The sequence below is a fragment of the Ochlerotatus camptorhynchus genome, unplaced genomic scaffold, assembly GCF_037179485.1.
Source record: "Ochlerotatus camptorhynchus isolate MF236.1 unplaced genomic scaffold, CSIRO-AGI_Acam_v1.1 ptg000007l, whole genome shotgun sequence".
NCBI classification, from domain to species: Eukaryota; Metazoa; Arthropoda; class Insecta; order Diptera; family Culicidae; genus Ochlerotatus; species Ochlerotatus camptorhynchus.
In genome coordinates this window covers 4,096,616-4,240,794 of record NW_027040499.1, presented here as the reverse complement: position 1 = coordinate 4,240,794, position 144,179 = coordinate 4,096,616, and the positions used below count along the sequence as shown (strand labels likewise).

At 40.9% G+C, this 144,179-nt stretch overlaps 4 protein-coding genes across 5 annotated transcripts; 3 read left to right on the top strand and 1 right to left on the bottom strand.

Annotated features, from left to right (window-relative positions):
* The first annotated feature begins 27,284 nt into the window (after nucleotides 1–27,284).
* LOC135697810 (alpha-tocopherol transfer protein-like) lies at nucleotides 27,285–88,676 on the top strand. Of its 2 annotated transcripts, none has more exons than XM_065217632.1 (3): nucleotides 27,285–27,743; nucleotides 40,143–40,601; nucleotides 88,600–88,676. In XM_065217632.1, the coding sequence occupies exons 1-3, from the start codon at nucleotides 27,317–27,319 to the stop codon at nucleotides 88,644–88,646; spliced, it is 933 nt and encodes a 310-aa protein (XP_065073704.1). In that variant the 5' UTR covers nucleotides 27,285–27,316; the 3' UTR covers nucleotides 88,647–88,676. The 2 variants fall into 2 exon arrangements, with proteins under 2 accessions (XP_065073704.1, XP_065073698.1); XM_065217626.1 differs by lacking the exons at nucleotides 27,285–27,743; nucleotides 40,143–40,601 and adding exons at nucleotides 51,621–52,118; nucleotides 70,757–71,218 and having other exon boundaries at nucleotides 88,600–88,670.
* Nucleotides 88,677–98,918: 10,242 nt separating this feature from the next.
* On the top strand, nucleotides 98,919–100,148 carry LOC135697417 (alpha-tocopherol transfer protein-like). The gene is made up of 4 exons (XM_065217077.1): nucleotides 98,919–98,977; nucleotides 99,078–99,497; nucleotides 99,565–100,020; nucleotides 100,087–100,148. Exons 2-4 carry the CDS (start codon nucleotides 99,083–99,085, stop codon nucleotides 100,128–100,130), a joined length of 915 nt encoding a protein of 304 aa, XP_065073149.1. The 5' UTR covers nucleotides 98,919–98,977; nucleotides 99,078–99,082; the 3' UTR covers nucleotides 100,131–100,148.
* Nucleotides 100,149–115,334: 15,186 nt separating this feature from the next.
* Nucleotides 115,335–142,573, bottom strand: Hmt-1 (ABC transporter ATP-binding protein/permease Hmt-1). Its single transcript, XM_065217348.1, has 5 exons — nucleotides 142,340–142,573; nucleotides 140,052–141,289; nucleotides 116,638–116,813; nucleotides 116,367–116,572; nucleotides 115,335–116,301 (listed from the first exon to the last, which is right to left on the bottom strand). The coding sequence occupies exons 2-5, from the start codon at nucleotides 141,268–141,270 to the stop codon at nucleotides 115,413–115,415; spliced, it is 2,490 nt and encodes an 829-aa protein (XP_065073420.1). The 5' UTR covers nucleotides 141,271–141,289; nucleotides 142,340–142,573; the 3' UTR covers nucleotides 115,335–115,412.
* Nucleotides 134,983–135,957, top strand: LOC135696947 (ABC transporter B family member 7-like). Its single transcript, XM_065216504.1, has 2 exons — nucleotides 134,983–135,033; nucleotides 135,427–135,957. The coding sequence occupies exons 1-2, from the start codon at nucleotides 134,983–134,985 to the stop codon at nucleotides 135,955–135,957; spliced, it is 582 nt and encodes a 193-aa protein (XP_065072576.1).
* Nucleotides 142,574–144,179: the final 1,606 nt, after the last annotated feature.

Genomic DNA, 144,179 nt, shown 5'->3' with positions numbered 1-144,179 from the left:
ACCTCGAGAAGACCGCGAGTAATCGGTTCCAATCCTTTAATTTTAGATTTAAGACATTTATAATGTAAAAAGAAAATGATAACTTGGCTCTGTAAAGTTTATTCGATTGAGCCTGTACAAATAAAGTAATTAACAAAAAAAAAAAAACTGACGTGCTCAAGGGTGTACCGTTTAAAATCCGCGCACACTCAAATTGCTCTAACTTTTGATCCGTTTTGTAAAATTAATTGAAATTTTGCGTAGACATAGTTTAATGTATATTGTTTACACTCTGTGAGTTGATTTCATCAATTGTGTGACGAAAGAACAGTGCGTGCGCGAAAAATAAGGATCTGTCACATTGTGCCATCGGAAAAAAGTTGGGAATCGCGAATTCCACGGTGTATCAAAAAAAGGGTTCCAAGAACGTCTAAAAGGTGCCGCCACACGGCGCATGATATTTATGTTATAGTTCTCTATGACATAACCGATTTAGATTTCTATATCATAGTTCTATGAGATTTGGGAAACAATTTTCAAACACTATGAGCTATGACCTAATAGTAGCTATGTAGTAGAAAACTCTGACGTAGTGCTATAAAATAGAATTTTCGAGTGTACACACGATTTTTTTTTTGTGTATTTTTGTTTGCTTAATGAACCTGTGCACATCATAAAAAAATAATTGCAGATAAGCAAAAATTGGTACTTCCGATAGCTTTAGACAAAAAAGGAAATAATTGCTGCAGTTGTAGCGTACCTCATCTTGAAGAGGTGAATTAAGCGGAGAAGTCGTACAATCTGGACAAAGTCATGGATTGTTCTGTGTGAAGGCTTTGGAATCGAGACTAATCTTCTGAAGGAGTTGGGCGACGAAGATCCAGCATACTACCGTAATTTTGTCAAAATGACAAAGCAGGATTTTGATTATGTCCTGGAGAAAGTATCACCTGTTATTACCAAGCAGGATACCAATATGCGCAAGATGCGGAACATCCGTTAAAGTGGTCAATTCATGAAACTTATCCTAGAACTCTACGTTTTTTTTTCAAAACCATTCATTGACATCTTACTAATATAAATTCGAAGTTGTGATCGGAAAATTGACGACTTGGGTCCACGCAATGGCATTCCAGAGGATCAAAACCATCCCTTAAGGGGGATTTCCGGTTCAATTGACCTAAACTTTGGATTTTTTTTTTCCAGGGAACTAGTAAGAGTTAGAGACCTGAGAATTTTTTCAAGTCCAAAAATCCAAAATGGCGTCCAATATGGCGGCTGCCCTGCGGGTACTTCCCAAAACTGCGAGCAGCCTAGAGGTCGCAAATCGTCACCTAGAAAGAAAATCGGCTCAGTTTCTTGAAGAGTATAGTTCAGAGAATGGAATGAACTAGAATCTTTGAAAAATCTCAAAATTTGACAAAATGGCGGGCATTTGAAAAAAAGTCATTTAAATCCGACAAGACGTTCAGATGTTCAGAAGATGTTCATAGTACATCCAACGAGAAATTCCGAAAACTTCCGATAAGACGTTCAGAGTACATGCAAAAAAGAGTTCGGAGAATTTCACAATACTTCTGAGGAGAAGTTCAGAAAACTGTCAATCATATAGTAGAAAGAGATGTTCCACCAAGAGCCCATGATGCCAAGCATATCGCACAAATTGGCAAAATCTGAAAGACCCCTTTCACAACTCAATCAATTAGCGGCTTTTCATGCACTCAAACCAAAAATCATCCGCAGCTAATACCGCATTTAATGATATAGGTTGATCTTGTAGACGATGTAATGATATTTTATCTTTTTATTTCCTGTTCTGTCCACGCTTTCGACTATACCAGCAAGTTTATTATTTATATCATTGCAGAGCTATTATCTCCAATTCCCTTTCAGCAGAAAAAAGCACACGAAATCGAGTATGAGAGGAAATGAGCGCTTCTTATTCGCTTTTAACATATTCATATTCTGAATCATGGAGAGAGCAGTGGCAAAGCATGGAGCATGGAGAGAGCAGTTTTGTGGTTCGAGTCCAGCCGGCAACCTGTTTTCTATTTGTTTCTACATGGTTCATTCCACTCACTAATACCAACAATCAATACGAAACTAGTACTACGCAATGATTGTTTTGATTCGCTATGAAAGTTTGAGGGGTTATTGGTTTTTTCTATGTTTCGAGGGGTGAATCGATTAGCTTGGGACCGAAGAGAGTACCAGAGCTGAGCCAAAAAGTTGAGCACGTTATTTCGGGACATTCTAGTCTTAGAGTTCCCTAATAAAAAATTACCATAAACGAACGATAACCCAAATGATTTAACTATTCCACAAATGGTTTGGATGATACCCCGAACACGTCGTTAATCAAATTAACCATAACATTTTTATTAGGGTTACCTCTATGCTAATACACTCCACATTTTTCTTTCTTCATTTTCTTGCATTTGACCGCAGCTCGGTATTGACCAATGCACGGAATGAACTGCATGAACAAATTTGACGTTTGAGCGGTGCCGTGTTTACTAAAAATGAACACATGAATAATACTCGCGTAACATTTAAAAATGACCTATCAACTTATGTACACAAAACATGTTAGGCATTTTTCCCGTGAACCGAAACACGCCCATGCAAACCAACAAGACCATCGGGTAGGGTGAATTCTCCCCTTTCCGATAGTGGTTTGGTTTGCGTGGGTGTTCTTCGGTTCGTGAGAAAACGGCCTAACAAGTTGTACAACAAAACTGTCTAACTTATCACATCATACTTTCTTATTGCGAATTCTTTTATTATTGGAGTTGAAACCAGTTCCAACCACAGAACTTTTTGTCAGTGCGAACCTGAACCCGAGCTAGGTTTTAAAAACAAACGAGCAAACTGACGTTTCTCAGAAAAAAAGCAGACCCAATCTTGATACCCGATCCAGGTTGGAACTGAATAATAAACGTATTCGCTATTAGATACATGAACCTGATGCACTTGAATTTGTTCAAAACTCCTGATCCTCATATACCGTAAACATATTTGAAGGCACGAATGTGCTAGCAAAACAAAGAGATAGATAAGGCAAGTTCTAAATAGTATCAATTCTGGTTTCGCTCGTTCCTTTTATGGTATAACGAAACTTGTTTATGAATCAAAGTGCTACCCTTACCAGATCGAAACATAGTGATATCAACTGATATTATGTACCGCATTCCATCCGATAGCACAGATGTCACACGGTAAGTTACAGCAGGCCCAGTTAGAATCCAGAATTTTCAACTTTTGCTTTCATATTTGGAAACTTGTATATTGTGTATGTGTATTGTGTTGGTGTATGCATTTTGGATCGGAAACTATCAAAACACGATTTTTCGATCGAACTGCACTTCATTCAATGTGTGCATTAGGGTGGGTCAACTTTATAACCCTCTGCTCCACACTGTTCTTTCGAGTTGAATAGAGGTCCTCAACAACTGTGCCAAAAGTTAACATTAAAATGTGGATTCGCGGAAGAACTTTAAAGTTTGAATGGGAAAATGTATGGGAAACGGATTAAAGTTGTTCATTTGCTTGTCAAAAATTCAAAAATTGCTTAATTTTGACGAAACCTGAAACTTAGATTGAAAAAACGATGCAAAACAGCTTTGTACAAGATTGCAAATTGATTCGACTTCAATGCAAAAAGTTATTAAACTTTTACTTTAGGCCACTCCGCGCATACCTGAAAGTAGAGCATCCATTTCCCGGCGATTGGACAATTATTTGATATCCCGGAAAATCTGGGAATCCCTGAAAGTGAAGAAAGATAATTTTTTTATCGTTTATCGGAAATGTAAGTTTGATTTTTTTTCACTGCTACATAGGGGAAATGTCGGCTTCGACAATAACAATAGCCTACACACTTAGAAAAGTTCATGCCTTAGTCTTTTAACACTTGGTTTGGAATGGCTCCAGGTTAAGAGAGGAGTGGACTATAGTCGCTTTATTCATAATCTGGCGGATAGAATCTCGGGAACCAATTGAGCTGTCAAATAGCGGAACCAATCGAGCCATTCACGACCAACAACAGAAAAGAGCACATCAGCTATTGCGAACAAAACTTCGGAAACCCTTTTCTCGTGACTCAAGGCTCACCTACGCAAACTAACAACATATTTGTGTTGGAGAAAGTTTACGAGGAAAGAACAATCAACGTTTTGTTTATAAAAGTTGTTAGTACCTTTTCAATTGTTGGTCTACAATATATGGCTGGTTGTCTTTATTAAGGAGATTTTCAGCCAGACGCTGGCTCATCTCCGACTATCTACAATATATTGAACTGGTTCCGCTTTTTTATAGATCGAAATTCTATCCGCCAGACTATAAATATAGCGACTATAGAGTAGACTGACTGGATATGAGCCACACGAACTGTTAAGGTGATCCGATACGTCACGCTTTTTTTGCTTTTTTTCTATCCTTTCTATGTGTCAGTGAATTGACTATCATTGATGCTGTAGTGGTGTGAGTGTACATCATGCACTACCGCAACTACCATTAACATAGCTGCTAGATTTCTTCATTATAAGGTCGAATGTGTAACAGTAAATAGAAAAAAAAATAGAAAGGTAAAGAATAAGTTATGTCCATCTTACTGTAAATTTCAACCTTCATCATTTTTAAAAAGACAAAGATATATCTTTATCATCCAATGTTGAGACTATCACTAGATTTCTATTCAATTTACCAATATTATCGACCTACCACCTCCCAGGACACCCCTTCCTATACAGAAAATAATTATGCGCCTAGCCACCATGACCAACATGTCAAGTCATCATAGTAGTTAATTGATTCAACATCACACTTTGTACACTTTGGTTACATACAACCTGTCCAAAAGTGATTCCAGAGCTCAAACCTCCAGGTACACGGTAAGAAAAAAGATCCGAAAATGACTCATTTTCACAAATCTCGTCACTATATTGCAGGAAGCCAAAAGTAGGTTATGTGGGTCGAAGCGTTTTCATTTACTTGTGTTCAATTAGTATGGAATTGACAACTCGCTTCTACCCAATGCGTGAATGAATTGGCAATATTTTGGTGGAAAAGTATTAAAATATGTATCCAGACCTTGTTCATCCAATTCAGGACCATTTTATAAGGTAGGTAATTAGTAATTTACTGTTTTGTAGGAAAATGTCTTGCGTACGCAAACCAAAACACGTTTATTTAATGATTGTAGGGACAGCCATTGTTGCATGACGTGCCGTATCACCTTAAAGCCAATGCCAATCGAGTAGTGCCTAAAGGCCGGCACACAATAGATACGTTTTTAGGTTTTTTGACAGCTAGCCCATGCATCATCTGTCAAAAAACCCGAAAACGTATCTATTGTGCGCCGGTCTTAACTTGTTTTCATTTGCAGCAGTGCTGCTAGAACCCGTCTAGGTATATGTCCTAGCAATGGTTGATCTAGACTGCTGAGCTCCATCGTCGATGTCATCAAAATCCAATATCAACGGAAATTCGAGAACATAATTGGAAGTGTGTCGGCCACACACTACGAAGGAGCGGAAACGAATTCTGCAAGCAAGCACTGGATTGGAACCCGGCAGGACATCGTAGCAAAGGCAGACCCAGGGGCTCATGGTGGCGGAGCATCAACAAGCAAATAAAGGAAGGCGACAGGAATCTGACCTGGGGTGTGCAGGATACATGACTTAGTGAGTTAACTGAATAGGTTCGTTCCAATTCCCATACAAACTAAAGAGATCTCCCCCAAATCCAGATCATATCCAAATTCGTTCCACTTTGGCACAATTTTTGGGGACCATAATACAGTTGGAAAAAAAGCAGTGCGGAGCAGTTGTGATCCACCATAAAAACTTGACTAAAGGGCGAACACGAAATTATTGCGACACATTCAACAGGGCATAACTTTTTTACCATTGGGTAAAAATCAACCAAATTTTGCACACTTTCTCATTGATGTGTATTGTGTACATGCTGTCAAACTCGAAGTCGTGTTTTTCGATTCAACGAAAATGGAGGTGAACCAACGCGAGTTGAGAGAACAAATTCTTTCCAAACACCTGGAATTTCCTGACCTGTCGCACCGGCAGTTGGGAAAAATGTTGAACATTCACCATTCAACCGTCTCCAGAGTGTTGAAGCGGTTCCAGGAGCGGTTGACGTTGGACCACGGCAAAGGAGCTGGAAGAAAACCGGGACCGGAGAACAAAAAGACGGAGGGAAAGGTGAAGCGGATGATTAAAGCAAATCCCAACGTCTCCAACGTCTCAAGCTACGTCCAGAATGCAAAGAAGAGAGCTGGACTACATACATACAACAGAAATTCCCAAACCGCGATGAGCGGCAACAATCGACGGCTAAAACTCGGGCACGGAAGCTCTACGAGAAGATGCTGACAAAATATGGCTACTGTGTGATGCAAGTTCGATGTGGACGACAAATTTAAGAAGAAGAAAATGTCGAAGTTCGCCTCCAAATATCTCATTTGGCAGGCCATCTGCTCTTGCGGACTGAGGAGTGAGCCTTTCGTGACAAAGGGCACAGTAAATGGCGAGATCTACAAATCTGAGTGCCTCGAGAAGCGCCTTTTGCCGTTCTTGCAGCAGCACGACGAAGCTCCGCTATTTTGGCCAGATTTGGCATCATGCCACTATTCTAAAAGTGTCCTGGAGTGGTATGAGGCCAATTCTGTCCATTTTGTTCCAAAGGACATGAATCCGCCAAACTGTCCGGAGCTGCGCCCAGTGGAGCAGTACTGGGCAATAATGAAGCGGGAACTTCGGAAGAGCAAGAAGACAGTCAAAGACGAGAAGGACATGTTAAGAAAATGGAAAAAAAAAACTGAGAAACTGGTACCGGATGACACTGTAAAGACTTTGATGGAGGGCATCAAGCGAAAATGCGTTCAATTTTACACTCAAGGCTCCATCGATTAACTTTTCTTTTGATTTTTGAAGTAAATATATGTATAAAACTACTCTAAAATTTTGGTTTGATTCTAAACATTATAAGAAAATTGGCATGACATTTTCGGTGTCGCAATAATTTCGTGTTCGCCCTTTAGTGCATTTTGAAAACATTCTGTTGACGTTAACCTTACAGCTCAACCACAAATAATTTCCTCCTACAAATTTGCAATTGCATTGTTCATACATTCTCGGACTCTCTGTATGTCATTATCTGGTTTGCAACATGCAACCGAAAAGCGCAGAACCAGCAGCAGCAGGGGTGCGCAACATCTTATCATCGAGCTCTTACCTCCGTCGGTGGTGTCTTTCGGATACAACGCACCATTAACCTATAAGCGCTTTTATTTTCGTACGTTTGGCAATTAAAATGAATTATAATTTGTTTTTGTCGCTTCACAGCAACACAGAACCGTTCCTCTGGAAAAGGGCTGCTTGGGCTCGGCTAGCTTGATTTTCTCACAATTGAAGTGGAAACCCGCGAAAGGCACACGATGCAGTTGCGCGGGCTGTCTGTCTAGAGTGCAACTACTGCAACTGCATCTAGAAGTAGTAAAATGTGCTTAATTGTTTTCGTCGCAAATGAGCCGAGATTTGGTTGGGCTTATTCGGGGAGGTCGTAACAAATATGCGAAAGGTGTTTATGGCCTTTGTGCGGAATGCATTGGCTGGGTGGAATGGCTAAAGGTTCTGCGCGTGCTGCGGAGTCAATTAGGTGAACATATTAGCGTTTGTTTTAGTGGTACAGTTAAACCACGGTCAGACCAGTAGTGAAGATAGACGTACCGATATTGTTACGTTTTATAAGAAGTAATGGATCAATTAGAGTAGCAATGTTGTGAAAGTTAATTGAATTTTGCGGCTGCAGTAGACGGGGGATGCAAATTTCGAAAACATAGCGGTGCTTATATAAGTTGTGCAGAGGAAGGAAACAGCTCAGTCTGAAATTATTATTTGCTCAGTGCAGAATTGAACATAAAAGAAAGAATCTGAAATCAATGATGATCGATGATCAATTTTCACGACAGTCGGTGTTCTACCCAAGTTACCACCAAGCCCGCTAATTGCCATTTGCTTCCAAACTTTATATCAGCCGTATATCAGCTTTTAATCTCATAGTATCTGATAAATTTTCCTATAAGTAGAGATGGCAAGTCCAGACTAAAACAAAAATTTCATTTAGGTCATCGACCAGTACAGTTTCAGAATGCAACCAAATGTAGCCAATTTTAGAAGGATGAAAAAATAATTAGAATTAATCTTTTATCACCTGCTTATAAAAGCTTCTACAAGCTTAAAAGCTATAGCTACTACTTAAGTTAGAACTACTTAGCTACAATACGAGATCTCAGCGTTAAGTGTTAACACATTGAACCTGTCAATTATGTTCTCTGAGAGCCCTTATTACTGATTAATCTTATTTCATTGAGTGAGCTGTACATTAACGGAATGACACAGCACTTTCAACGTGTGGATCGTTGTTGAATGTTGTGAAATTTTTCTATGAACCTAAATGTTTGGCAATCTCATAATTGGACTATATTTACAATAACGAGTAGTAGTTGCAGAAGGTACTTCCTTGATTGATCACCAGCATTGTATTCTGATTAGGTATTAAATTAATGTAGCATGAAGTTCAAATGCTACAAATGTTTACTGTTACTATTCGAAACGACACGCACTATCCCAATTCACTTGTATGCAACTGGTGAACTAAGCAAATTATCCCTGCATGAAATTTCACTCATTATTTTGTTCATCCGCTCACTAGGGGCGTAAGTTTTCTCATTTGAGGTGGCATGAAATTTGATCCGTGGGATTGAGTATAAACTCCCAGTAGGATTACTTGTCGTCGGAAATTTAATAATTAGAAAAACACTTTAAGTTAAAGATTGGAATGAGCTAGACAGATGTGGGATACTTGGTAGGAGAAGAGATTGTCATTTATAGATGAAATTAAAATCCAAATAAACCAATCGATAGGAAATAACTCTCGTAAGATGTTACAATAAACGCTTTTTCATAAAAAAAAAACTGTTTTAAAAATGTACACATAAAAAGTGGTAATTTTATCACTGTTTTCATGAAATAAACGTTCTCCCCAAATCCAGTCGTGATAATCGTGTACCATTTGGTTGCACATCGTGCTGCTTGAATCTGAAAAGTTATAAAACAGCGCTGCTAATATGCCTCAACTCATTCTTTGCTCGACTGTCGAGCTGTTCAGTCCGTATTTTCGCTCGAGTTCTCGATTCGAATTTGTTTCGTTTTGTGCTGTCGCGTTGCGCCGTGGAAGTGTCGCCACCTTCTCGCGTTCTGGCAAGTTTAATTCAACTTGCAAACACGAAACAAATGGTGCGTAAACGTGCCAATGAGCCAGCAGCGGGCCCTTCAAAGAAGGTGCTAATCAGGCCCAGCGCGTCGCAGGATGACGCCGGAAAACGAGTACTGCAAGCCAACCAGTATGCAGTACTCCCGGAAGAAAATGGCGATGGTGACGCTGTTCCCATTGCAAGACGAGAGCGGATTTCCCCGCTTTTCACGCCGGTGAAGGATGTTGTCAAGCTGGGTGCCGAACTGGTAAAACACAAGCTGCTGCCTCGCTTCAAGCTTTGCAGCATCGGTACAAAAATCATGTGCTCCAGCTTGGAGGAGTACAAACAAATAGGAAGTTTCCTGAAGAACAACAACGTGGACTTCTTCACGCATGATCTGCCATCGAGCAAGCCACTGAAGGTGGTTTTCGTGGATTACCGTCGTTCGAGGCTGCTGCGGTCAAGTCCGAGCTGGAGCGGCTTGGGCTCCAACCTGAGGCCGTGTTCCAGATGAACCGGCGTCCCAACCAAAACACCAGCTTCCGTGATCAGTTGTTCCTGGTGCATTTCACGAAGGGATCCACCAGTCTTGCGGCTCTGAGATCCAAAATCCGGGACCTGTTTCAGGTCATCATCAGTTGGGAGCATTGCCATGCCACATGAAGACAAACTGCGGCAAGTGTGCTGGAACTCACTCAACTGCGTCCTGTGAGCAAGTCGATGACATCGAGCCAACGTGTGTCAACTGCGGTGGAAACCACCAAGCCTCCAATCGCGGATGTCCCAAGCGAGTGGAGTTCATTAATATCCGTCGGAAGGCCACAATCAACAACCAGCGCGGTCGCCTTCGTAATCATCGTTCGCCTCCTGTACTAACGGAAGTCCAGTACCCAGCTCTCCAGCCCCGTCGACATGTTCCGAACCTAGCCTCGCTTCCGCTCAACAACCAACAAGCCAATCCCGCGAGTATCCAAATGGTTCCCAACAGTCGGACAGTTCAGCATCGTCTCGCTGTTGCTGCGGCCCAGCCAATTCCAGGTTCATCCACCGCCCCTGGTTTATCATACGCTGGTGCTGTCTCAGGTGAATCTGTCGACGATTCACCGTTCACCTCGGAGGAACTTGTGACGCTCGTGGCCGAGGTCATCATCATCATGCGTACCTGCAAGACTCGATCTGAACAGCTTCATGCTGCCTTGTCACTCGTCACCAAGTATGGACCGTGAAGCTATAAAAATTGCAAATTGGAACGCTTGCTCACTGACGAACAAGCATAGAGAGCTACTCGATTTCCTCAACGCCAAGGAGGTCGACATTGCTATTATCACCGAGACGCATCTGAAGCCCGAACTGAACGTATTCCTTCCCGACTTCCGGCTCGTCAGACTTGATCGCACCTGCTCTGGAGGTGGAGGAGTGGCCATCGCTGCAAGACGGAACATCAGTTGCCGGCTGCTACCAAACTTCCAGCTGAAAACAATTGAAGCCATCGGAGTGGAGGTGAGCACATCACTTAGCCCAATCACCATCATCGCGGCCTACTGCCCCAAGCAAACCAACATCAGGGACGGGTCGTCAGTGGCCCTCCGCAAAGACATCATCAAACTCACCCGGAGGAGCGGGAACTTTATCATCGCTGGCGATCTGAACGCAAAACATCAAGCTTGGGGCAACGGTCGGAGCAATAGAAACGGCATCATCCTCAATGAAGACCTGCAAGTGGGCCACTATACCATCTTGGCCCCGGACTCTCCCACCCGGTTGAGTCGGTCTGGGGTCCATGCGACCATCGACATCTTCGTAAGCAACATGGGACACAACGTCTCGCAACCTGTGGCATTCCAGGAGCGGAGCTCGGACCACTACCCGGTGGTGGCCGAAGTTGGATCCTCGGTAAACCGATTCGAAGCTTCCCGGCGCAACTACCATCGAGTCAACTGGGCGCAATATCAACACTGCGTCGACACAACTATCGACTACGATGTCCAACCGGGGACGTCGGAAGATGTTGACCGGTGTCTAAAAACCATCGAGGAGGCGATTTCCCGCGTGCAACAACGCGTGCCAGTATCCATACAGGTGAGTAACACTCTGAACCTTGACAGCCCTACCAAAGATCTCATCAGACTCCGTAACACCATTCGTAGGCAGTACCAGCGTACTGGCCTGCCTAACTTGAAGACCAATTGTAATCGATTAACAAAGATCATTCAGGCCAGGATGGTGGATCTCAGAAATAACGATTTTGCTAGTAAGATCCGCTCTCTCCCAGATTGTGCTAAGCCCTTCTGGAAACATACAAAAATTCTTAAAAACAAGCCTAGGCCCATTCCCCCACTGACCCCACTGGATCGTCCCGGCGACCCAGTGGTTCATCTGATAAATCCTGAAGAGAAGGCTGCCGCGATAGGTCAACACTTCGTCAGCTCCCATAATCTCGGACAAAACATCGTCAGCCCTCATGAATCTGAGGTTGCTGAAAATGCAACCAATCTTCTTCAGATTCCTAACATTTTTCCAGAGGATTCCGAGATTACAGCTGACGAACTGTTGGCCTATATCAAATCATCTAAAAACATGAAGGCCCCAGGTGTCGACAACATCCTGAATCTGGAACTCAAACACTGTGCCTCCGACTTGGCTACTTCCCCTCGTGTTGGAAGTCAGCTAAAGTCATACCCATCCGGAGACCTGGGAAGGATCCGTCCTCTCCTTCAAGTTATCGACCAATCAGCCTTCTCTCAGGGTTATCAAAACTGTTCGAAAGAGCACTGTACCACCGGCTCCTAACATCTGCCGATGAAAACAACTTGTTACTCGAGGAACAGTTTGGTTTTCGGAAAGGTCGTTCGACCGTCCACCACCTGACTCGAGTAACAAACATTCTCAGACGGAACAAGTCTGTTTCGAAAACATCTGCCATGGCGTTGTTGGATGTTGAAAAAGCATTCGACAATGTCTGGCATGATGGCCTGGTGTTCAAATTGCAGCAGTACGGTCTTCCAATCTTCCTAGTGAAGATCATAAACAACAATCTATCAGACAGGACGTTCCGAGTCTCTCTGAATAGCATCACATCGGATGCTTTCAACATCGGTGCCGGGGTTCCACAAGGAAGCATCCTTGGCCCCATTCTATTTAACCTGTTCACCTCCGATATGCCGGCTTTCTCTGATGGTGGATCGTTGTCTCTGTTCGCAGATGACACATCCATCGTCTACAAGGGTAGGGTCATCGGAGCTCTGACTGCCAAACTTCAGAGAAGCCTGGACGATCTGTCTGAATATTTCAACAGCTGGAAGATCCGTATCAACGCGGCAAAGACCCAGGTCATTATCTTCCCACACTCAAAATCTCTCAGAGTTGTTCCGTCTGAGAATAATAGGATCTGCTTAAACAGCTCAGTGGTGGAATGGTCGAAAGAGGTCGTGTACCTCGGGCTAACACTAGACAGCAAGCTTCTTTTCCGGGAGCACGTTGACAAAACCAAAACCAAGTGCAACATCTTGATAAGATCGTTGTATCCACTCATCAATAGGAGGTCTACCCCGTCCCTGAAAAATAAGCTTGCTGTCTACAAACAAATCATCCTTCCCGTAATAGAATACGGGATGCCAATCTGGGAGAGTTGCGCCAAATGCCATCACCTTAAACTCCAAAGGATCCAAAACAAGATCCTTAGGATGATCCTTAACAGTCCCCCGCGGACTAGAAATTCTGAGGTCCACCGCCTGGCTGGTCTTCAGACACTGGAGTTACGAAGAGCTGACTCCATCGCAAGGTTCAGAGATTGCTGTAGGCGATCCGATCAACAGATCGTCAGGGATCTGGCACGTTAGGTTAAGTTAGGTTAAGTAGTTAGAATAACAAATTAAAACATTCAAACAACATACTTCACAAGAAGAAAATTGAAAAACATTACACAGTAAAACACAACATGTACAATACAAAATCAAAAAGTTCACCAAAGATGAAGAGCCCTTCTGGCTAACCTCTTGCCCTGTATTAGCAATTGTAAACCACATAACAAATCAAAATAAAGAAGATTTTTACTTACTACTGCCTCAACTCATTTTCGCTTCGGACGGCGGGTAAGCAGGTAGCAGCAGCAGCAGTAGCAGCAGCAGCAGCAGCAGCAGCAGCAGTAGCAGTAGCAGCAGTAGCAGCAGTAGCAGCAGTAGGAAGGTTCCTGTCAAGCGCGCAGCGTTCGAGTTTTGCACCTCGAACTTTGCGCGTCGTTCCCGTTGAGATTACTGGCTGCTGGTAGCGGCGTCACCTCGATGGCACAAGCGCTCCTAGCCTGAGTGATTACTTTTTCGAAAGGACACATTAGGTTTTGTAAACAACGCATTTTACCGTCGGTTTGGCATAACTGATAGCTCGCCTCACATACTAACACCACTATACCAGGTAGGGGGAAATTTTCTATACCTGATGGTAGTGTTAGCATGCGTGGGTGAGCTACAAGTTACGCCAAATCGACGATCAAATGCGTTGTTTACAAAAGCTGATACGCCCCGTCGAAAAAGTAATCGAGAATTACTTCTTGGGCTATGTACCAATTGCCGAGTTAAATTTAACTCGTGGTTAAACCTGACATTTCGAAAGTTATTTTCAGTGGGACTATCAGCCATCATGACGGTCATTGTTGGACGCTTCAATGAATCACATGAAGAAAGCCCTACTCATAGCTGATTGTAATTTAGGAACCAAATTTAATAGAATATGTATTCGCATTTTTATGAGGTCCTGAATTCAACCAAGTTTAACTAAGTAGAAAATCCAAAATATGACAATAGGACCGAAATCATAGGTTACTTCTACTGTATTTTAAATCAATATCTAGAAAAAATGCACGAGAATTTCACTACACAGCTTAACGTAGTCTACGTCAACCATGCAGTCGTGTCTTGTACACAACCCCACCAGATTTATTTGAATAGTTTCGCGGTGTGTTTGTAGAGGTGTAGTTACTATTGAATTAGTTTAGTAGGCTAGTGCGGTACTGTGCGCGATTTAAGTTTCAACAAAAAGTTTCGTCCCATCTCCCGCTCGGCATACCGCGCCCCCTCGTTATTACCACTACCCTGACCCCACGCGTCGGCATTAAAGGACCTAACTTCAGTCGGTAAAGCAGAAGCGTGAGTAGAACCGTACAATGTCCGCATGCATGCATTAAATCTGGATGAAGCGCCAGTTATAAATTGCCATTTAGAAAATCCGCACAGTTAGGTAGGGAATTAGAGAGATTAAGACAGAATTAGAGAGATTAGGTAGGGAATTAGAGAAATTAGAGAAGAACGAGGGTTCCCGAATAAAAATGTTTAGGTTTATAAATTTCTCGTTCCATTAGTTTTCTTTTCTAAATAGGGTAGAGAACTACTTCGGCCTAATCGCCCATTTTGGGCCTATCGAGCAGAAAACTTCAAATAAATCCATGATTTCAGAGTAAACAATTCAATTATGCGTTTGGTACGATACTTTAGTTAAAAAGCTTCCGAACGAAGTCAATGAGAACGCGTGATATGAAGGTTTGCACCCATTATTCCCAAAAACAAAAGAAGCGCTCCGACCGAATCAATTTGTATCTTCATCCGATAGGCCGAAGTGAATTCATTGGCGTTTCATTGCGTTAGGCCAAGTTTAGAATCTGTAGGCCGAGTTTGGCGTCAAGAAGCAGTGTTAGACTTTTGACAATGTCTCAACGATTGGATTCTCATCATCAAATCTTACGGTACGTACGGAAAGGTAAATAAATTTGGAAGCCATCAGTAATACATAATAACATTCCGTTTTGTGCTAAATTGCGCTAGATTAAGAAATACTATGTGCGAGTTGTGCTTAATAGGCCGGAAATCAGGTAGTTAACCCTAAATGCTTTTTTTGAATTCTGCTGAATAATTGTGTTGATTGTTAGGTTAGAATTTCCCGTTCAATGGTCTGAAGAAGTTTCTCACGTTTCGTTCGTTGTTTGGTTTTACTCCAAGTAGGACTGCTTGGGAATCTCAGTCCACCATTTCTGCCCTGAAGCGTGTAGATTTTGTGATTGGGAAGAGCTTGACCTGTGATGAGAACAGGTCGCCCAGTGCATTCGCTCCGTTAGAAAGACGGTTTCTGATTAGTTTTCATTCGGTTGGATTTAGTGTTTTCATTTGAATCCCAAGCACGTAATGTCTACTAGCGCGTTACAATCCTTTGCGGTAGGCTGAACTCGCCCTGGGATTTTGAGTTTGCCATGCATCCGAAACGACAAGTGGTCCTCTATGAAGGTGGCGCTTAAAGCCATTTGTTTACAAACCAATCTACGGAACACCCTAGTAGACCGATTTCGGCTAGCCGACTTTATGCAGGCTACAACACCTCATAGGAGCCGAAGGAATGAACTACACAATCGGTTTCGCTTCATACGGTATAAATCGCAATTTTTAAAGCTATATGTAGAGAAATTATACACTGCATTGACACTAGTTTCTCAATCAACTCAACAATTAAATGACGTTTTAAAGATGAACATCTCTTGTCCTTATTTGGCAAACGGCCTACAACATGTTGATCCAATATCAATAGCTAAAAGTTAATACGTTACAACGCTACTAGTGATAAATCAAATGATGGCTGATGATGGAATCTGAATTACATGTTTGAGATCTTAAGTTGTGTTTAGATAGTTGATTCTTTTTCAATACTTTCTTGTTGAAAATCAACAGTCGGAAGCATTGCTATCGATGTGTAGAAATATTTCTGATCGATTGGTAATAAAATTATTGAAATTGGTCCAGGGGCAGCTGAGTTATGAACGTTCAAAATCTTTCATAATTTGGTTACATGTTCCATAGTTGATTTTCACAAAGTGTTTCCCCATATAGAAATCACAGACGTAGTCCTACGTCAAAAAAAGTTAAGGGTAAGTTAAGGTCCAAAGCACGAATGTGGTTGACGTAGAACTTCGAGATTATTTTTGCTGCTCCATTCAATAATATATATATATATATATATATTATTGATTAATAACAAAATAAATGGGTTTGAAATTGAATTCCAAAATGAACAATTCATTATTTTTTTTTTAAGTTAGGCGATAGTTGAATAAATCCTAAAATAAAGATTCAGATTTTTTTTTAAATTAGACAATCAGTTCCTTTTTTATTCATAACTAGTGGACGCCATGGCGCCCGCTGTAGCTTGTTTTGTTAGCATTTGTTGTTGGCATTTGAGATTTTTTTTTAAATTTCCACAGATTCTATCTTGCAAATATTCCTATATTATTCGTATCTGACAATAGACTTCGCAAAAAATCTGGATAAATTTGCTCATCTCCATTCACATCAGTTGCTTTAGGTAGCTTGAGCTTCCCTTTCCCCTGGCCGCTCTGCTATGAAATTTCGAGATCCGCAGAACTGACACAGGACACTGAGTGGGCCACAGTAGTGCGTAGCAACTTCAGCTTCATCTGCAAAATTGGCCGCGCTAAGCACCTCTAAGCTACGACGAACCCTGGCTAACCGATGTGCGGCAGCATTTTCTACACGACGTTCTTGTGTCTGCTGCGGCGTTTCATGTTCAATTCGCTGATGATAGGCCTCAGCATTAGCATCACGAATGCTGGCAAGAGTTTCTTCACTTTGACGCGATCTCCACTGCTGAACTCTGGTTCTATTCAAACGCCGCTTTTTTTCCACAGGAGATTCACTGGTGTCCATCGTTTGATATACTGGAGAACACAATAAAACACAACACAACACCAAATAATGTTTTCGATAAAATAATTGTTCAGTAACACTGCCAAAGGACAAACGATAACAAACTGCATATCATGCACTTAATAGTCTTGAGTATATTTGTACCTATTATCCAAGCTCATACCTACTCAAAATGTTGCCATAAATTGGTAACAAAAAATTAATTTTTATACCTATTCCTACAGTTTGTAGCTAAAATTAAAACGAAAAATATACACTTGGTTCAAAACTGACAGGGTAAAAAAAAAGTAGAAGGGTCTGTGCCTAGGGGCACGAACGGAAGCTTGACGTAGGACCGCTAGTGGAGGGAATAAATGTGAAGAGCATTTTGTTCTTTTAATTGATCAATTATCTATTATCTCAACTCTTTCCGTTTTTAAATTGTAGGCGTACCAAATTTGTAGTAATTTTTTTCAAAGAGAAAGTTGATTAAGAGAATCAATCGAAATCACTTGCACCCCTGCTTCCAAGTTTGGTTACAAGATTACAACTCTGGAGAGCATTTTGTGTGGTCGTTGGGGGCTTGTGATTCTGAATATGGACTAACAAGCACAGATAAATTCTATTCCAACTTTTACTGATGTAAGCTTGATGGCCCTGAAAAGGGCCGTTTTATTGAAGAGGACATCCATGGCCACTTACGCTTGGCGTGTTTAGTGTAGATGACAGCATCACGGACCTCATTTTCCAGGAACACCTTCATCACACCTCGTAGATCAGACCGGAGATACGTTTGAAACCACCACGGCGAGCCAGACGACCGATGGCGGTTATCTCGAAGAACTTTGCGATGACGCTTGGCGCCTCCTTTACCAGACCTTTTCCTCCTTTGCCACAACCAGTCAATTGTTGCTTGTTAGGTGTGAAGGAGTGGACTAGTCACCACCTTCCTACTGCTGCTATTGCTGTTCACCACGCCCGTCCGAAGCGAAAATGAGCTAATACCATTTGCCATTTAAATGATCTTTATTTCTTGTGATTGTGTGGTTTACATGTATGAATTTTTTTAAGTGACACAGATGCGTCTTTTCAACTTTAGTACATTTGAGATTTTATCTACTATTTACAGTTCCTAGTCCTATCAGGCCTATTTTAAAGTATGACCACCTTGGTGGGATTGGTTTGATTTGAATTGGAAAAAGGAGACTACTTATAACTACTATTTACAACTACAACTAATCTTCAACTACAGGGTGTCTACTCAATCCAAGGAATCAAATTCCCTGACTTTTCCAGGTTTTTCCAGGTCGGATGAAAAAAATTCCAGGTGCATACAAATTATACACATGATTATTTTATTTTATCTATTTATCCATCTGGAATCCCTTTTATGTACTTATTGATTTATGTTATTTTCGATTCTTCAAACTTGGGCGTTGGTACTTTTAACTCGGCACAGCAAAAAAGTTATTGTATATTACAACAGAACAGATGCCATAGGTTGTTTAATATTAATTTGTACAATTTATGTTTCGTAAACGCACCAATAGTGGAGGTACGTTAGTACAATGTACTTCTACAGCGGCTTAGGGAGACTCTATAAGCCACCATAGGAACACATTGCACTAAAGTACCTCCACTATTGGTGCATTTATCCTACACATAATTTGCGAAAAGAAATTATATCCATGGTTGTAATATTGTACTTGGTTTTTGTAATCACATTAGTTATTCATACAGTAGCATGCATTACGTCAATCAATATTACATGCTTTTTTGGTATTTGTGTAGTATTTTTTTAATTCAAGAATACAAGTAAGAAACCTGTCTATACTATTCGATAAAACGATATATCAAAATTTGAAAACAATATGCTTTCAAAAGCAAAATATAATTTTAATAATATGTTTGAGTCCAACTCTGTTTGGAAGATCAAGACAGAATAAATCATGGTTTCACATGTCTACAATCTCTTAAGGTCCATTTAGACTATTTGATTTTAACCGCCGCCATAATGAAAAATCTACTCAAATTTACTTTCGACACACTTTGTCGAACCCCCCTGTTTGCTGGTGTTCACACTGCTTGCACATGGCGAAAGAACTGTCAATTAAGATTTCAAAACAAAACTGTATCAGGAATCAAAAGTAAATACTTCCATCATGAATTACCGGAAAATTGCTCTAGTTTCGGCAGACGTATTTGCTTTTATTATTTTAAATAAAATGAGAAGGAGAAGGTGAACTTTGTGGAGTAGGAAATGGTTGCTCAGGAGGAACACCGGCAGGGATCTGGCTCATCTTGTCCTTCAAGAGCTGCGATATGAAGATGAAAATGGATTTCAAAACTTCGCCAGGATGTCGATACCAACTTTAGACAAGCTAGTGGGAAAAGTTCTCCTAGATCTACATGATTCCTTGAGTTCTGAAAATTTCTGTTAACAACGCAATTCTGCAAGGTCTTCAAACCTTTTGACGTCCCTGAAATTTTGTTTCTGTTCTCCGGTAAAATTTCTTTAAAGATCAACAATCTTTCCTGATGATCTGCAAATTTCTCGGTAGTTCTACAGATTTCTTTGAAGTTCTGTGTGTTCTTCAGAAGTTCTGCAAATTTTCCTAAGAATCTACAAAGTTTCTGAATCCCTGAAGATTTAAGATCCATGAAGATCGACAATTATCTCTGATGTTCACAAAATTTCTAATAATCTACAAACTTCTCGAAAGTTCTGGAATTTTTCCGGCAGATTTTCATGATTCAATGAATATCTGCAAATATCTCTGAACATCTATACAATTTTTTATCTAGAAATTTTTGAGCTTTCCGGAAGTTTTAGGAAGCATTCTGAAGTTTTTTTTTCTAATTTTTCTCAAGCTGTGCAAATATCTCTTAAGATCAGCGAACATACCTGAAGTTCTGTGAATGTCTCTCAAAATCCAAGAACCGCAGTAAAATTCTGAAAATGTATTTAAACATCTGCTATTTTTTTAGTAGATTTACGATCTACCCTCTGAACTTTTCTGAAGTTCCTAAAATTTATTTCAAATTCTGTAATGTTTTCTAAAGTACTGTATTTCTGCTCTAAAGATCTACGAACTGCCCTGAACTTCAATAAATTTCACAGTAGATCTCCGAACTTTTCTAAAGTTCTTTAAATTTCTTTGTGGATTCTTGATCTAAAGATCGGTGAACTTTCCCAAAGATCTGTTAGTTTTGCTGAAGTTTTGCAAATTTTTCTAAAAACGTACGAACTTTCTGACGTTCTACAGACTTCTTTTGAGGTCTACGGACTTCTCTGAAGTTATTTAGATCTATCTATTTCCGACTTCCATGGAGTTCTGCAAAATATTGTACTTTTGTACTTCGCTGCGATTTGTTTTTGGAATTGAGGTGCTTTTCTGACATTTAACGAATTTTTCTGAAGATCTCACAATTTGTGTGAAACTTTCTGTCAAATTCCTGCAAATATATTTAAAGTTCTGTAAAGTTGTCTTAAGCTCCGTAGCTCTATTCCGAAAATCTACAAAAAAAAAACTTGAGGCTCAATAAATTTCTCAGTAGATCTGCAAACTTCTCTGATGTTTTGTTAATTCCTCTCGGGTTACCCTGAAGATTTGAAAATTTCCTTGAAGATTACCTAAAGCTGTCAAAATTTATCTGACAATATTTGAGCTTCCTTGAAGTTTTAAATGTCTCTCTCAGAATCTACAAATTTTCCTGAAATCGTGTAAATATATATTTTTTTTTTAATTGCCGAACTTCCCTGAAGTTCTGCAATTTTTACTGAAGATCCAATAATATTTCTGAGATTCTTGTGATTTTTTCAGAAGTCCTGTAATTTTTTTTCAAAGTTCTGTAGCTTTGTTCTGAAGATCTACGAACTTTTCTGATGTTGAATAATGTTTCGAGGATCTCCAAACTTATGTGAAATACTTTATATTTCACTGTAGATTCTTGGACTTGTCTAAAGTTATGCGAATTTCCCTGAAGATTTGCAAAATTTCACTTATAGTTTTACAAATTGATTTGAAATTATTTTTGCTTGCTTGAAGTTTTGAAAATTTCTTTGAACATTTATCTGAAGATCTACGACCTCTCTTGTTTTTTTTTCATGAATTTCTGTTAATAACTTTTAATTTGTTTGTAGTTCTGTTCTCAAGATCTACGAACTACCCTGAAGCTCAACAAATTTCTCAGTAGATCTCCGACGCTCTCAGAAGCTCAAAAAAAAAATTCAATGTAGGCTCGCAGACCTGCTGTCTCGCATGCTTATTCTTATACAATACATGCTTCGTATGCTTCCTTTTGACGGTTGCCAGTCTCTTTTTTTCGGCTGTTTCCTTTTTACGACGATTTTGATCCTCCACATACAAATCAGCGAAGAGCGAACGTGAAAAGACTCTCTGAATGAACTTGTCTCGTTCGCACACGTTGTCTTAACTGTCAGATGCTTGTCAAGTTCAGTGCCCTAAAGAAACGTTTCGACAAACTGAACGAAAAACTTCTTTTGAATTACGAATGAAGTGATAATTGGAAAATTCCCTGAGTGGAATCAAAATTCCCTGAATATTCCAGGTTTTTCCAGAAAAAGTAAAATTCCCTGTAAATTCCCGGTTTTCCAGGTTTTTTTCAGGTAGTAGACACCCTGAACTACTATGTACACCTAACCTACTATATACAAATTGCTTATCAAAGCATGTTCTGATAAATTACATTTTTGTGCAAATTTAGTCTTAATTTCGTTAATTTTGGAATCTATTTTGGCAATGCCTGCCTCTTCATGTAAATTTGTTATTCTAGTGTCGAAAGGACGATCAAGAACCATCCTCAGCACTCTATTCTGAGCTACCAGAATTTTGTTCCTGTGAGTCTGTGCACATAATTCCCACACCGGAGCTGCGTAGAGGATCGCAGGTGCTATGATTTGTTTGTAGACGGCCAGTTTGTTCACCCTTGAGAGGCGGGATCTGCGGCAAATCAGCGGAAACAGACACCTAACCAAGGCAGAACACTTGACTACTGTTTTCTCTACATGCGAACGGAAGAGGAGCTTTTCATCGAACAACATCCCGAGATAGGTTACTTCGGCGGACCACTCAACCCTTGTGCCATCCATGATTACAGTACAAGAGGGAGCCGGTTTTAGTTTGGGTGATTGTCGATGGAGGAACATAATTGTTTGTGTTTTGGAAGCATTGATTTTGATTTTCCACGTGGTGGCATAATCAGCAAAGGCGTTAAGGCATCGTTGAAGTTTGTTCGTTATTTCGCGAGGCATCCTTCCTTTGACGGCTATTGCGGTATCATCTGCGAACAGGAAAAACACGCAACCGTCTCCAAGGGGAGGAATGTCGGAAGTGTAAATGCTGTAAAGCAAGGGGCCCAGCAGACTGCCTTGCGGGACTCCTGCTGGGATGGAAAACGTGTCGGAAAGACAACCATTCAACGATACCTTAAACGACCTTTGCTGGAGGTAGTTACGGGTGATTTTAACCAGATGTAATGGAAAGTTGAAGTTACAAAGCTTGTATACAAGCCCATTGTGCCAGACATTATCAAACGCTTTCTCAACGTCTAACAAGGCCATGGCTGTGGACTTGGATACAGCTTTGTTACTTCGGATGTTATTCATCACCCGCACTAGCTGGTGATTGGTGGAGTGCCCCTTTCTGAACCCAAACTGTTCCGGAAGGAGAATGTTATTTTCCTCGACAAACTTGAGCAAACGATTGAGAATAAGTTTCTCGAACAATTTGCTCAGCGCTGAAAGAAGGCTGATTGGTCTGTAGCTTGAAGCTAGCGTTGGGTCCTTCCCCGGTTTGCGGATAGGTATGATTTTCGCTGTCTTCCAGATACTTGGAAAGTAGTGCAGTTCCAAGCATCTGTTGCAGAGAGTGAACCTTCATGCTGAGATTTTTCAACACTAGGTTGAATATTCCGTCAAACCCGGGGGCCTTCATGTTTTTGGTGCATTTCAGCGCTGAGCAAATCTGTTCCACTGTGATTCTATCCTCCGGAGGGATGGCACAAGGGGAGGAATCAAGGTTGAGTACTCATTGCTCAACCTGAACTTCGAGCGGACTTTGGATATTCGAGCCAAGCAAGTGCGATTTGGCAATATGCTCACCAATCGCATTTGCTTTCTCCTGAGGGGTGATTATGAGCCGATCGTCATCATTTTCATCTTTGAGTGGTGGAATGGGTTTAGGGTGCGTCTTTAAGACCTTGGCAACTTTCCAAAATGGTCTGGAGCGGTCGTCCAGATTCTGGACAAGCCGCCCGAAACTTTCGTTCCGGAGTGAGACCATTCTGGAAGCAATCTCCTTGTTCAGATTGGCCATTTCACGTTTCCTCGCTAGATCTCCAGTCCTCTGAAACTGGCGTCTACGAACATTTCTCAGGCGAATTAAGAGTTGGGTGTGGGAATCAATAGCAATAAACTTACCCCTCACAGGAACTCGTCGGACGCACGTCTCGTCAGCCACGGTTATGGCTTGGTGGAGTCCTTCCAACGCTCGGTCGATGTCCTCCACGGAGTCAAGCGGCGGGTTGTCGATGATGTGCCTGTCTACCACGCGTCCAAACTGGGCCCAGTTTACGCGATGGTAGTCCTTGCGCAGGCTTAGAGCAGGAGCTACGTTGTATCCCAGTTCAGCCACCACCGGTTGATGGTCGGAGCTGAGTTCGTTTAAGGCTACCGGCTTGGACAAGCCAATATTTGAAAGAAACAGGTCTAGCGTCGATGGGTTGCCTGCCGGTGAGATGAATGTTGGCTCGTCCGAGAACCAAACGGAGTACAGCCCATGCTGCGAATGGTCGAACAGCAGACGACCGTTCTGGTTCTGCTGGTAGTTCCGCCAGGCCTCATGGCGAGCATTCAGATCTCCTCCAACAACGAAGCGGGAACCGGTACGGGTGATGGTGGGCAGGTCTTTCTTGAATTTAGCCGCTAGTCCACTGCTGGCGGCACACTGTCGAGGGCAGTAGACGGCGATGAACTGGACATATCCAGTCGACGACTCCACCTCCACACCAAGGGCCTCGATGACAGTGGTGCGGATATGGAACAGAGTGTGGTATTTTATTCCTTTCTTGACGACGACCGCAACACCACCCCCCCTGGAGCTGGTGCGATCAAGCCGGATAATGTTGTGGTCAGGCAACCAGAAGCTGTCGCCGGACTTTAGATGGGTCTCGGTTAGAAGGCCCACGTCGATGCTGTGCTTGTGGAGGAAGTCGGCAAGCTCAATCTCTTTTGCTCTTACAGAGCAAGCATTCCAGGTGACGATAGTTAGCGGTTTAGACGCCATACTGGATGATGAACTTACCGAGCACTTGGATCTGGTCGGGCTTATTGCGGCACTTACGAAGAGCACCGGACATGTTGACGAAGATTTCCATCAGTTCATCCGCTGAGAACAGATCGGGGTTGTTGTTTTGCGCTGTTGGTTGTCTCCAAAATCCGGGGGGGGGGGGATGGAGAGCTTTGGCCAGCAGAATCACCGGAAGTGGCTTGAGCGGAATGCACTTGCGAATTCACTTGCCTTTGCTGAGGAGCACGAAGGGGCGGAAAATCCTCCGTCCGAAATGCCGGGACTTTGTCCTTCTTGCGTCCTGGTTGGTTGTTAGTTGCCGCCTGTTTTCGGATGCGTTTGAAGTCCTCGCGTTTGGAGCACTGTCTGTCGGAACCTTGATGAGCACCACCACAGTTGGCGCATTTTAACGCCACGGCTCCATCCGCAGGGCAGTTGGAAGTGGCGTGTTCTTGAGCGCAGTTGCTACAGCGTGGCTTGATGTTGCAGTTGCGAGTGCCGTGTCCAAAGTTCAGACATCGTTGGCACTGGGTCACATCGCGATGGCCTCCACGGTATGGCTCCCATCGTACGATTATGGAGTAGATTGAGCGGATAGCCTGCAGCGCATTCAGCGTCACCGTTCCCTTCTGGAAGTGCACCAGGAAAAGACAATCCGGGTACGTCTTCACGTTTTCGTCTCGCCTCGTCATCCGAAAGACAGCGATTGGGGCCAGCTTGTACCGGTCCTTGAGTTCTTCTTCGATCGCCTTGGGATCAACATCCGGTAGACCCCTGATGACTACTTTGAAGGGCTTTTCACCGGGGATGTCGTGCGTGAAGTATTCCGTATTGGAATCCTTCAGGAATTTGACTGCGATTTCGTATTCCGCTTTCGTCCGGAGCATCACCTTAGTGCCGATCCTGCTGATCTTGTACTCAGCTGCGATGCCCAGCGATGCGAAATCGCCAATGAGCGCCTTGAGTGGCACTACCTTTACCACCAGTGGAGGAAGCTTGACTTTCGCCGCACTCGGGCCGGCAGAATTCTCGGTTTCGACGGCGTCGCCGAAATCACCGATGTCGCTGGCGTTCGTCGCGGTAACATCGTCGCGTCCACTCGTACCATCGGATTGTCCTTGGTTCTTCTTCCTCTTTTTCGTCCGCTTCACCGGGACTGGGTTGGTATTTCCAACATCGGTGGGCAGAGTAGCGTACCTATTTGAGGTAGGTACCGAGCTACCCTCACCACTGTTCTTCTTCTTCGCTTGGTCACGAAGTCGGCTCCGAGAGCGCTGTCTTCCCATCACGCGATGCGACCGACACTATTGACGACGCGACGTGCAGTATATCTGCGAACGTTTGTAACAAACTATAGATTTATCGAACAACTCGACAAAGCGAGCAACGACCGAACTGAACTGCTTGACGTTCAAGCAGAGAATCTCCACTCATGATGAGCAGAGGCACGACAGCAGCGCTGTTTTATAACTTTTCAGGTTCAAGCAGAACGATGTGCAACCAAGTGGTACTCGATTTTGATAACTGGGTTTGGGGAAAACGTTTACCATTACCACGTTCCATTTGTACATTTTTCAAAAGTCTTTTTTATGGAAAATTGTAAAAGTTATCATAGAGTTATTTCCTATCGTTTGGTGCGTTTGGATTTTAATTTCATCTATAAATGACAATGTTACAAGCGTTCAAAATTTAACACGATTTCATCACACATTTTTTTATTTGCACCCCAGTTCACAAAGACGTAGTTCTATCTGTCTCCACCATGGCAGGACGGCCAAATACTATAGCTTCATTATCACTTCAAATGCCGAAAAGCTCAGCAGCGACAGTACTAATCACAGCAGTACATTTTCGCTTGCATAAAATTTGAACCAAATCATCAACGGCCGCCCTTCACTGAACACGGCAGTAAAAGCAGAATCAGGTCAAATCCAACATAATTCCACCAAAAGCAAAACAATTATCCAATTCGAAGTATGCATCGAATCCGCAATTAAAGATCAGTTAACCGGTTAGACCAATTACAATACTGAGATGAGATACATCATCCCAGTATCATCTTTATCAACTGAAGTGCTATAAAAAATGAACTACTGTTCAAGAATTAAACAATGACCCAGCATTCTGTTTAGCTACCCGAGCAAAGTCTGAGTTCAAATTGAGAGCTAAATTTGATGTTGTGATGTCACTGATAATTGCTACTCAGGTTGCTGTCGTTGTGGTCGTGTTAACGGTTAAAATATCAAAATTGAGAGCAAAAAAATCTGCTTGTGACCTCGGGTACCTGAGCAAAGGCCAGCATAAAAATTATAGCAAATTGAAATCAAATTTGATTTCAATATCAAACTGAAATCATAATTTGATTTCAGTTTACGCGATTGACAAATTCTGAACATTTGCTTTTCAAAAATATGTTGTTGCAGTTTTGTTTTCGTTGCCTTAGCAGAACATCAAATTGACTACTCGACAACAAAAATGTACATCCAATTAAGTTTACAGTTGGCTCTCACTGATAGCAGAACTAGTTATTAATTTGATGTCACAGGAAGATTTTTGTGCTCTCAATTTTGATATTTTAACGATCAAAACGACAGCATCCGAGGAATCATTATCAGCGACATCACAACAACAAATTTAGTTTAAAATTTGATCGCAGACTTTGCTCGGGCAATGTTTCAACATCTCGCAGTCAGATGCAAATCACTCCGGTATTTTGAAAACAAAAAGGAATCGGCAGCACAAGAGCGGCTTATTCTTATTGCGGCCGCCATGCTCTGGTGGAACGCAACCTTCAAAAACGGGTTTACTAAATTCGTAAAGAGCTGTACGCTTGTGTTAACTCTCCGAAAATTGTGTGCCCCCAGCCGGATTCAAAAAGATCCTCTCCATTCAGTATCATTATCAGAGTCAGACACTTAGGTTTCTTTGTTACTACTTGCACGCATCAGTCGATTGGCGCTTACGAGTTAGGACGGACTTTCGGTGCGTTAAGACCAATCTCGGTGTTTGATTCTATCGCGGAGCCCGAAGAAGCTGGTAAATCGAGATCGTGCGTCTGAGAGCATCAGAAAACAATGTCGTTGAAGGTTAACGAAGAAAACATCCCCTACATTGATCTGGGCGGTGGTTACAAGGTTTGTCTTCAGGACGCCGCCTGTGCACACGGGGAAGACTTCGAGAAGAAAGCGCGACTGAAGATTAATGAAACGCCGGAAAATTTGAAACGTGGATTGGAGGAAATGCGACGGTTGATTGCTGCCGATCCGGAGCTGTGCGTTCCGAGTGATGGAGACTGGTACCTGAAGCTTTATCTACGCGCCGCCCATTACGATGCCCAGGAAGCTTGCAGCATACTGCAGGCTAATTCGAAACTGAAGCTCAAGAATCCGGAATATTTTACAAGTTCTGCCACGTTGAAGCACGTGTTCGAGGAGGGAATGGTGTGGATTCTACCGGAACGGAACCACGACGGTTCGGTTATTATTGTGATCGAGTCAGGAAGTAAGTGGTAAACGATTGATTATAGCTTTATAATAAACAATAGTTGTGTCTTCTAAGCACTGAAATAATCAAAGGAACTCTGAATAAAACCTTGTTACTAGGTTAAAATTTTCAATAAAATCCTACGAAATATTACGGCTTGTTGGTCATGCTTTACAGCTCCACGATTCCAGCTGTGCTGCCGTGGTCAATTTAAAGCTGGTTACTCAATGATTCTTGTACGCGCCCTGTGTACACATTCCGAAATTACAACTATGGGCGATCTTTAAATCGCCCATAGTTGTAATTTCGGAATGTATACACACAATTTAGTATTCCCTAACTTAAACTAGGGTACGAGTAATCTTGCCTGCTATCATCTCTCCATGAAATACTACATGTTTCATATATTTGCATTTCAGTTTAACAATGGATCAACAACATTTTTTGTCCAACGTTTCGGTCTATTGACTTGGCCATCTTCAGGGGATATAAAGTTGTTCCGTATTTCGTTCAGTTAAAAAATCTTTACGATCTCAATCTAAAGCTAGTACTGATGAAGATTCTAACCCATGGATCGGTTAACGATGATGAAACTGTAATCAACAATTTTTCTTGAAAGCATACAAGCCGAAACAAAATGACAAATTCTTCAATATTAAATATTTCGCCGCAAATATAGACTTTTTTGAAGTTTTTGGTGGTTACTTGAAGAAAGGCCATTGCAAAAAAAAAATCAAAGTGTGTGTTCTCATGTTGGATCAGAACCCAAAGGGATGGGGAAGTAAATAAAAAAGGAGGAAGGGAGAGTAAATAAGAAAATAACTATTGTGATCCGCATGATGCATTGTAACACGGAAAGTAAATCCGATAGCAGTGGGCTTACATTCCAATTTGTCTTGATTAAGCTTAATAACCTCTGATTGTCCTAAACATGTCGCTTTATGAAAGGCCAAAAACGGACTGTTTGGATCGATAGGTAAAGTCACCGATACGTATCTATGGGACAGTAAATAATCTCCTTCCAGCAACATGATCGCACAATTGGTCACAAAGACGAGCCCCCAAACAGGAAGATGCCCCAATGAGTGGGGAGAAGAGCCCGCCCTTTATCCATGAAATGTCATCAACAGGGAGTTGCCAGTCCCACTCTTCCCATCCAAATCGCTTCAATCGCGTGCACTGATGGTCCCTTCCAATCCCTGCACTGTTTGTTATTTGGTGCAGAATGAAAAGTGTATGTTGTATGAACAATCAACAATACAATAAAGGGGTTATGTCTCATTTAAAAATTGAAAATATGACGTTGGATCGTCATATCATGCTACTAAAAATTACAAATGGATCTTTTCCCGTATATGATCTGTGATTACTTAAGGGAGATGCAGAAGACACTACGACCCGATCTCCTATTAATGTGACAACAATTTGTTGAAGAAAGGAGTTGAGAAAAATGGATACACACATGGTGTAGGCCGTTTTTTGTTTGCTGAAGTAAAACAACGTATGATGGTCGTGACCTTTGAGAAATCTTTTAATCCTAAGTTTTCTGCATGTCGCTGTATGAAGACCCAAAAACGGGTTGATTGGATGCATACCATTTTTGAGAAAATGGAAGAGTTGCCCGTCTCCTTGATTTGTTGTCTTCGCTATAATGCTAATCGTAGTTATATTATACTCTCTTTTATCTATATCGGAAATATAGATAAAAGAGAGTAGTGCCTTCTTGAAAACAACGAAAAACAGAAAATGCTCCCCTGGACCGAGGGATGCTTCGATCGTTCACATCTCCTTCAAAGTTGGTCCAAATCAGAAGAGGTTAATTACACCTTTGTTTTTTTTTCTCGATCACTTGGCACGGAATAACCCTTATTTCCTTGGTAAGAATTTTGAACTTTTTTGGACGGTAGCCGTCCGATTTAATTCATGAAGCCACCAATATTTATGCCTAAGTTCTTATAGATGGCAGTTTTGAGCATAGACCTTTTTGACGTTTAATCATCTTTCTCTATCTAGCACACATCAGTGAATGGACGGTTTGTTTTCCCACTAATCTGTTTCCTTCTTACTCGCACTCGTTCGATTTAAATGGAGCAGTAGTGTGCGCCGATTAAACGTCAAAAAACTCTATAGAATAGTTGCTCCCAGGGTCATGTTTTTGCTGCTTTCATCTGCTCTTGTCTTTCTGCTTACAACACGATTTTGCGTTCCTTTCCTTCATGTATACTAGACTGCCAGCGAAAATGGTAATTTTTAATTTCGCTAACAAACCATATACAAAATATTTATTGCCTCGAAAAATGACCCTATGCAAAATTCGGACATGATTTACGGGTGGCGCAAACGCGTCAAAGTTTGACTTTTTTCACTCTCGAAAATCTCCCAATGGGGGGGGGGGGGTACATGAAATTTCGGAAATCAAAAATTTTTTTTGATGCCAAATGTCTTAAAAATGCATAAAACGTCGAGATTTGGTGTTATCTCGAAACAATTTTTTTTTTTCAAAAATCGACTTTCTGGGACTTCGAATTTTTTTCATGAGTTCTATATGGATATAGAAGATTGATGAGTCGGCTTCTAAAACTGTTCACAATTGTCTCCAACCTGCTTATATATCTAATTAAACCACCATTTAGGATCTAATACGAAATAATTCACTAGGGAAGTCCAATTATTCTTCATTAGGGTGGCCCACAAATTCAAAAATATATGGAAAAACCACAACTTTTCAACAGAAATTCCTAAAATCAATTGTAAAAATATCTTGAATTGCGTTAATCTGTTTTTTTTTGGGAATCATGAGTTTTACACAAGAGGAACATTTGCCTGAAAAGATGATAAAATACTTGTTTTATACTTTGCCATATATTTCCTTATTAGCTACACCAAATCAGATTTCCTGGTACTCTTATAATTTTTTCGATGATCTTCAACTAATTGTAAAATGCACTGCTTTTGCTCTTCATCCGTTGATAGTTTTGAATTGTATGTATTAATCAATGCTATACCACGCTCTGCATTATCATTAACTACTTCCAAACATTGAACCCGTCTTTTGGCATTTTTAAACTCGATGGAACTACTCCACTGCTCCATATCGACATTCAGCAACGACTTCGGAATTTGGAGAGCTTTGAATAAGTTTTCAATACCACTGCTGCCTTGTACAAACGAGTGTAGTTCAATCGTTGAAATATCGTTGGATTCAACAATGGATCTGGCTGTAATGTTTTTTATGAGTATCTGTAAAAAAATCATTAGAAAATTAAATGCAAATATATCAATTAAAGCATTTACCTGATAGAAGTAAGGCTTCAATGACCATTTTCTTAACCGGGAGGTCTACATTTTCGTCGAACAGACATAGTCCGATAAGGCTGTTGTCCAAATATTGCAAGTGAGTTAAAATTCCTTTAAGTACTGCTTTCGCAACGTCTTCATCAACAGTTTCATATTCCTTCAACATTTTTAACAGGTTTAGATCGTTGTTGGGTGCCATCGCAGCACACGGAGAAAGAAACCAACTTTTCAAATAAATTTTTACAATGAACACACAAAATCGAGCTAGTTGATTTTTAGTTTTATCTGGTAAAGCAAATTCATGCCGAAGAATAAACATTTTAAAAGAATAAATTATTTTGTCCATCCGCCTTGCATTGTGGAACGCACCAGGAGCTCTTATTTGTAATTTTTCATCGATTTTTCCACCCAAATATAAAATGGCAAGTTGTAGAACCTCTCGGTAATCACCACGGTGGTGTTGCTCTCTAATTTGTTTTTCATAAAACTCCAATAACGCCAATCTTTCTATTTCCGAATTAGCTATTTAAAAAAAAATCATCATCCATACCTGAGTGGTATGAAGTCCTTTCCAAAATGTGCCATTTTGATTGAAATTCCTTAAAAATCTCAACATTTGGAGACTTTGACGTTTCAAATTTCAGAATTTTAAAAGCTTTGTCAAGAAGCAGTTCATGTACGTGGTGTCTACAAGGGAGGCCTATAAGCTGCCTCTTAAACAATTTGTCCAGGTACTGACACGCACCTTTTTTTTCTACCGGTGTTTGATGCAGTAGTATCAAAAGATGTAAACATAATTCTGAAAAAAAACGATAAAATAGTCAGAATTCTGAGGTGAACATACAAGATTTAAGATCATACCTGTCCGCAAGCCCCCATTCGACGACTGAATTGTACACCGCTTCTGCTTGTTGTGCCCCCGTACAGTTTTCGATGGGTGGAACAGCCAATAATTTGTATTTGTATTTGTATATTTAATAATTCAACTGACAATTAATGTCTTAATGAATAAAACTTAATCTAAATAGTTATGGTCATTTGCTAATGCCTTCGCCTGATACAACTATGGCCAAGCGCTCGGTTTTTGGTAGCTTAGAATCCCAATGTACTGTTAAATTTATATCTGGCTTAAACGACGCTTTTAAATCATGTTGCATTTGTAAGCGAATTCCTGCTCTGGCGATTCTGACAGATTCCTTGTTCAACAATAATGATGAAACATCGTGCCCTAAAGCTTTAGCGATCGATGATATTAGAAACACAGCATTTCGATCACTCACTTTACAGCGTTCCAATGCAGCAGCTACCTCAACTGTAACAACTCGTATCAGTTGCGATTTACGTGTCAAAGCTGGTTTTGGAGAACCTAGAACGTTCAAAATATATTAATATGGATGGTAATAGGTGTATAATCTAAAAGAAAAAGAAAACATTAGTAAAACATCACAACGTACCTGTTTTTGGAGAAGCTCTTTCGGATGTACTAGGCGAGTACACTGACCCATCCTGGCTGTCGTTTTGTGATGATTTTTCAATTGAGGTTGCACTACAAATTTGATCCGGTCTTTGGCTTGACCCTTCTTCCTCAAAATCGCTACATGAAATGGTTTCATTGGTAGGGAGAACCTCAGTTTCTTCTTCAAGATGAGCTTGTTCCCGCTGTTTTTGCAAATATTGCATCGCCTGCTTTTCTTCACGGGTTTTTGCCTTAAAATTCTTCCCGATATCAAACAAACTCCGCAATGATCCATGAAATGTATTCCTTTTTTCGACGTCTTTCTTAGCCAGTCTAAGTTTGCATTTTAATAAGGCTTTCCAGGTATTGAAAAATAGCAACAGTTTTTTCTTTATGCTTATGTCATTTACCAAATGTGTTAAGTTTTTTTCTTCCAAGCATCCTTTAATTCCTTTATTGTTAGGAAGGCACTAAGCTTACAATTTTTTTTTTCAGAACGCAAATGAAACATATATTTACGAAAAACTTCACTATACGTCGGCAAGTTAACAGAATGGCCGAAAGACGGCAGATATTGTCCAACTAGCCTAATGTCAACCATTTTTAACAAACTGTCGTACTATTCTCTATCAGTTCTCTGCTTGTTGTCTTCTTCAAACGCACTACTGATTGATCATACATCCTCAGATCGCATCCTTTTTTATACGCATAGGTAGAAAAAGCCAAGGTAGAAAAGTTTACGTAGAAATAAGTACTTAAGACCGTTGCTTGCCTGTAGGAGAAAATTGTTAGTGTGTGTTTTTTAATTAATACCCAAAAGGAAGTCAGATAAACAATATGCTTTATGCGGGTACTTTTTTGGCGCCTCTATAGGGTTGGAATTTAAAAGAAACACATATAAAGTCATTGTACTTTCGTCAGATTGTACTGTAAACTAAACAGCACTAACGGTTGTCCTGTACAATTTCCGGAATTATTCTACGATTTATGTCTGTCTATGCTTCTATTTTACGTGGTCTCAGATACTAAAAAGTAATATCATCAAATGTTTTGAAGTTTGGATTCTTAAAAATTCCAAAACACAACATGATGATATTTTCAGATACATGCGTTTGGTAAAAAGTAATGGTTTTTACATACCTATTTTGATTTTTGGACCACCCTAATGAAGAATAATTGGACCACCCTAGTGAATTATTTCGTATTAGATGCTAAATGGTGGTTTAATTCGATATATAAGCAGGTTGGAGACAATTGTGAACAGTTTTAGAAGCCGACTCATCAATCTTCTATATTCCATATAGAACTCATGAAAAAAATTCCCAGAAAGTCGATTTTTGAAAAAAAAATTTCTTCGAGATAACACCAAATCTCGACGTTTCATGCATTTTTAAGACATTTGGCATCAAAAAAAAAATTTTGATTTCCGAAATTTTATGTACCCCCCTTGGGAGATTTTCGAGAGTGAAAAAAGTCAAACTTTGACGCGTTTGCGCCACCTCCAAATCATGTCCGATTGAGCTCAAATTTTGCATAGGGTCATTTTTCGAGGCAATAAACATTTTGTGTATGGTTTGTTAGCGAAATTTGATGGTCAAATTTTTCCCATACATTCATTGGCAGTCTAATGTATACAACAGGCGGGCCGTATTTAAATAAGGCCCGTGATCTTGCCTACTGCCAAACGCATAGGATTGATATGGGATTGCCAGTCTCCTGGTTGCTCCACTTTGATGTTTGCAAACGTTTAGTTCCGGGATTGCTGCTGCAATTGTGCTTTGTGTGCTGCTCTCACATTTCCTTTTGTTTTTCGGTATGACCTCGCGATTATAGTGGCTATATTCATAGTCTGGTGAATAGAATCTCAGAACAAATTGAGCTGTCAAATAGTGGAACCAATCGAGCAAATCTTGACCAACAACAGAGCACATCAGCTATTGCAAACAAAACTTCGGAAACCATTTTCTCGTGACTCAAGGCTCGCCTACGCTAACTAACACCATCTTTGGGAAAGTTTCCTCCATCCGATGATGCTGGTAATTTGCGTTCGATTGGCGAGGAAAGAATAATCAACATTTTGTTTATAAAAGCTGATAGTACCATTTAAATTGTTGGTCTGCAATATATTGAATTGGTTCTATTCGCCGGACTATAAATATAGCGACTATACTCGCATAAGGTGATCCAAGGCTCTGAACTATTTGGCGATTTTTTTTAACTTTTGGTTAAAATTTGACAGATGGAAAGTTATCGATGAACCCTGCTATCCGAGCACGGTTATTTCTGACAAACAAGAAGTTAAATTTTGATAACCGTGGTTCGAAAACCGGTCGATCGACACCACTGGGATTTTCGAACATAGAAAATAACTTTTGAAATGTCACTTTTAACCACGCGTTAAATTTAACTCAGCAAATGGTTCACAGTCCAAGAGACGTTTCTCAGTGAAACTGACAGCTAGAAATCTAGAGTGTGTTAGTGATCTGGTGTTAATGGTGCTGAATGAGCTTGAGCTTGAGCTTGAGCTTGATTGACCGCCCACGGTTGCTACTCTGTTATTGCCAGATCAGCTGTAATTACACAGAGAACCAATAGACGATGCTTGGGACTAGCAATCATCCTCAATGTGTAAAAACTGGTGATCTTGAATTAGGCAATACCAGCGCCGGCCGCGCCCGAACACAGGTCAAGAAAGGAATGGGAAGGATTGTGTTGACATGACACTCGCTTTGATGGAAGCCGAGAACACCTCTGCACTTCCACGAGGAATCACTGGGATGTTGGATAAGAGGGTTGGGTTTGCAGCAGGGTTCGTTTTGGTAAACGATAAGCTGAATTAATGTCCTAACGATCATATAACGCGAAGGAGCTTGGGACTAAACCCACGGTCTTCTGCTCAGTAAGCAAAAACGTTTGCCACTAGGCAGACGAGCACCTTTTTAATCACCGAGTTGCTGTTATTACCATGTAGTCATATTAACAAATAAAACGATTGACGAATCTTGATTGTGGATGGGCCTGAGATTAGACTCATGATGTTCTGCTCAGTAAGCAAAAACGGTTGCTCTAAGGCCACCGAGCCCCTCATATCACATAATACCGTTGCTCTAATTTTTGTATCCATTCAAACCCGGAACCAACGACAACAACGAGTTTCGCAAAATACACGATACACAAGCGATTTTACTATAAATCTCTTTGATATGTAAGGACCTGGGACCGCGTTTTTCTGCTCAGTAAGCAGGCCACTGTAACCGACGATCTTTCAAATCCGAAAACTAAAAACTACGAAAAAGTACTTAGGCCTTCATTAAGTTCCACATTCACGCGACGTACAATGTTTCAATTTGCTCTTTACGTATTGTTCAGGCTAGGCCCTTTTCAAAATTTACGCGAGAAATACGCACAATCGTCACCTATCTCGCAAAACTGGTTCCAAACGACAACAAAGGCATAAGCAACGATGGATTGTTGAACTTTGCTGGCTCCGGTGGTGTAGTGCACAGCAAAAAAAATGTAATATCGATCAACGTAATTCAAGCTGATGTATGGAATAATGATGTAGGGTAGATGTACCAGCTACGGCTATACGCTCCTATTATGATGTGTTCCAATCATGGCATATAGGATTTCCATAGGCCATGATTGGAACACACCACAACAGGAACGCACAGCCACAACTGGTACATCTACCCTAATTGTAATTTTGTAATTTATCAGCACACACCCTGGTCGACCACTGTAAACCAATCTGCCGTTCAGCGTTTTCGGTTTTTGTTTCTGGATCTTTAGTTGCCTCTGTGATATACTTACTTGCGGCATACTATTTTGGGAGTGTATATGAGCGTGTACCATGTACGGTAGCTCATCTCTCATCGTGATGGTGGGACATAGTAGACAAATTAGAGAGAAAACAAGGAGGTATTAGTATTAGTTATATGTAAACAAACAAAACAAAAGTTAGATAATGCGGCACTGTAACTACTACTATTTTAGAGGTATGATTCGTCATGTTTAACTCAATGTTTCAATTGAGGCAAACTATCTATCTTACAATTACAAAAGCAAACCTAAACTTACAATTATATGCAAATGCAAAATGAAACTTGACAAATCATCGTCAATTCCCTTATTCCAGGGCAGGGCCTGACGATTTGAATCTAATTTTGATCAGTGAACGGGCACTAGGGTGTTTCATTTTGAAAAAAGTGATGAATTTTTGATAGGCCACCCTCCAGTTCGATTCATAGCCCCAAAATATGAACCTGTGCAAAAAATGGTAAAGATTGATGAAGGTTTAGAGGTCGCGCCAATGATTTGGATTTTGTATGGAGATTTTGGTGAATTAGTATGGGAAATTATTGATTTTCGTTTACATTGCTCTAACTTTGGTTGTAGTTGTCCAAACGTTGAAAAAAAAAATATGTGGTTGTCATGACAATGATCAACAAGCCTGTTGTTGTTGCGATGAAATTGGCGTTGTTGCCTTGTACATATTCATCTGTCAATTTACCCTATTTTGCCATTTTTTCACATTTTTATAATTCTTGATACGCTGCAAAACTGAGCGTAGCAACTGTAGGCTTTTTGTTTATTGCCATAGCAATAACATACTAAATTTTTTCGACATTTGGACAAGTAGAAGCAAAGTTATAGCGATATAAGCGATTTTTTAAATTCTTCCATAGTAATTCCCATACAAATTTCAAATCATTGGCGCGACCTCTAAACCTTCATCAATCTTTACCAATTTTTGCACAGGTTCATATTTTGGGGCTATGAATCGAACTGGCCCATCAGAAATTCATCACTTTTTTCAGAATGAAGCACCCTAACGGGCACCATATGGTACATTTTCTCACCATGAACCTATCATTTCCAGCCTATCTGAACTATTTAATAAATGGAAGCCATAACATGGGTTACGCTCCCCCTAAGCGGGCCCTCCGCATCCTGTCTCTGTCTTATCTCAAATACAAAATGCCAATGGTATGAATGTATCTATATATAACTTGGAAATGACGTACAATCAAATAAACCCGTAACCCACTCACTTGGTCAGGCTTCAGAATCGTCCAGTGGGCAGTGCACTCTACACTCCGAGTTCCCTTTTTTCAAATTTACCGCAAATTTGATATTTTACCCATTGAGTGTTGATTAGTCACAATGAAACATTGTGACAGAAGTTGAGGTTACTAGTGTATTAAATAATCTAGGTCCTATTTAGGATTATATCTGAAAAATCCAAATCTGGCCAACGCCCACCCTAAACCTAAACCTGTTCTAATCCACCTGAAATGACTAACGAATGGAAGACTTTGACTACCCAGCCATGCAATAGTCTCATTCCGTGCCTTATGGCAACTTGATGATTCTATTGCGCTCATCTTCTGGCACCACCCAGGGGAGACTTGGTCCTGTACCCAATGCTTAACTTATCTCCATTCCACTCAACTACTCGCAATTTCGTGTGATATAGTGGGCGGAATATTATTATATGAGACAATTCAATGCAGACGTCTTTCCAAATTTGGCAGATCGACAGGTAATCGGTGAGTTAGCACGATAGTTGCTATTCAACAACTCGACAACGTCCCATCGTCAACGCCTGCTATGAGAATTTCCCATAGCAGACGCCAACGAAATGACGTCATCGAGCTATCGATCAACTACCCTGGTTATCGCTTGGTACCTTATAACACGATGCTAGGAGGCGAACCGGAAGAATCGATGAGCTACCTCCCCCCATCTGATACATTTACAATGCTAATAAGTTGATAACTTTTATATGATGAAAAATGGGCAAATTGAAAGAATTAACTGAAATGTGTTTGAACCCCATACTTTTCATTGCACTACAAAATGGTGAGTTGACAACCTGGAAGAAGTGAAATACCCAGGTGTTAATGGTGCTGAATGTGAAATAAACCAAGTAGAAATTCAGATGATAATAAACTGTCGTCGCTGGGATCGAAAAATAATATGAACAAATTGATCGGAAACTTGATCGTAATTGTTTTGTGATCTAATGAGCTCGGTGGCCTAGTGGCAACTGATTTTGCTTACTGAGCTGATGACCCTGGGTTCAAACCCAAGCTCCTTCACGCTATTGAATCGTTAGGATACCAATTCAGCATATCGTTTACCAAAACTAATCCTGCTGCAATCCCAACCCTTTTATCCAACATCAACAGTAATTTCTCGTGGAAGTGCAGAGGATTTCTTGACTTTTATTAAAACGAGTATTACGTCAACATATTCCTACCCATTCCTTTCTTGACCAGCATTCGGACATGGCCGCCGCTGGCAGTGCTTAATTTTAGATCACCGGTATTTACACATTGGGGATGAATGCTATTCCCAAGCAACGTCTATTGGTTCTCTGTGTAATTACAGCTGATCTGGCAATAACGGAGTTGCATCTCCGGGTGGTTAATCATGCTCATGCTCATGCTCAAGGAAAGTAAGCGCATATCAGTCTCACCCATAAATTCAATCGTCCAGCGGTAAAGTTACAGTTCTGGCTAAATTTTGGTCAAAGAAATCCTTGAAACGTACACCGATTAAAAATTAATGTAAATTTCTGCGATACGCTAGATTTGCCGTCAATTTACACGATATCTCATGTAAATTTAAGCGCAATATCGTATAAATCATCAATGTCGAATACGAGATTGCAAACAATTTCGATGTTTATGCCAACTATGGCTCAACATTAAACAAGGAAAGTTTTTTTTTTTTTCAGTGTGATGCATCCACAAGCAAGGTAGGGTAGAGCACTACTTCGTCGTAATCGCCCATTTCCGTTCTATCGATCAGAAAAGATCAATAATATCAATGATTTCACCGTGCACCAATTAATAATAAGTTTGTTCCGATGCGTTAGTTCATTAGCTACAACATAAATCCTGTTAGAGCGCATTGTATGAATATTTACGCTCATTGTTCTCAAAACAAAAGAAGCGCTCCTAGCGAATCCCATTTTTCTACGTTTATCCGTAGGACGAAGTAAATCTAATGGCGTTTCAATGCGGAATTGAAACTCGTAGAACGAATTTAGAATCAAGAAGCAGTGTTAAGCGCCCATTACACATGTCAATATATTGACAATAAATTGACATACTGACAATATTATTGACAAGGTGATATTGATAACGATGGATTGGTGACAAGTATTGACAATATCTCAACAATGTGTGACTCTTTATCAAATCCAACGGTACGTATGGAAAGGTGAATAAATTTGCAAGTCATCTTTGACAGAAATGTTCTATTTTTTTGTTAAAACTCGTTCAGAAAAGAGAGGTAAAGCGCGGGTTGTGCTTAGTTTGACGGAAATTAGATCAAAAACCCTATTAAAGAAGTCAGCATTTACGCTATTCATTATCCTTCCAACATCGGAACTCATTTGGCCTCTGCAAGTCTAAATGTAATTAACTTTGGGAAAATCAAACATTTTGTTCACGTATACTACCCATAATCGCATATCAGTCCCATCTTTGCTTGATTTCCTATCCATATGGGACTGATATGCGATTATGGGCAGTATATGTAGTGCATAATCCATCTGGCCGCATTTTTGACATGGGATTTACATAGAATAACCCTATCTAAAAGTTTCAACTTTCTAAATAACAATCAATTTTCTTCTTTTTATTCATCAGGTCGCTGGAATCCGGCCAAGGTATCGATCGTTGAGCTTAATGCGGCCGTCAATGCAGTGATCGCCGTGCTTGCATCGAGCGAGGAAGCCCAACTGCACGGATGCATCCTGCTGTTCGATGTGGAAGGCCTATCGATGTCTCACATCATGCAATGCACACCCAAATCGACGGGAATCATGTTGACGCTGATCGAAAAGTGCTCCCCCATCCGGATACTCACCACGCAAACCATCAACACCGGCCTCATCTACAACTTCTTGTTTGCCATCATAAAACCCCTCCAGACGAAACGGATGCGCGAAATGTCGATCCTTCATGGCAAAAACTTGGCTCCACTGGGCAAGTACATTAGTCCGGAGATTCTGCCAGCCCGATTCGGTGGTACCTCGAAAGCACCCCTGTGCGAGGGGAGGCTGTTTGCGGAGCTAATGATGCTGTACGATCCATGGATGGAGAAGTGTGAGTAGAGATGTTTTTTTTTGTGTGTGTCAATGTGAACAGAGCTGATTAGAAGATTTTTTTTATAGCCTATTCTGTTTTGTATTGTATGACGTGACGATTTGAATATCGTTGAGTCAACCATAGCAATATATAGGTAAAATGGTGTATTGACGCAAATGTTTAGTCTCCTACCGAATATACCAATCGTTAAGCACTCAAGCAAATAACCAGAAAGTAAACATCGCAGTGTTAATAAGCTACAGAGATTCTGGCTGCAGATTGTAAACGACTCTTCAAAACGAGTTTGAGGGTTTGGACGCTAGTACATGGATGGTTGAATGTACTTAGTTAAATGCAAATTGATCAGGAATGATTTAGTTTCTATCAAGAGGGCAAAAAACTGGAATGATTCTTAAATGGTGATTGTTGATATTGGTTGATGTTAACGTGTATTTTTTTAAGCGCAAAAAACGGTATCTAATCTAATATAATACTGGTTTCGTCTTTGTTACATTACACCGGGGTAGTGCAAGCAGCAATATGCGCGAGAAATTGACATCTCAACATGATTTTTTATGTAAACAAAGGTGCAACCAACCGGTGTTAATCGAGTAATTAAAAAATCAGACATCTCTTATTTTTTGTGTGATTGTATTGATCAAAATGAGCGCAAAATTTGATCTTTACCGAGGGGGCAGCTCGATTTCACTTTCGACAAATCATGTCGAATCCCTTTACCTGATCGTGTTTACACTGTTCGCGCAAATCGTAAAGGTAATCTGTTAAACGATGTGTATTCGAAAATTTTAAACAAAATCAAAGCTGACCATGGATATTTAATTCTAATTCTTAGTTTCTCGGGTAAATAATTGCAGAATACACAGAAAGCTAGCAGTCAGAGAACAGTTATTTATTTCACTTTAAGTTCTTGCCATTTTGAACTGGTAAATAATCGTATTTATTTAGAATTTCAACTCTTCCCTATCTTTGATATTAAGCTTATATAGTTTGGCCTTCATATGCTCCGCAAATGTGTGGTCATCGTCCAGCCGGTTCTCCTTTTCCATGTTTAACATGGTCGCAATTGACGGCAGAGCCGATACGGCCTGATTAAACATCCCTTCGTCAGTTGTTCTTCTTTTTTCCGTGGTTGTCCTGGTGTCGGACTTTCTAAAATTGAAGAGAATGAATCGTCATCAACGTTCCCTGTAAGCTGGTCCACGTCCTCGGGTTCAAAGTTCTGTGAAAATATTAAAATTAGTTTCCTATTTTCGTGATTTCTTAGATTTCAAGCGTAACAATTGAAAACGGGACAAAAGTTTTTGTAAACAAAAGTTGTAAGGCCCTTTACACGTGAACCGAAGTATATCCACGCAAACCAACAACATCATCAAGTAGGGGACATTCTCCCCTTTCCGATAATGGTATTGATTTGCGTGGGCGTACTTCGGCTCGTGTGTAAAGATCCTTACAACTTTTGGATACAACAACTTTTGTGCCATTTTCAAATGTTACGCATGATTTTATACTTACGTCCGAATCATCAGCGTTTGATTTTCCTTTACGATTCGTTACGTTATCTTTTAGAAAATCCATGTGTGGGAACTACGCTGACGACTCGTACAACTCATCCGAACCAGCACCACTCCGAGCACTGTCCCGCTGCTTTGTCTTCTTCTTCATCATTCCTTTATTTAACGTCGGTCTCTGTTCCGCAATCTAGTGCCAATCACCGACGGACATCCATTGCCATCCAGTGACGGTAATCGAATGTGCAGGAAGGCAGCTTCCACACCTGCGTAGGATATCGCACCCATTCAACACTTTACTTCCCTTCCGACCACAGCCCCGATCTAATCCTCACCTTACATTAAGTTTTTTAAATGTTGTCTGTCTCATTCGTTGGATAATCAGAGCCGGCGATACGTCACGTTCATGTCAAATTGAAACCTATTTTTTAGGCAGGATCTAGCCTGCTGACCATCTGCTGTATAACGTGTTGAACTAGCCTACGGCTAAAAATCACGGTAATAAAGAAAAGAAAAACTTCACTTCCGAAGGAAGACGTGACCAGAGATTTTTATGCCCCAGAAAAATTCCACCGACCTCGGCTGGGATTGAACCTAGACCCATTGGAGTGAGAAAGCAGTCACACTTTCCACTACACCACCGGCGCCGGCACCGTTGCTTTGTCAACTCGCAGGATTATTGACTACGAAGGTTGTTTCTTTTGTTTTTCACCACTTCAGTGGTCACATCCGGGAGTGATTTTTTTTTCTTTATTAAAGAGACTTTAAGTCTTGGGCTTAGGGGTTTCAATACCGGGTGGTTTCTATAATACCGGTATTTCGGTATTGAAAATGTGATACCGGTAAAATACCGGTATTCGTAGATTTTATGCATTATTTTTATAATTAAAAACACCAGTATTTCGAATGGTTTGAGAAATGGTTGCGTTTATTTTAAAAACAGAAAATTAACATTTTAGTTTTTGTTCAAGAAATAGTCTTTCAAAACACATAGGTGATGCAAAATTTCCAGACACGGAGAAAGCTCGTTCTGAATTGACTGACGTTGGCCGAACCGTTTTTAAGGCATCATATAGCAATGTCAAATACTTTCCCAGCCGTCCCTCTGCCTCATAATAACTAATTTCATGCCGAATAGTCTTCATTAGTGTGCTTCCTCCACTTGAAATAGTATCGGATGATTGTTGTACAATGCGAGATTGTTTTTTTTTTTTTTTTTCCTTTGGTTTGTTTTTTCCGTCGATCTTGTTTTCCGTGCTGAGCACCAATGCTACCGACGTGCCAGGAAGGCAGCTCCCACACCTGGACCCTACCTATCGACCCATCAACTCATGAACCGGGGACCAACGGCTTTACTTCCCATCCGAAGGAAGGCGTGATCAGAGATGTTATGCCTCAGAACATCCCGGCGGCGCCGACTGGGATTGAACCCAGGCCTGCTGGGGTGAGAGGTAATCACGCTTACCACTACACCACCGGCGCCGTTAATGCGAGATTGTTGCAAGCGACGATTGTATTTCTCCTTCATGGTTAAAGTTTCCGTTTCCGTTTCATCCGTTTCCGTTTCATTTGTCATCGAATCTCGAAGTCTTTGTGGATCTTCTTTTAACAGTCTGTGCAAAATTTCAGACGCCTGTTTCGTTGGGCAGCTCACGACGATTGAAAAAAGATTCTAAAATCATTGTTCAATGAATTTCTGGTGAATCGTCTCTCAGCAACTCGATCAATCAGTGCAGCGCACAGTCTTCTTGAAATGTCAGTTTGTTGTTTGTCAATTTCCTCCAGCATGAATTGAAGAGAGATATCCGCTTCGTACAATGTAGCATCTTTGCGGCAAAGTTGCTCTACCGCTACTTGCACTGGTTCTAAGGCACTAGCAATGTCCTTGACAATATCGAGCTCTTCGTCACAGAAACTAATTTTGGACTTGCTTTTCACGTCAATTAATGCCTTTCGAACAGGGCCTTTCAAATCACAAAATCGTTTTAACATTGCGAGCAACGTATTCCACCTAGTCTTGTAATCCAAAATCAATTTGAGTTCTTTTCCACATTCTTGAACGACGTATTTCTGAAGCATATCGTCATTTCTGACTGGAGACTTGCTTAATATTTTCACCGTGTCACGAACTTTTTTGATGATCGGCATGTACTCATCTTTTATCGAATTTATTACTGATGAGCTTTCCATCTCTAAAATGGTAAATCATCCGTCATCAGACCCAAAGGCTGATTCTGAATCTACAGAAAGAAAAATGCACATAATTAGTAACGTAACGTAACTAAATACAATACATATATAAATTAATATATAATTCAAAGTTACCACTATCGTCATACGCATTTTCTGCAATTGGTTCTTCCAATAGTTGAGGCTTCTTATATAGCACATCAAGCACACCCAAATGAATTCCGTGTGCCAAACATAAATGATGAGTGCAGGGATTAACAGTCCAACCTTCTTCATCACAGAGGCGCCATCCGTTGTTGCGGCCATTATATCCTCGTTCAAAGAAATACCGTATTCCAATGTATTTTTCTGAGAGCAGCTGTACGCATTTTTCGGCATTCATTGATCCTTTGATTCGTTTTAATCCGAGGTTCCACGTTTGTGTGGAGTCATTCGCAGTTACATTCATGTAGGGTTAAATACCCCATTTTCGGCCTATTAAGCACAACCCACACTTAGTCTTTCTTAATCTAGCGCAGTTTAGCACCAAACGGAATGTTATTATTACTGATGGCTTTCAAATTTATTTACCTTTCTGTACGTACCGTAAGATTTGATAAAGAGGAACCAATCGTTGTGATATTGTCAAAAGTCTAACACTGCTTCTTGACGCCAAACTCGGCCTACGGATTCTAAACTAGGCCTAACGCTTTGAAACGCAAATGAATTCACTTCGGCCTATCGGATGAAGATAAAAATTGATTCGGTCGGAGCGCTTCTTTCGTTTTTGTGAATTATGGGTGCAAACCTTCATTTCACGCGTTATCATTGACTTCGTTCGGTAGCTTATTAACTAAAGTATCATACCAAATCCATATATACCGCCAAAAATGGGCGATTAGGCCGAACTAGTTCTCTACCCTATCTGAAAGATATGAATTGGTGTGTCAGTGGAAAACCCATAACAGAACAGTGCTCTTATTCTACTCTTCTTAATGTACGTGCAGTTCCTGTTAGACGTCCATTCATAGAAAGTAATACCACAGACAAACAGACATAACACATTGAATATTTATCACTGTAAAACATCATCGCTAAAACACTACCGCCATCTGTTGAATACACTGTGGTGCGTAGTACGCTGAACAGATGTCGGTAGTGTGTTAACGTCAAACGCAAGGCAATTGACTATGCGCGCCACAGGTGGCGGTACTACCAACGAAGATACTTTTAAATTGACTGTTAAATGCTTGTTCAACTTCCGATTTAGTTTTCGATGTTCCTCAAATCGTTTACAGTATTCTTTGACCACACGCAGAGAAATGATTTTTAAATTCAAATGGATATATTTTTGGCTCAGGGCCTAATATATTTTTGGTATTGATTCAAATATATTATTCGGCTAATTCAAAGAAAAATATTTTTGAATCAACAAACCGGTTGTAGAGTCAATACTCTGTTTGTTGATTCTAAAAACCATTTTGTTTATTTAAAAATATGTTTTGTTGAATTAGTGGTACAATATGTTTGAATCAATAACAAAATACATTAAGCCCTGAAACAAAAATCCATTTTTCTGCGTGCACATCTTCATGAAAATTTCTAACTCTAGCAAGAACCCCATTCTGACTTTTGGGGAGATTGGTAAAGCCGCGTGCCGTGAGGCCTTGCCTAATATCTTCCGAATTGCAAAGAACACGAAAAGAAATTCAATCTTTCGAGTAGAGGGTCCCATTCGGGAAATCCCGGGATGAAAATCCCGGGATTTCCCGGGATAGCCTAAATCCCGAATCCCGGGATTTTTACTCGAATCCCGGGATTTCCCGATTTTTTTCTTTTTCAATCTCTTATGCAAAAATATTCGAGATTGTGTTTACATCTCTGTGGTTAGTGGAAGAGAAAATAGGTGAAAAGAATCGATATAAACAGATAGGACCATTTTCAATATTCGTCGAGATTTCATCGTAATGTTCGTGCCACCAGACCTTATATAAGCATAATTGGTGTGTGACAGGCTTGAAAACAAAAGGAATGAAAAAAAAACACAACAATAACAAAGGAGGCTCCTGGATTCACTGCATTCGCAAGCATAACGTTCCATATTTCCGGTGCAAATACTGATTCGCGACGTAATTACACTCAAAGCAGGTAAAATAAATGTTTTTTTTATCCTCAAAGCGTTGGTCTTACGCGATTTGTCTTAAATTAATTGCAGAAGCTATGGCGGACGTGTGGCAACATTTTAAGAAACTTCCCGACGAGCGCGCCCAGTGTTTGAAGTGTCCGCAAATTCTGTTATGCAAAGGTGCTTCAACTAATGGTTTGTGGCGGCATCTAAAAAATAAGCACAATTTGCCAAGTGCAGAACCAACTCCGGTACCGGCGAAGCAGCCCAAGTTGTCCGTTAATTCAACCGTGAAGCAATCGTCGTTGGATCCGTTTCTGAAACGAAGTTCACTTCGCGAGATTGTTGCACGTCTAGCTGCATTGGACGGGATATCGATTGCTGCCATTACGAAGAGCATGTTTATTCGAGAGTCAGTGTCAGCTAGAGGATTTAAACTGCCAACATCCAAATCCACGATAATCAAACTCATCCATGAGTTCTACGATGAAATTAAAAATCAGACCAGAGAAGGAATTTCACGACAGGATCGTTGAAAAAAAGGAGCTCGTCAGTCTTACAACAGATGAGTGGACCAGTTCTGCTAACAAGCGATACTTGAACATTAACGTTCATTTCGCAGATGGTTCATGTTACTGTGGATAACGGACCATCAGCCGGAAAGGAATCTGCCCGATATCGCTGAACGTCTTACCTCCACGATGGTTGATGATTGAGAGAGGAAAATGCAGTGTCTAGTTCGTTGTCCTCGCAACGCTCATCATGGCTTACTACGAGTTCCTGCTATAGTGCTGAATGTTCAGCACACTGCACAGAGAAGCATTGGGCGCTCTTTGCACCCACACATATCTCCCCTTCACTCATAAAAAAGAATAAGCTAATATTTGTTGCATTAACTAAAGGTTAAGTTTCCTTATTATGAACTATCCATTAATTAAGTTACTCCAATGTACATGGAACTAAATTAGTACAACGCTATTTCAGGAGCCGGATTGAAAACTGTGAATGATTGACCATCAGCTGGAAAGGAATCTGCCGGAATCTTTGCACGGATTACCTCCACGGTGGTTGGTAATTGAATGACACGAGAATGCAGTGTCCAGTTCGTTGTCCTCGCAACGCTCATCATGGCTGACTACGAGTCCCTGCGATAGTGCTGAATTACACCCACACATATCAGTGAAAGTCGTCACTAAAAATTAGTTTAGAGTGTAGTACCAACACCTCTATGGTAGTACATCGTTTTTGCGATGCTGTTTAGTCGGTGGTCCATTCTCGCGATTGGCTACATTTGGACGCTTGTGATCGTTGGAGTTGTACGAGGATGATGATGGCCGATATGCTCTCCTAACTTCGAAAATACTTGGGTCGTCCTGTTGACGCATCTCGGATTCGAAAGCCTCATCCCTCGTAGCGGATTATACGATAAAATTCGTTTCATGGTCATAGATCCTTCCCTGTTTCACGAGTTCTCTGTTCCTCAGTCCACTTAATAACTGTGCACGCACGAATCTGTCCTCGTCGTCAACGCTGTAGTTGCACGACCGTGCTTTACACATTAACCCGGCGTGAAAAGCGACCGCTGATTCACCGTTTTCCTGCTTCATTCTAGAAAAAGCCTCGTGCTCTGCTGCCGTGTCCGTCATCGACCGTAGGTAGGTTTCGATGTTCGTAACGAAGACTCGGTAGCAGGTTTGTCAAGCTTGGGTGAAGCTTTGCGGCTTTCACGATTCCTTGCAGTTCGTCGCCCATGGAGAGGAAGAGTAATGGAGTCCTCTTAATTGGAATATTAACTTTACTGAACGAAGCACCTATCTCGAAGTTTTCTAAGTAACGATTCCATTCCTCCCACATTTTACTGGCGGCGATGCCACTTGGGAATGGTTTCATGTGGTCCCAGCGAATGCTGGAGGATGAACTTCTACCGACACTTGCACAAGCGTTTACTTCACTAGAGAGGTTCCAGCTGTCATCAGCATTTCCAGTCATCGTCGGTCCAGAATTTGACTGAAAACGGCTCAGGGTGTCATTTATACCCGCGAGTATTTTCTCCATACAGTCGATCCGTTCGGCGTTACTGGTGTGTTCCAGTGTGTCCTGGCTTGCGTTTTCGGTGGGGATTGCTTAGAGAAGCATTGGGCGCTCTTTGCACCCACACAGTTACAACCTAGGATTGTCTCGGATTCACGGATCTTTCCCTGCAGAAAAGATTGCCCATGCTATCGAACAAGTTACCAAGGACTTCGGCAATGACATTGGCTCTATAACGGCCGTAACATCTGATGCAGCTCCGGTAATGGTAAAATTTGGGAAAATCGTGCCATATTTCCACCAGCTATGCTACAACCACGCATTGCACCTTGCCGTACAAGACGTCATCAATCAAATGAACTCCAACGAATTCGAGTCCACGGCAAGTGAAGAACATTCTTCTTCTGAAATTCAAGATTTTGATGACGAAGATAGTGACAACGAAGACTGACACGATTATTCTCATAACGAAAAGTTCTATTCATCCGGTACGCTATGAACTTCTGTTATTTGTTTTTCATATTACTATTTTTCTATCATTATCTTGTCATTTATTTTTCAGATTGCTACAATACCAACACATTTGGAAAAAACTCTTAAGCAGATCCGAAATGTAGTTCGGATGTTTCGTCATTCACCGGTGAAAAACTCGGTGCTGCAAAATAAAGTTGTTGGAAGATTCAAGAAACCTCTTCAGCTTTTGCCAGATGGAATAGCACCGAAAAAATGCTGGAGCGGTATATCAAATTACATGATTGTGTAGAGGAAGCACTGGAAGAGTTGGGAGAAAGTTCCTTTGTATCCAGTGAAGATTTTATTTGAAGCTTTGCAGCCAATACGACTCGTTTCGGAAGCCTTAGGACGTCGAGATGCTACGTTGTTGACGGCGGAAGGTAGTCTGAGCTTTTTGTTATCAAAACTTAAGAGTATGGGCAACCCTATTTCAACGAAACTCTACGAGGCGGTTCTGAAGAGAATCAATGAGAGACGAAACATCAAATTGGTTTCACTTCTAAAATTTCTTCAGAACAGCATTGCCTCAACATCATCTGTTGAGTTACCTGTGATTTCACGCAACCAGCTGTTCAAGTTCGTCAAAGAAAAATGTACTCGTTTTTTCACATGTACTTTCGACGACCAACATGAAGCAACGGTGGATGACACGAGTAAGAACCAACATCAATCTTTAAAGGACGAGTTGACCGGAGACTTAAAAGCTGTTCTGAAAATCTTGTTAACTGCTCTCAAATCCATCAAGCCAACTTCAACGGATAGCGAGAGAGCTTTTTCGGATTCGGCGAACATCTGTTCCAAAAGGAGATCATCACTGTCAGATGCAAGTGTCCATGAACTTTGCTTCTTGAAATCTTATTTTAAGAGGAACAACTGATTATAACATGTTTGAGTCTATATTCATTCATTCATTTACTCATTGTTAAGTTTTAAACTTGAATAAAAGCGTTAATTTTTGGAAAATAATGTTTTTTTTTAAAGCATATCAAAATTTCCCGGGATCCCGGAATTTCCCTGGATTAAAAAAAAAAATCCCGAATCCCGGGATTTTTTTAGACCCGTGAAATTGGACCCTCTACTTTCGAGGCCATTCTAGCGTACACAACGTCAAGAGAATTAGATTTTCTAAAATATTGTGTGATTGTGGTCTTTTTATGAGGTTGCGATTTCAAAACCATTGAAATTTTAGAAGAAGAAAATCAATATTTTTATTTCACTTGCGGCTATTTTGCTGAACGAGTCAAATAAAAATTAACCTCAAACCTATTACGTTCGACAAATCGAACGTCAAATCTGATCATCATATCGAAAAAGTATTAACGCATTCGAACATTGCATCCGACAAAATTATCGAGCAGTCCGCTCGAATCAGACCAACAAATCAGATAGTCTAAACGTACCTTAAACATTGCATTCGACAACATTTTCGAGCAGTCAGCTCGAATCAGACCAACAAATCAGATAGTCTAAACGGACCTTAAGGCAACATCTGAGATATGAAACAAACATCAAAACGGCCAGCCCTAACAAAAAATTACCATAACGAACGATAACCCAAATAATCCAACTATTCCACAAATGTTTTGGATGATACCCTGAACATGTCGTTAAGCAAATTAACCTTAACATTTGTATTAGGGAGGCCTACTACGTTGCATTTACCGCAAAGATGATTTTGTGAAATGATTCAAGTTTAAATAAATATATTTAACCAGCGATGCTTTTCGTGAATCTACAGGGGTGGATGGATGCGTGAACATACATAATGTACATTGGCTGGAGTGGTGCCACATCTGAAGATTTATCTGTAATCATACAGATTTTCCTCAAAATGTATATATAGATTACAGATTTTTAGAAAATTATACCTATCTTACAGATTTTACAAATAAGTGGAATATATTTTTAATTCTTGATTACATTTATTAATTCCATGAGATTTCCGGCGAATTGAATGGATTTGTGGAAAAGTTCGTCACTGTAAAATCTTGGATTTCGGCACCTTTGGCGGGGGCCACTTTCGCCACCCCCGCACTACGCCTCTGGCTGAAGGTCATTATTTATTAATTTCTTTTTTAAATGGAAAGATATGATATTTTCAGTCCTTATTGACTTTTAGCAAAACATATTTGAACATTAATTTTATAACAAAATTGTACCAGTCTAATGCACCCGATCTCTAACGTATTGATGATCATGATTGACCATGACAAACCGAATACTCGTCTTTTTTTATTGAAGGTTATTCTGAGTGCAGAAAAAAAAGCCTCAACAGCTATATACAATCGAATGATATACAGTTAGTTAGTTTTCTTCATTAAAGAGATTTAAATTATATACACAAATACACAGCTACCGACACAAACAAAAAGCTAACCATGGTTGATGCATTTTCCGATTGTTCCAGCATCCTCGCACTGAACAACCGCCCGAGTATTGATTATTTCAAATGCATCATCATTATTCATTTAACCTCCAAAACACAACCGCTAAAGCCATTCGTCAAAAGGTGTGCGTTTAAAGTGCCAAAAAACGCACATGAGTTGTACCGAATAGGAAGTATGGATAAGTTCCATCGCGCAACCGTCCGCTTTACGGATCAGTTGTTCGCCATCGGGCACCTGCGACGGTTCTAAGCGCTTCTCTAATCTAATCGCTGATCGATCACGGTTCGTGGCAAGGTATTGAAGAACAGTTTCAACAGTTTCGCGCGCTAGTGATCAGAAACAAAGAGCACAACCATGGCACTGAAGTACAACGAGAAAAATTATCCCTACATCGATCTCGGATCGGGGTACCATATTTACATACAAGAGGATCGCTGTACCCACGGTGCGGAACTGGAAGCAAAGGCCCGCCAATACATCAATGAATCACCGGAAAGTTTGGCTCGGGGATTGCAAGAACTTCGAGAAATGATAGCCATGGAACCGGATCTAAACGTGCCCGCCGAAAGCGACTGGTACTTGAATATTTTTCTGCGAGCCGGGCTGTACGATACGAAGAGGGCATTCACCATTCTGGAAGCCAACTGCAGGCAGAAACTGAAGAAGCCGGAATATTTTGCGCCAATTGCAGCCCTGAGGCACGTGTACGAAGAGGGTGTCGTGTCGATGCTTCCCGAGCGGGACGACGACGGGGCGGTGGTGATCGTGGTGGAATCCGGAAGTGAGTTGTTGTGATTGTGATAATGCTTGTCTTAACTTACCTGGAATGATCCGCTCAGATTTCGGACATGGAAAATGTTCACAGCTTCAAATTAGACAAATTAGAAACACTGTCCTGATTTTGGTAAAATGAGCGTGATTTTGGACTTAGCTAAATTTGGGGAAATTCCTTGAATATTGTATGTTTTAGATTTGATAATTAAAAGCGAATAGAAGTGTCAAAATTCGAGACACACATACAATTCAACATTTTGAATTGCGGGACTTATGACGTGCAGTAGCTCCACAAGTCATATGCAGTTGCAGCAGGAGTAACCCCATGAATTCTGAGTAGTCTCACAAGTCTTGTTCTTGTAAACTTCCCTTACCTACCAGTTTAACGAACATGACTGAGAAGCCCTGTGGAATTACATTGCAATAGCTGAGGAGTTGCTTTATAATTATTTTTATGTTGCTCCTCCTCCCATACCGCTCCGAAAAAAAAAATTGAGTTTCAATTTTCTTTTTAAATTATTGGGAAAAGATATCCAAAATCTAAAAAAAATCACATTTCAGGTGAAATTGGGCACCGTTTGCCGAGATTTGCATAATTGAAAATTCGAAGTGAGTGCATGTGGCGGCCATTTGTGAACACTACAGGGAATCACCTTTACGTTGCGGAGTCATGTCAAAATGCTTTTAGAGTTGTCCCTAAAGCTTTGTCCTATGGATTTCCTCACGAATTTAACGAATTTGCCTCATAGGACATGTGTAGTTGCTCTAGCAGTCCTGTGTAGTAGCAGCACAATTTCCTATAGTACAGTTATCGGTAAAAGTGGTCAATTCTTGAAACTGATCCTAGAGCCAAATCGTTAGTAATATATGTACTGGAAATTATTGTTTTTGCACTATATTTTTTTATGTCTTGTGGCCGAACATCAGTTTTTTTGTTTTTGTTTTGGAGTCACTTTAATAATAAATAATGTAGAAAAACATGCCCGAAGCAAATTTGTCCAACAAATATGAAACTTTGAATGAGTATATAATGAGCAACATCAGAAACAATAAAAGGACAACATCGGAGTTAAATTTAATAAGTGATTGTTGGAGTGCCTTTTCAAACTCGACGATTTTTTAAACCAATTGTACACACTAGCAATGAGACACTCAATTTTCACATATATTTTTTTGATTTTTGGATAACAAAATACAACATCCCATTATACACCTGGCAACGTCTTTACAATCGCAGGGATCGGATGGAAAATTATGAAAAACTACTTAGAAGTTAGAAAGGTGCAGGGAACCCATACTACCTATATTCATTTCGATATTGAAGAGACCATCGGGTTTTGCACTTTTTGGAGAATTCGATCTTTTTTTTTTAGCTTACACACTTAGAAAAAATCACCGACTTCGGTAATTCATCTACCGAGTTCGCAACAGCTGAACGGTCGGTAATGTTTTGGTAATCGAGAACATTACCGAAAAATCTGTAAACTGGATCTGCAAGATTAGATGTCAAATTTACCGAACGATCGGTAACGTTTACCGATGTGCATTGCTTGATTTGTAGTCGACTTTACCGGAGAACTGTAATTTCGATATGCAAATCGAAAATTACCAAGAGATCTGTAATTTTTTTTTTAAATGTAACCGACTCATCTGTAATTTGCTTTAACCCTCCGTTACTCGCGCTGTTGTACTTTGTACAACACACATGAGTTTTCCATTGCCATTTTGTTGCTGAGTTACCAATCGATCTGAAACCAACGAGTATTCCTCAAAAAACTTGTTTTGATCTAAACAAGCTAAACTTTGATTACAGTAAACACCTAAAAATGCGGATAATAGGGAAAATGTGAATGGAAACCGCGTAAACTGTGACCATTGTACGTGGGATTTGACTTAATTGTTTACAACATGGAATATATCGAGATCCTGACCAGATAGAAAGTTACTGCTTCGGACAAAGTTGTTCAGGAGATCATAGCCTTGTCGCTGGCGGACAGTAGTTCAGAATTTTCTCACTACGTAGCGCTAGTATACATGTGAAATTCTCGCATGTGATATATCTCGAGATTCTGACCAGATAAAAAGTTACTGTCTTTCACAAAGTTTTTCAGGAGATCAAAGCCTTTTGCTTGGTGCTCAATAGTTCAGAATTTGCTCACTACGCAACGCTAGTATACACGTGAAATTCTCAAATAAAATATCTCGAGTTCTCGACCAGATAGAAAGGTACTGTCTTCGGCATAGTTGTTCAGGAAGTCAAGGTCTTTTCATAGGTGGACAGTAGTTCAGAATTTTCTCACTTCGCGGCGCTATTATACATGTGAAATTCTCGCATATAAAATATCTCAAGTTCTTGACCAGATAGAAAATTACTGTCGTCGGAAAAGTTGTTCAGGATATCACAAAATTTTTGCTCGTGGACAGTGAAATTGACGCTATCACGCTAGTGAAATGTGAAATTCTCGCCTGTGATATATCTCGAGATCCTGACCAGATAGAAAGTTACTGTCTTGTACAAAGTTGTTCAGGAGGCTAAAGTCTAGAATTTGTGAGAAAATACTGAACTACTGTTCACCAGCTAAAATACCTTGACATCCTGAACAACTTTCTCGTAGACAGTTTCATCAGGATTTCGAGATATAGCATATGCGAGAAGTGTGCATGTATACTAACGCCACGTGGTGAGAAAATTCTTAACTACTGTTTACCAGCCAAAAAGGCTTTGACCTCCTTAACAACTTTGTCGAAGACAGTAACTTTCTATCTGGTCAGGATCTCGAAACAAGCCACATGCGAGAATTTCACGTGTATTCTAGCGCTACGTAGTGAAAAAATTTTGAGCTACTGTTCACTAGCGAAATCTATCTGATCAGCATCTCGAGATATTTTACATGCGAGAATTTCGCGTGTATACTAACGCCACGTAGTGTGAAAATTCTGAACTATTGTGCACCAAGCAATAGGCATTGACCTCATGAACAACTTTTTCGAAGACAGTAATTTTCTACCTGTTCAGAATCTCGAGCTTAGCATACGCGAGAATTGTGCACGTTTACTAGTGCCACGTGGTGAGAAAATTCTGGGCTACTGTCCACCAGCCAAAAAGTCTTGACCCCCTGAACAAGTTTGCCGAAAACAGTAACTTTCAATCTGCTCAGGATCTCGAGCTATTGTATATGCGAGAATTGCATGTGTATACTAGCACCAAGTAGTGAGAAAATTCTGAACAACTGTCCACCAACGAAAAGATCTTGACTTCCTGAACAACTTTGCTAAAGACATTTACTCTCTATCTGGTCAGGATCTACTGATATAGCACATGCGAAAACTTAACATGTGTACGAGCACTACCTAGCGAGAAGATTCTGAACTACTGTTAACCAGCAAAAAGGCTATGATCTCCTGAACAGCTTTGCCTAAGACAGTAACTTTCTATCTGGTCAAGATCTCGAGATATTTTCTGTGATAATTTCACGTGTATACTAGCGCCACTAAGTGAGAAAATTCTGAACTACTCTCCACCAGCCAAAAATACTTGACCCCCTGAAAAACTTTGCCGAATACATTTACTTTCTATCTGGTCAGGATCTAGAGATATTTTATATGCGAAAATTTCACATGTATAGTAGCGCCGCTAAGTGATAAAACTCTGAACTACTGTCCACCTACGAAAAGGCCTTGACCTCCTGAACAACTATGCCGAAGACAGTACCTTTCTATCTGGTCGAGAACTCGAGATATGTTTATATGATAATTTCACGTGTATACTAGCGCCACGTAGTGAGCAAATTCTGAACTATTGAGCACCAAGCAATAGACTTTGACCTCCTGAAAAACTTTGTGAAAGACAGTATCTTTCTATCTGGTCAGAATCTCGAGATATATCACATTCGAGAATTTCACATGTATTCTAGCGCTACGTAGTGAGAAAATTCTTAACTACTCTCCACCAGCGAAAAGGTTATGATCTCTAGAACAACTTTGCCGAAGACAGTAACATTCTAGCTGGTCAGGATCGCGAGATTTTCCATGTTGTAACCAATTAAGTCAAATCCCACGTAGTACGGATACCGTTTACGCGGCTTCCTTTCAAATTTTCTCTATTATCCGCATTTATCGGGGGTTAACTGTGATAAAAGTTTAACTTGCTTAGTTAAAAACAAGTTTATTAAGGAATACCCGTTGGTTTCATATCGATTGGTAGCTCGGCTGCAAAATGGCAATGGAAAACTCATGTGTGTTGTACAAAGTACAACGCGCGAGTACTCGTGTTACAAAAGTTGGCGCGAGTACCGGAGGGTTAATATTGTTTCAAGGTGGCGGTCACTGCAACCCATGCAAACATTTGGCTGCAGTCGTGATCAATGTGTTATGTGGACCCTACACGATTGCTTTTATTGACAATAATCGTATTGTCAATACATTCTATATTGACGTCAATATATCGAGATTGACAATATTTCTGAATTCACATTATCAATATTATTGTCAATAATTCCCCTTCGCGTCAATATATTGATGCGTGTGGGGTTTGCTTTAGTGTGGTAAATGGCTCCACCAATGAACAAAAATAAGTTTTTGTCGGAAGTATTCGGCGCTACACTGAAAACAGGGAAGCAGTGGATGAAGATTCCAAATGCTGTATTCAGATCGTCGTCAACGGGCATGGAGCTTGGACCGACAGAAAAAAAAACAAGCAACAACATCGGCCATCTGTAATCGGTATTTATTTAGATAAGGAAAATTAATTACTTACGGAAAATATCTACGATTCGCTCATCTTGGTGTTGCATAACAGCCTCCATAATTTCACCTTTTTATTTTTACAAACACGAACGTTTTCAAAGTCGATCGAAAATCACAATATGGTGGATTTGACGTTTACCGAGACCGTTACCGAACTCAATGAAAGAACGCTTTGTTTACTGAAACTTCAGTAAAATATTTCACCGAAGTCAGTGATGAAGCTGATTTACAGACCTGCCGGTGAAAAGGTTTACCGTTTTCGTTAAATGAAGATGAAATTACCGAAATTCGGTCATTTCACACAGCAATAAAGTGAGAAAATACCGAATTTTAAGCATTACCGATCTAAGACGCTAATTTTTTTTTACCGAACTCAGGGAATCTGTTTAAGTGTGTAGGAAATAGTAACCAAATTTAACAGATTAAACTATAGTATACTTTAAGGGGTTTACTAAAAATTCCAAATTCCGGTCCAAACTAATTCATTCACGTCTGTGAGTGTTTCCGAAAAAACTTCGAAGCTCTAGGATCAGTTTCATTAATTGACTACATTTTCGGATGTGCCGGATCTTCCGGGACCATCCCGTTGTCTCCAGAGTTCATTTTCTGGTTACAACCAGCGTTGCCAGTATTCCAGATTTATCTGGATTTTCCAGATTTTCAGTAGTCTTGCCAGATACACAGACAGACCACGTATATTTCCAGATTTTTAAAATATTTTCCAGATTTTCCCAGATTTTTTAAACAAATTGCTTTAAAATATCACGGCAATTGATTTTCTTTCTAATAAAAAATAAAAAATAAAAAAGTTAAACTTGCTACTATAATTATTAAAGGCCATAAACGTTGGAAATTATTGCATCGTACATGGAATTGTTACAACATGTTTGCATGTTAATGGGTTGCAGAATCAGGAAAATTGAGACATTTCCTAAAGATTATTTGCTGAAAAAACCCTTAATTTTTTTAAAATATCGGGCCTGGATCCTTTTTATTAGTAATTTTTGTTTTGATTTTGGCTATAATTTATTTTTTTAAATCCTGGATTAGAAAATCAAAAGTTCAATATGCGGGACTTTTCATAATTTTGCAATTTCGAGCTTTGGAAAATTAGCAAGGCTTTTGAATCTAGACAACTACCAGGACTTTGAAGTATGTTGTATGTGTATGTATTAGACCTGTTCATTTTAAACGAAATGTTCGGAATGTAACGGGTCAACCATGATTACTGTTCGTCATGTTAATTTGTACTTCTGTGTAAATTTTCAGCAAAATCGGTGATGATTTTGAGGTGCTTCAAGTTAATTTTATGTTTTTAAGGTAATTTACGGCTTACAATATTTGTATCTCGAGACTGAAATAACGAAAACTGCTGTAACAACTTTCATAGCAAAGTTTAATGTGTCATGTATCAACTTTGTGACCAAAGGTTGACTATTAGAAGTGATTTTATTGAAGTTTGACTTAGTTTCATGCTCGAAGATATCTTAAAAAGTGAAGAATTTTAAAGTATTTGTTCTACGAATTTTCCACCCATATGATATAAAAATGTGTAGTGTACGGCATAATGTTCCTCATATTGTTCTAGAAGTTTCGTTCAAACATAGTTTTCGTGTATATTTCATAGATTGAGAAATAAAAATCAGAAAAGAGGCCGTTTAGCTAAAATTCACAAGACAACAGAGCCAATAAAAGTCAATTAGATTGACAGAACATAGTTGCATTGCTTTTCAATGACGACCGATGACTGTTTCATTGATATATGATTTTTCCATAACTATGAATCCTCAGTAGACGTGTGAGGAACATTATGCCGTACACTACACATTTTTATATCATACGGGTGGAAAATTCGTAGAACAAATACTTTAAAATTCTTCACATTTTAAGATATCTTCGAGCATGAAACTAAGTCAAAATTCAATAAAATCACTTCGAATAGTCAACCTTTGGCCACAAAGTTGGTAGATAACACATTAAGCTTTGCTATGAAAGTTGTTACAGCAGCTTTCGTTGTTTCAGTCTCGAGATACAAATATTATAAGCCGTAAATTACCTTGAAAACATAAAATTAACTAGAAGCACCTCTAAATCAACACCGATTTTGCTGAAAATTTGCACAAAAGTTCAAATTAACATGACGAACAGTAATCACGGTTGACCCGTTACATTCCGAACATTTCAATTAAAATGAACAGGTCTAGTATGTATGTGCTAATTCTTAGCACTTTTTGAAGTACCTGTAGATATTGAGTTATCTTAGCAGTCTGTATTGCTTTAGAATTCTGAATTGCTCTAGAATTTCATAATTTTAAGGTAATTCTGAAAATAGTTGACAGTATAGTGTGAAGTGAATTCCTTGTTAAATCATAAGAGGATTTCAAGCTTATTCTGAGTACAGTTCCATGACTTTGATGAAAATTGCTTGGCGATTTTGTTAAGAAATTTATTATAAATCAGAAGAGAAGACACAGAAAATTATTAAGATGATACTTAATTGAATTACTGGAAGGAATACAATGAGTATGCTGATGCGAATCGTGAGAATAATTCCAATGGAATTCTGTCCAAGGTTTCTAGGGAGATTCATTTAAATTAAATTTTAAGAAAGAGAGTGACGGTCATTCTGAAGAGTTAAATTTTTAACAATATTCTCAGGGAAATTCATCGAGAAAATGGAGACAAAATAATGCGAATTGTTGGGAATTATTACCAGTTTGAGGGAATTATGGAATTGAATGATATCTAAGAAATTACAAGAGATAATGCGTATCAAGAGAGTTTTTCTGAGAACTTCTAGAATGCTGATGAAAAAGTTTGGAGATTATCAAGATTATTTTAGGGGAATCCAGAAAAGAAGTATGATGGCATTCTAGGATGATTCAAAGGGAACTCTGAAAAAATGACGAAGATATCGTGTGAAAAGTTCCAAGTAAATTCAGACTAACAAAAAAATTCATGATCTGAGACCCAGAAAAAATATAAATTCCAGAATTTAGAATCATTTCAAGATCCTAAGCCTTCAAAAAATGAAGCTTTCAGACTTTCATTTGAGTCATATAATAAAATTGTTCTTTGACATAAAATTATTCGTAATGGTCATGCCAATAGTGGAGTAGTTTAGGTAAAATGTGTATGAGTACCACGATGTGAGGCTTTGGTTCTCGCCAGGTGAATTTTTCATAAAATTTAAATTGCCTACTGGTCTACTAGGTTTTGTATGTTGTATGTTGTCAAGAACTAAATTGTAAGTCTGATCAACCTCAGGGAAATATTTGAGTCATTTAGAACTAATAAAAAATTTCAGGCATATTCTGGTACTGCATCAAATAGTAAGGACTACATCGACTATTATTTAAAAAAAAAATCATCTAATTGTTGCTTAATTGTTTGCTTCTCATACTTTTTAAAAAAAGTTTAAACATATTTTCTGCAGTATTTTACCCGAAATTTAACTCATTTTTTTTTAATTACTGTGTAATGGATATTTAAACTTTTTGAGCACAATACTTTTCCTAACTTTTTGATGCCAACAAGTTATTTGCTTTATATAATTTATTTACATATGTAATTCATAAACATTCTGGTACTTTCAATAAATTTCAGATGATTACACTGACCGATTTTTACGGGAGATTGGCACATCAATTTGATTTCAATAGCATTATGTTTAAAACAGAGAGAGAGAGCATTCCAGATTTTTCCAGATTTTCTATTTTAACTGGTCCTGATTTTTCTGAAAATGACCTGGCAACGCTGGTTACAACTTCGAATAAAATTGTGGTAAGACGTATATGAGTGGTTGCGAAAAAAAAAACGGCGGAGCTCTAAGACCAGTTTCATGAATTGACCACTTGTACGCAGGGTTACTTCCACTCACTTGCTATAAAAAAATGTTTTTCGGAATTATAAAATCATGAGATGGTATAGGTTAGAGCGCTACTTCGTCGTAATCGCCCATTTCCGTTCTATCGATCAGAAAAGATCAATAATATCATTGATTTCACCGTGCACAAATCAATAATAGGTTTGTTCCGATGCGTTAGTTCATTAGCTACAACATAAATCCTGTTAGAGCGCATTGTATGAATATTTACGGTCATTGTTCTCAAAACAAAAGAAGCGCTCCTAGCGAATCCCCTTTTTCTACGTTTATCCGTAGGACGAAGAAAATCTAATGGCGTTTCAATGCGTTAGGACGGAATTGAAACTCGTAGAACGAATTTAGAATCAAGAAGCAGTGTTAGATTTTAGACAATATCTCATAAATTTGTGATTCTTTATCAAATCCAAGGGTACGTATGAAAAGGTGAATAAATTTGCAATTCATCTTTGATAGAAATATTCCATTCTTTGTTTGAACTTGTTCAGAAAAGAGAGGTAAAGCGCGGGTTGTGCTTAATACGACGGAAATTAGATCAAAAACCCTAATGATAATTAGTATTTGTAAGCTACAGGAAGAGATCGTAAAGTACGTGTTTGACACAATAATCGATTTTACGACTCGTGAGCGCTCACTCTTAGTGAACGCTCACGAATCATAAGATTGCTGATTGTGACGCCCTGAAAGCGAAATTGACAGGTTTTATGAATCAAACACGTACTTTACACGCTCTTCTTGTTACTTACAAGTGCAACATATCATTATATCATCTAATGATTGTATAATTCCGAAAAAAATATTTTTTTATAGCAAGTGAGTGGAAGCAACCCTGCTTGTACGGATGTTCCGGATCTTCCGGCGGACCATCTCGTAGTATCCAGAGTCCATATTCCGAACACAACTCCAAAATAATTCTAATAAGACGTCTATGAGTGGTATTGATAAAAACACGGAGCTCTAGGATAAGTTTCATGAAATTACCGGATGTTTTAGTGAACCATCCTGTGGTTCCCATAGTCCATGTTCTGGTCACAACTTTGAATGTATTGTGATAAGCAGTGTGCAAAACAGTCAGGTTCATTGAGTTATTTTCGTATGATTATGAACTGCCATCTGCCTCATCATTCACTGCCTCGTGAGAGTCTGAATGATTGAGAGCTAAATGAGTCACTGAGTAGCTCAGTCAGCACGTTTATTCTGCCGTGATGGTGCTCAATACTTGTTTTGAATGACTGAGCGTACATTTTCTATGGAAAAATGACTCACTTACACAGCATGTAAGCGAAGGCAAGTGGTGTGAGTCACCTGTTCCTGAGTGACTGAATGTTTTTGTTGGCTCTTTCATTGCCTAGTCCTTTACTGTTTGGTACAAACGGTCTGCACAGAACAATAGATTGAATAGTGCAGTGCTTCCACACTCAGCGTAAGCAGTCAATAATTTGACGCTCTGGTGATAAGACGTCTAAGAGTGGTTTCTAAAAAACAGCGGAGCTCTAGGATCAGTTTCATGAATTGACCACTACACGCTATTACAGATTATGAAACTAGAGGTCCCAAACTATCATCTAGTGAAATAACATTTTAGGTACATTCACTTTGAATAAAAGTCGCCTTTAAACATAGCGTGCACTATTACGGATGTTCCGGATCATCCACAGGGCCAGACTTGTGACCTACCGGAAACTGACTGATCCAAAAAGGTGGCCATCTATCTGCTTAACAACTTCTCAAAATATATCAGGAAGTTATTTCTTCAAATTGCCGTACAATCAGTGTTAGGTCTCAATTAGCTCAAATCCCATATGGTACGTGTATTCGTTAATGCCGGATCAACCATATTATAGGAATCCAGTGGCACCAGCATAATAGGAATCCGGCAAGAACGAATCCGTACTATAGGAATCTTGACTGTATGTATGTTAAAAAGATCTTCTTGTGAAAACAACACAAATGTAAGCATAACATTACATTCCGTCTAGACGATACATTGTAATAATTTACCTGACCAACCGATATTCTACAAAAGTGCTAATCAATCGACGCATTAGTATAACTGGTCCAACAAAAAAATTGTAGGGAAAATGGCTCTAATATTGGCCTATGGATCTAAGATTGGGCCCATCCCTAAAAATCTGCTATTTATCAATTTTATTTAGATGAACGCGTCATTGGGACGCACAGTGGGACGAAATCAAAAAAAGTGGGACATTGCTATTTGCGATGAAACTATTAAGTGTAGTTTTTTGGTGTCTTCTAAAATGTTTCTTTATTTTTTAAGTACTTTATTTTATTAGTGAAAATTTTTGGTTAAGGAGGGAATACACTCAGATAAAAAAATTAACTTTTTTATGTCTTGTTAAAATTGATGAACACCTATGGAAACATTGAAGATGAAGTCTTTTTATGAAACTTTTTCCAAGGTTTAAACTTTATATCTCTCCAGTGGACGAAGTTATAGGGTGAAAATGGACTACAAATGGTAGTAAATGTTTTTTCACGATAACTTTTTTCTTTGAATTTTCTCGTTTTTAAATATTCTACAAAGTTTTAAGTGCTTAGAAAATGCACATTTTTACAGAAGACAGTTAATCGCTATATCTTTGTTGAAAGGATTTACGCTAGTTTTTACAATGTTTTTACACTGTCTTTAAGGGGGTGTACCTTGCAGGTTAGCAGGTATTAGCAGCTAATGACAACGTCATTTTATTCAGCAACTTATACCCTACTGTTTCATATACAATTCATAGGGGATCCAAGGGGATGCTTTTTTTTTTCCTCTGTTCGGGACATAAAACCACTGCGACCAGTAATTTGATCTATTGTAGTATATCCCGTGTCCCGTGTATTACTCCATCACTATTGAGAAATGATGAAGTGTTCGGTTTTGATAAGTTGTCATTCTTGCCTTTATCGCAAGGAATCCATTCTAATTGAAAGGTCCCGCTATTTATACCCTTCGGAGTTGGAACACCCTCCAAAGGCGCGCCCCTTTGTCAGTCAAAATTGGATTCCTTAGCAAAAAAAAACAAGACATGACACCGATAATGACCATGCATCAGAACCCTAGTCTTAACCACTTCAAACTAGGAAACAACGAATAGAAGATTAGGAATCACATAGGTGAAGACTAACTAACTCATTTTTTCCTTGTTTCAAGATCATCCTCGGTCCACGCAACCCGAGGACTTATCACTATCAACAAGGCATAAAAAGTAACAAGGACTAAGATGTGTTCCTTTGATTACTGTAAAATCCTGTTCCCCTAGTTTGAAGTAGTCAAGACTAGGAATCGGTGGTAGATCTTACATTCCGTAACGTACCACGAAAAGGTGATCTACCCACGTTACGGGGCAAGGGGATGCTTAATAAATTTTCAAAAAATGTACCTCAATGTTTTGTTACGTTTTGCTGTTTTCATGTAGATTTTTCCAAGTACGTACATACATGAAGACAAAAAAACGTGTTGCTTACTGTTATGGTGAACATTTGCACTAGCTATCAAAAGTAAACGTCAATTAAGCAGGAGTTTGGTTACAATTTTTATTACAGTTGATCGTTCTCCTTCCAATCTTCATCGCTGGATGAACATGGCATCTCGTTCTTTAAAATACTCGGTTCTTTCAAAAACTTCAATGCATCTCCTCTGAATGGAATGCTTTTTCTTCTTGGTATCTTTCGCATTGATGAAATCAATGGGTCTGAAGACACCAACAGTCGGCTTAAAATGTCTTGATTTGTGGCTACACTGTTGAATACAACAAAAAACATAAAGCTTAAATATAATTAGAAAATATAATAAAGCATATATCTGTACCGTGAACATTTCCTTGCCCGATGTTCTCGAAAGTTTTTGATGTCCTTATTTCGGCATTCTTGAGGTTCTTCTGATAGAGTACCAACAGGAAGAATAGAAGCTCTTATAATGTCTGCGCCGTGAATCAGAACACGATGTACGCTGGATGGCATTTTATACCAGCCGTATAGCTTCACATATTGTTGGGCAGTTTCAATGCAATACATTTGAAACATGTCTGCATTGATTTCAAACCCCGAAGAAATTACTGATAAAATGTTGTAAAATCTCTCAATCAATTCCGCGTTTAGTCGAGAGTAATTGATGCTGAAACTGACGGCTTCTCGAAAAATCTTCTGGCTGTATTTCCATCATTTGATGAACCAGAGCCTTGTTTGGGAACATCAATTATAAGGCCTGTCTGATTTTTAAAAGCTTCTTGGATGTGCTTCTTACGAACCGCGACGCTTTCCTTTTCATGAGGTTTCCTTGCCTGCCAACACGATAAATTTAACCGGTATGCAATATGCAGCAGGCACTCCATAAACCTAATTTGTATAATAATACATTTATAATTAAGCTTTATCAATGTTATGCATATTAATATAAAATTACCGAATATGACAATGCAGCGGGGAGATTCCGAAATTAAACATCTCCTTGTTGGGGATTTTCTTTTGTATTTCATATATATCATTAAATTCTTTGGGTGAAGCTCCACATACATAGCACCTTTGCCATGATAGTTCAGACACAGCACTACAAACTTTACCATCTACCATGCTACATATCATGGTGTGACTAATGTTTATTTGAAAACATGTGGAATTTTGAGTGGTTGTTGAATTTAAATGTGCTATTTGGTCATCTACACTTTGCTTTTCACTTATGGTGAGTTCCTTAGTTTCCTTGGCAAACTGGATCCTTATTGGGCGGCAGAACGTTGTGGATGATGACCGGATGTTTTGCCAAACTATTTTTGAACATCTGTCAAACATCTTGTTTGTAGAGCCTTGTTTATAATTAGATTGGCTAGAGGTTCCATCAAAGCCCCATTTTGAAATGAGTTCAAGATCCATCAGTTCCGCGTCAGTGATAGTTAATAATACTTCATCTTGAAGTACAACGAGCTGCTTGGCCGTATGATCAAGAAGAGCTTGAAGCTTAACTTCGGAAGTTGATTCCGAAACAGATATATATTCCTTCGACGGAATACATTTTTCACGAGCTTTCATGAGAACTGGGTACACTCAAAAAATTGCACACGTCATCATCATGTGTCTCACACTTAATTTTGCGCTTATTGTGAAACACATCCATTTCATGTGTGAATCTTATGCTATGAACCATGCCTGAACACTATGGATTTGAATTGTGACACACTTGGAGTCTATGTGCCTCATATGGTGATATCAATAGCTTTGCACATCATAGTTCAATATTCTACAATATTCTACCACAGACAAAATTCAACTTTATCGACTTCTACTTTACCGACTCTAAAAATGAATCGACAAATATATAAAAAAAATTCAGAGGCCAGAGCTTTCACATATTTTTTTAATGGGTCTGATTTGGGATTCGATCATGAACTGTTGGGGTGTGCTGCTGTCGGAGTCTTCGTTCGATCTCACTGTGCCACGGTTGTTCTCATATATGAGGCGGGTTGATAGGATAAAGTCACAACTCTTGTTTTCGATGTGACAGCATGCACGGAAAAATAAAAAATACAAAAATTGAATAGATGATTTTTCCAGGTTTCGTTAGTGTCAACATCAATTACGGGATTACACGCAAATAAGTTTAAATAAATGTGTTACCACCTGCTGTATTGCCATTTACTTTTGATAGCTAGTGCAAATGTTCACCATAATGATTTCTTTTGTCATAATTAACAGTAAGAAACACATTTTTTGTTTTCATGTATGTACGTATTTGGAAAAATCTACATGAAAACATTGAGGTACATTTTTTGAAAATTTATTAAGCATCCCCTTGGATCCCCCTATGAATTGTATATGAAACAGTAGGGTATAAGCTGCTGAATAAAATGACGTTGTCATTAGCTGCTAATAACTGCTAACCTGCAAGGTACACCCCCTTAAAGATAGTGTAAAAAAATTGTAAAAACTAGCGTAAATCCTTTCAACAAAGATATAGCGATTAACTGTCTTCTGCAAAAATGTGCATTTTCTAAGCACTTAAAACTTTGTAGAATATTTAAAAAACGAGAAAATTCAAAGAAAAAAGTTATCGTGAAAAAACATTTACTACCATTTGTAGTCCATTTTCACCCTATAACTTCGTCCACTTGAGAGATATAAAGTTTAAACCTTGGACAAAGTTTCATAAAAAGACTTCATCTTCAATGTTTCCATAGGTGTTCATCAATTTTAACAAGACATAAAAAAGTTATTTTTTTATCTGAGTGTATACCCTCCTTAACCAAACATTTTCACTACTAAAATAAAGTACTTAAAAATTAAAGAAACATTTTAGAAGACAACAAAAAACTATACTCAATAGTTTCGTCGCAAATAGCAATGTCCCACATTTTTTGAATTCGTCCCACTGTGGGACGGTACTAATGGATATTTTTGGTCGCTATTGAAAATTTAGTCGATTGCTGAATTTATGTATGGGCCCAAATTAGGGTCATTTAGGCCGATATTACATCCATTTCCCCTATGTGATTTAATTACTTATGACTCAAACTGAATGAAGCGAAATGAGATCGTTAGGTTGTACCTTTTTCGAAAAATCGCTAAAATTCGATGGGCAAATCTCTTTAAAAAAAAACGCGTAAATTCCGAAATCCACGTAAAAAACCACGTAAATTACGGAATCCACGTGATATCCGGAATTCACGTAAAAAACCACGTCAAAAAACCGCGTAAAAAGCGACTCCAGTGTACACGATAAATTAATTCTGCAATTTTGGTGATAGCACATCAGTCCCTTCGCGATTTTCTTGACATCATTTAATATTTCCGTAATTTTCGCGACTGAAATTTCAAATCCGCGAGATTCACGAAATCCATGAAATTTACGAAAATCGTGCCTATTGTAACAGCTCTGGGTGTTCCTGAAAAAAGGTTTTTAGCACTAAAGGGCGAACACGAAATTTTTGCGACACCGAAAATGTCATGCCAATTTTCTTATAATGTTTAGAATCAAACCAAAATTTTAGGGTAGTTTTATACATATATTTACTTCAAAAATCAAAAGAAAAGTTAATCGATGGAGCCTTGAGTGTAAAATTGAACGCATTTTCGCTTGATGCCCTCCATCAAAGTCTTTACAGTGTCATCCGGTACCAGTTTCTCAGTTTTTTTTTCCATTTTCTTAACATGTCCTTCTCGTCTTTGACTGTCTTCTTGCTCTTCCGAAGTTCCCGCTTCATTATTGTCCAGTACTGCTCCACCGGGCGCAGCTCCGGACAGTTTGGCGGATTCATGTCCTTTGGAACAAAATGGACAGAATTGGCCTCATACCACTCCAGGACACTTTTAGAATAGTGGCATGATGCCAAATCTGGCCAAAATAGCGGAGCTTCGTCGTGCTGCTGCAAGAACGGCAAAAGGCGCTTCTCGAGGCACTCAGATTTGTAGATCTCGCCATTTACTGTGCCCTTTGTCACGAAAGGCTCACTCCTCAGTCCGCAAGAGCAGATGACCTGCCAAATGAGATATTTGGAGGCGAACTTCGACATTTTCTTCTTCTTAAATTTGTCGTCCACATCGAACTTGCTCTTGCCGGTGAAAAACTCCAACCCCGGAATTTGCTTAAAATCGGCTTTTATATACGTTTCGTCGTCCATCACACAGCAGCCATATTTTGTCAGCATCTTCTCGTAGAACTTCCGTGCCCGAGTTTTAGCCGTCGATTGTTGCCGCTCATCGCGGTTTGGGAAGTTCTGTACCTTGTATGTATGTAGTCCAGCTCTCTTCTTTGCATTCTGGACGTAGCTCTGCGACATGCCGATCTTTTTAGCCAAATCACGGCTTGAGACGTTGGGATTTGCTTTATTCATCCGCTTCACCTTTCCCTCCGTCTTTTTGTTCTCCGGTCCCGGTTTTCTTCCAGCTCCTTTGCCGTGGTCCAACGTCAACCGCTCCTGGAACCGCTTCAACACTCTGGAGACGGTTGAATGGTGAATGTTCAACATTTTTCCCAACTGCCGGTGCGACAGGTCAGGAAATTCCAGGTGTTTGGAAAGAATGTGTTCTCTCAACTCGCGTTGGTTCACCTCCATTTTCGTTGAATCGAAAAACACGACTTCGAGTTTGACAGCATGTACACAATACACATCAATGAGAAAGTGTGAAAAATTTGGTTGATTTTTACCCAATGGTAAAAAAGTTATGCCCTGTTGAATGTGTCGCAATAATTTCGTGTTCGCGCTTTAGCATTTTTATTTAAAATTTCTCGTGAAAGTCATCTTCGTGAGACTTTTAAAGATTGTTCCGTCGAGATTTTCTTAGGCATAAAACGTCGAGATTTAGTGCTAACTCGGATTTTTTTTTGTTATAAATCAGCTTTCGAAAGTTCACGAAAAAAAGTTTAAGTCCCAGAAAGTTAATTTTTGACAAAAGAGTTGTTTTTTACAGATAACACTAGATCTTAACGTTTGATGCATTTTTAAGTCATTTGGTATAAAAAAAACGATTTTCGAAAAATCAACTAGTCCCAGAAAGTCGATTATATTTTTCCAAGTTAAAACTTGATCTCGTCGTTTCATGGATTTTCAAGTCAATTTACATAAAAAAAATTCGGCTGCCGAAATTTCACGAAGTTTTTTCAAGCTAACACTAGATCTCGACGTATCACGTATTTTTAGGACATTGGACGAAAAAAATCGATTACCGCAATTTCATATATCCCTCCCTTGGGAGATTCAGATGAAAATAGTTCAAACTTTGACGATTTTACGCCACCCCAAATCATGTCCGATTAAGCACGAGTTTTTCATCCGATCTTTTTTCATTGGCACCCTTAAATTAATAAAATACTCTGCCTATAATCGCATATCTGTCCCATGAAGCTTTCTAATTTTGCTATATCAGCAAAAAAATATGGTAATTCAAAAGGTAGAACTATAACTTGACTTATGGACGATTGAAATTCAAGATGGGACTGATAAACGATTACTTTGCTTAAGGGGGTATTCCCAATCTTTTGCCTTTTTTCGGCCTGTTTTTCAATTAATTTTTTTCAAGGAAAATGAATAGTAATGCGCCTAACTCTTTGGGATTCTTGTTTATTGAACATTAAAGTTTACAAATAATTTTTTTTCGACACAAAAAAAGACATTATTGACGTCACAAAATGGCGGCAAACAGACCCCTGTTCGTCGCAAACGCCTGGACGGGCGAAGACTTTTCTCTGGAACGCCTTATCTGAAACAGATTTCGTGATGAAATTAATAATCTGCATAAGATTCTCTGGAGCTTCTCCCGTTGGCAGCAAAAAATCTTGCAAATTAACAAAATGGCGGCCATATGAAAAAACAGGCGATTTTTAGCCCGCTTTTTCGCAGCTTTAAGGTGCTTCAAACAATGTTAAATGTTAATATTTTTGGCTGAAAGTGGGAGAAGCTCCAAAGAATTTAATAAGAAACAAAATGCGCAAAGATTCAAGTCAATATCTCTTATAGTTTCTGAGAAAAATTTTCGCCCGATAAAAAAAATGTGGTTTCGAGAAAAACGCGTTTAAAGTTTTGACTTTAGTTAAAACCATTTGGGGGTTCTTACCATTAGTCAGCTATGCCTGGACACCGAATTCGCTGATCGGAAAACGGCTTGGGGGAATGAAAGTATATAGTCTAAAGTACAAAAAAACGTGAAAAAAAAAATTTGATTTTTTGAAAAAAAAAAGATCGGGAATACCCCCTTAATTAGACAAACTGATTTGATGCTGTTATCACATTTTTCATGATCAAAGTGTGTAATTTTATCACATAATATGAAAGAGGAAACCAATTGATAGCGTTGATATCCAAAAATTTACGATAATTCATATAGGACTAATACGGATTATAAGCAGTACATTCACGATATTTTTCAAAACACCTATAATTTTTAACAAAATTGTTTCGCTGAAGTTCCCTAAAGAAATCTGAACGGATCATTTACAGTATTGTGAAAAATAGTCATATGGAAACCATGAAAAAAAATTAACCCATCTCCTCCACACACCAAAAAAAAAAACAACACAAACACAGAACGATGGGATACCTCCAAGGTGTCGGTGGATCAGCTGAACTCGGCCGTCAGCGCCCTGGTCGGCATTCTGACCCAGAGCGAAGAAGCCCAGCTGCACGGAGTCAAGCTGCTGTTCGACGTCGACGGGCTAGCCATGTCCCACATCGTCCAGTTCACGCCGAATGCGACCGCCATCATGCTGAATCTGATCGAAAATTGCTCCACGATCCGGACGATCAACACGCACACCGTCAACACCGGAATGGTGTACAATATGCTGTTTTCGATCATCAAGCCCCTCCAGTCGAAGCGGATGCGCGAGATCATGGTGATGCACGGTCGGAATCTGACTTCTTCGCTCGGAAAATACATCAACCCGAAGATTCTGCCGGCACGGTTCGGCGGAACATCGAAAGCACCCCCGTGCGAGGGGCGGCTGTTTGCCGAACTGATGATGTGCTACGACGAGTGGCTTTCCAAGAGTGAGTATGGCTGATGGACGACTAGTTGAGTTGAGTTGAGTGGAGGATAACCTTCGCAAGCGGAGGGAGGGGAGGGGGGGGTGTTACAAATGTTCTTTTTTGGGAACCGTTTGCTGCGTCGGTTAATTATGAAGCGGTGTTGAACAGTGACTTTTGGAATAATTTCTTGCTTACGCATGATTGGAAATGTGAGAAGTACTGTTGAAGCGTGAATTTGCTAAGAGACGTATTCGATTTTCGAAAATGAAGCACAAGCATCAACATCATTAAATTACGAATCTTAAAAATGGAAGATCACTTTATAAAATGAACATTTGGTAAGCGCAGAAGATAATAGAAACTACACAACAATGCGTCATTCCGAAACTATACAGATATAGATTTAATATTTTGAACCAGCCTAACATATAGTTTCAAGAGAAAAAGTGTTGAGAGTTCTTGGCAAACAAAGACTGCCAGTTAAACTCGTCAAGGGCATTCAATAATGTGATTACACGCTGTTCTCACTGGTACCAGTCTTTTTGTTCATTTTTGTTACGCCAATTCCGCACAATCTTGCCGACCGATGATGGCATGCTGAGTACAAATTATTCGGACTTGGATAGCTAGAGAATTGTTACAAAAAATTTGTGATTTTTTTTTGTACTGAAAATCTTAGAATAATTTCATAAAGTATGTGGAAGAAAACAAATTCGGAGCATAAGTCCTTGGAATTTTTTTGAAAATACTAAAAAAAGGATTACAATTAAATCTGAGAATAACTCCAGGACATCTTCAAAGGAATTCGGAAATAAATTCAGGAGAGTTTTCCAAACAAATTATGAGAAGAAATCTAAGGAAATTGTGAGTAGAAATGCCAATGAATTCTTAGAAGACTTTCAATGTGAGTAGAATTCCAAGGGAAGGAGTGAGATTCAAAAGGAAATCTGAAATGAATTCAATGAATATTCTGATAATCTTTCCAAAGGGTGTCTTATTGTGGAGAATTTCAAGATAATTCCGCTAAAAACTAAAAGAAAATTGAATTCGAAGGATAGCTTCATTGAAATTTCCGTTGAATATGAAATGGACTATTCTGAGAACTTTCCAAATTTTTCCTATGAAGTTCTCGAAATGTTTCTGAATACCACTGACCTTCTGCGAAGTTTTCGAAGTTTTTTTTAAATTTCTGGAACTTTTGTGCTCCCGCAATTTTCATGGAATTAGAATGAAATAATTAGTATAGTTTTATCACATACAAACAGAAGTTACTCTTTGAAAAAGCTGTTCTTGAAAACATAGTATCTCAAAACATAGGACCTCAGTAACGACATCTCTCGGGCTTCTCGCGGAAAACAAGCTTGCTCGCTAACTCGTAAACAATATTGCATAAAAGTTCTATAGAATGTATAGAAACGTCAAAGTGATCCGATGCCAGCGCTGCGGCGAGTAGTTCGCGGAACTGATTATGTTCAAATTAACCGTTAAATGCGTGAATGAAGATACACAATGAAGAGTTACATCTGTTTGTCTGTGGTTTTATGATTTTCACTTAAGTTCTCATGATTTTTCTGAAGTTCATGAACCTTCCATTAAATTATAGACACTAATTTAAAACTTCTTCAATAGTTCAGACTTTCCGGGTGTTATTAAAACGGCCTAAACGAATTTCTTTAAAGTTCTTTAGGTTGCCCTGAATTTATGAGTATTTTGTAACAACCCACAACTTTACTGAAATTAATTGATTTGCCTTGAAGTTTGGACAATTTTCCTTAAGTATTCTAACCATTAAAAACGCTCACTTATTTTCCCTGAACTATGCTTACCTGAAGTTTTTGTTTGTCCGGCAAATTTTCTGATATATATTATATATTTAAAATTCCCTGACGTTTTTAGATCAATCATAGAATTCTTGGAATACCCCATAATTCCACGGAATTCCTTGTAAGTCGCTGCGAATTTGCTTAAGTTAATGGGATTATTCTGAAGCTATTTGATCGTCCTCGAAGTACTCGGAACTTTGCTGAATATCATGAAACTATCTAAATTCTAAGTTCTCTGGAATTTCTTGAAGATATTTATCGCTGCTTGCTAAAATAGTTCCCGCATTTTTTTTAAATGAATGGAACTTCGTTGATATTCTCTAATCAAATAAGCTAAACTTTCGTATTTTTTTTAAAGTTCTTGATATTTCCATGATATAACACCCTTAAAATACTCTCTTTTTATCACGTTCCAGAAGTTCTATCGGAGCTTTGTTGAAGTTTCCGGAACTTCTTTAAGGTTTCTACAATTTTCTTTAAATTATGTGAACTGCCCTTTGATTCTCTGATCTGTCTTGATGTTCTCGAAGCTTCCCTAAAGCTCTATTAAAGATAAATTTCCCTGGAATTCTTTGGACTTCTGTGAAGTTCCTGAAATATTTATGAAGTTTTCATAAATTATCTGATGGTCTCTGTACTTCCCTGAAATTCTCGGAACATCTTAAGGGTTCTACATTTTCCTAAATTCACGATTATAGATATTTAAACTGCTCTAAAAAGTCTGAACTAAAGTCATGGGAACTGCTCTTAAGATCTGAAATTCCCCAAAGATCTCTAGATCTAGTTTTTCTGAGGTGCTTAGATTTTTTTTTAAATTTTCTCAACACCCCTCAAGGTTTCTATATGTCTCAAGTTTGCTTAACACCTGTGATGTGCTCTGAAATTCTAGGAACTTCATACAAAGTTTTTGAAAATTTTAGAATGTTAAAAGAACCGATTTGAGGATCTTAAAGCTTCCAGTAAGTTCCCCATAATTTCAGTGTGTTAACTTCCCTTATGTTCCCGCAGTTTGTTTATGGAGCTTTGCTGAAATTCCCAGAATTTCCTTTCATTCCTCAGAACTTCTTCAAAGTCCCTACAATTGTTGTGAAGTTAATGGGACTGCAATGAAGATCTCTGATATTTCATAAAGTTAATAACGAACTTGAAATAAATCATTTAATGTTTTCCTTAATTCAGGCACTTTGAAAATTTTCAATATCATGACTTGTACATGGAATACGAAACTACAAGACATTGAATGTTTTTAGATTTTGGACTTACTCAAATTAAGTACGTTTTTTTAGACTGTGAACAGTGAAAAATTAAGTTCAACATTCATTGTATTTGATTACAAACTTGTTTCTTTAAAACTGATTGCCATGTCTTAAAAACGTTTGGGTTAATTACTGTTGATCTTCCAGAAAAAGCATATTTTTAACGCATTAAAAAAAAAGCTTTCTTAGTATAAGACTTGAATTTATCCGTTAATGTTCTGGGAAAACCTGGAAAACTCAGGAAAAATTAGAAAAATGAGTTGACAGCCTGTAGATAGAGAAAGACGATAAAACGTCACAAAGCAAATAATGATCAATATTGAAATAAATTCACGCTAAAATAGTTGCAAATAGATTACTAGAAAAAGTGACTTTAGTGACTTGACCTTAAAAAAATAGACTTTTTAGTGACCGGATTTGAAAAAAGTGACCAAGTCACTGGGGGGGGGGGGGGGGGGGGTTCTATGTCCTATGTTTGGCGGTACTATGCTTTAAAGATAATTTTATTCAAAGAATAACGTCTGTTTGTCTGTGACCAAACCTTTAATTGAATACGTATGGAAATTTTCCACTATTCGTGCAAAAGTCCCATACCGCTGCTATAGAAACTTTACTAAAACTAGAACGTTCAAATTTTCACAAGTTTTAAAAATTAGCTGGAAGGTTTTGAGACCATGCTGTATGGAGTGTTGTTCTTAATATTCTTTACTAAATTTTCAATAACAACCAAAAATATCCATAAGTACCGTCTCAATGACGCGTTCATCTTGATACAATTGATGAATAGCAGATTTTTAGCGATGGGCCCAATGTTAGATCCATAGGCCAACATTAGAGCTATTTCCCCTACTTCGTTGAATTGATGAATCATGGCGACAAAGGAACTGTTTGCAGCATTGTTGGTTGCATGCACTTCTTCATGTAGCAAGGCTCTCGGACGGAGTGTTCGGGCAGGAGCATACAGATTAATTTTGACCAGTAACTCAGGAACATCAAATTCTGCGAGCAAAACTTTAGCAACGGAGACGACCTGCGATATGTTTCGTCGCTTAGCAAGAGTATCCAAAGCGGTCAGCATAGGGTGGTAAATTCAGCGGGTCACTCCATGGATGATAGCGCAGTGCGTATCTGACGAATTTGCGTTGAACAGCTTCGAATCGTCCACTCCATACTGCTTGGTAGGGATTCCAGACAACACACGCTAATTCCAGTAGTGAGCGTACCAATGAACAGTAAAGGGCTTTAAAACACAGAGGATCACGAAATTCCTTAGATATCTTGAACATGAATCCAAGCTGACGATTAGCTTTGTCGATCGTGGTTGAGAAGTGGCGAGTGTATGTGAGCTTTTCATCCAACATGACAGCGAGGTCTTTAACGTGATCGACACGTTGAACTGCAGTCCCAGCAACGTTATAATCAAACAAAACGGCAGTCCTAGTTCGACGGAAACTAATTAAGCAGCACTTTGAGACGCACAGGACCATACAATTACGCTCACACCAATCATTAAAGATTTCAAGAAGGTTTTGTAGTTCTAAACAGTCGGCATAGCCTCGAACGACTAGATAAATCGTCAAGTCATCGGCAAAAAAAACAATTTACAAACTCCACGAAGTAGGTTAAACGTCACATGGTTCTAAAGTTGGCCTATGGATCTAAGATTGGGCCCATCGCTGAAAATCTGCTTTTTATTAATTTTATCTAGATGAACGCGTCATTGGGACGGTACTAATGGTAGTTTTTGGTCGCTATTGAAAATTTAGTCGATTGCTGAATTTATGTATGGGCCCAAATTAGGGACATTTAGGCAGACATTATATCCATTTCCCCTATGTGGAATAAATATTACAACCAATAACAGATCCTTTACGTCAGCGGCACCGATGGTGTAATAGTAAGCGTGACTGCCTCTCATTTCAAAAGGGCCTGGGTTCAATCCCAGTCGGCGCCGCCGGGATTTTCAGACGCATAAAATCTCTGATCCCGCCTTCCATCGGAAGGGAAGTAAAGCCGTTGGTCCTTGGTCCATGAGTGTCGATAATGTCGAGATGGGGGTCGATATGTAGGATCCAAGTGTTGGAGCTGCTTCCCTGGCGTGGTACCATTGGTACTCAGTACGGAGAACAAGGTCGATGGAAAACAAATCATCGGTCCAGTCTAGGAGTTTTTCGGGTTGGGACATTTCTCGACTTCCCTGGGCATAGAGTATGATTGTACTTTTGCCACACAATTATACTAATGCTAAAATGGTACAGGCATGAAAGCTCTCAATTAAAAACTGAGGTAGTACATCTAGAACAATAGGTTGTGAATACGCAATAGCTAATGCGATAAGTAATAAACTTGATATGCAAAGAAGACGAAGAAGAAGAAGCATTCAAATGAAGTTGAATTTTCAAATAAGTGATTACTTAGTGAATCATTACTTTAAAATCTAAACTCCATTGTAGATTTTAGATATCTACCATTTTGTTCAGAAACATTTAAATCTATTTGATTATCAAATATATTAATTCATTCCGTCTCGCACGCTGAGCCGGTCAAGTCGCATCGGTCTCGTTGTACGACACTAGTTTTTGAGTTTTTGAGTTTTTCCCCACGCGAGGGTTTTTTCTCGCCAAAGTTAGTTGGCATAGTGTTAAGACAACTAGTGCGCGAGTGAGGAAGCCGTTAGTCATACGCCGAGCGCTTTGATTACGGTCCAGCTTTAACTCATCATCATCGCATCATCACATCATCCCATTGAAGCAACAACGAAAGCACGTTAAATTGCCTACCGAGGCGACCGAGGCATACCAGCTACAAGGGTATCGACCCAACAGCCGTTGGGGCGAACAATAGCATCGCACCAGTCATCTGCCGCCTCAGTGCAATAGGTATAACGTGTCGCTTTGTTTTCACCAGTATCGCATCTCCCCGCATGGTCCAATACATATTAGATTAGGTTGGGTCATAATTAGGGTGATCCAAAATTTTGTAAATAGTATATATCCATAATTTTTTTTTTTTTTCTTGATTTTTTTTTTCTCGTACTATTTTTAAGTAGAGCATAGTTAGGGTGATCCAAAAAATTTTTTTTTGGTATATATATATTTTTTTCTTTTTCTTGTTTTTTTTTTTTCTCTTTCTTTTGTGTTACTCTTTAGTAGAGTAAAACTATATCAATTTTTTTTTTGTATTTTTTTATTTTTTTTTTTTTGCATTTTATTTTATTTTTTTTTTTTTTGATACTATTTGAAATTATAGTAATTATTTGTAAAATATTTATTAAAACCACCATTGCGGCGATATTTAACCGCAATGGATGAAAATGATAAAGGCGGGGGATGGTCGCTTGCCATCTCAGACGACGAAACTCTTAATTCCACCTCACACGAAAGTCTCGAGGAAGTTGTGGAAATGGAAACCCTTGACGTTCCAGTTGACTCGCTCTCCAGCAAAAATACTGGAGCATATCCCAAGAAAAGGTATCGCCCACAACCCTCTCCCCCACCATCTCCTCCTCGCCCACCTGCACCCCCCACACCATTGCCCCCGAAAACCTCTCCGCTCCCCCGCCTAAAGGCTTACCCAGAAGCTTCGAAAGGCCCATGGGTTGTTTTTTTCCGGCCCAAACAAAAACCTTTGAACATTCCGAGGATCTCTAAGGATCTAACAACACATTTTTCGGCCGTTACCGATATTTTCAAGGTAACACCAATAAAATTGCGCGTTACCGTTGATGACCGGAAGCAGGCTAACCAAATTGTTGCGTGCGAGCTCTTTTCATTGGAATACCGAGTCTACATACCCAGTAGTGAGGTAGAAATTGAAGGAGTGGTCACCGAAGCGAGTTTGACTAGTGATGATTTCTTGGGTCCCGATTCCTTCGGAATCTTTAAAAACCGTGCTCTGCCGAAGGTGAAGATATTGGACTGCCTTCAAATGCAGTCAGTATCCGTAGTTGGCTCCAAAAAAACTTATTCCTTGTCAAACTCGTTTCGTGTGACCTTTTCGGGTTCAGCGTTACCTCACTACGTCGCTATTGGCAAGGTTCGGCTACCTGTACGCCTGTTTGTACCTCGGGTAATGAACTGCTCGAAATGTAAACAACTTGGTCATACATCGGACTACTGCTCGAACAAACCACGCTGTGATCAGTGTGGCGAGCAACATCAAGAGGGCCCTTGCGGTGCTCCTCCAAAACGCGTGTACTGCAAGGAAAGCCTGCATACCCTGACTGACTGTCCGAGGTACAAACAGCAGGGAGAAAAACTTAAGCGGTCTCTGCAAGCTCGCTCCAAGAGAACACTAGCAGAACTCTTGAAGAATACCGCTTCATCTTCTCAGACCACACCAAAAAGCAGTAACACGTTCTCCATTTTGCCAGTTTATGATCTAGACTCTGACTCAGAGGTCGGTGAGGGTAGTCCGTTTGTCTTTAAAGGCAATACGAGAAAACGAGCAAAAAAACACAACACCGAAAAGCCTCGTAAGGCCACTCGTACGGACCACCCTTCCACCTTGGAAAAATCAAGAGGTAACGGAAATTCACCGAAACCCATTCCACCGGGTTATAAACCTTGTAATTATGACAAGAACTTTCCGTCACTTCCAGGATCATCTAAAACCCCAGATGTTCCAGTTTTTCGGCCAGAAAATCAGCTGAATAATCAGCAAGAACATGCCCCCATGTTCACGTTTTCTGGTATTGTGGATAGCTTCTTCAGTATATTCAATATCTCTGACTCAACGAGGAGCATTATTAATTTAGTGCTGCCAATGGTGAAAACTCTTTTGAAGCAACTAGCTTCTAGGTGGTCCTTCCTTGCATCGATCATATCCTTTGATGGATAATTCTCCGAATGAGGTCGGGGATATGATCTCTGTTCTTCAATGGAACTGTAGAAGTCTTATGCCAAAACTTGACACATTTAAATTTTTAGTTAACAATTTACTTTCTGATGCATTTGCCCTTTGTGAAACATGGCTCTCTTCAGACAACGATCTTGCTTTCCACGATTTCAACATTATTCGCCTTGATCGGGCAGATTCGTATGGAGGGGTGCTTCTGGGGATCAACAAGCTCCATTCCTTCTACAGAATCGATCTGCCTTCGGTGACAGGCATTGAAGTAGTTGCATGTCAGGTTAATATTCGAGGTAAATGCCTCAGTATTGCCTCAGTATATCTTCCACCGCGAACTGCGATTTCTCGTCAAAGTTTCTCGGATATCTGCACGGCTATGCCGGAGCCACGGTTGATCTTGGGAGATTTTAATTCTCACGGTACAGGCTGGGGGGAACTGTACGACGACAACCGCTCAACCTTGATATACGACATGTGCGACTTCTTCAAAATGACAATTCTGAACACCGGGGAAGCAACACGAGTAGCCAAACCTCCAGCAAAAATAAGCAGATTAGACCTCTCACTTTGTTCGAGTTCACTATCGTTGGATTGCTCGTGGAAAGTAATTCAAGATCCCTACGGTAGTGACCATTTGCCAATCAAAATTTCTATTACCAATGGTTCATCTTCTACACGCTCGGTCGACATTGCGTACGATCTTACGAAAAACATTGACTGGCGAAAATTCGCGACCTCGGTTCTTGATGCCAGTCAATCGGTTGACGTACTTCCTCCGCTGGACGAGTACTCCTTTCTCGCGCGTGTCATCATCGATTGCGCGCTGCGAGCACAGACGAAACGTATTCCGGGTGTTTCCGTTCGGAAGCGACCTCCCACCCCGTGGTGGGATAAGGAATGCACCGACGCGAACAGCGAGAAGTCCACCGCGTTTAAACGCTTCCGCAAACACGGTAAGGTCGAGGATTTCGAGCGATACACCGACCTCGAGAAAACCTTTAAGGGCTTGACTAAAGCCAAAAAACGCGGTTACTGGCGTCGGTTCGTCGATGGTTTGTCGCGAGAGACTTCCATGAGAACACTCTGGAATGTCGGCAGGAGAATGCGAAACGCGTTCACCGATTAACGAAGACAAGGAGTACTCGGACAGTTGGATATTCAGCTTCGCGCGGAAAGTTTGCCCGGATTCGGTGTCGGTTCAAACCAACGTTCGTGATCGTCCGTCGGGTAATAACGAAATAGATTCCCCGTTTTCGATGGTGGAATTCTCACTTGCTCTCCTTTCATGTAACAATTCAGCTCCAGGAATGGATAGAATCAAGTTCAACTTGCTTAAAAATCTCCCAGACGTCGCGAAGAGACGCTTGTTGAACTTATTCAATCAATTTCTGGAGCACAACATTGTTCCGGATGACTGGAGGCAAGTGAGAGTTATCGCCATTCGAAAACCCGGTAAACCCGCGTCGGATTATAACTCGTACCGTCCCATCGCGATGTTGTCCTGTATACGGAAATTGTTGGAGAAAATGATTCTTTTTCGTCTAGACAAATGGGTCGAGTCGAATGGTTTACTCTCAGATACGCAATTTGGATTTCGGAGAGGCAAAGGAACGAGCGACTGTCTTGCGTTGCTTTCAACTGAAATTCAACTGGCCTATGCGCAAAAACAGCAAATGGGTTCAGTTTTCTTGGACATTAAGGGGGCTTTTGATTCTGTTTGTATCGATGTCCTTTCGGATAAACTCCACGATAGTGGGCTTTCACCAATTATGAACAACTATTTGAGCAACTTGTTGTCTGAGAAATATATGAGCTTTTCTCATGGAAACTCGACAACTTCACGAATTAGTTACATGGGTCTCCCCCAGGGTTCATGTTTAAGCCCCCTTCTTTATAATTTTTATGTAAAAGACATTGATGGTTGTCTTGATGAAAATTGCTCGCTAAGGCAGCTTGCAGATGACGGCGTTGTATCCGTTATAGGGCCAAGTGCACCGGACCTGCAAGGACCATTGCAAGATACCTTAGACAATTTGTCTACTTGGGCTATGAAGCTGGGTATCGAATTCTCTCCGGAGAAAACTGAGTTGGTTGTTTTTTCTAGGAAGCATCATCCTGCACAGTTACAGCTTCAACTAAAGGGTAGAACAATCACTCAAAGTATATCTTTCAAGTATTTAGGTGTCTGGTTCGATTCCAAAAGCACGTGGGGAAAACATATTGCGTATGTGAAACAAAAATGCCAACAAAGAATCAATTTTCTTCGTACAATTACCGGAACTTGGTGGGGAGCACACCCGGAAGATCTGATCAGGTTATATCGAACAACCATCTTGTCGGTTCTAGAGTACGGTAGCTTCTGCTTTCAATCCGCGGCGAAAACACATATCTTGAAGCTGCAACGGGTTCAATACCGTTGCCTCCGAATCGCGCTTGGCTGTATGCACTCGACGCATACGATGAGCCTCGAAGTACTCGCGGGTGTTCTCCCACTGACAGATCGTTTCGCGGAACTGTCCTTCCGGTTTCTTATCCGTTGTGAAGTAATGAACCCATTGGTAATAGAAAACTTTGAGAAGCTGCTCGACAGAAATCATCAAACAAGATTCATGAGTCTCTATTACGAGTACATGACGCTGGAGATTGGCCCTTCTTCCACCAATTCCTCTCGTGTTTGCCTCCAAGACTTTTATAGTTCCTCTGTAAATTTTGATCTGACCATGTTGCAAGAAATCCGTGGAATACCAGATCACCATCGGTCGATGGTTGTTCCCTTAATTTTTGCAAACAAGTACCACCATGTCAGTAACAATAAGAGTTTTTTCACAGATGGGTCAACTATAAACGCTTCCACTGGATTTGGAGTATTCAACGAATTTCATAGCGCCTCATATCAACTGCAAAAACCCTGTTCCGTATACGTTGCGGAACTAGCAGCCATATTCTACGCAGTAGAGCAAATTGCCTCACTACCATCTGATCACTATTTTATTTTTACAGATAGCCTTAGCTCGTTGGAGGCTATTCGATCAATGAGGCCGATGAAGCACTCCTCGTATTTCCTTACCGAAATCCGAGCAAAATTGAGTACTTTATCTAACTGCTCCTATACTATCACCTTAGTTTGGGTCCCATCTCATTGCTCAATTCCGGGTAATGAGAAAGCGGACTCGCTAGCTAAGGTGGGCGCTATGGAAGGCGATATTTTTGATCGACAAATCGCCTTTGCGGAATTTTTCTCAATTACCCGTCAGCACGTCCTCACCAACTGGCAACAAAAATGGAATGAGAGTGATCTGGGAAGATGGTTACATTCTATTCTCCCACAGGTGTCGAACAAGCCATGGTTCAAAGGATTGGACATGAGCCGTGACTTTATACGAGTCATGTCAAGGCTCATGTCTAATCACTACTCGTTAGACTCGCATTTCTTCCGAATCGGGCTCGCAGGCAGCAATTTGTGCGCTTGTGGTAGTGGCTATCACGATATCGACCACGTGCTTTGGTCATGCACTTTACATTGTGTTGCTAGATCCGAGTTATCCGCATCCCTCAGGGCCCGAGGAAAACAACCTTTGCGGCCCGTTAGAGACATCTTGGCGAGCCGAGATCTCGAATATTTTAATTTAATTTATGTGTTTTTAAAACGGATCGATCTGAGGATTTAGTAGTTAGTGTCATCTTGTGTTCCCCCAAGTTGTTAGCTGCCCATCGGTGTACCCCCATGTTTGTCTTTTTCATCAGTTGGTCGCTTAGTTCGAGATCAAGAGCACATTGCTCTCCAAACCTTGTGTTCTCAATCCCTACCCTGCCATCCATTTGTTAAAATGTGTTACCCCTAACCTCGAGATAGCCGCGAGTAATCGGCCCCCGCTTTACTAACGTTAGTTTTAAGAAACTTTGTAATATAAACAATGAATATCGGCTCCGCAAAGCTACGGCAAATGAGCCTGGAAAAATAAACGCATTATAAAAAAAAAAAAAAAAAAAATATATTAATTAAATTTACCGTATATGATCTTTTTGTTTCGTGATTACCTCTCACCCCAGCAGGTCTGGGTTCAATCCCAGTCGGCGCCGCCGGGTTGTTCTGAGGCATAACATCTCTGATCACGCCTTCCTTTGGAAGGGAAGTAAAGCCGTTGGTCTCCGGTCCATGAGTTGATGGGTCGATAGATAGGGCCCAGGTGTGGGAGCTGCTTCCCTGGCGACGGTATCATTGGTGCTCAGCACGGAAAACAAATCGAGGGAAAAAACAGACAACAATATATCATTATCTTTCTACCACTCCGATCGAGCTATGTTACAGAGCGAGTTTGTCATGGTAGTCGTAGCAACCGTTTTGTCTGTATCGTTGGTTGCTTTATGTGTATGGATTCGCTGATTGTAATTGATGATGATACTATTGATTGCGTTCGGGAGATATAATATCTTGGCGTGATTATTGATCACAAACATAAGTTCAACTCTCACATTGACAATTTCATCAAGAAAATTTCCAAGAAGTATGGAATTCTACGTTGATTGAAAAACGAACAAATCAATAATCTCTCCTCATCTAGACTTCTCCTACGGCATTTGAAAGGGCGTATGTTATTCTCAATAATTGGAAAAAAAATAGAGGTGTGTTAGTTTTTAAACTCGTTTAAAATCAATTTGATTTTTTCTTTCATATTTTTTACTATAATCAGGTATATCTTTTTTATTAGAAGAGCTACAGGCAACAACTTTTGCTATAAAACGTGCGTCTCTTGAAAATGACTTTCATGAGAAATTTTATATAAAAAAGTTATCGGCAAAAGATGGTTTTCACAGGACCATTCTAATGACATATTTAAATAAAATGTGCTAGTACATTTGTTTCAATGTTTGTTTAGGGTTAAAACGTAACGAAAAATTGTGAATTTTTGCTCAGTGTGTAAAAATATTGTTTATTTTGCCAACACACCTAAAAAAAAAGTGAGAAATTTCGAACGATTGGTCGGATCCAATGAGCTGGATTACCGAGGTGAAGCAATCGGTTAAGTTGTGTGAGTAAAACCCCTGTACGATACAAGCAATTAGTGACGTCACTACTTGCGTTTACGTTGATTTTTTGGATTACTAATTCAACCATATTTCACGATCTGCTGCACCTCTTTCTGTATCTCATTGGGTCGGATCAGCTTATCAACTCGCAGATTAATTCTGCGCAAATGATTTTCCGAAAAGTTGCCGTTTCGAGAATTGGCAAAAAGCGTGAAGTGCAGTAAATCTACAGTGTTCAAGATTGTTAAGAAGTTTGAAGAAACGTGTTCTCTTGAAGATTTACCGAAATCTGGGCGCAAAAAGGGGGAATCGGATCAGAAAAAGAGTACGCCTTTTGAAATCGCATAAACCGTGTTCCGTTCGTGAAATTGCCAAAAAAAAATTACATTAGCGTCGGAACTGTGCAGAATATCAAAAAACGTAACAATATCAGAACCTACAAGGAGCAAAAAGCACCCAAAAGGACGGATTCACAGAAAGATTCTTCGAAAATACGGGCGCGGAACTTGTATGACGTTCTCCTTCAAAAGCCGAACCGGTGCATTTTGATGGAAGACGAGACGTACGTCAAATTGTATACCAGTACACTTCCCGGGCCGCAATTTTTCAACGCTGAGCAGAGGACAGATGTGCCTGATGATGTGCGATACATCCGAACCAAAACATTTGGAAAAAAGGTTCTGGTGTGGCAAGCCATTTGCTCCTGTGGCTTGAAAAGTTCTTCTTATTTCACAACGGGCACAATCAATGGTGAAAATTACAGAAAAGAATGCATCAAAAAACGGCTTCTATCCATCTACCGAAAGCCTACGGATCCTCCATTGTTTTGGCTGGATCTGGCATCTGCTCACTACGCTTCTGCTACGTTGGAGATGCTCAATCAGGAAAAAGTCGATTATGTCGAAAAATTCCAAAATCCTCCAAACTGCTCTGAACTGCGTTCTATCGAAAGATACTGGACAATAATTAAACGGCATCTTAAGAAAGATGGAAGAGAAGCAAGCTCTGTTGACTGCTTCAAGAAAAATTGGTCTGCAGCACAAAGTTAAGAAGAAAGTTGTGCAGAATCTAATGGGCGGTATCAAGAGAAAAGTCCGAGCGTTCTTCAGAAATGAGAAGTAAACATTCAAACTCACGTGAAATATGTATGTTGATTTTCATTTATGTAAAGTAAACTTATGAATTTGTTCGAAAGAGACATGAGAAAAATGTGTTTACTTTCATTTATGAGCAGTCCTTGGTTGCTTTAAGATGGATGTCGGTTGAAGCAAAGTAAAGGGTGATACGGTCAAAATTTGGTCAAGGGAAAACGCGTGTAAATCGGTGAAATCGTTTATTTAAAAAATCAAATTAAATTTCTTTTTCAAGTTCAATTAGTATAAAATTCAGGAAAAATATTCAGTTAGACTTCCGCTTTTCCAAATCCGAATTGCCGGGCCTTACGCTTGACCCCTGCCATCAGATTTTGTACAGCCACCTTGTCCACCTTCTTCGCCGCAGAAAGCCAGTTTGCCTTGAACTGCTGCTCGCCCTTAGCAGTTTTTTTGGTCTTCTTTAGGTTCCGCTTGACAATAGCCCAGTATTTCTCAATTGGGCGGAGCTCTAGCGTGTTGGGAGGGTTCTTGTCCTTGGGAACCACCTGCACGTTGTTGGCGGCGTACCAGTCCATGGTCTTTTTACCGTAATGGCAAGATGCCAAATCCGGCCAAAACAGTACGGAACAACCGTGTTTCTTCAGGAAAGGCAGCAGACGTTTATTCAAACACTCTTTCACGTAAATTTCTTGGTTGACAGTCCCGGAAGCTATGAAAATGCTGCTTTTCAAGCCACAGGTACAGATGGCTTGCCAAACTAGATATTTCTTTGCGAACTTTGACAGTTTCATGTGCTTGAAAACAACTGCTACCTTTCCCCTTCCTTTTGCCGTATAAAACTCCTGTCCCGGAAGCTGCTTGTAGTCGGCTTTGACGTAGGTTTCGTCGTCCATTACCACGCAGTCAAACTTCGTCAGCATCGTCGTGTACAGCCTCCGGGATCGCGCTTTGGCCGTCGTATTTTGTTTATCATCGCGATTTGGAGTCACTACCTTCTTGTAAGTCGATAGTCCGGCTCGTTTTTTGGCTCGATGCACGGTTGTAGACGATACACCCAGCTTATTTGCGGCATCTCGGAGAGAGAGGTTAGGGTTTCGCTTGAAACTACCGGCAACTCTCTTTGTCGTCTCAGCGGCTTCCGGTTTTCGATTTCCCCCCGATCCAGACTTCCTGGCTGTCGACAAACGTTCCCCAAACACTTTAATTACATTTGTAACGGTTGATTTGGCAACTTTTAGCGATTTTGCCAACTTTGCGTGCGAGTAGCTCGGATTTTCGCGATGCGCGAGCAAAATTTTGATACGCTGCTCTTCTTGCTTGGACGGCATTTTGACAACTGAAGAGTGAATTCCAAAATCAAAATAGGAGCAACATTCTACACACACACACCTTCAAAATGAGGGGTGTTCAGGTTTTTTAAATGCAAAATTGAAAGAAATACGTCAAGTTGATATTGACCAAATTTTGACCGTATCACCCTTTATTGTATATTTGACTAAGGTTTTCTTTTTTAAAGTAGTTAACGATTTGCTCCTTCGATATTTGTGTGATCGAATTGTAAGAGGAAGTGTCTTAGATTTTTTGCCGAAATGGGCACCGCCGAGCAGCTCGGCACTAACAAACGGGAATTATGCCGAGTTCTCAGCTAACAAACATATGTTTAATCCATATCCATATCCATATCCATAAGTCCAGCAAAATAAAATGCCGAGCTGCTCGGTGGTGCCCATCTCGGCAAAAAAATCTAAATGTGTAGATATAATACTAGAAACGCGGATGAAATGAAAATTATGCATCTTGACGAAGTTTGTAAAGGATTATTTTGATTGAACAGCAGTCATAACGACTTTTGATAACTATTGTAGCACTGGTGGTGATGGATTTTAAATATTTGATTTAAAGGGTATTAAAAATTAATTATTTTGAGTAGTCTGCAAAGGTTTGAGCCTCGCGCGCGTATAACGAATATTTAACTGACTGAATTTAACATTTGATAAACAAAAAAAAATGGAACATTGAAGCTTATTTGGAAGATGCCATGATTTAGCAGTAAGTTTTCTGGCTGAGTTTCGGGATTGTCGGGGGTTCGTGAGCATTCCTAACGTGGCTGAAAATTACGATAGCATCAGATTGTGGGGTTGCTAGTGTATTAGAATGCTTTGTTGATTATTCATGAACTCTTGGTTGAGAATGCTTGTGAATATTTGAGGTGGACAAAAGGGAGAACAAAGAGGTGAACGCCTAAGCTTTTCACATTTAGGGGTAGATGGGGCAAGATGGTCTCCCAAAGTTGATATCATTTTGATATGTAATAATTGCAATTAATACATTCAAACATGGTCTAACCTAGTTCATAAATGTTCTGGCATCTACACATTGATACAATTCAATGTACCGTTTTAAAGTATATTCTAAATAAATAAAACAGCAAAAAAAGGTTATCTTCCATTTAATTCCACTTAATTAATTTTGGTATCCATGACAGATACGTATTTCGACTACAATGTGCAGTCTTCATCAGTGTCATTCCCACTAAAGAACTTATCAACATCTAACCCCCTTAAGTACTCATCTCCTAGGTAAAAAATTTAAGATCATAGGTACACACTTACTTTTTTCTACCGAGCTTGGCTGTGCAAATCTCGGCAAAATAAGTTTTACTGAGATCTCAGCACATTTCATTTGTTTGCTGAGATTCAGCTAAGCATTATCCGAGACTCAGCTATCAAATGTCACTTTTGCTGAGATCTCAGTGAAACTTATTTTGCCGAGATTTGCACAGCCGAGCTCGGTAGAAAAAACTAAGTGTATATAAAAATGAAACTACAATGTGTTGAATCAGAACCTACTTAACTAATAAAAACCAAAGATTTAAGTAAACTAAGGAGAAAAATCTATACAACTCTCTAATAAGGAAAATCCCAAAGGCTTGGTAGCCTTCATAATGAAGTAATGAAATTAGGTTGTTAGCGGAATGCTTAAATAAAACAACAAAAAAAAGGTTATCTTACTATCTTAAAGATAAATCGTTTAATTTATACCTTTGTATGGATAGCCGGTGGGGCCATCATCACCATCATAAAATGCACATCAATGGTTTAACTTTAAAAATAAAAAAATTGGATGATATCGAAGTAAAATGATTCACATACCAATACAACCTTAACAAAGAAAATCAATCAATGCAACCGACACAACTCTAATTCAGCGAAAAGTAAAATTTGCTATTTTTGACCCACATCTCCATATATTAACAATAAAATATTCACGAAAACCAGTTTAAGATTAAATATTTGCAGGTCCAGCTGAAATTCTTGCATTTCAATGCGGTTATATTTTATCTATTTCAGCGTTTCTTCCATACGGATACACGCGGAAAAACAGCATCAGCTCCTAATCGCCCTAAGCCCCAAGGTATCGGAATGTGTAGTTGATAAGTTTTATCATTAAATAAGTGCAATAAATATGTTGATGGTTGCAATCAATGTCTTTTCAAAACCCAATCGATCAGAAATCAAAGATTCGATCTCAGCAGCATGAAAGAACTATTGAGATACCGAAAGTGCCTATGCCTCGAAAACGAATAGCCAGCTCAAAACAAAAACCACCAATCAACGCCAAAGCGGACGAAGGAGGGCAGTTAGACAAGGTATGGTCTTGCACTACGGAACAGGTAGGGTAGGTGTTCCTATAGTGGCAGTATGGGGCGTTTCCCATACTTTTATACTATATATTTTTCAGATTCAATGTATTGGAGGAAATCAAATAAATTCTTAAATTTAACTGGAATTAATTCAGCGGTGATTTAGTACAGATACTGTAGGGGAATTTACGTATTCTCGTCAGTCTAAGCAGCGTCCGAACTTCTATTAGCGATTTCTCAGCGTCACACGCATACATGACAGGTTTGTTTGTTGACATTTATCTGCTGCTTGCTGTTCTACCAATTCCAATCGACAGAATTGATCAAAACGGGTTGAACATGTTTTTACAACGCTCCAAACTTCTCAGGTGAGTGTGACTATTGTCGGCAGTCTCTTTTTCTTCGGCACCCTTTCCATTTGAACTGCGTGTTAACTAGCTGTTCTATTATCGGCAACTCGAAATCAGCCGTATTTTGTAGTGTGTATATTTAATTTAAAGAAAAATATGGCATAACAGGATTGCACAGTCGTAAAAATGTAATCAGATTGAAGCTGAAAAGGTAAGGAATCGGCTTATTACATTCAGCGAAGAGTTTTGATGGGAAAATACAGTGAAATTAACGTTTCAATTTCGGTTGCCGAAAACAGTCAATGGGTGCCGAAGCCATAATTTACCATACTTCTTGTTTAGAAAACATTAAGTGAATCTAACATCACCTGGTTGGGTGCTACTACAGGACCAAGGTAACTATAAAGGGGCTGTTTATTAACTACGTAGATAATTTTTTGAGATTATTGACCCCCCCCCCCACGTAGAAAATAGTCCATATATTTTATTAAATTTGTATGGACCGTGGATAATTGTCGACCAGCCCCCCTAAACTGTCTACGTAGTTTATGAACAGCCTCTAACTATACAACTAAACAATTAGGCCACAACTATCTATTGGCGATTCGCTTTTGTAGCAGAAACGTGTTTTAAAAACGAACAACTCTACCATTTCTGACCTACCCACCCTATATAGGAATGCAAACAGAAAGAGAGGCCATTCGAACTTGACGAAATAGTGTAGCGACATTTAAGCCGAATGAATCTCACCGTAAGTGTATGGGTACTGGGGCATACAAGCGTGAGCATTATCAAATTTTATGAGCGAAACGGGTGATCCGCGCTAACGATGGTAGTAGCCAAAAATATCCGTTGCTTAGGGTGGCTGAATTCGAAACAACAAAAAGCTTCCAACATTGGTGCGAATTGGGAACTGATTTCTCTAGGATTCATGCATTAACAGACCTATCTTGTTTAAATAAAATACTAAAATAAGTCGTATCGATGTTTTTAGACCGATTATCGACAAGCGTACTACTAGGGAAATACATAAGAGACGAATTCTTGATTTCTTGTTTCTTGACGCCCCTCCCCCCTGCGTAGACAATTGTCCATACAAAAAAAGCTGATGAAGCATATGTTTGCCTGCGTAAGCTCTTATTGAGCTTTCAATGTTTGTTGGGATATGTGCGCTATGCAGAGATAATCCTCATAGAAGTGCAGACGCCGCTAAGATTCACGAAAATACCGATAATCCCCAATCATAATATCCTAAAGTTGTCCTTGCTCGCTTTCTACTCTCTATATATGCAATTTTCACACTGCCGTACTCTAACGGAACTATACTATCATCTTCTCATCTATCGTATAAAAATTACCACTTTAGTCTGTTGTTTGAAATTAGCATCTTCAAGCATGTAATCGCTGACTTCACGCAGAAGTAATATCAACAATCAATTCGAAACTAACGATTTTAAATTGGCTCACTACCTGAAGAGCCTATTGGTCCCAAGAAAATCGATTAAGGTACCCCATTCTAGTATACATTCCAGTACTACACTATGTTTGTTTTGATTCGCTATGAAAGTTTGACAGATAAAATGAGGGGTTCGAGGATTTTCCTATGTTTCGAGGGGTGCATCGATTAGCTTGGGACCAAAGATAGTACCAGAGCTTAGCCAAAAAGTTGAGGTCGTTTCTTCGGGACCTTCTGGTCTTAGAGTTACCTCTATGGTAATACCATAGAGGTAATTCTAAGACTAGAAGGTCCCGAAATAACGTGCTCAACTTTTTGGCTCAGCTCTGGTACTCTCTTCGGTCCCAAGCTAATCGATTCACCCCTCGAAACATAGGAAAATCCACTAACCCCTCATTTTATCTGTCAAACTTTCATAGCGAATCAAAACAAACATTGCGTAGTACTAGAATGTCGACTAGAAAGGGGTACGTTAATCGTTTGCTTGGGACCAATAGGCTAGTCAAGTAGTGAGCCAATTTAAAATCGTTAGTTTCGTATTGATTGTTGGTAATACTAAACATATAGGGGAATTTACGTATTCTCGGCAACCTAAGCAGCGACCTTCTTTCTATAGCCTTTTTCTCTATGGAACGCACACATATGCAGTATTGGTTTGTTTACAATCTTTTGCTGCCAGCTGCTCTAACAATTTCAGTCGAAAGAATTGTCAAAAACTGTTTTGAAACGCTTTTACATATATATAGTCTGTCATGCCGAAGCCGTCATTCCCCCTAGTAAAAAGCCTCTTCAAACGATAGATTTTCTGCCAGCGCAGTTCTCTGTTGTTCAGGACCCATGGTTGGATGTAAAGAGAGCTTCAACAGGCAAGTACCACGAAAATGTAGAGTTGCCTCTTCCTGATGTTTGCTTGTATTCCAGCGGTATCGTATGTAGCTTTCCACGACTCTACCCCATTTGGCATACAGTCGCTAAGCATTAAGTCGTTTGGCATAATGCCGTGAAAAAGTGTTATTCTAAATTGATCATTTTGTCAAGCTTCTGCATTCATGTTCCATCAGATGTCACAGCTGTTGTTTGCGGTGACATCTATCGGAAACTACACACGATCTGTTTTTCCTATAATTGTTCACAGAGGACACTGCAGTGCAAAACATGTCTGGTACCTCTATACATGCATTTACATTATTATTCGAAGTCCCTCCTTTTTTACACATTCTGCACACAAAATAGCTCACCCCTCACAGAATTTCCCGCCGAATTTTATGTATGGGGCGGAGCATAAAGTATCTTTTGCGCAGAATATGTAAAAAAAGAGGGACTTCAAATGTTAAAGCAAATGCATATATAGAGGTACCAGACATGTTTTGTAGTGTCAGGTACTCTATTTTGTAATCTGTGAAAGGGAAATCACAAATCGAGTGTCAACAAATTACATGGCATGTTGAGAGATTAAGGTCGTGAGAGCAAATTATCTCTCCCAAATTTGAATTTTTTGGCTCTCTGGTAGTAAATCGGGTAAAACTGCTATGCTAATATTTAGACAAATGGTTCAGCACCTTAATCGATTGTACATCCCTCCGAGCCAACATATTGTCTGTCGCAGTGGTGACTGGATTTTTGGGAATATTTTGAGTCGCACTTTGATGGTACGCTGACGAAAAACAACGAACTTTTTGGTTATTTCACGCCTAGAACGCTATTGAGTTTAACACATTTGGAAAGAAAAAAGGTGTACCATTTGAATTTAAACACGTCTCAAAATCATTTTCAATCTAATTCATACTTGGAAAACCATATAATTGTTCACAAATAAGTAATTTAGAATTGTTTGCAAAATCACAAATATTACAACAAATACGTGTTTCGAGTAGAATGCAATGAGAGTGTAAGATCTTGAAATCAAAACAACAACAAAAACCAAAACAGACACTTTGTTGTTGTTTTGATTCCGAACAAAAATCTGTCACTTTGACAACTCTATCTGTCATACGCATGGCCCGCACTTATTTCATCCCTGCACTTTCAAAGTCCAGTAAGGTGCAAAATGCGCAATATAGATATAAAATTTAATAAAATTGGGGGAAGCAGGGTAAAATCGACCATGACTTCAATTTTAGCCGAGGTCGTAGGGATTTTCAGAAGCGAAGCACTGGTCACTTCTTCCTTCCTTCGGAAGGGATCTTAAATAAGGGGTAGGTCACTCCGCACACCAATCTTGAGCCATCTTTTTTGTCAGTGTGCCGCAGGTGATAGAGCAAGCTGCGATTGTTTGTTAAATACCCATCCCAGGAACCCGGTATTTCTGACACCTTGAATGCTTTGGTTTGAAATTGCAAAGATTAGTCGGATTGCGGATGACGCAGGAAGTGGCGGGTGTGCGAAATTTTGATGTTTTGTGTTCCATAGGGTAATAAAAGTCCTGTTTTAGTGTTTTATAATGCCTTCACAAGCAGACAAGAAACCTACACCCAACCGCTGGATGTAAGATTCGCTTACAATTATGTGGGATTCATCATCAGAGGATGTAAGTGGAGACCGCATGAACCGAGGATGCGATATACCTAGCTGCGGTCCAATGGAGACCGAAAAATGTAGAGTGTATTACTGTATTATGTCGAAAAAAAATGTGAAAAAGGACTCGAAAACAACGAACGTTGCGATTATCAGACCTGTACTTTCTCCACTGCTCTCTCCATGCTTCTGAATAAGGATAATCTAAAAGCAAACAAGAAGCGCTCATTTCCTCTCACACTCGACTTCGTATGCTTTTCTGCTGGAGAGATTCGAGGCAAGGGTGTGCGTCGTTCTACCATGTTATACATAAAAATCCAGGCAAATGCTTGCTTGTGTAGGTGAAAGCACAGACAGAACACGAAATAAAAAAGGCAAAAAACCATTACATCGCCTGCAAGGTCAACTTCTAACATTTGCTGCGATGTTCATGAACAGAGGATGATACGAAATGGAATTAACATTCATTGTAATAGATTTTTGGTTTGCGTGTAGCCTTTCGTTATGTGAAAAGCATCGGTCTATCAGCGGCCGGAAAGAGTTGGAACTGGTGGGGAGCATTGTTAGAGACCGACTATAGAGGATGATGAATAGACTTCTTTATCCCGATGAATGTGGGCGGCTTAGTGGAATACCGGTATAAAGATAAAGAGAAAGATTAGTAATTTCCATTTAAGGTAGTGGAAATTACTAATCCTTCTCTCTCTCTCTCTCTCTCTCTCTCTCTCTCTCTCTCTCTCTCTCTCTCTCTCTCTCTCTCTCTCTCTCTCTCTCTCTCTCTCTCTCTCTCTCTCTCTCTTCTCTCTCTCTCTCTCTCTCTCTCTCTCTCTCTCTCTCTCTCTCTCTCTCTCTCTCTTTATACTTCTTTAGTTTGCTTTGCTTCAATTACAGTTGTCCAGCATTAGAGATGAACTAGCCTAAGGATAAAAATCTCCAAAATAAAGATTAAAAAAAAAAAAAAAGTCCAGCAGTGCTCCCAATTTTTTTTTGCAACAATCTAATAACTAAGATATTGTGTCTAAGGTGTGCCGACGGATGTGCCCAAGCTGTGCTGAATCTATTTTCGGCACAATGTATTGAGTGACTTACCCCTTGGATCTTAAACCTATTTTTCCCGATGTTGCTGGATTCGATATCAAGGTTCCAGGTGTGAAGTTGCCTCACTGGTGTCGATTAGCATCAGTGTCTGTTTTTATCATTTACCATCTCACACAAGGAATAGCGCTTCAACCCAGTGTAGATGAATTGCGTTTGTTTTAAAAACTTCGTTGCAACCTACAGACAAAAATAGCAAATGATTTCATTATATATCAACGAATACTAGTTTATTGATATTCACTAGTGCTTGATTATCCAACCCAAAATTATCAAAATCAGAATTTTTGGCAAAATTATTATTTTGAATACTGTTCACCCCCATGTTGACTTCGATACTCAGAGGTTGCCTTGATCAAGAGAATGTTGTTATGTCTAAAGATCCTGAATTTATAAAGAGATTCTATGCGAACGAGTATTGATGGTCCGAAAGTGAGGATAACAATAACAAACAGGCATTTTTGACTGAAGCGAAAGTGAGGATAACAAACTTCGCACTTGAAAACGCAAGTGTGGGATTACGCAAGTGTACGTGATATAAACGTCAGAAAGGCAACTGTATTTTTATTTGTCTTTATTAGAGAGATTTTTAGCCGTTGGCTAGTTCCTCTTTACAAAATAGGGGGCCCCAGAGGGGGGTTCTGTCTGCTAATTTTGTTACGGAGTTGGCTTGCAATTCACATGTACTCAAATAGAGGCAATTAAAACAGATTCCAGTAAAAGGCTAACAAAACAGGCAACGAAAAAAAACAATCTGGTACATCAAAGTTATGTAGGGTTCTGAAAGAGATCGGAGCTCCACCGTAGGAGGGGTAATCCCATAGAGGTAACTCTAAGACCAGAAGGTCCCGAAGAAACGTGCTCAACTTTTTGGCTCAGCTCTGGTACCATCTTCGGTCTCAAGCTAATCCATGCACCCCACGAAACATGGGAAAATCCACGAACCCCTCATTTTATCTGTCAAACTTTCATAGAGAATCAAAACAAACATTGTGTAGTACTAGAATCCCGACTAGAATGGGATACGTTAATCGTTTGCTTGGGACCAATAGGCTAGTCAAGTAGTGGGCCAATTTCAAATCGATAGTTTCGTATTGATTGTTGGTAATCCCCCGTCCGGCAGAGATGTCATGCAGCCGAAAGAAAGTTAAAAAAAACCTAAATGTTGTTGTATAGCCCAGCGTCCTTGAGGAAATAAATAACTGACACTAAAGTGAAAGGTTCGTCGTCCAGTATGTCCCTAATGCTGCTGAAAAGTGCGTACTGCTCCCGTAGATGTTGGTATTGCGGACACAGGCTTACTTACCTTACCTTACCAATCAGGCTAAGGCCTTGTTGTCCTCTGCTGTTCGAAGAAGTCGTCTCCACTCTACTCGATCCATGGCCACAGTTCACCAGCCTCGTAGTCTGCGAAGGGTCCGCAGGTTACCTTCTACTTGGTCCATCCACCTTGTCCGCTGCGCGCCTCTTCTTCTTGTTCCTGTTGGGTCGCTTTCTAGAACCATTTTCACTGGGTCGTCATGCGGCATTCATGCGTCGTGCCCAGCCCACCATAGTCGCCCAAGTTTTGCAATGTGGACGATGGGATGGTTCTCCCAGCAGTTGATGCAATTCGTGATTCATCCACCTTCCGTTCGAAAACACCAAGGGCGCGTTGGTCCTCCACGAGTCCAGGTCTCGTGGCCGTAGAGGACCACCGGTCTAATCAGCGTCTTGTAGACAGTCAACTTCGTCTGCGTCCTCCGGAGTCCAAAGTAGGCACGATTCCCTGCCATAATACGTCTTTGAATTTCTCTGCTGGTAGCATTTTCGGCGGTCACCAGTGAGCCCAAATACACGAACTCATCGACCACCTCGATTTCGACACCGTCAATCTGAACTCGGGGTGGGAGGCTAACATTGTCTTCCCTAGAACCTCTTCCTTTCATGTATTTTGTCTTTGATGCGTTGATGGCAAGTCCAATCCGCCTAGCTTCAGCCTTCAGTCTGATGTACGTTTCTTCCATCGTCTCAAAGTTCCGTGCCATAATGTCAATGTCATCGGCGAAGCCAAGGAGGTGGATGGACTTCCTGAATATCGTGCCACTCGTGTCTATCCTAGCTCTTCTGATCACACCTTCTAACGCAATGTTGAATAGCAGACACGAAAGTCCATCACCTTGCCGTAACCCTCTTCGTGATTCAAAGGGTCTCGAGAGTGTCCCGATACTAGAACAACGCACATCACTTGATCCATCGCCCTAATAAACAAATACCATAAACAAACTGTATCCCGGATGGGTAAACTATCCCACAAATGGTTTGGATGATACCCCGAACACGTCGTTAAGCTCTCTATTATGGTTATTTTTATTAGGGCGTCGCCTTGACCAATCGCGTCAGCTAATCCGGAAATCCATACTCGTGCATAATCTGCCATAGCTGATCTAGTCGGACACAGGCATAAGATGTGTTCCACCGATGCAGTGGTTCTGCAAACGTAGCACATTCTGTGAAACTGCGTCCCACCAAAACTATGTGAGATCCTTGTAAGGCCTGTCCTAAGACGAGAAACCACCTTCTGGTTCCGTAGTTTCGACATAACCGTCCACTTACTCGTCGTTTCTTTGATTCTTCGGATAAAGAGGGTTTGAGATTGGCACCACTCTGCTTCCCAGGCTTCCCACATTTTTCTGACTATCCATCGCTTTATGTCCTGTAGTGGCACTTCGTCGATGTAATGGGGGCCAACTGGCCCAGACCCTGCCAGGCTGTCAACTTCGCTATTTCCTGGGATACCGCAGTGCCAAAGGATCCAGGTGAACACCGTGTTCGGGGGTGTGGCCTCCACGATACCCTGCATCCAGGGGTGAGTCGGGATCTCAGATGTACGAGATGTACGCTGTACGAATCGGGTAGCTCCAGTATGGGCCGGTACGAGTCTGTTCCCCTCATCGAGGAGAAAGATCCTGTCATTTCCGGAGGTCATTGCTGTAAAGACAGCAACAGGCTTTCGTTGCAATTGCTGCGATTATACGATGGCGGAAGGGCAAAATACCCGGTTCGATGCATGCGGCATCGGCGGGCGTTGACGGAAGAAGACCGGAGACAATCCGAACGTAAGTGTTGAAAGTTGGTGCTAGTATCTGCACGAGCTTTTCGGTGGCGATGCACGTCATCTCAAGACCGTACAGTAGGTGTCTATCGATGACGGCACTTGCAACCCGGAAACAAGTGTCGCGATTGTTAGACCGGTGGGGGCGGGAGATGGTGCGGATTAAGTTGATCCTACTGCGGCAGTCGTTCTTGATCGCCTTAAAGTGCTGCTCGAAGTTGAGGGACCGGTCAACAAGTACCCCCAGAATACGAATCGTCTTCTTCAGTGGTATGGGCTGGCTTTGAACTTTGATAGGTGGCCTGCTGACACGGTACCGGGATGGGCAATGTCAAAATTGGAACAATCGATTATCTGTCAAAGTCATAGGAAAAGTTATTCCAATCGAGCAGAAGACTTGTCAAATGGATAAGATGTCGCCTCTTTACCCAATTCAGTCTCTTTAGTTATGTCAAAATTAAATTTCATGCAGGTAATTAGTCTATCTGCTAAGGTTGGCTTCAGTTTCAGCTCATTTCAGTTGAGTGTAGGGTTAACTACCCCATTTCCGGCCTATTAAGCACAACCCGCACTTAGTATTTCTTCATCTAGCGCAGTTAAGCACCCAACGGAATGTTATTATCACTGATGGCTTTCAAATTTATTTACCTTTCCGTAGGTACCGTAAGATTCGATAAAGAAAAACCAAAATCGTTGAGATATTGTCAAAAGACTAACACTGCTTCTTGACGTCAAACTCGGCCTACGGATTCTAAACTCGGCCTAACGCATTGAAATGCCAAAGAATTCACTTCGGCTTATCGGATGAAGATAAAACATGATTCGCTCGGAGCGCTACTTTTGTTTTTAGGAATAATGGGTGCAAACCTTCATATCACTCGTTTTCATTGACTTCGTTCGGTAGCTTATTTACTTAAGTATCCTACCAACCGCATAATTGACTTGTTAGCTCTGAAATCATGGATTTATTTGAAGTTTTCTGCTCGACAGGCCCAAAATGGGCGATTATGCCGAAGTAGTTCTCTACCCTAGATGAAATGATTTTTATTTGCACTGATTGACATGCGCCTGCGGGACAGAGGCAGACGGAAAATAAAGGAAACATAAGAATAAGCAAGCGACAAATCTCGAATTTTGCAACACAAATTAATGCTAACATAACTCCGAAACCGCTTTTCTAAGTTCCAAGATCATTGTCACGGTTGCTGCTTGATCTGATTTCTTTTCCTTTATATTCCGAACCACCCTACCGCAATCAAACCGCGCGCGCACTGCTGAACAGGTGAAAAGAGAGAGCTTCAAAAATATGAGTTTATTTTTCGAAGAGATCCAACTCACAACATTAGAAAACCGCGTGTAGCCAAAATATGTATGGTCAGGCAGCCGTTTGCTGTTAGGTACCTATTGTATTGTATGCAGTATGTAGCCTTCATGGAGCATAGAGGCAAACCGCGCGTGGTGACCTACTAGAGACATTATTTTTTTCCTCCGTTTCGCTCGCTTGAAAGTTCGCTCAGTCTGCTGCGGATCTTCCTGGTACCGAGTGCTCGAGTGTACGCTACACCATCATACAGAGGTTTGGAATTTTTTTTACAGTTCGATTAAATGTAGTCATCCACATAATTGTTCTGCAGTGTAAAAGTCGTTGGTTTTCAATATTCACTTTTCCATTGCAGCCAGCATGGCGGTCAAGTTCAACGAGAGCAATCATCCCTGTGTTGACTTATTAGGTGGCTACAGTATATGCCTGAACCGAGCAGCGTACGATGAAGACAAACTGATGAGACGCCACGGGGAACTGCCGGAAGAGACGGCGAAGGCCTTGGCCGAATTTCGCCAACGTGCGAAGGCCAAACGGAACTTGAATTTGGTGGTCGACCAAGGCAACTGGACGGTGATGTTGTATCTGCACTGCTATGAGAATGATGTAAATAGAGCGTTCGCCTTGATGGACTACGGGTACCGGTTGCTTCAAAAGGAACCGCAATATGCTGTGCCCTACGCTCAGATAAAACACGTGTTTGAAGAAGGATTGATACGATATCTGCCAAAATGCGATGACGATGGGTCGGTGATATGCGTAGTGGAAATGAGTCGTGAGTTGATCTTGAATTAAAAAATGTCCTTCAACTAATTAGTCTTCGTCATGCGAATCCTCTGCAGATCGTTGGAACCCGTCGAAGATTTCGTTGCCTGAATTCATTGCCGCTATTCGCATCGGTGGCTTAGCCACCATGCTCAATCCGGATGCGCAGCGAAATGGATGCAAGGTGTTATTCGACGTGGACGGAATCTCGATGAGCCACATATCGCACTTTACGCCTCACAGTTCAAACTTCCTGTTCGATTTGATTGAAAAGTGCACTCCGATAGTCACCAACGGAATGCACACCGTCAACAATGGCATGATGTACAATGTGTTGTTTGCGATATTGAAACCATTCATGAGCAAGGAACTGCGAGGAAAGACTTACATGCACGGTAAGAACTGGAACTCGCTGACGAAGCATATCAGCCCAAAGTGTTTGCCGCCCAAGTACGGTGGAACGTTGGAAGCACCGGACTGTGATGGAATGGCACTAGCAAAGCTGCTGCAGCACTATGAGGGCTACTTTTTAGGTAAACATTGTTTTATTCGTGCTGGATTCGCCAGGTTGATATTTTTTTGTTTTATGTTTTTCACAGAATACAATTCATTTGGATATACCGGGAATCCGGACGCAAAGTAAATAAAACCGCTACCTGTTAATACGAGATGAACTAGCCAACGAGCTAAAAATCTCGCTATAAAGCTTTAAAAAAACGCTACCTCTTAAGAGAGTTCAAATCAGTACCTAATATATTACAGCTATATATATATTTTTTTTTTACAATACTCAGATTCAAAATATATTTTGCTTTCCAACACCAATGATTCAGGATTTCATTCGCAGCTCGACCCATGAAAAAAAAAAACCGGATCATTGTTGTTTTGTCACACCCAGCCACCACTAATTATAATTGATCCCATTGTCACCGAACGGTCCACCTGAATGAAAACGAAAGCGACCTTCGCCGTTCAGCTACTGCCGATATGGCCAACACGAACTAACCGATCAGCAATAACATCACATGCACGGCGGTGCTTCCACGGTTTTGCGTTGCATTGCATCGTAAGATCACATCTCACGAATGCACTCTGGGCTATGTACACTTTATCCACTCACACAATGTTGTACCCCTGGTAGGTTGGAGCTTGCTAGTGGGAAGGTTAGTTACTTTCAATTGTGGGCTTCTGGTTATCGTAATTGATCTTTAGCTGCGATGCAAGAGGGCTCTCGGTCGTCCGTGGCCCACGGACACAGGACCTTGCACTTCACTTTGAAGTGCAATCGATCGGTTGCGGACTGACGCATTCTTTTATGATACTACGTCGTTGCTTTTAGCTGTATAAGGGTTGTGCTAAAATGTATGCATGTTTACAAAGCAATCAATTTATTGATATGCGAACTACTGTGGTTCAAGTTGAATTCAGTTCAGCGATGTCGTCGACGTACGCCTTCATGACCTTCTGGAATAACTTTCTTCGTTAGTTATTTCATTGGAGCCTACATTGGGTTCTATCAAAGTTCAGTTAAAAATGATCAATTTATAAGCATGATAAGTATTATTTACTCAATAATTACCCTCCGCGGTGAAGGTAATTCATGGATTTAAATCGTGGTTTAACTAACTAATGAATCCATGTTACCTTACCAGTCAGACTAAGGTCTGGGTGTCCTCTGCTGTGCACAGAGGTCGTCTCCATTCCACTCGATCCATGGTTGCACGTCACCAGCAGTCTCACTGTCTGCCACCTGTTCGATCCATCCTTCGTCCCGATCCAGTTGGTTCATTATCGAGAACCATTTTCACCGGACCGGGTATTCTTACGACATGGCAAGCCCACCGTAATGGCCTGGCTTTTGGCGGTGGTGACGATGGGTGGTTCTCTCAGCAGCTGGTGCAATTCCCGGTTCATTCGCCTCCTCAGCTTTCTGTCTTCTATCTGCACTCCACGGTAGATGATACACAACACTTTCCGTTCAAAAACACCAATAGTCCATGTATCGTGGCCGTAGAGGACAACCGGTCTAATCAGCGTTTGGTAGATAGTTAGCTTCCTGGTGCAGGGAATTTCATTCCACCGGAGTACAAAGTAAGCACGATTCCCTGCCATAATGCGTCTTTGGATTTCTCTGCTGGAGTCATATTTTCGGGGGTGACCAATGAGCCCAGATACACGAACTCGTCTACCCCCTCGATTTCATAACCATGCGAACTCGTCGTGGGACTCTGACATTATTTTCTATTGAATCTCTTCCTCTCATGTATTTGAATCATTTATTTGAGAAACTGCATAATTCCATTTGATACAAATGCTGAAAAACAGCATACAAAAAAGAAACCGACGTTATTCGTGAATTATGCTGTTTCTCAAATAATTTTTTTTATTTTTTCTTTGACGCATTAATGACGAGTCCAATCCGATTGGCTTCAACCTTCAGCCTGATATACGTTTCCGTCATCGTCTCAAAGTGTTGTGCCATAATGTCAATCGCCGAACGTTATTGAACTGAATGGGTTGTTTAAGAAATTGTTTAAGTAATCTTTAACTTGATACAAATGAGATCTAGGGAAAATTGTTGGAAATCTCGGAGTAAGTAAATGTTTGCGTAGTCTGTAATCTTAAAAAATGGGATTAAGAAAATGTTCAAGATTCTGAAGCTTTGAGAATGCATGTTGGTTTGATGAACATTAGAGTGTGATTTTTATTTAATTTGTTAAATATTAAAAACTTTAAGGTGATTCCTTGTAGAGTCCACAAATAGCCGCCACGTAGGCTATACATGCACTTCCACTTCGAATTTTCAATTACATAAATCTCAGAAATTAATGCCCCATTTCACCTTAAATGTCTACTTCATGAATGCTGCAGTACAGCAAACGTGTAGTAACAGTTTTTATGTGGTACGTTTCGAGGAAACTGATTTTTTTCTTTATTAATTTATTAGATAAGGCTCAATCAATTTAACTTTACAGAGCCGATGATTCTTGCTCACTATAGTCAAAATTTATAATACAATAAACGCTTCCGCTATCCAATAAACCTTCTCCATTAGAACGGGATTCCAGTGTTTTCAGTGTAAGGCAGTATCGCCAACAGGGGGGGGGGGGTGGTCAGAGCACATCCATTGCAGTAATGGACGCAAAACGTGATCATCACGCACACACTCATCACGAAACGGTTGCTTTCCAAAGTCGACGACGCATCGACCGAAAGAACTACTGATGAAGAACAATGAAAAGGACCACACAATGGTTGCTGCCGAGTAAACAGACAATCACGTGACACACATTGAGAGTGGCCTGGTTCTGTCGACAGCCGAGTGAACACTCAAAACTGATATTTGTGCACTTAACGTTTCGAAGTGGTTACGAGAATAAGGATCTCACAGCGAAATACCTTAAAGTCTTAGGTTTAGAAAAAAAAACAATTTCTTTTAGAATATAAGATTGGGAAAAGTACTCAAAATGTGGAATAATGGAAAACTTACAAGATAACAGATTAAAAAAAAATCATTGTTGTTCCTGGAAAGCTTTCAATGCTCTGCCACTTTGAAGCATGATCAGGGCTCCAGCAATTTAAATAAAGTTAAGGGTTGTGCCCCAAGCTCAATTTAATAATAATTACAACATTACTGATTTTTTTAATTTAACCTAAAATAAACAAAATATCAATTCTAAGTTTTGAAATTAGGAGACAATCAATATCCTTAATTTAATTAAATTTTCATATTTCAAAATTCCTATCCCATTCAAAAATAGGTTCCAAACATGTACCTACTGATTAGCGGCGCCTACCTATGTACCTACTGATTAATGTTTATTTACAGTAGTCGGAGTTAAAGTTCGCTAATTGAAATGCATTTCATATAGCAAACCATGTCCATACTCGCGACATCGCTCTGATGAGACAGCGAAACCCTACCCCCAAGCTCCTCCCTTTATCCTATCTTCGACAATGTACCGCTCTACCGCTCGGGTAAGCCGCGAGTATTCGGCCCAACTCCTACTAGACGTAGAATTAAGTGAATTTTGTTACAAATTATCGGCTCTGTAAAGCTAACGCGATTGAGCCTTCCAAATAAATGAACTAGATAAAAAATAGTAGAAGGGTCTGTGCCTAGGGGCACGAACGGAAGCTTGACGTAGGACCGCTAGTGGACGGAATAAATGTGAAGAGCATTTCGTTCTTTTAATTGATCAATTATCTATTATCTCAACTCTTTCCGTTTTTGAATTGTAGGCGTACCAAATTTGTAGTATTTTTTTTTTAAAGAGAAAGTTGATTAAGAGAATCAATCAAAATCACTTGCACCCCTGCTTCCAAGTTTGGTTACAAGATTACAACTCTGGAGAGCATTTTGTGTGGTCGTTGGGGGCTTGTGGTTCTGAATATGGACTAACAAGCACAGATAAATTCTATTCCAACTCTTTACTGATGTAAGCTTGATGGCCCTGAAAAGGGCCGTTTTATTGAAGAGGACATCCATGGCCACTTACGCTTGGCGTGTTTAGTGTAGGTGACAGCATCACGGACCTCATTTTCCAGGAACACCTTCAGCACACCTCGCAGATCAGACCGGAGATAAGTTTGACACCACCACGGCGAGCCAGAAGACCGATGGCGGTTATCTCGAAGAACTTTGCGATGACGCTTGGCGCCTCCTTTACCAGACCTTTTCCTCCTTTGCCACGACCAGTCAATTGTGGCTTGTTAGGTGTGAAGGAGTGGACTAGCCACCACCTTCCTACTGCTGCAATTGCTGTTCACCACACCGTCCGAAGCAAAAATGAGCTAATGCCATAGTAGTAAAATTTACGTTTATTTTCTGGGTTTTATGTTTCAACATTTGATTTAACATTTCAATTGGTTAGCCTTTGGCTCTTCATCTTTGTTCTAGTTAATTGGTTATTCTAATGTGATGATTGCGTTTAGCGCTAATTTACAGGATACCCTTTGTGGGATTGTTTTGGTTTGAATTTAAAAATTTGATAACCTACCTACTTGAGCACCTAACTACTTAAACTAGGTTGCCAAATCACGAATGATCTGGTGGTTTGATCGCAGACAGGCGACTCTGAACCTTTCCAGCGTGGAAGTCTTTCGCTCCTCGAGTGTTTGAAGACCGGCCAGGTGGTGAATCTCAGAATTACGAGTTCGCGGTGGACTGTTAAGGATCATTCTGAGGATCTTGTTTTGGATCCTCTGAAGCTTTAAGTGGTGGCACTTAGCACAACTCTCCCAGATTGGCATACCATACTCAATAGCCGGCAGAATGATTTGCTTGTGGACAGCAAGCTTGTTTTTGAGGGACAGGGTGGACTTCCTGTTTATCAGAGGGTAGAGCGACCTGATCAAGATGTTACACTTGGTGGATGTCTTGTCCACATGGGATCGGAATAGCAATTTGCTATCGAGGGTGAGACCAAGGTAGACTACTTCACTCGACCATTCAATGGGAGTGCTATCAAGATGGATCTTGACGTTAGCAGGCGGGACAAGCCGAGGTGAATACGAATGTGGAAACAGAATGGTTTGTGTTTTAGCTGCATTGATACAAATCTTCCAGCTCTTAAAATAGTCGGACAAAACATCCAGGCCTGATTGTAGTTTACTCGCCAGAGCACGGATCACTCGACCCTTATAGATGATGGAGGTGTCATCTGCGAACATTGACAGGATACCACCACCCGGCAGGGGAGGAACGTCTGACGTAAAAATGTTGAATAGGATAGGCCCAAGCAGGCTACCTTGAGGGACCCCTGCATCAACGTTGAACGTATCAGAGGAGACATTGTTCAAGTAGACCTGGAATGATCTGCTCGACAAGTAGTTTTTGATGATCTTCACGAGGTAGTTCGGAAAGTTGTATCGATGCAGCTTGTACACTAGACCATCATGCCAGACATTGTCGAACGCCTTCTCGACGTCCAACAATGCCATGGCAGATGTATTGGAAACGGACTTGTTCCGCTTGATGATGTTAGTAACCCGTGCGAGTTGGTGGATGGTAGAGTGGCCTTTCCTAAACCCGAATTGCTCTTTGAGAAAGATGTTATTATCATTTGAAAACACCAGCAGACGGCTGAGTATCAATTTTTCGAATAGCTTCGAGATGGAGGACAAGAGGCTGATGGGGCGATAGCTTTTGGCACTGGTAGGGTCTTTGCCAGGTTTGTGAATTGGAATAACTTTGGCTAACTTCCAGCATGCAGGGAAGTAGCCAAGCATTAAACACTTGTTGAAGACCACTGCAAGGTGCTTGAAGAAGTCAACACTCAAGTTTTTCAGCTCGAGGTTGACCACTCCATCGACACCAGCGGCCTTCATGTTCTTTGTTGATTTAATCGCTGCTATTACCTCATCAGCCGATATTCTACTTTCATCAGGAACAACTACGGGGGTGGCAGCGACACTAGCCATTGCCTGTGATACTGCAGGCTCGTGGGGACTCACCATGGCGTGGCCAAGGTTATGTGAATTTACAAAGTGTTGTCCAAGAGCATTGGCCTTTTCAAATGGGGTTATTAGTAAAGATGGGTCCGAATTTTGGTTAGGAGAGGAAAGGGGAGGAATGGGCCTCGGCTTATTTTTCAAAATCTTTGCCATTTTCCAGAATGGCTTAGCACAATCTGGGAGAGAGCGAATCTTGTTTGCAAAATCGATATTTCTGAGATCCACCATCCTGGCTTGGATGATTTTGTTCAAACGGTTGCAATTGGTCTTCAGGTTAGGCAGCCCAGTACGCTGGTACTGCCTACGAATCGTGTTGCGGAGTCTAATGAGGTCTTTAGTAGGCCTGTCAAGGTTCAGAGTATTACTCACCTGTCTGGATACTGGCACATGTAGCTCCCTGGCCCGGGAAATTGCTTGATCGATGGAGCGCAGACACCGGTCAACATCTTCGGACGATTCCGGTTGGACATCGTAGTCTACAGCGGTGTCGACGCAATGTTGGAACTGACCCCAGTCAACACGATGATAGTTGCGCCGGAAAGCTTCAAATCAATTTACGGAGGATCCCACCTCAGTCACCACCGGGTAGTGGTCCGAGCTGAGTTCCTGATAGGTGATAGGTTGAGCAATGTTGTTGCCCATGTTGCTGATGAAGATATCGATGGTAGCGTGAACACCGGACCGACTCAACCGGGTGGGAGTTTCCGGACTCAAGATGTTGTACTGCGCTTCCTGCAGGTCGTTGTTCAGGATGGTGCCGTTTTGATTGCGCCGATTGTTGCCCCAAGCTTGATGTATGGCGTTCAGGTCGCCAGCGATGATAAAGTTTTCCCGTCGTCGTGTTAGCTTGATAATATCTCGTCGCAGATCTGCTGCCGATCCGTCCCTGATGTTGACTTGTTTGGGGCAGTAAGCCGCGACGATGGTGATGGGGCCGATAGGAGTAGAAACTTCCACCCCTACGGCTTCGATGATCTTCAGCTGAAAGCTGGGCATCAGTCGACAGCAGATGTTTCTCCTTATTGCAATAGCCACTCCTCCTCCTCCAGAGTTGGTTCGATCTAGCCTCACGAGCCGGAAATCGGGAAGGTAGACGTTTGTTTCAGGCTTCAGGTGGGTTTCAGTTATGATGGCAATGTCGATGTTTCGTTCATTGAGAAACTCAACAAACTCGATGTTTTTGCTCTTCAAGGAGCAAGCGTTCCAATTTACGATCTTGATGGCTTCACGGTCCATACTTAGTGACAAGGGACAGGGCAGCATGTAGCTGTTCAGATCGAGTCTTGCAGGTGCGCAAGATGATGATGACCTCGGCCACGAGCGTCACAAGTTCCTCCGAGGTGAACGGAGAATCGTCGACAGGCTCACCTGAGACAACACCAGCGTATGATAAACCAGGGGCGGTGGAGGGACCTGGCATTGGCTGGGCAGCAGCAGCAGCGAGACGATGCTGGACTGTTCGATTGTTAGGAATACTCACATGCTTGACTTGTTGGTTGTTGAGCGGAAGTGGTTCTAAGTTCGGAACATGTCGACGGGGCTGGAGAGCTGGGTACTGGACTTCCGTGCGTGCAGGAGGCGAACGATGATTACGGAGGCGATTACCGGGCTGATTATTGATCGTAGCCTTCCGACGGATATTGATGAACTCCACTCGCTTGGGACATCCGCGATTGGAGGCTTGGTGGTTACCACCGCAGTTGACACACGTTGGCTCGATGTCATCATCTTGCTCACAGGACGCAGTCGAGTGAGTTCCAACACACTTGCCGCAGATAGACTTCATATGGCAGTTTTTGGTGCCATGGCCGTAGGAGAGGCAGTTCATACACTGCGTAACATCACGATGTTGGGATTTGTAATGTTCCCAACTGATGATGACCTGAAACAGGTCCCGGATTTGGGATCTCAGAGCCGCTAGACTGGTGGATCCCTTCGTGAAGTGCACCAGGAACAACTGGTCACGGAAGCTGGTGTTGTGGTTGGAACGCCGGTTTATTGGGAACACCGCCTCAGGTTTGAGCCCAAGCCGCTCCAGCTCGGACTTAGCCACAGCCACCTCGAACGACGGTAATCCACGCAATACCAGCTTCAGTGGCTTGCTCGATGGCAGATCGTGCGTGAAGAAGTCAACGTTGTTTTCCTTTAGGAAACATCCTGTTTGATTGTACTCCTCCAGGCTGGAGCACATGATTTTGGTGTCGATGCTGCAAAGCTTGAAGCGAGGCAGCAGCTTGTGTTTTGCCAGTTCGGCACGCAGCTTGGCAACATCCTTCTCCGGCGTGAAAAGCGGGGGAATCCGCTCTCTTGCAGCGATGGGAACGACGTCACCATCGCCATTTTCTTCGGGGAGCACCGCAAACTGGTTGGCTTGCAGTACCCGTTTTCCGGCGTCATCCTGCGACGCGCTGTGCTGGATTACCACCTTCTTTGAAGGGCCCGCTGCTGAATCATTGGTACGTTTACGCACCATTTGTTTCGTGTTGGCAAGTTGTAGTAAACTTGCCAGAACGCGCGAAGGTGGCGACGCTTCCACGGCGCAACGCGACAGCACAAACCGAATCGAAGCGAGAACTCGAGCGAAAAAGAAAACGAACTGAACAGCTCAACAGTCGAGCAAAGAGTGAGCAGCTAATGCCATACAGCAGCGCTGTTTTATATCTTTTCAGGTTAAAGCAGAATGATGTGCAACCAAGTGGCATAAAAGCTACAAAGACTCCTCCCATTATGAGTAGTTTGCTATCAAGTAGCGACACTGGCTCTTTTCTTTTTGCAAACACGGTGAATGAGAACGACCTAAATTTGAGTTTAGTTCACTCTAAATCGCCAAAAGTGCAGGAACTCAGCGATGAGTAAATTTGTCTGTGGAAAACCTTAAAAATATGCCAGAAAATGAGGAAATTGACGAAAATTTTATTTAGTCTCGGAGTAGTACCAATAGACTCCAATCTTTACTTTTCTCAAATTCGGGAATTTTTCCCTGGAAAATCCTGGAAAAACCTGGGAAAACATGAGGCAAATTTACTCATCGCTGAGTTCCTGCACTTTATTTCTTATTTCTGAGATAACTAAACTTAAATTTGGGTCGATCTCATTCGCCGTGATATCACCTTGAAAGATATCCCAGTCGGCGCCACCGGCATGTTCTAAGGTATAACATCTCTGATCACGCCTTCCTTCGGGAAGTAAAGCCGTTGGTCCCCGGTTGAGTTGATGGGTCGATTGGTAGGGTCCAGGTGTGGGAGCTGCCTCCCTGGCGTCGGTAGCATAAGGCATTTTACGAGACGTTTCGAGTCAGCTGACCAAAATCAAAACAAAAACATCAGACGTAAACAATAACAATGCCTCGAGCACGTTCGAGTGGCCCGCCAGGAACTGTCATAAAGACGTCACGTAAAATAGCTTATTGGAGCTCAGTACGGAAAACAAATCTCGCGTCACTTTTCAATAGGTCCTATCTACATTGATCGATTCTCTTCATCGACACTCTCTTTCGTAAATAACTCGGCTTCACAAATGTTTCCTGCCGTCTTCGTCGAATTAGATGCTAGGTTGTTGCTTCTTCCATCGAAAATATCCGGCCGTGGCGATTCAAAGTTGATCAAGGTTGATCAAAATAATTTGTACCCCTGCTTCCAGTTTGCTTACATGAGCATTTTGTGTGGTCGTTGGTTCTGAATATGGACAAACAGGCAGATGAATTCTATTCCTACTCTTTACTGTAATAAGCTTGGTGGCCCTGAAAAGAGCCGTTTTTTTGCCAAAGTTGGTGATGATTTAACCTCCGAAACCAAACAGAGTGCGTCTCTGTCACTTCAAAACGTAGATGACATCTATGGCCGCTTACGCTTGGCGTGTTTAGTGTAGGTGACAGCATCACGGATCTCATTTTTCAGGAACACCTTCAGCACACCTCGTAAATCAGACCAGAGATACGTCAGACACCGCCACGGCGAGCCAGGCGACGGATGGTAGTTATCTCGAAGAATATGCGTTTGGTTCTGAATATGGCGATGAGTGTGCAAAATATTACGCAATTCCATCCTCCCTATTCGCACGCACCCAAGGATCGGAGGCGAATGCCACTTCGACTTGTTTCGTCTACTTACTACTCTCTGATGACTGTGCTGGGGAAGCATCATATGCATGTAGGTAATTGGAGGATTTGTTAGTTAATTCGACGCTTTTGGACAATGCTGGACATTTATCAGTTTTTCAATAGTTTCTTGTTGAAAATCAACATTCGAAAGCATTGTTATCGATGCGTAGCCATATTTCTGATCGATTGGTGATAAAATTATTGAAATTGGGCCAGGGGCAGCTGAGTTATTAACGTTCAAAATCTTTCTTAATTTGTTACATGTTCCATTTTTGGTTTTCACAAAGTGTACCCCCATATGGAAAAGACGTAGTCCTACGTCAAAAATATAGCAGACCGGTTTAACATACTTCAAAGTACGTCACACTATATTATTACATTTTGATGTTGCAGAATTATGACAGATAAACTGAATATCTTTTGAGTTTGTCCTTTATCTTAGAGTCGGTGTATAATGAGTCACGCCAAGAGAAAAAAAGGTTGAACGGGCATCACGGTTTTCGAAAGATTCCCTTCCTTTTCACTTGGCAACAGAGGACTTCTACATCAACTTCAAATGACTTCTAGCGAGAAAAAAAAATAGCGGCTGTAGTGAATCATTATTTCAGTAATTTCGTCAAATTATCTTATCAAAAAATAGTAGAAATTCTCATTACTGATCATTACCAAACGTATCCCATGACAATTTAATGCTCACTACGTGTTTATGATCATTTATTCAATTATATTTTATATTTTATTGCAATACCTTTCGTGGACCTTTCATAGCATCGTAATGTTTGTTTACTTTGCACGATAGGTAGCCAGTTTGACAGTTCAATTGGTAGACTTGGCTTCACTCTTGGCGTGACTAATTTCTCATGCTTGTGCATCATGATTTAGATATATTTGGCAGCACTGGATAGCTTATACTGTTAGGTGTAAGATTTAAACAAACAATGTTGAGTAAATGTAAAGATGTCGAAACAAGAGAGCAATCTGTCAGCCGTTGTCGCTTTGTTGCGCACCGGAGTATGCATGAAAGAAATAATTTGGTCGGTAAATGTGTCTGAAAGAACAGTGTATAATATTAAAAAAGGCTTGGGAAAGTGATAAGACGGAGCACCTGCTCATACTGCTAATAAAGCACAGAAATGGCTCACGGAAAATATTTCGTAAATTTGGGAGGAAGAAATTTGGCCCCCAAGCAGTCCCGATATAGAAAATAAGAAAATAAATCGCACAAAATTCATTGCTAGAATAACTAACTGGTGTATTTTTCTCAAATATGCCATTTACTGCAAAAATTCGTCACGCACCCTGTATAGTAAAAATAAGAATAAATTCAAATTGATTTTATACGAGTTTAAAAAATAACATACCTCCAATTTTTTCATATAAGTGAGAATAACATACGCCCTTTCAAATGCCGTTAAAAAAACTTTTTTTTTTTGCCCCAACCAGAGATATTAACATTTGAAAAGTGCATATTTTTAGTATAAAAACGTCAATAACTCTTGATCGGCGAAAGATATTGACAAGCTTTGTGCAGCAAAAATTTGCGCATTTTAAAGATCTAAAAGTTATTTGAAGACATCTTTGCTGAGAAGTTTGAGATAAGAAAACTAGAGCAAAACAACTGTTTTGATAGAGACACCGTAACTCAATATAAGAAAATAGTTCTTAATCGGTCAATTTAAGAGATACAAAAAGTTGTTTTCAACAAAGTTGCTTGGAATTAGCTCAGCTATAACTTTACTGAAGAATGTATACCTTAATTTATTCAAACAAAAAAGTTAGATTTTTGATTTTAATGATAATAAGAACCACCCTAGAATTCATTGTCATAAAAATGAGGGCCTAACTATAAGGAACAACTTTGTAGAAGAGACTTTTAGTCTAAAGTTTCAACTTCAAGCTCAAAACATATCATTCCACCTAAATCTGCATTCTGGACCACTGTGCACTGTTATGGCAGGGTCCACTTGATGCAGACATGAGTCGGTATAGATGGATTCTGCAATCATACCAAGAATCATACACTGTTTCAAATAATCAATGCAATTGTCAGGACTCTACAATCCACAGCTTGTTTGCTTCTCTTTTTGTGGACGGGAACCATGTGTGCACTAGAGAAAGACATGCGGAAAAGACGCTGAAGTGGAATTAATAAACTAACAATATGTCTCTTCAAAAATACAGGTGAAACTCCATCAGTTCCATTCGATGATTTCTCGTAAGCCATGGTTCTTCCTGGCAAATCAACATCACCATCGAGTAGAGGAAGACTTCCTCTACCCGATGGTTATGTTGGTTTGTGTAGGCGTGCCTTGAATTCCGAGAAATCAACGAAAGAAGTCATTGTTTACAAAGGCTGTTACTCTTATGAAACTCGTGTCTCGCCCTAATTCCAGCTCTATCTAGTTATATCCTGAGCGGTGGCAGCAACTTCTCCGTTGAATTCCATAGACGATGGGAAGCCAGACTCCCTGCGTTGCTCGCGTATAGCTTAAGTTTACGCTGGATGCCTGTTGCAAGATTCCCGGTAGCGCTGGCAGAGCGCAAATACACAGGGAGAATTTCTGTTAGCAAACACTAAAAGAACACCACAACAAATCCAAATTTCATTACTTAACAAGTATATTTATCCCCAACATCCCTGCTCCTTGCACAAAGACCTGATTCTATCTACTGGCTGATCATATGTATATATGTAGTGATTTAACAATAAGGAACGTGCTCACCGCCGTTTGTTGCTGACTGACATGCTGCCTTGGCCGCCATCTCGACGACTAATCTCGCCGAGGAGCTTCTGCCGCGCACCGACCCGTCGTGACGGTTCTGCCAGGTGGTGATACCGACATCCCGTCGATTCTCGAACTCTTCGATGTGGCAAACGCCTCCTTGGCGCGGATCAGGGTTCTCTAGCACTTCAACCTTCATTCGCATCCGCTACGCTTTCCACCGCGACTGGTGGATCTCGCTCTGGAATGTGCGCCGCTGACTCCCTCCGCTGATGACGACGACGACTATGTTCGGTCCTCGGCAGACTTCCCGGATCAGACCACCGGTGTCTCGACGCTGCGACCGCGTCCGCAGCGAGGTCTGCCCCGGCTCGCTTTCGTCAGCGACGGTTGCCAATCAGCTCCGTAACAAGACCCTATATGTGTGACAAGTTTTAGTCATCGGTGTTTTCTTGCCAACCTTGGCAAACTTACCCTTGACGGGGTCTCGTTGCTTTCCTGGTGCTCGTGTGGAAGGAGCTTCTACCCGTTGGACGGATGTTTTCCTCAGTCTAGCGCGGGTACCTTGCCAGGTTCGAACAACCTCGCGGCGATCCCGGACAATCTTCCGGTTAACAGGGCTGAATCCGCAGTGAGCACAACGAGCTTTGTTGTTTTGTGTTCATTTGCGCAAACGGATTATAAACTTACTCTCGACGGGACCTTGTTACTGCTTCGCGGATCTGCTGTATGAAACTCGTGTCCGTTCGACGGAGGTGTTGGTCACCATTACACTTCGACTTTCCGGGAACCACGAACGGTTGGTCGGGTGACTGACGCGGATCAAATTTCCGTTTTTCCTCCAAATGCGCACGTTTTGCTCACCCACGCCGCCCACGTTCGTGATTTGCTGGGGTACTTCGAACAATGCGAATCCGTGTGAGCGTTCATCCACTCCTTTTGTCGCCGATCGAGAACGTTTTTCCAACTCTTACTGGGCTTGCCACGCGATGTGGTTTTGTTCGGGCGAATTGCCGCTAACCCGCTCCGATCTCTCCGATCTACGTGGACCGCTCAATAGGACGTTGGCCGAGATCTCTTTCAGGGACCGATTTCCCGCGGACACGCACCAAACCGCACTACACCACATCGATCAGAAGCAGAAATTCCACACGTTTTACAGGAGACAAAATTCGATTCACCTTCCTAATGGAACCGCGTATTCAGTGTGCCTGCTTTTTTTCCTTCTCCTCTTCGCTCGCGTCGGAGCGGAAATTGCCTTGTCACTCTTGTCAAGCACGAGCAGTGAGCAAATTAATAACTAGCGAGCATCTTTTTTCAAGCAACGAAGGGGTTCGGACTTATTGCTATAATGGTCTTGTTGCTATACTGCGTGTACGTTACGCGTTGTGTGCTAAATTTAACTTTACATTTTGCCTTCACAGTAAACGTAACATGCCTCATTGGAAACTTGAAAAGCATTCACGACTGACTCGCTGGGACATTTGACTCAGCCTCACATAATGAAGTTTCACAGGAAGCGTGCGATACTTCGTAAATCTTCTCAATGCTGCTCTATTGATTGACTTCAACCTTCGTAGCTCTCGCGTTTGCCACGGATGGTGAGAAAGTTTGTGATGAGTTCTTTTCGGGACGTGTCTACCAATGCCATATACCAAGACATGTGAAAAGGTTTGCGCTGCAGCCTTAACGTCATCAGGATCAATGATGTTCTCCCATTCCATGCTAGACAATACTTCTATGATGCTACGGTGGTTAGTTTTACGGAAGTCATAAGCAACCGCAGCAGGATAATCGTCGAAATCACGCAGAATGGACTATACATTTTTTTTTTTATTATAGTCGCTTTAACGCTCTTGGGTCATTCGTGACTTGAGAGCGTTAAAGTGACTATAATAATAAAAAATCTATTGTCCATTCTGCAATAGATGTTGATCGATCCAGCGTCGTATGAATCAGTCTAATAAGACGCCGGAAACCATATTTAATTGTCTGTTAATGTTCATTCCTCTTCGCGAATATATCATGTAAGTCTGAACGTCGGTAAATCTTTAATCCGTTATTGATCGGCCCATATCACGATATCAGTTTGTAAAACTGTAAGTCTGAGAGTTCAAAAGAATTATTCCTCGATAGGCATTGAGGCACTCCAATCTGGTACTCCCTTTTCGAATAAAGCCGAATGAAACCGTACAACCTGTTAGTAGGCAATTCTAAGTAATATTTCTGGCTAGTGTTTACTCTCGTGAGTTGAAGTTTATTCTGTTTATATTTTTTCAAGTAGGTGTGACAAGAATCAGAACACATTGTACAAGGATTGTGATATTGGCACCCACGCATAAAAACGGCCTCTCCTCTATCCACTTTGTTCATACACTAATCATATTCAAAGTGTAATGAGGAAAAAAAAATAGTGCACAATAAGTTAACTAATGGTTACAACAGTATTTCTCGAATAGTTTTGATCCTCGTCCTTAAATCTTTGTACATCACACCTGAATAGGATAGGCAACTATTTTTCTTGGAACATAAACTTCCAACCATCCTTAAACAAGGAAACCCCTTCTCTCGGTATCTCTCTCTTTCTCTTTCGCTAAAACTACAGTCTTTTCTAAAGGTGATGATGCTGATGTGCTACCACGGTGTTCTATGTCGGTTTACCTGGTGGTTGACCCTCGTCATCGCCGGAGGTCCCCACGTCTAAATTCTTCAACTGCTGGTTCCACATTTCGGAATAGACTCCCTGTTTGTCCAGCAGCGACTCGTGGCGACCCCGTTCGACGATCACTCCGTCCTTCAGGACTAGGATTTCATCCGAATGAATGATCGTCGACAGCCGATGCGCGATGATCAGCGTGGTTCGGTTGGCACAAACCTTCGCCAGTGCCGACTGGATATTTCGTTCCGTTTGCGTATCCAACGCACTGGTAGCCTCGTCCAGTAGGACAATGAACGGCGACTTCAGGATAGTGCGAGCAATCGCCACGCGCTGTTTCTCCCCTCCGCTCAGCCTCAGGCCCCGTTCGCCCACCGGAGTGTCGTACTTATCAGGGAAGGTCAGAATTTTTTCGTGAATATCCGCACTTTTGGCGGCCAGTATTACATCCACATCCGGTGCATCCACGCGACCGTACTGAATGTTATACTTAATGGTATTGTTGAACAGTACCGTATCTTGTGGAACCACACCGATGGCCTTCCGCAGCGAAGCCTGCTTAACGGTTTTGATGTTCTGTCCATCGATCGAGATGCTTCCGCTTTCGACATCGTAAAACCGGAACATCAAACGCATGATCGTACTCTTACCTGCACCCGACGGCCCAACGATGGCCACCGTCTTGCCCGGCGGCACCGTGAAACACACGTTGCGCAATACGAACCGCTCCGCGGTGTAGCCGAAAGTTACATTCGAAAAGTCAATGCCTCCACCGCGGATCACCGCAAGTTCACCGGCTCCCGGTGCATCGATCACCTCCTGCTCTTCCCGCATCAGATCGAACATATTTTCCATGTCGACAAAGTTCTTCTGGATGGCACTGTTGAGGGAAAATGACGTTTTATTGCCAATTTTAAATGTGGTCGAATGATGGGCGGATCTTACCGGTAGAAGGTTCCGAACCAGTTCAACGGGACGTATAGTTGGATTATGTAACTCGCAAACAACACGTAGTCACCTACGGTGAGTCCTTCCTCATACACAACCAAATACGCACAAAGAAGCGATCCGGCCAATAAACCACTGCACACGATGATGTTCTGCATGGTGTTGAGGATGTTTAGTGTGATCGATGATCGCCATTCTTCGTCCTGTGCGAAACCGGAATATGAGCAAAGGCCAATTTCAAGATGTTGTTGTAGTTGCTAAAACTTACCTGATACTTGATTATAGCTTCTCGGTAGCAGTCCACCTCGTACTGTTCGGCGCCGTAGTATTTGACGGTTTCGAAGTTCAGCAACGAATCGACGCTGCGAGCCTTCTGTTGATTGTCGGCGAGATTCATGCGGCGCTGGAATTTGGTACGCCATTCCGTTACCATGATTGTGGCCACTGGGGGAAAAAAATAGACATGGAATTAAAGCTATTGGATTACTGGTATCACAAGACCCAAAGGATCCAACGAATCAAAATCAAAAAAATGCAAGCGTCATCGAAACAGATAGTTGAAAATGTAGGTATCTAACTGTAAAGCAACATAACAGAACATCCTTTACTGGTTGGATCATAAAAGCAATTACCTATATTTCGACGACGAAAACATCATCTTTTTCTTCGCGGCTTTGACGCTCTTACACGAGCTTACGCCTACTGGCCTACTGGCAAGCACAACGATACTCTATGTCCAGAAAAGTCAAGAACACTTCCAACCAAGATATGTTCTAGACTGGACCGGGAATCGAGCCCGCCGCTTCCGGCTTGATAATACCGTGCCTTCACTGACTAGACTATCAATCACATTTTCCAGAAGTTTGCGGAACTCCCTCAAGTTCAGGGAACTTAATTGGTGCGCTGAAAACTTCCGGTAAGCTCAATGGATTGGAAAGAAGTTCAGGGAGCTTCGTTTGAGTTCACGTAATTTAATGTTTGTTCAAGAAACTGCATCTTCCTGTTCAAGCACAGGAATCTTCGTAGAAGTTAAAAAATGTTCGTAGAATTTCGCAGAACTTTCTTGATATACAAGGATTTTCTAATCATCTTAATGCATCTCCGGGACGCGCAATAGACTGCATTTCGAAAGCTCCTGGTTCCTACAGCCCAGTAGTCGTCCTGGACCTGTGGATCAGAAGTCTTCCAGCTTGCTTCTACTGGTAAGTACAATCAATATATTGACCATTCGCTGCCTGATACCGATCACATTTTCAGCAATTCGGACTATATTAGTCATTGTGATGATGCCGCTGCAACTCCTAATCATGGAAACCCGGAACGCACCGTAGAAAGTTAATCTATGACGAACTTCAACCACGCAACTTCGAAGTCGTAGCACTGCAGGAACTTTGCTGGACGGGACAAAAGGTATGGAAAAGCGGGCATCGAGCGGCTACTTTCTACCAGAGCTGTGACACCACCAACGAGCTGAGAACCGGCTTTGTAGTGCTGGGTAAGATGCGCCAACGCGTGATTGGTTGGCAGCCGATCAACGCGAGGATGTGCATGTTGAGGATTAAGGGGCGTTTCTTCAACTACAGCATCATCAACGTGCACTGCCCACACGAAGGGAGACTCGACGAAGAGAACGAAGCGTTCTATGCGCAGCTGGAGCAGGTGTACGACGGTTGCTCGCAACGGGACGTCAAAATCGTCATCGGCAACATGAACGCTCAGGTAGGACGGGAGGCAATGTATAAAGGGTGTCCACGATGAAATTGCCACACACAAAATTGATTCGCAAAATTCGAGTTTTCATCTGATTGCCATCAAATTTTCAGGGATTGAGAAATAACTATTAAACTTCATTTTACCATTTTACTCGTATTTTATTTACAGTCCATACGCAAATGCCCGCACCTTGGCCTTAACCCCGGCCATAAGATTCTGCACAACCTGTGAATCAACCGTTTTTTGCATGTAAACCCATACTTTCTTCAGTTCCTCGACTGTCTTCACTACCTTAGGTCGTTTAAGAAGGTGCTGCTTCATAATCGCCCAGTACTTCTCGATGTTGGGAGGGTTGAACATTTTCGGCACGAAATTGACCTTATTGTCCGCATACCACTTCAGCACGTCCTTGGAGTAGTGGCATGAGGCCAAATCCGGCCAGCAGATTGTTGGGACGTTGTGGGCCTTCAGGAGAGGAAGCAGCCGCTTCTGGAGGCACTCTTTTATGTACACCTGTCCGTTCATCGTGTCCTGGGTCACGAAAGGTGCACTCCGCTTCCCGCACGTGCAGATGGCTTGCCAAACCAGGAATTTCTTCGCAAATTTGGACATCTTCTGAGTGCGGACATGCTCCGGAACGCTGAACTTATCCTTGGCCGTGAAAAATAGGTTGCCGGGGATCTGTTTGAAGTCGGCCTTCACATATGTTTCGTCGTCCATGATGCAGCATTCAACTTTCGTCAGCATGTTGAGGTACAACTTCCTGGCACGGGTTTTGGCGGACTTGTTCTGCTTCTCGTCGCGATTAGGGGCCTTTTGTACCTTGAACGTTCGAAGCCCAGCCTTAGTTTTGGCCTTCTGGACAAAACTTCGGCTTAAGTGCAGCTTCTTAGCCACATCCCTAACGGAGGCGTTCGGATTTCGGTTGAAGGCCCCAACTACGCGGTTGTGATTTTTGGTGTTGTACGGAATTCTTTTTCCTTCACTTCTGGGCTTCCGATCGGTGGTCAACCGTTCCTCGAACCGCTTAATCACTCGCGACACCGTGGAATTCGCGATTCCCAACGTTTTAGCGATGGAACGATGCGAGAGATCCTTGTTCTCGTGATGAATGCGCAAGATTTTATCACGCACGAGCTGTTCTTTCGACTCCATTTCCGCGAGTTTTGATCACAGGACTTTAAAAATTGCAGGATGTAAATAATGCACTATGAACTAAATCCACCCAAATTTTCATTAAATTCTACCCAACGGTTAAAAAGTTAGAGCAATTTCATAGTGTGGCAATTTCATCGTGGACACCCTTTAGACCGGCAATCGGGCCAAACAGCCTGCATGCCGTATCGAACGACAACGGCCAACGATGCGTGAACTTTGCAGCCTCTCAAGGAATGGTAGTTCGAAGTACCTTTTTCCCCGCAAGGATATCCACAAAGCCACCTGGAGATAACCAGACCAACACACAGAAAACCAAATCGATCACGTTCTACTAATCGACGGGAAATTCTTCTCCGACATTATCAACGTCCGCACGTACCGCAGTGCGAACATAGATTCGGACCACTACCTAGCTGCAGTATGCATGCGCTCAAAACTCTCGACGGTGCATAAGACTCAGACAAGGTAAGTAGTGGAAGACCAGCCAAAATTATGGACGCAAAAGGATTTCGTTCTCTTTCTCGTGCCATGGTTCAAGCCCTCTGGTTTGGCAATCAATCAATATGTGTACCAGAACGAATGTTTGAAGAAAATTTTGATCCCGTTTCTACAAAAATATCATGCTGATGGACAATACGTGTTTTGGCCGGATAAACCGTCATCGCATTACGCCAAAAAAACACAATCGTTCCTGAATACCCATTCGATCCCATTTGTACCCAAAACCAAAACCCGACAAATCTGCCACAGTGTCGCCCAATCGAAGATTTCTTCGGGGTTTTGAGCTCCTTGGTGTACAAAAATAACTGGAGAGCCAAGTTGATTGGTAGAATCAAGAGATGCATTAACAAAGTTGACATGAAGGCCGTACAACGCTCCTGTTCCGACATCAAACGGAAGCTTCGCCGAACATCCGATTACGGACCGTTTTCAAATGTACACTTTTTTTTTCAACAATGGACAATGTATCTTTAATTTCAATAAATCAGATCTTCTTCAAGTATGTTTGTCTTTTTTTGACAGCTTGAGAAAGAAATTCCAAAATTTTAGTTGCCACCCGTTAACTGCAATAACCTGGAAAACCTGGAATCCTCAGGAAATTTTATTTTTTTCTTAAAATGCCTGGAAGGCTCAGAGAATTTAATAATTTTCTTACCTAGGATATTTAAAGAACAAAATGAATTTTAAAATATAAGCATTTAATGTTTCTCGTTATTTACATTCACACTTTGAACTTTATAGATCTACAGTGAACTAATATTCAGTAACAAACAAATTTAAAAAAACAGAAGCTTGAAATGTTTTTTTCTTGTTTGAAACATGCATATTTCCTAGAAATTTCAAATTTGAACTAGTTCTCGACTTAAAAGCTATAATACTTCAAGAAATTTTCAAGAATCAGGAGTAAAAATCCATGCACAGTTTTAAAAGCTTGTGGAATTTTATTATAATATCTAAGGACCTCATTTCAAGGACGTTCTGCGAACAAATCTTTCAGAAAAACATCAAATGCAATCTGCTTTTAAGGTAGCTCTGATGAATTTAAGGTTTCTTGTGAAACCTGAAAGTTTTGAGTAAAATTTCAAGAAACCCTGAATTGAATTCAAAGCAAATTTTAATAAAAACTCTGAAAATTTCTGAAGAGCACAATCCTTCAGAGCAAAATTCCAAGGACCTTCTGAGGATAATTTTATAAGGTTGTGGAAGAAAACGAATCCAGAGCATAAGTCTTTGGAAACTTTTTGAAAATACTAAAAGGAGGATTACAATTAAATTTGAGAATAACTCCAAAACATCTTCAAAGGAATTCGGAAAATAAATTCAGGAGGTTTTGCCAAACAAATTATGAGAAGAAATCTAAGGAATTTGAGAGGAGAAATGCCACTGAATTCTTAGGAGACTTTCAATGTGAGTAGAATTCCAAGGGAAGGAGTGAAATTCAAACAGTGATTCTGAAATGAATTCAATGAATATTCGGAGATTTTTTCCAAAGGCTTTCTTATTGTATTAATTTTTAAGGTAATTCCGAGGAAAACTAAAAGAAAATTGAATTAGCAGGATAGCTTTATTGAAATGTTGAGGAATATTTCAATAGAAATCAGAACTACTTGAAAGTTCCCAAATGTTTCCCGAAGTTAATGGAACTGCCTGGAAGTTCTTTTGTAGTTTTAGAAACTAGCCGGATGCTCACAATACTTTTCATCAAATTCTTAAACTCCCCTGAACTTTATAGGACTTCCTAAAATTTCCTCAATGTTTCTAACGTTGCCTTGAAGTTTCGAAAATTTTCCTTAAGTATTATAACCATTATAAACGCTCACTTATTTTCCCTGAACTTATCTATGGTAACCTGAACTTCTCTAAATTTGTTTAATAATCCGGCATATTTTCTGTTAAATATTCATAATTCCATGACGCTTCTGACGTTTTCGGATCAATCATAGAATTCATGGAATACCCCATAATTCCACGGAACTCCTTGTAAGTCTCTGCAAAATTGCTTAAGTTCATGGGATTATTCTGAAGCTATCTGATCATCCTTGAAATACTCGGAACTTGGCTAAATATCATGAAACTATCTAAAAGTATCTAAATTTATAATAAGTTCTCTGGAATTGCTTGAAGATATCACTGATTGCTAAAAGTTTTCGCTTTTTTTTATTAATGGAACTTCGTTGATTTTCTCTTATGAATTTAGCTAAATTTTCGCATTTTTTAAGTTCTTGAAATCTCCATAGTATTACACGCTTAAAATACTCCCACGTTTTCCGGATGTTCATATAGTTTTATCACGTTCCAGAAATTCTCTCCGAGCTTTGCTGAAGTTTCCGGAAATTCCCTGAGTTTCTCGCAACATCTTTAAGGTTTCTACAATTTCCTTGAAATTATTTGAACTGCCCTTTGATTTTCTAATATGTCTTGATGTTCTCGAAGTTTTCCTAAAGCTCTCAATTCTATTGAAGATCTCGGTTCTGCTCGGAAATAAATGGAACTCCCGTAAACACCTTTAAATTTCCCTAAAATTCTCGGAACATCTTAAAGGTTCTCGATTTTTTTCAGCACATCATGGAACTATCCTAATTTTTTTTTCTAAATTTACGATTATAGATCTGTAAACTGCTCCAAAAGTCTGGACTAAAGCTACGGAAACTATTTTTCAAGATCGCTTTACACCCGTGAAGTTCTCTGACATTCTAGGAACTTCATACAAGTTCCCGAAAATTTTCGGATGCTAAAATGAGGTTCTTAAAGCTTCCAGTAAGTTCCCCATATTTTCAGCGTATTAACTTCCCTTATGTTCCCGCAGTTTGTTTATGGAGCTTCACTAAAATTCTCAGCATTTCTTTTCATTACTCAGAACTTCTATAAAGTTCCTACAATTACGAACTTATAATGCATTATTTATTTTTTCCTTGATTCTGGCACTTTGAAAATTTTCAATATCTTGAACATGGAATACGAAACTTCAAGATATTGAAAAATTTTAGATCTTAGACTTACTCAAATTAAGTAAGTTTTTTTTAACTTTATTACCGGAGAAATTAAGTAAGTGTTAAACTACAACATTCAATGGATTTGATTGTAAAGCTGTTTCTTGAAAACTGTTTGCCATGTCTTAAAAAAGTTTGGGTAAATTGCTGTTGTACTACCTATCCGTTCCGCCATAGGTAGTACTGCTGCAGCGGCACTAGGTACTGCAATCCCGGACCGAAGAAATGACTGGTTTGACGGCGAATGCAAACTGTTAGTAGAGGAGCAGAATGCAGCACGGGCGAGAATGCTGCAACACCGCACGAGATTGAATGTGGAGCGATACAGACAAGCGCGGAACAGACAAAACTCGGTTTTCCGAAGGAAGAAGCGTCAGCAGGAAGACCGAGATCGCGAGGCGAGGCGCGTAAACGATACACGGAAGTTCTACGAGAAGCTAGATAGTTCGCGCAAAGGCTACGTGCCGCAAGCCGATATGAGCAAGGACTTGGACGGTCACCTTCTCACGAACGAGTGTGAGGTGATTGAGAGGTGGAAGCAGTACTATGACGAGCACCTCAACGGTGAAGCAGCAGAAAACGAAGGTGGTACGGCAACACGCGCAGAAGATGACAGGCTACCGGCCCCTGATCTTCAAGAAGTTGAGGAGGAGATCGGTCGGCTGAAGAACAACAAAGCAACTGGTGTAGATCAACTACCAAGTGAGCTATTAAAATACGGTGGTGAAGCACTGGTTAGAGCGCTGCACTGGGTAATTGCCAAGGTTTGGGAGGAGATATTACCGGAGGAGTGGATGAAAGTGTCGTATGCCCAATCTACAAAAAGGGAGACAAGTTAGATTGCTGCAACTTCCGCGCGATCACACTGCTGAGCGCTGCCTACAAGGTACTCTCCCAAATTCTATGCCACCGCGTACATCAGACTGAAGGCTGAAGCTAGGCGGATTGGACTTGCCATCAACGCATCAAAGACAAAATACATGAAAGGAAGAGGTTCTAGGGAAGACAATGTTAGCCTCCCACCCCGAGTTCAGATTGACGGTGACGAAATCGAGGTGGTCGATGAGTTCGTGTATTTATGCTCACTGGTGACCGCCGGAAATTCAAAGACGCATTATGGCAGGCAATCGTGCCTACTTTAGACTTCGGAGGACGCTCCGGTCGAATAAAATTCCCCACCGCACGAAGTTGACTGTCTACAAGACGCTGATTAGACCGGTGGTCCTCTACGGCCACGAGACCTGGAAGACCAACGCGCCCTTGGTGTTTTCGAACGGAAGGTGTTGCGTACCATCTACGGTGGAGTGCAGATGGATGACGCAACGTGGAGGAGGCGAATGAACCACGAATTGCACCAGCTGCTGGGAGAACCATCCATCGTCCACGGTGGGCTGGGCACGTCGTAAGAATGCCGCACGACGACCCAGTGAACATGGTTCTAGCGACCCAACAGGAACAAGAAGAAGAGGCGCGCAGCGGGCAAGGTGGATCGACCAAGTAGAAGGTGACCTGCGGACCCTCGGCAGACTACGAGGCTGGCGAAGTGTGGTCATGGATCGAATAGAGTGGAGACGACTTCCTCGGACAGCAGAGGACAATAAGGCCTTAGCCTGATTGGTAAAATAAGGGTTCGGACTGAAAAATTATCTCACTTTCAGTCATTCACCGTCAGTTACGATCACTTTGACGAATGGAAAAAGCGAGTCCCAGATAGATCACATTCTGATGACAAAAATGCCGTTCATGAAAATTCCTGATATCCGAGCATATTTTCACCCGGCGCTCATAAGTGATCATAAAATGATTTCATGTACTTTAAAGCGGAAGAAAATACTCCCATCTCAGCCTGGGAGATCTCGTAGCCAGTCGGCGAACCTACCGAAAAAAATGAGTTTCGATATGGAAGGTTTAAGGAAAGATGAGGAGATACAGGAGAAGTTCCAGGATAAAATCAACCGACGATTGCTGGCAGAGAGCTCCCCCGGTCAGATGATGGATATAGAGGGCAGCTGGAACAAAATCGAATCGTCAATTATTGGAGCAGCTAAAGAGACGCTGAATAAAACGGGATCACCCCCCACTCCTCGCAGGGTATAAGCATCCAGTCTTTTGAACAAGGAAGCAAAAAGCATACCAAGATCACTTCGAAGAAAAAGCTAACAAATTTCTACTAGACATCGAAGAAGAGAAACCTCTGTCCAAAATGACAAAAACGTTTCGGTTCATCAAACAGCATAAGAAACAGCAGGAGTCAAATAATAAGAAATACATAAACTTACAACAGTGGGACCGAAAACTGAAAGATATGGCTAATGCTGGATAGGACGACGATATCGAGCTGCTAGTAGAAGATGATTGCAGGGATGCTGGTCCGGACCTACTTTGGAGGAAATCAGAACAATAATATGGGCAACAGTGCACCGGGACAGGACAATTTATACAATGAGTTCTTCAAGTATGGGTCAGAGGAGCTTCTAGAGAAGATGAAAGATCTCATGAAGGAAGTTTTCAGAACCAATCAGGTTCCTAAAGCCTGGTTAGAAACTGTTCAAGTCTCCATTCCAAAGGTTCCATATCCGCAAAACACCGCTCTGCTCTGCTCTGCTCAACGGCGTACAAAATTTATGCAAGATTGCTTCTGAAACGCTTGTCCGACCAAGTCTGTCCTCTACCCGTTTACCAAATGACCTTTCAACAGCAGTGCTTCGGATCAAGTGTTTCTGCTTCGTCGAATATTGGATGAACGATGGAGAAAAGGGAAGCAAACCGTCCTGGTTTCACTTGATTTGAAACAGGCATTTGACAGACTGGACATATCAAATGCAGCCACCATTCTCGCCGAAATGGGTATTTCAAAATCGAGATTCAACCGGATTGTATCCGCATGCCTGCACGAAAAAACATCGCTCCAATGGTTTGGGCAGAGGACGGGTTCGACCAAAAAAAAAAATGAGAGGGGTAAAGCAAGGATGTCCTCTGAGCCCACAGCTGTTCATCTTGATGTTGCATCATGTCTTACAATCGGTCAACGAATTTATCCCGGAAATCAAATTGGTTCATGGATCGAGGATCGAATTATCGTGCATACTTGGATACGCGGATGATCTTATGTTCATTTGCGAAGAGGTTGAGGATGTGGAAAGGCTCATCGGTGTATTAGAGCCGCTATTGAATTCAACAGGACTGGAGATCAACACTAAGAAAACGAAGGTGTTATTCCGAGACCCAATAGACACAAAAAACATAAGCCCAGAAACCACTGCCAAGTTCGGAAAGTATCAACTCCCGGTGGTCACTATTATGAGATACTTGGGAGCATACTTGACCAGTAGTCTTACGAGAGGAGCTACATTTTCAAAACGCATAAAAAAGGTGTACAAAGCATATCATCCTTTTTGTTCTTTCCTCATGCAACACCCTCTTAAATAGAGCGTAGTAAGAAAGCTTTACCATTGTATAATTACTCCAGTGGTGACGTACTCCATGGAGGTTAGCACAATATTGAAGAGAAATCGTAATTCAAGTGAACCCAACACGATTGCTTTTATTGACAATAATCGTATTGTCAATACATTCTATATTGACGTCAATACATCGAGATTGACAATATTTCTTAATTCACATCATCAATATTATTGTCAATAATTCCCCTTCGCGTCAATATATTGATGCGTGTGGGGTTTGCTTCACTGCGGAGAATGGAACAAGAGATGCTACTGACTCTTCATAATTTGTGTCATGACGACACAGAAGTGCCTACGAGGATTGATACTGAGAATGAGCAGTCTAGCGATTCAGCAAACGACAGCCAGCGTTGCCAGTATTCCAGATTTATCTGGATTTTCCAGATTTTTAGTCGTCTTGCCAGATACACAGACAGACCACGTATATTTACAGATTTTTTAAATATATTCCAGATTTTCCCAGATTTTTTAAACATGTTGCTTTAAAATATCACTGCAATTCATTTAAACTCTAATAAAAAAAAAATAAAAAGCCAAACTTGCTACTTTAATTATTAAAGGCCATCAACGTTGGACATTATTGGAATTTTAAGGTAATTCTGGAAATAGTTCACAGTTAAGTGTGAGGCGAATTCTTTGTGAAATGAAAGGAGATTTTCAAGCTACTTTTGAGTAGAATTACATCCATGGGCTTCGGGGTCGTGCAGGTAGGCGTATTGTGAGTGCCACAAAGTGAGGGTTCGATTCCCGCTCCAGCCGGTGCAAATTTTGGCAACCTGAAAATTTCCCTACTAGTCTACTGGGTGTGGTGTGTTGTCCGTTGTCTAGTGTTAAATATTCAGTCTGTGCAACGTCTGATTGAAGACGGTGTCAATTGTCTTGTCAACTCTGATGACAATTGCATGGAGATTTTGTCAATAAAGGAAATACAATCCAGAAGAGGAATCATAGGAAATTCTTATGATGAAACTTAAGGAGTATGTTGATACGAATCGTGAGAATAATTTTAATAGAATTCTGTCTAATGTTTCTATGGAGATTAATTTTAATAAAATTTTAAGCGCGATTTCTGGGAGACTTTCAAAACCATTTTGGAAAAGTACTTGAGTACTTAGGTAATACTGTAAGGGATTTCAACACAATTCTAACATTACCTACAAAGCTCTTCAAAGGGAATTATCGGATAGGTCTGAGAAGAGTGTGACGGTCATTCTGAAGAGGGTACCAAGTAAATTGTTAAGAATATTTTAAGAATTTCATAGAGAAAAATGGACACAAAATTGAGTCAATTCTTGCCAGTTTGAGGGAGTTGTGGAATCGGAGAGTGATTTATAAGAGATTACAAGAGGTAATGCTAAGAACTCTTAAAAAGTTGCTGGAAAAGTTTAGATATTTTCAAGATTATTTTAGGGAAGTATAAAAAAGAAATATGATGGAATTAGAGGATGATTCAAATTGAACTAAAGAATGACGAAGATAATGATCTGAGACGCAGAAAAAATATAAATTCCGGAATTAAGAATCATTGCAAGATCCTGATACTTCAAAAATTAGTTATATAATGAAATTATTCTTTGGCATAAAATTATTCGTAATGGTCATGCGAATAGTGCAGTTACCCGTAGTTTAGATAAACTGTGTGTGAGTTCCACGATGCAAGGCTTTGATTCCCACTTCAGCCCGGTGAATTTTGCTTCAAAATAAAATTGGCTACTGGTCTGATGGGTGTTGTGTGTTGTATGATGTCAAGTATTAAACTGTAAAGCTGATCAAATTCCGAGTAATATTAGAATTATTAAGAACTCATAAAATCTATAAATTCTGGTACTGCATCAAATAGTAAGGACTACATCGACTATTAGTTCAAAAAATCCACCCCATCAAATTTCCTTGATGCTTTGCTTCTCATTCTTTTTTAAAAAAGTTACAGTTTAAAAAACAATTCTAACCATATTTTCTGCTGTTTTTTACCCACATTTAACTCAATTTTTGAAATGCTGCGTAATGGATATTTGAACTTTTTGGGCACACCGTGTCAATACTTTTTAAGTTTTAGATGATTTTGGCAATGCCTACAAGTTATTTGCTTTATATAATTTATTTAAATATGTAATTTAGAAACCATTCTAGTACTTAAATAAATTCCAGATGATCATACTGACCTATTTTTACGGGAGATTGGCACATCACATTGATTTCAATAGCATTATGTTAAAAAGAGGATTTTTGGAGCATTCCAGATTTTATATTTTACCTGGTCCAGATTTTCCTGAAAATAACCTGGCAACGCTGACGACAACAATCATCACGAAGAGCGTCAGTTGTCCCACAGCTGTCTACAGCAGCAGTCGAATTTTTATTTCGGTGTGAACCACGCGATAGCCTGTTTTCTAGACTCGCTATTATATACACGGGAAAAAATCCGATCTCCGAAATGAGAAAAATGACGCATGATTTCATGAACACAGCGTATTTTCATGTTATGAAAATACACCATGAATAATATTCAAGATATCATGAGCAACTTTTGCGTAACGCAGCAAACATTTCAAAATCATGAATCATCCGAGTTGAAATCATGAACTAAATTCATGGGTTTAACTTTTAACCAAAAAATGCAAAAAGAATAAAATTAAGCATCAAACTGGATTCGAACCAAGAACTTTGAGATCGCTAAACCCATACTTTGACCACTAGACTGTCAGTACTTGTATAAGTTGAAAGACAAAAGGCGTATAAGAGATACCTATGTAGTGCGGTTTATGAATACGATTTGCCAAGTACGTGTAACGCTTGTAGCGGTCTTGATTCCACTGCATTATGAAATCATGAATTTCCATGACGAAATCATGAATCATTGTTACGATTTCATGGGATGGCAAGTTTTTCCATTTCATGATTTTTTATTCATGAAAATGGAATCGGATTTGTTTCCGTGTACACTGATAAAATATCAAAGATTGTTTTTATGTGTCCCACACATGAATTTTTGCAATGTGATCAACAAATGATATTTATGTGTCGAACACATACTTAATATGTGTACACTGCTGCCGAGCTACAGGACAAGGAGAATTTTTACAGTCAACTAAATGCCGTCGTGGATAAGGTTCCAAAGGGTGACATCAAGATCTACACTGGCGACTTCAATGCGAAGATCGGCTCCGACAACACGGACTATGAGCGTGTCATAGGACACTATGGTCTCGGCGAAATGAGCGAGAATGGTGAGCTGTTTGCAGAATTTTGTGGCAATAACGACATGATGATCGGGGGCTCGCTCTTCCCCCATCGTCCAGTGCACAAAGTCACGTGGGTTTCCCGTGATGGACATACCGAAAATCAGATCGACCACATCTGCATCAGCCGAAAATGGAGACGGAGCCTTCTTGATGTCCGGAATAAACGCAGCGCCGACATCCCGTCTGACCATCACCTTCTAATCGGCGAAATCCGCCTACGCATGGCGCGGATCCAGCGACGGGAGGAGAGACTTGGGCGGCGATTCAACACACGCCGACTTGAAGATCCAGCGGTAAAAAGGTCTTTTGTTGAAGAACTTGAGACTCGAGCTGCGGACGTTCCAGAAGGTGGCAGCGTAGAAGAACAATGGACGGCCATCAAGAATGCCTTTATAGAAACAAGCGAGAACAACTTGGGTGAGCTGCGCACCCAGAGGAAAGAGTAGATCACAGATGAAACCTGGCAGAAGATTGAGGAGCGTAGAGAAGCAAAAGCCGCGATAGAGCGGGCGAGAATCAGAGGAGCCAAGAACGAAGCCCGTCAACGGTACTCGGCTCTAGAGAAGGAAGTCAAGCGCTCTTGCAGACGGGACAAGCGAGCGTGGGTGAACTCCCTGGCCGACGAAGGGGAGAAAGCCGCAAACACTGGCGATATACGCCTCATCTACGATATCTCACGACGCCTGAGTGGAGCAAGGATGAACCCGAGGATGCCAGTGAAGGACACGACTGGACAATTGCTTACCGACCCCACTGACCAGCTGAAACGCTGGTTTGAGCACTTCGAACAACTTCTTCATGTTTCGACGGCCAACCAGTCATCAACATCTCGGCATGATCCGCCTAGCGTGCGGCGCATCACTCGCGTCAATTCCAAGGCCCCACCACTGCAGGAGATTGAAGCAGCTATCCGAAGCATGAAATCCAACAAGGCTCTGTGGTGGCAAGATAGAAAGTCCCCACTTGTATTTTGTGATCAAACGAATCCAGTCGTGTACTTATTTAAACTATAAGAAAGATACTTAGTAAATACCTGTCCAGTTCAGTGGCGACGAGGATAAAGGATAAAGTAAATTTTTCAAGTGTGCACCAATTTTTCACGACCGCGTGTGACCTAAAAAGCACTTTGGCGTGATTTTATTGGCGTATGTAGTACTAGTAGTATTTGATAAAAAAAAAAATTGTGATTAGTGAAATTATCTGTGAAATCATTTTTATCCCGCATTGCACGGCGTGCCAGTGATTTTATTTTAATGCCCAATTTTAGTCGTCGTTAAGTGGTGTCGGAAGTGATTTTAGAGTCTTTTTCCGCCAAAACTACACTAATCAATTTTTTTTAATTCTTGTAGCAAAAGAATAGTTTTTTGTTCTGCGTAATTGTTCATAGAAAGCAAAGACAACGAGCACCTTTTCTTTTGGACGCCATTGCATTTTGTTGGCTCTCAGATTCTTATACATTTTTTTTATTCTTTTTCTTCCAAGTGCACCTCCGTGAGAAATCAATACTTTCGTCACCAGACAAGAGCTTTTTGACGCCATCACAATAAACTGTGGTAAGGTGGTAAAACCGATTTTACCGTTTCGGCTCAGTGTTAGTGAAGTGTCAGCGAGAAACAGATCGAAAAGTTTTCTAAAGCGGTGTTCGGTGCTTTGTTTACACCTTCTACCAGTAAAGTTAGTGCATTTTTGCATTTTTTGTTTGACTGACTCGATAGGGAGCGATAGGGCATCGACCGCTTGGTGCAGTTCAGTGACCCGTTAGTGTGGTTCATCGACCACTTGGTGCAGTTCAGTGACCCGTTAGTGTGGTTCATCGACCGCTTGTTGCAGTTTAACGACCGCTTGACGCAGTTCACTGACCGTTTGGTGTAGTTCATCGAACTCTAAAAGTGAGAATTACTGCTAGTGAGACTGTTAAAGCTGATAGTGAAAATATTCCTGCTGTTGCCGGTTAGAAATACTGCTGCTGTTGTTGCGACCAGGATTTGAAGATTTTTCTTGCATGCTGTTGTTGTTGTTAGCAGCTGAATCTATTCGTTGCTTGGATTTAGTGCTGTTTTGGACGCTTATTGGCCGCTCAGAAACGGACCGAGTTTTGGTTTGTCGCAGCGATAAAACAGGTACGTGAAACTTTATTTGCATTTTTTTGGTACAAATATAAATTTGTTGCGGAGCATAGTTTTGATAATTTTTTTTTTTTTGATTTTGTGTGTTTTTTTTTTTGCTTTTATTTCGTTTGACTGATAAGGATGTCGATGTCAACAACCAGCGAACCATTCATTCCGGGTACGATTCCCTTTTCCCAGTACCTCGAACAGCTGGAGTGGCAATTTTTGCACAACAATTACAGTGAGGATAGATATAAAACCTCTTTTCTAGCTGTTTGTGGAACTGAAGTTTTCACTCAGCTAAAACTTTTGTTTCCGGGCAATAATTTCAAGGAATTAACTTATAAACAATTAACTGAAGCGCTCAAGAAGAGGTTTGATAAGAAAGATTCAGATGTGATCCACACATATAAATTTTGGACGCGTAGGCAAGGGACAAATGAAAAGTCGGAAGACTTCGTACTTGCCATTAAGCAGCTTGCTGAACATTGCGATTTTGGTGTTTTTAAAGAACGGGCTATCCGTGACGCTTTAGTGATTGGTGTTTATGATCGCCAGTTGCAGAAGCGGCTTTTTGATGAGGACGACTTGACTTCCGAAAGAGCGGAAAAGCTTATCGTTAACCAGGAATTATCTTCTGATAGAACTCGTTTTATGGACAGGGACGATGAGCGCAGAGGTAATGTGATTGCCAGGTTGGGTCGACGACCAGAGCGTACACCTGCGGAAAGGGACTACCGCAACAGGAGTAGGAGTATAAATAGGAGTCACAATCGATCCTTTTCTTATAGGAGCAGAAGTCAGGATAAAAACACAAATAAAACTTTTGTTTGCTCTTTCTGTAATAAGAAGGGGCACACTAAGAAATTTTGTTTCCGTCTTAAACGTAAGAGCCCTCGTAAAAACTCCCATGGGGTAAAGTTTATTGACTCTCCTAAGCCTTCGCCAGTTGCACATACTTCTGGCCTTTTCAAGAGATTAAAAGATGAGTTGAGCATAGAATCGGACGATGAAGATTTAGCTTGCATGATGATCTCGTCAAAACGTAGAGGTAATGAACCGTGTTACGCTGAAGTAGTAATAGAAAATCGTAGAATGAAGATGGAGGTAGATTGCGGATCTGCCGAAAGCGTTATATCTGAGGAGCTTTTCCTAAGAAACTTTAAAAAATGCCCTATTGAAATGTGTAAGAAGAGGTTGTTTGTGATTGACGGAAACAAGCTGGATGTTGTTGGTAAAGTGAAGGTTGACGCACGGTTGAACGGACTGAGAAAGGAGCTGTTTTTGGTGGTGCTACGATGCGAAAAGGATTTCATCCCGCTAATGGGACGGACATGGCTCGATTTATTCTACGACGGATGGAGGAGTAAATTTTCTTGTTCATCGGCTCCCAAGCAACGAGTAAACGCCCTGACGGAGGATGAAACGGTGGAAGATATCAAAAGTAAGTTTCCAGCTTGTTTTGACAAAGATTTGTCTAACCCTATAGTTGGTTTTGAGGGAAACTTGATTCTTAAAGATGATACTCCTATATTCAAAAAGGCGTATGAAGTTCCATTGAGATTACGGCTAAAAGTTATTGAGCATTTAAATTCGTTGGAGAAAGATGGTATTATAACACCGGTGGGAGCTAGTGAGTGGGCTTCACCGGTTGTAGTTGTTTTAAAAAAGGACAACAGCATTAGGTTGGTTATAGACTGCAAAGTCTCTATAAATAAACTTATTATTCCCAACACCTACCCTCTGCCATTACCACAGGATTTATTTGCTGCATTGTCAGGTTCAAAGGTGTATTGTACATTGGATCTGGCTGGAGCTTACTCTCAGCTTTTACTTTCAAAGCGATCCAGAAAGTTTATGGTAATTAACACCATCAAGGGCTTGTATGTTTACAATCGGCTTCCGCAAGGAGCCTCATCTATTTCTTCTCATCTCATCTTATTTCTGGGAAAGATTTAGAGGACTGTAAAACTAAACTTTATTTAGTCCTAGAAAGATTATCTAGAGCTAACATAAAAGTTAATGTAAAAAAATGCAAGTTTTTTGTAAGAAAGTTGCCGTATTTGGGTCACATTTTAACTGAAAATGGTCTTCTTCCCTGCCCCGACAAAATCCAGACAATTAGTGAAGCGAAGGCTCCACGTAATGTGTCAGAACTTAAAGCATTTTTGGGTTTAATTACTTATTATGCCAAGTTTATCCCAAATTTATCTTCCCGAATAAGGGTTTTATACGGACTTTTAAAAAAGGACGTTAAATTTGTATGGAGTCCAGATTGCGAAAACGTTTTTAGTCAATGCAAGCAATTCCTTTTACAACCAAGAGTTTTGGAATATTTTGACCCTGATAAACCAGTTATTGTAGTTACCGATGCTTGTAATTACGGCCTTGGTGGTGTATTGGCACATTTGGTTAATGGTGAAGAAAGGCCTATATGTTTTACATCTTTTTCTCTAAACGAAGCTCAAAAGAAATATCCGATTCTCCACTTAGAGGCGCTGGCGGTGGTTAGCACGGTCAAGAAATTTCATAAGTTCCTGTATGGAAAAAAATTTACTATTTTCACTGACCATAAGCCGCTGATTGGCATTTTTGGAAAGGAGGGAAGAAATTCGATGTCAGTCACAAGGTTACAGCGTTACGTTTTTGAACTTTCCATCTATGAATACGACATAATATACAGACCATCAACCAGAATGGGTAACGCAGACTTTTGTTCGCGATTCCCTCTCGCTCAGGAAGTGCCCAGGGAACTAGATAGAGCATACGTGAAAAGTTTAAATTTCACCGACGAATTTCCAATCAGCTATAAGCAAATTGCAGAAGAAACCAAACATGACGACTTCTTATTAAAGATTCTTGAATATTTGCGGAAAGGATGGCCAGATCGATTGGAAAAACGGTTTGTTGATGTATATTCCCATTACCAGGACCTGGAAGACGTGGAAGGCTGTATTCTTTTCCAGGATAGGGTAGTTGTACCGGATTCTATGAAACGGAATGTGTTAAAACTACTTCACAGAAATCACTCCGGAATGCACAAAATCAAACAATTGGCCAGGAGGACCGTCTACTGGTTCGGAATGAATGGAGACATAGAGGATTTTGTCAGATCCTGTAGAATTTGCAATGAAACTACTTTGATATCTAAGAGACCCCCCTACTCACCGTGGATACCTACGAATAAGCCATTCAGCAGGATCCATGCTGATTTTTTCTATTTCGAGAAAAAGATCTTCTTGATAGTAGTGGACAGTTACACAAAATGGGTAGAGGTTGAAATTATGAGATTTGGCACGGATCATAAGAAAGTTATAAAGGTTTTCATTGGCATTTTTGCAAGGTATGGACTGCCAGATGTCTTGGTCACGGACGGTGGCCCTCCATTCAATTCCGACCATTTCATCAAGTTCTTTGAAAAGCAAGGTGTTATTGTCATGAAGAGCCCTCCGTATCATCCAGAGAGTAACGGGCAGGCGGAGAGAATAGTTCGCCTAGTGAAAGATGTTTTCAAGAAGTTCCTGCTGGATCCTGACATCAGGAAATTGGACACTGATGAACAAATATATTATTTTCTTATGAATTACAGGAACATATGTCTAGGAAAGGATGGAAGTTTTTCCTCAGAACGCCTATTATCGTATAAACCAAAGACAACACTTGACTTAATTAACCCTAAACATAGTTTTAAAAACAATTTGACTAAACAATCGCATGATGATAACCCTGACGCATATTTTACAAAAACGGGCAACACATCTAATCTGTTTCACAATTTGCGGAAAGGAGATCTGATATACTACAAAAATTCAAACAAAACAGATCTTAGGCAGTGGTTACCAGTATCATTTCTAATGCACGTTTCTCCCAACGTTTTACAGGTATCGCTTGGTGGCAGAGTGATTTCTGCACATAGGCGACAGATCAAAGTCCCACCTGACTCTCGTTTGAAAACTAGAAAGTGTTTGGTTTTCCATGAAGAGAATTCAGGTTCAGCACAGCCTTTTGCTAACAACAACAACAACAACAACAACAACAACAACAACAACAACAACAACAACAACAACAACAACAACAACAACAACAACACCAGACGAAGCAGCGTAGAATTTCAGAATGAAGAAGAAGAAACAGCAAGTTCAGATTTTTATGGATACGCAACCGATTCTGGCTTATTTAAGGAAGCTTTGGTTCCACAACAGAACGATCGAATTGATCAACCCTATAGCAAACGTCGTAGAGAAGAAGAAGGAGATTCCGAATCCGATTTTTATGGATTCGCAGCGGATTCGTTCGTATTTCAAGAGGTTCCTGCTTTTGAAGAAGATAGAACTTCAAGTGCAGTAGAGCCAGTGCGGCGATCGAAGCGTCGTACAAAGAAGAGAAGAAAAGATGAATATGTTTATTATTGAATTTTAAATTCGTTCAAATGAGTTATATTATGTTTAAATGATTTGAATTATTGTAATTGAAAGTTATCGAAAAATGATTTTAAAGACAGTTAGGAATTTGATCATGAGCCTAAGGCTTTTCTTAAGGAAGGAGGAGTTGTGGTGGCAAGATAGAAAGTCCCCACTTTCGGTAAAACGATATTTCCTCTCAGTCGATTGATGTAGGAGAAAAGAGCACATGAGAGAGCAAGCATGTAGCTTATAAAGTGTGCTTTCGAGGATTGAATAAACAGAAGTATTTTGTGATCAAACGAATCCAGTCGTGTACTTATTTAAACTATAAGAAAGATACTTAGTAAATACCTGTCCAGTTCAGGCTCCAGGGTCGATCGCATATCAGCAGAGATGCTCAAAGCTGACCCCATGCTATCCGCACAAATGTTGCATCAACTATTCTGTAATATCTGGGACACCGCGACTTTTCCGGCCGACTGGATGCAAAGCATCTTAGTGAAGGTCCCAAAGAAGGGGGATCTGACTGTGTGCGACAATTGGCGAGGCATCATGTTATTGGTATTGTTCTCAAAGTTATGTGCAAAGTTATCCTGAGTCGGATACAGGAGAAGATCGACGCGACTCTCCGACGGCAGCAGGTAGGATTCCGTGCCGGAAGATCTTGTGTGGACCATATTGTCACGCTCCGCATCATCCTGGAGCAGGTCAATGAATTCAAAGAGTCCCTTTATTTGGTATTCATTGACTACGAAAAAGCTTTCGACCGTCTCAATCACGAGAATCTGTGGGGCGCCTTGAGACGCAAGGGAGTCCCGGATAAAATCGTCAACCTCATCGAAGCGCAGTATGAGGCTTTCACGTGCAGAGTTCTGCATAACGGAGCCTTGTCCGACCCTATCCGGGTAGTCGCTGGTGTGAGACAAGGATGTATACTATCACCGCTACTGTTTCTCATCGTAATCGACGAGATCATGGTAGGTGCAATTGACCGTGTACCGAACCGTGGGCTGCTTTGGCAGCCTATCACCATGGAGCATCTCAAGGACTTCGATTTGGCTGATGATGTTGCTCTACTAGCACAACGGCGCTCTGATATGCAGAGTAAGCTCAATGACCTAGCCGAACGCTCCTCTGCGGCGGGTCTCACCATCAACGTCAACAAGACCAAATCGTTGGATATCAACACGGGCAACCATTCCAACTTTACGGTAGCGGGGCAAGCAGTGGAGAAGGTCGAAAGTTTCCAATATCTTGGCAGCCAAATAGCGTCGGAAGGCGGGACCATAGGTGCACGAATCAAGAAGGCTAGGGCTGCCTTTGCGAGTTTACGAAACGTATGGAGATCCAACCAGATAAGTCAACGCACCAAAATTCGAATTTTCAACTCGAACGTGAAATCTGTGTTGTTATACGCCAGCAAGACGTGGTGTGTATCAGCGGAGAACACTCAAAAGCTGCAGGTCTTCATCAACCGATGCCTGCGGTATATAATTCGTGCCTGGTGGCCTCCCAACTGGATCTCGAATGCCGAGCTCCATCGTCGATGTCATCAGAAGCCGATAGCAACAGAAATTTGAGAGCGAAAGTGGAGGTGGGTCGGCCACACACTTCGACGGGGCGGAAACGAAATCTGCAAGCAAGCGCTGGATTGGAATCCGGCAGGACATCGCAGCAGAGGCAGACCCAAGGGCTCATGGCCTGGGCCCAGGTCAAGGCAAAAACGAGCAGCCGCCCAGGATGGAAGTCTTTCACGTTGGCCCTTTGCACCGCTGGTGGTGCACAGGACCCTTAAGTAAGTAAGTAAGTACACATAAAAGCCATGTGTAGGCACAAATACTATTCATTTGACTCATAAATTTCATGTGTGCTTCTAGGTGGATTCTGTTTATATGTGGTCACATGAAAATCATGTGGAATTTCACATGGAAATTCGTCAATAAAAATGTGTGGAATTTTATTAGTGTAGTTGCTCTTTGTTCGTTGCTATCAGTTCGGTGCCTTTTGTTGCTACGCTGCAAGATGTGTGAAGTAAAAAACACCATCAAGTTTAGCTTCAGCTATTATGATGCTAAACCAAACATCGGAGAGATTGTAAATTTCGCCAAAGCACTCGACGCGGATCCGGCTGAAATGGAAGCTGTTTATCGCATTGGTGAAGAAAGGGGAGTCTTCATGAAGTTCAAATAAGAGGAATCGATGCTCCATGCTCTGACATACAATTCGGATTCCATTATGCGAATGGAACGACGGCAAAGGTACGCATGTCGCATGCTGGTGAATTCATCCAGTATGTGCGTGTGTATGACTTGCCACCAGAGGTACCCGACAACGAGCTGGATAAAGTGCTGGGGAAATATGGAAAAATTAAATGCATCATCCGGGAGAAATTTCCTACTGATCTGTGCTTTGAGGTATATACAGAGATACGCGGTATATATTTATATGGATGTGAAGAAGGAAATCCCCACGTCATTATATTTCTTCAATCGCAAAGGAAATATATTTTATGATGGCAACAGAGATAAATGTTTTCTGTGCAAGGCGGACGGACACCGGAAGCTTTTCTGCCCCAAGTGGAAGGCTCGGAAGGAACCGGAGAAGCAACTATAGAAAAAAGGAAAGCGATGTGAAAGAAAACAAAACAGCAGCAGTACGTATGCTGGTGTAGTGGTGGAAGGTGCGTCGTTTGTCATTAGCGCCCAGGAAACGGACACGGGGTTGGAGATGTTGAATGAAAATAACGAAATGGACGTGACGACCCCGACGACCGACGAGAGTAGCGGAGAGCATGCAACGGGAAACGACGTTCAGAAGCAGCAGCAGCGATCACGATTCGGGTTCAATGAAAATGAGGAACAAATTCGGGAAAGAAAGAAGTTGCGTGCACGGGAGAAGATCGCTTTGTCGCCGCTTCGATCGCCACCAAGGAAAATCCTATAATGCATTTTATATCTTTTGTTTGTATTTTGAGTACCAAAATTGGTATTCCATGTTACTCGGCTCGGCTAAGTTATTTTTTTTAACATTTGAGCCTGCCAAATAAACGAAATGAAAAAAAAAATCACGAAGAGCGTCCAGAAGAGAGTAGTAGAACTGGCCACATTGCCCCCGAGTGGCACGATATACAACAAAATAAGAATAGCAAGGCTTAACTACTACGGGCATATCCTCAGGAGCGATCCAGGCTGAATTTTGAAAACGGCACTTAAGTACAGAATACCAGAACCCAAGAAAATTGGAAGACCGGCATGTACCTGGAAAACCTGTATTCGTCAGGACGTGGAGATTGAAATATGGCAGGATATCGCACAAGAAAGGAGCTAGTTCAAACAAACCACTAGAAACCTGTATAGTAGCATGGTGCAGTCGGAATTTGAGACAAGCAGCGACTCGGACTGGGAAAGTGATTCAGAAGACTTAGTTCCATCAGACTTCCTCGGATTTAGTGATGAGGACCCCATCATGAGAGGAACCGATTCTGATGACGAGGTCGGTCCGAGGCAACGCCAATGACAACCCACAAAGCATCCCCAGCCAACCGATGATGATTCAGCAACACAAGTAAGCCCAGAATTCATAGGTAAGTTCATACAATCGTTATATTAACATGCTTTCCCAATAGGTTCCTACTCAAATGTGTTAGCAGTGCCTATTCGACCACCATTGCTTATCTCTTCTGGCGTTCGAGTAGTGGATTTATTGGATAGAGCAGGCCTTGACAAATGAGCCCCAGAAGGGCTGCAACCTGTAGTCTTCAAAAAAATATTTAATCAAACTTTCAAATCCTTGAACTCACAAAAGTTCATTTTATAGCTTCATTTGTAGGACACACAACCCGAAGGAACTGCTCATATTTAAAGGAAGGCAAAATCTCCTAAAATTATTAGTTTCGGGCTAATGATATTCGGGCTAGTGTTTTAAGACACTAAACATCATCAATCCAGCCTGTTGGTGTAAAACAAAGGCCTACCAAGTCAACTCCAGCGATCCTACAGTGGAGGTCAGGAATCCTTATGGGTCAACTCTAACAGGCCCAAGAAGTCTTACGAATCAACACTTGAATCGAAAACTGACAGTGAGAAAATACGGCCGGTACTCACCGATATACAGCGCCATCGTCACGAACACAATGAACCCGAACCACCAGTTGAACGCCATCACGAAGAACACGACCGCCACCAGAATATCCACGATGGTTGGCGCAATCGAAAACAGAATGTAATTCAGCAAATTGTTTATGCTATCCGTTCCGCGGTCCATCACCCGAAGCACCTCGCCGGTTTTCCTATTCAGATGCCACCTCAGCGAAAGGCTGTGCAGATGCCGGAACAGTTCCACCTCGATTTCCCGGGTCGTGTACTGCTGGATCCGGATCCAGAGGAAACTTCGCAGATTGTTCAGCACGCCCATCGATCCGGTTCCGCCTCCCTGGAGGAACTTGAACGCCACATAGATCAGGACCCAATCCCATCTGAATACCAGCGGTCGCTCGGAAAGACTATCGACAATCTTCTTATTGTAGATCGGTACGTACAGGTTGATGACACGGCCGGCGATAAGGAGCGCAAAGCACATGATTACCCGGAACTTCAGAATGGCGTCCTTTTTGGGCCAAAGGAATGGCATCAGGGTTCGCAACTTTTGCCAGCCATTTCGGAAGGTGGATTGATTTTCCTGTTCCTCCCCCAAGTTTCGGTACTCCTCGCCGAGCTGGGTAGACGTGATGGCCGGGGCTTTCAGACCGATAACAAACACGAAAAGGGTGGCCGTGTAGCGCAGAACGAACAGAGCGAATTCCGCTTTATCCTTGCCGGTGTTCAGATGGAACCATGCTTTATCGTAGTTGAGGTTGACGAAGGGCACGTTCTGGGCGATGAAGAGAAGCGTCCAGAAAAGCAAAAGGACTAATCCGTGTCCTCGTGTTGGAACCGATGGTAACAGGAAATAGCGCTCCTTGACGAGTAGCAAAATTGAGTACGGATACATGAAGAGCGTAACGCAAATGGACACGATCATAAACCCGTAGACTTGAGCTCCTTCGAAGACGAATCCTTCCAGCACGAAACGAACCACTGCCAGTAGAGGGAGCAGCACTAGCAGAAACAACTGAAAGTTGTACATTTTTGAGCGCCCAATTTGCGACGGATTGATTTCCGTTCCGTACCGGCGATACATGATCAACTGGATGGTTCCGAAGAGCAGCAGGAAGCCACCGATGGTGGCGACGGAAACCGTATCCAGAAAGCACTGCGAAATGCCATGGTTGAACCAGACTACCGCCATGGACACGTTGCTCGGACAGTACTGCAACGGCTGCATGGTGCCGAGCTGGATGTCACTGCAAGTGGAAAAGAATAAGGATTATTGTTAGGGATTGTTTCAAACACATTGATCGTCTTTCAAAAAGTAAATCTTGAAGTACCTCACTTAGTTGCGTTCAACGCGCTCAAATGGAATGTGATAGGGGATAAGGAATATAACGAGTGCCTGGAGATAGGTACCAGATCTTATCAGCGTTCTTCTGAGGTGAAAGTGTTTAGCAGAGCTCTGGAGCATACAAGCGGTTTGCATAAGGGTACGTTGCAACTGCAATAAGGTTAAATGCTTGCAACTTCCTGATCTGAAGCAACCATTTCGTAAGCCTCATCGCATTTAATCGTTACTGTAAATAGTTTAAGCCTTGACTGAGTTATTGCTAACTAAACGAAAACATGACAGTTATTGAACTGCAGTTGCGCATTAAGTGCGGCTAACAGACCTGAGTAGAACACTACGTCACCGACAAGCTTCTTACGAGTCTGTATGGAGAGCACTCCACGGAAACGCCGGAACGTACTAAGAATATTATAGACCTTTTTAGTAGCCTCGTTGATCCTATCAGTCTATTCCACGTTCGAGTCCATAATGAGCCCGAGGTTGGTTTGTCTGACAGAGCAATAGTCTCGCAATCGAAACGGATGTCATTCTGATAAGGAAAATATGAATATGAATCATCCGCTCTAAACCAACCGGCTATCTAATCCATTATTCTAGAACAGTACTTTCCTCAGCTTTTTTTTTCAAAATATTTGAAAGTCATCGTGGGCCTAATGGGAATAATTTGTGTTTGCGGCGTAAAATCCTTCCTCTATCCGCAAAGATACCGAAACCAATACCAATACCTACAAGCTGAACCCAATCGACAATCGAGACCGGGTTTTAAATTACGTTCTATCAACCTATCACTAATTACATCACAAGCTACAACACTTCTACGTGGAGGAAAGTAGTACCAACTAGCAACTCATTGGATTTTATCGAATTAACAACTTTTACTGCGGAAGCAGGAATTTCATAACAAAATACCACCCCCAATAGGTTATTATAAACACACAAGACTTGGTCTTACCTTTTTCCCCTTGGCTGAAAATCAACAATGTCTAAATTTCTTGATGAGAAAATCTTCCTCTAAATCCGCACCAGGCGGCTAACGTTTGAACGTTTGTGGCCAACAATTTTAAACACGGGTAATTACACGCACTTGAACATATTTTATGATGTCCACTCTTGAGTGGAAAACGTGAAAAGTAATGTTACCGAATCCAATCTATTCCGCGACGGACACACAGGACGGACTGCGAGTTTGTATTAAAAAAGCTGCGACGACGACGATCAACGCAAGACGGCCGACGAACGAATTGATCAGTTCACGAAGATTTACCGCACTCTTCTCTCACCCGTAAGTTTTGACAGTTTTGGGTGGTTTGTTTTGGCTCCCATTCGTTGCTATCTCTTTTACTCAGAAGCAAAATGATAGGGAGCAAAAAGTAAGGTTAGGGACCGTGCACTGATCTATAATGAAGTGCACTGTCGATGCATGTTTGAAGTGCAAGAGATGAACTAGCCCCAGGCTAAAAATCTCTATAATAAAGACTAAAAAAAAAAAAAAAAAAATGTTTGAAGTGCATCAGTGCGCTGTGCCCAGAGGAAAAGTTTTGACAGTGAGAGCTGTCAAACTTTGTGCCGGTTCGACCTGGGGGGGGACGTGCTGTCAAATCAGCCTACTGATCATTCTTGTATGAAACTGGCTCCAAACGTAAACAATCGCTGTAGGTTTCTTATGGCTTGTTTACCTTTGGAACCAGTTATGCGACGCATGCGAGGTAGGCGACGATTGTTCGTATTTGACAGCCACCTCCCCCCCTTGGGTTCGACTGGTTCGACTGACCAACAATTCAAAAAGGCCGATCAGCTTTTGTAAAGATAACTTGGTAAGCCCTCCCGCATAAACGCGAACCATCACATGACCTTACCGATAATGGTTATAAATTGTTTATAATCCCTGCTAAACTTCAACTGAAATGGTTATAGAACTTTACATGAACGTTTGTGTGATAAAGTTTTAACCTTATGTGTTATGGTTTTTTGGAAGCGGACCTTACAAATAATGGGTTGTTAAGAACCATTACCATTCCAAATTCTTGTTTTCTCCATACATTTTTGGAAAGAGAACTATATTAGAACGTTTTTTCTTATGGTTTGAGAACATTAATGGTTATGGTTATGGTAGTCAGTAAGGTCCATTAATGGTTTTGTACAAGAATTGTGAATGGTAATGGTAAGGTCCACTTCCAAAAAACTATAATACTTAACGTTAAAACTTTATCATTAAACGTTCATGTAAAGTTCCATAACCATTTCAGTTGAAGTTTAGCAGGGATTATAAACAATTTATAACCATTTTAGGTAAGGTCAATTTATGGTTCGCGCTTATGCGGGCTGGTAAGCCTATTCCTCGCAAACCGAAGGACACCCCTGGGCCACTCACGCAAATCAATGACATCACCGCGTAGGGAAAAGTTTACTCAACCCGATGATGCTGTTGGTTTGCGTGGGCGGCCTACTCTTTGCAAGAAAAAGGCTTACAAAGTTTTGTTTACAAAAGTAGATAGGCTTTTTTCAATTGTTGGTCGCCTTTGTCTGAGTGTTTTAAGCTGGGTTTGGTTCGTTACACCGTTGGTATCAATATATTTTATTATACTACACAGCAAAAAAAAAATGTAATATCGATCAACGTAATTCAAGCTGATGTATGAAATAATGATGTAATAGCAAAACGCAGATACAATATTACATCAATGGATGTAATTTTGTTCGCAAAATCGATGTACATTGTACAATGTGATATTACACAACCGATGGATTGACCTGGTTGCAGCAGTTTCGATGTAATATTCAACAACTTTTTT

Excerpts from the sequence above, each read along its gene's own strand:
- LOC135697810 (XM_065217626.1), top strand. The coding sequence starts at position 51,692 with ATGGCACTGAAGTACAACGAGAAAAATTATCCCTACATCGATCTCGGA. Across the intron at positions 52,119-70,756 it reads GATCGTGGTGGAATCCGGAA|AACGATGGGATACCTCCAAG; the intron begins GTGAGTTGTTGT and ends ACACAAACACAG. Across the intron at positions 71,219-88,599 it reads CGACGAGTGGCTTTCCAAGA|CGTTTCTTCCATACGGATAC; the intron begins GTGAGTATGGCT and ends TATCTATTTCAG.
- LOC135697417 (XM_065217077.1), top strand. The coding sequence starts at position 99,083 with ATGGCGGTCAAGTTCAACGAGAGCAATCATCCCTGTGTTGACTTATTA. Across the intron at positions 99,498-99,564 it reads ATGCGTAGTGGAAATGAGTC|ATCGTTGGAACCCGTCGAAG; the intron begins GTGAGTTGATCT and ends AATCCTCTGCAG. Across the intron at positions 100,021-100,086 it reads CTATGAGGGCTACTTTTTAG|AATACAATTCATTTGGATAT; the intron begins GTAAACATTGTT and ends TGTTTTTCACAG.
- LOC135696947 (XM_065216504.1), top strand. The coding sequence starts at position 134,983 with ATGAAGAGCCCTCCGTATCATCCAGAGAGTAACGGGCAGGCGGAGAGA. Across the intron at positions 135,034-135,426 it reads ACGGGCAGGCGGAGAGAATA|GTATCGCTTGGTGGCAGAGT; the intron begins GTTCGCCTAGTG and ends AACGTTTTACAG.
- Hmt-1 (XM_065217348.1), bottom strand. The coding sequence starts at position 141,270 with ATGCAGCCGTTGCAGTACTGTCCGAGCAACGTGTCCATGGCGGTAGTC. Across the intron at positions 116,814-140,051 it reads GACGATGGCGCTGTATATCG|TGGCCACAATCATGGTAACG; the intron begins GTGAGTACCGGC and ends TTTTTCCCCCAG. Across the intron at positions 116,573-116,637 it reads AAGCTATAATCAAGTATCAG|GACGAAGAATGGCGATCATC; the intron begins GTAAGTTTTAGC and ends GGTTTCGCACAG.